The sequence below is a fragment of the Engystomops pustulosus genome, chromosome 3 (assembly GCF_040894005.1).
Source record: "Engystomops pustulosus chromosome 3, aEngPut4.maternal, whole genome shotgun sequence".
In the NCBI taxonomy this organism is placed as follows: domain Eukaryota; kingdom Metazoa; phylum Chordata; class Amphibia; order Anura; family Leptodactylidae; genus Engystomops; species Engystomops pustulosus.
Window position 1 is genome coordinate 16643217 of NC_092413.1, and position 120247 is coordinate 16763463.

Genomic DNA, 120247 nt, shown 5'->3' on the forward strand with positions numbered 1-120247 from the left:
ATAGATTGAGGGGTGCAGATTTGAAAATGGGTAGATTATATAGGGGGGTTTGATGCTAAATATGTAAAATTTCATTCAAAACTGTATTTATCCCCAAAATAGTCAATTCTGAAAATCCGGAAAAGCGATATTCTATTTGTAAGCCGCGTGACATCAAAATAAATTATCCAGACATTTCAGAAATTATGAAAATGTAAAGTAGACAAATGGGAAATGTTATTCAGCAACTTATTTAGGTGGTAAATCTATCTGCCTGAAAACGCAATGATTTAGAATTTCGAAAATGGCAAATTTTTCAAAAAATTTATCATATTTTCTTTTTTTTGTAAATAAACGCAAAACTTATCAGCCAACATTTACCACTAAAATGAAGTACAACATGTGGGGAAAAAACAATCTCAGAATCGTTTTGATAAGTAACAGTGTTCAAAAGTTATAACCATATAAAGCGACGCAGGTCCGAATCCAAAAAATCGGGCTGAGCCTTAAGCTGTAAAATGGCTGCGTCCTTAAGGGGTTAAATGACCATTTAGAAAAAAAAATCTTACCATTAAATTTGACAGGTGTGAACGCGGCTGTGAAACTCTTCTGGGGGGTGACACATAGGGACATGTCCGCTGTATTACACGACTGCTGGTTCCTCTCCAGATCATTCTTATATCTGTAGGACAAAATCCACCAGTTATTATTTGACTCCTCCCCCTCACCTAATTATTTTCCATAATCTCTGCTCCTCCTGGGAGGGGTCTACATGCACCAGCCCCGCCCCTGCTCCTGGGAGGAGTCTATAAGCAGCAGCCCCTGCTCCCGGGAGGAGTCTATAAGCAGCAGCCCCGCCCCTGCTGACCTCTTCAGCTCCTGCTCCAGCTTCTCGATGTGCTTCTTGCTGGCGCTCAGTTGTCCCTCCAGGAAGTTGATCTGCGTGTCCTTCACCTGCTGCTCGTGGCTCAGTTTCTGCCGCGTCTTCTCCTGGTTGTCACATAATTCTATTAGACTCTGGTTCTCTCTTTTCAGCGCCGTGACTTCACTTTTCTCACTTTCCACCTGTAGACATCATTAAAAAAAAACATAAAGACCTAAACCACAGTCACTGGAAGCTATAAACACTCTCCCCATCTTATGCTCTATAGGGGTCCTACTGCTCTATGTAGGGGCTATGCTCTATAGGGGTCCTACCGCTCTATGTAGGGGCTATGCTCTCTAGGGGTCCTACCGCTCTATGTAGGGGCTATGCTCAGTAGGGGTCCTACTGCTCTATGTAGGGGCTATGCTCTATAGGGGTCCTACTGCTCTATGTAGGGGCTGTGCTCTCTAGGGGTCCTACTGCTCTATGTAGGGGCTGTGCTCTATAGGGGTCCTACCGCTCTATGTAGGGGATATGCTCTCTAGGGGTCATACTGCTCTATGTAGGTGCTATGCTCTGTAGGGGTCCTACTGCTCTATGTAGGGGCTGTGCTGTCTAGGGGTCCTACCGCTCTATGTAGGGGCTATGCTCTGTAGGGGTCCTACCGCTCTATGTAGGGGCTATGCTCTGTAGGGGTCCTACCGCTCTATGTAGGGGCTATGCTCTATAGGGGTCCTACTGCTCTATGTAGGGGCTATGCTCTATAGGGGTCCTACCACTCTATGTAGGGGCTATGCTCTGTAGGGGTCCTACTGCTCTATGTAGGGGCTATGCTCTATAGGGGTCCTACTGCTCTATGTAGGGGCTAAGCTCTATAGGGGTCCTACTGCTCTAGGTAGGGGGCTATACTCTATAGGGGTCCTACTGCTCTATGTAGGGGTTATGCTCTGTAGGGGTCATACTGCTATATGTAGGGGCTATGCTCTGTAGGGGTCATACTGTTCTATGTAGGGGCTATGCTCTATAGGGGTCTTACTCCTTTATGTAGGGGCTGTGCTCTATAGGGGTCTTACTCCTTTATGTAGGGGCTGTGCTCTATAGGGGTCCTACCGCTCTATGTAGGGGCTATGCTCTGTAGGGGTCCTACTGCTCTATGTAGGGGCTATGCCTTATACGGGTTCTACTGCTCTATGTAGGGGCTATGCCTTATACGGGTTCTACTGCTCTATGTAGGGGCTATGCTCAGTAGGGGTCCTACTGCTCTATGTAGGGGCTATGCTCTATAGGGGTCCTACTGCTCTATGTAGGGGCTATGCTCTATAGGGGTCCTACTGCTCTATGTAGGGGCTATGCTCTATAGGGGTCCTACTGCTCTATGTAGGGGCTATGCTCAGTAGGGGTCCTACTGCTCTATGTAGGGGCTATGCCGTATACGGGTTCTACTGCTCTATGTAGGGGCTATGCTCAGTAGGGGTCCTACTGCTCTATGTAGGGGCTATGCTCTGTAGGGGTCCTACTGCTCTATGTAGGGGCTATGCTCTATAGGGGTCCTACTGCTCTATGTAGGGGCTGTGCTCTCTAGGGGTCCTACTGCTCTATGTAGGGGCTGTGCTCTATAGGGGTCCTACCGCTCTATGTAGGGGATATGCTCTCTAGGGGTCCTACTGCTCTATGTAGGGGCTGTGCTGTCTAGGGGTCCTACCGCTCTATGTAGGGGCTATGCTCTGTAGGGGTCCTACCGCTCTATGTAGGGGCTATGCTCTGTAGGGGTCCTACCGCTCTATGTAGGGGCTATGCTCTATAGGGGTCCTACTGCTCTATGTAGGGGCTATGCTCTATAGGGGTCCTACCACTCTATGTAGGGGCTATGCTCTGTAGGGGTCCTACTGCTCTATGTAGGGGCTATGCTCTATAGGGGTCCTACTGCTCTATGTAGGGGCTAAGCTCTATAGGGGTCCTACTGCTCTAGGTAGGGGGCTATACTCTATAGGGGTCCTACTGCTCTATGTAGGGGTTATGCTCTGTAGGGGTCATACTGCTATATGTAGGGGCTATGCTCTGTAGGGGTCATACTGTTCTATGTAGGGGCTATGCTCTGTAGGGGTCATACTGTTCTATGTAGGGGCTATGCTCTATAGGGGTCTTACTCCTTTATGTAGGGGCTGTGCTCTATAGGGGTCTTACTCCTTTATGTAGGGGCTGTGCTCTATAGGGGTCCTACCGCTCTATGTAGGGGCTATGCTCTGTAGGGGTCCTACTGCTCTATGTAGGGGCTATGCCTTATACGGGTTCTACTGCTCTATGTAGGGGCTATGCCTTATACGGGTTCTACTGCTCTATGTAGGGGCTATGCCTTATACGGGTTCTACTGCTCTATGTAGGGGCTATGCCTTATACGGGTTCTACTGCTCTATGTAGGGGCTATGCTCAGTAGGGGTCCTACTGCTCTATGTAGGGGCTATGCCTTATACGGGTTCTACTGCTCTATGTAGGGGCTATGCTCAGTAGGGGTCCTACTGCTCTATGTAGGGGCTATGCTCTATAGGGGTCCTACTGCTCTATGTAGGGGCTATGCTCTATAGGGGTCCTACTGCTCTATGTAGGGGCTATGCTCTATAGGGGTCCTACTGCTCTATGTAGGGGCTATGCTCAGTAGGGGTCCTACTGCTCTATGTAGGGGCTATGCCGTATACGGGTTCTACTGCTCTATGTAGGGGCTATGCTCAGTAGGGGTCCTACTGCTCTATGTAGGGGCTATGCTCTATAGGGGTCCTACTGCTCTATGTAGGGGCTATGCTCTATAGGGGTCCTACTGCTCTATGTAGGGGCTATGCTCTATAGGGGTCCTACTGCTCTATGTAGGGGCTATGCTCTGTAGGGGTCCTACTGCTCTATGTAGGGGCGTTACACTTTCTCTACAAGGGGTAGAGTAGGGGGCTATGCAATCTGGGGGTCAGTACATGGAGCGGTCAAATTACCTTCTGCTTCTGTTTTTGGAAGGCGGCCTCCAGGGACTCCAGCTGGAACTGCTTCTGCTGCCGCTCCTTCTTCAGCTTATCCAGCTGCCCCTCCAGCTCCTGGATCTTCTGCAGGGTCTTCGTAGGAAGCCCCTCCTTCCACTCCTCCACCACCCAACTCATCGTCCTGGTGTATAGTGCCACTAGTAATCCTGGGAAATAAAGGACGATACAGGGGTAATACACACAGTGATGTCACAATACAGAGATAATACACACAGTGATGTCACAGTACAGGGGTAATACACACAGTGATGTCACAGTACAGGGGTAATACACACAGTGATGTCACAGTACAGGGATAATACACACAGTGATGTCACAGTACAGGGGTAATACACACAGTGATGTCACAGTACAGGGATAATACACACAGTGATGTCACAGTACAGGGGTAATACACACAGTGATGTCACAGTACAGGGATAATACACACAGTGATGTCACAGTACAGGGATAATACACACAGTGATGTCACAGTACAGGGATAATACACACAGTGATGTCACAGTACAGGGGTAATACACACAGTGATGTCACAGTACAGGGATAATACACACAGTGATGTCACAGTACAGGGATAATACACACAGTGATGTCACAGTACAGGGGTAATACACACAGTGATGTCACAGTACAGGGATAATACACACAGTGATGTCACAGTACAGGGATAATACACACAGTGATGTCACAGTACAGGGATAATGCACACAGTGATGTCACAGTACAGGGATAATACACACAGTGATGTCACAGTACAGGGGTAATACACACAGTGATGTCACAGTACAGGGATAATACACACAGTGATGTCACAGTACAGGGATAATACACACAGTGATGTCACAGTACAGGGATAATACACACAGTGATGTCACAGTACAGAGATAATACACACGGTGATGTCACAGTACAGGGATAATACAAAGTGATGTCACAGTACAGCGATAATACACACAGTGATGTCACAGTACAGGGATAATACACACAGTGATGTCACAGTACAGGGATAATACACACAGTGAAATCACAGTACAGAGATAATACACACAGTGATGTCACAGTACAGAGATAATACACACACTGATCTCACAGTACAGGGATAATACACAGTGATGTCACAGTACAGGGATAATACACAGTGATGTCACAGTACAGGGATAATACACAGTGATGTCACAGTACAGGGATAATACACAGTGATGTCACAGTACAGGGGTTATACGCAGCAGTAAATAGAGACAGGTCATGTGATCAGCGTGGACTCTGGCCGTTGTATATTACAGACCTCAGTGATTCCATGTCATGTATTGTACAGTACTGACGCAGAGTCCCCTCCCCCGTGCACTATCGCTGCGCTCTCACCTCTCTCGTGTGATCAGGCTCCAGGTCCCGTCATATTTTCCGCTAAGATAACGATTCAAACACCGCGCCGTCCCCAGCACACAACAGACACACGGAACCGCCCAGCTATGAGACAGCTGCTGTGATTGGCACAAAGACTCATTACGGCTTATCTAATTGGATAGAGCACATCGAGCACTCCGCCCCCCGGTCATTCTCACAGCGCAAAGGAAGGCGTGGCTCTAATTCAAATTCATCCCCGGGAAATAAGACGCCGTGCGCTATTGGCTGCTGAAAAGACAAATACGATTGGTGCTTGTGTTCTGGAAGATAATCTAATGACCAATGAGAGTTGTCCGTACGGAACTTAAAAGGCGGAGGCGGGCGTTGTGTCATGTCTGTAGACATGTGGTGTGAATAGGGGTCTATACTGCGGCTCCTCCGGTTTTTAGCTGTTCTATGAAGTCTGATATCTCTGGAGCCGCGGCTTCTAGGGACAGGACTGAGCGGTTACTGAGTTTTGTCTGAAAAAAACAAGTTTTTATCTGATGTTTTTAAAATTTTCTATATTTCACCAGTTGTAAGTGATATAGTATATAGAGAGTATTTCGCTTTTTTTATTTTATTTTTTTCCATTTGCGTCGTTGTCATTGTGCGCGGAGGGAGATGACGTTTTTATTGTTACCGTCTATATGATCGTTTTTGTAAACTTGGGCTTTCAGTGCTGAAAATGTGGCGATTTGGACGCGATTTTCCTGTAGACTGTGTTCACATGTGGCGTTTATGTTGGGTTTTGAAACGCAACACAACAGCTTTGATTTATTTTTTTTCCAATTACGTTTGCAGTTTACATTTACGAAATGAAATGTTAACAAGATGTGTTAATGACAGTGACCATTAACTAGATGTTAACACATGGTATTGTGTTTACAGAACGTGATGTTAACATCTGTTTGAGTTTTGTAAATGCAAATGTTAACAGGAATGTAATTGCCCAAATCCCCATCTTTTATGTGAAATATCACCTATTTACCTATGGAAAAAAAAATGTCCAAGTCATGTGGGAATGAGCAGAGAAGAGTCATATTTGCCTGAAATTAGTATAGTTCATAGGCTTTAGGGGGAGATTCACTTCAGACGACACTATAGAACCAACCATGGGAACATCTGAAGCTTCTAAACTTGACTTGTCTCGGGTAAAATATGACTCGTCTCTGCTCAGTGTCACATGACACTGGAGAAGAATTTTTATAGGTATGGGGTGAAATTTTGCAATTCTAATAGGGTCATCTCCTCCCCTGCATGAGCGGCTGGTAATGTAGCGGTGGAGGGTTACCTTTAATATTGTAATGTCTAGGTTGCTGTTTGGGGATTTGTGTGTTTAGTTTGGGGGGTTTTTAAATAAATCATATTTTGGGAATTTTCTGTCTGTTCACATGGTCTATTTTGAGCTAGAAAAATCAGAAATTGGGTATGGGGTGTGTGATGTTACTCTGCTCCCCTCCTAAAATCGGAGGAAGACTCAGAAATTCTGCTTTAACAATAATATTCCACCAGAGGGCGCACTAACACTAAACTCTATTTACTCTGCTAGAAAGTATTGGAGCGCGTTCAGACATGTTAAGTGTGTGTTTTTTTTTTTTTTTTTTTTTTTTTTTTTTTGAAAGGCAAAATGTTCTGTGGATCATAAAATACGTCGTGTAAGGGTACGGCCGCACGCAGCGTGTAGAGATCCAATGCTCAGGTCTGCGTTTCCAGTAAAACATATGAGATGGGCAACAAGCATCGGGGAGGTTCATTTATCAAACTTTGTGTTTGCTTTTATTTTTTATATATTTTTTTTTTTAGACTCTGACTTTTTAGTGTTTATAACACCACAATTTTTATACCCATTTTGAAAAATCAGCCACAACAGTGTTAAACTGTGCCGCCTGTTTTATTATGGAAAAAAATCTATATGTGAATGTCTGAAACAAAAAAAAAATTGCAATCGCAATGAAAAGTTTTTTTTTTTTTTTTTTTTTTTTTTTTTATTGGAGGCTTTTAGCTTCGATGAATGTTGATGCACTTTTTGCTCCTGCTCAGTAGTGAAGCTCCTCCCCTGCAGATCAGAGGGAAAGGAATGTCTGCACTTTATGTTAGAACTGCTAGAGTGATCAGGAAAACTGGATTAAGGCGCATTCACACAAATGTATGCGCACCGGGCTGTTCGCTGCAATGGAGAGGAGTGGTGACCGCTCCCCTCTCCATTGTGATGCACGGCGCCGTAACATGGGGAAAGATGCGGCTCCGTGCGCCTATTGCTGGCCCATGGGGGGGGGGGGATGTATGTACTCCGCAAGATTGCAGCCCTATATACGCGCCCCCCCCCCCCCCCAACCGTCGTGTGAATGCAGCCTAAGGCAGGATTGTGCAGTGTATGTTCTCTCTGTATACTGCTTTATGGTTTAGTTTGCTTTTTCCTCTGAGTAGTGTTAGGGGCTCACTAAACAAATATTATTCAGTACATTTTTGTTGATCTCCCCCTCCCCCCCCCTCCAATATTGTTTTGCATAATTACCATTTATTAAAGTTTTATCCCAATAAATATGTTTGTTATACCTAAATATATTGGTTTTTGTATCGTAATGGTGACCGCTCCACATCTGCAAAGAGTTTGTATGTTCTCTCTTTGCGTGGGTTTCCTCCAGTTTCCTCCCACACTCCAAAACATACGGGTAGGTGATTAGATTGTGAGCAATGTGGAAAAATCTGTGCAGCGCTGCGCAATAGGTGTGCGCTATATAAATAAAGGATTATTATTATTATAGTCAGTTGTTTATTCCGGCACCGTCCGATATTTCCGGGTTAGCTTTGCTGCAGATTTATCACCGTACAATCTGTAGGATCAGACGAGGATTCAATTCACACTTCAATACATCGGAGCTCAGCAATGTCTATCCTATCCGTGCATTCCCATTAGGCTCCAGAAGATGGCGCTCTCTAGTAACACATACTCCCGGAGAGCGAGTCTCCATATTCCAAAAATCAGCGCAATCATTTACAAACATTTAAAATTTTTGTATCTTTTAGTTTGGGGAGCAGTGAAGAGCCTTGGTCTGGAGGCTGCAGTCTAATAACACAACTGATAGTCGGGGGTTTAGGAGTCCTACCCCCATCAGTCAGATATTGATCATCTACCAATGGGCGGATGATCAGAATAATTCCCAGAATAGCGCCCCCCCCCCATGTGTTTTACCCATGAACTCCATTGTGTGGCATCTTTCCCTTAGACTACATTTTTGTGTAGTTCCTCTGTTATTCCTCCTGGAAATGTTGGAAGACTGGCAACTGGGAGTTAGCCTTCCCTTATGTCAAAGGGGTGTGTCCCTAAGTATGAAAACACAGGCAGCACTCATTAAACAATGTCAAGAACAAGTTACACCCAGTTGTCCATTTATTGAAACATTGCCGGTAGGAGTAACAGAGGAACCGCACAGCAAAAGGCACTAAGGAAAAAAAAAAGATGCAGTTATTAATTCGTGGGGGATATTTCGGGGGGTGAGGGTGAGAGGTCCCTTTTAAGTTCAGGCATGGACAAGCAGTGCTGCTGTTATAGGGGGAGTGATGCTGAGCTGCAGTATCAATTGCAACCTAGAGTGGCGCTGTCTCAAAGGATTTTCTGTCTACACTGCGAATAATGGAACTTAGCTGCACTACCATAGTACAAACACGGGTGGCGCTGTTTCTAGGGATTTTCAGTCTTGTGCTACATGTAAAATTGAGTGAGCTGCAGTACCAGACGCAACCAACAGTGGCGCTGTTTCTAAGAATTTTCAGCACAAGCGTTGAAATACATGTAAAATGGTCTGAGCTGCAATACCAAACACAAGCAGGAGTGGCGCTGTTTCCAAGGATTTTCTGTACGAGTGCTACACTGCACATAATGGAACTTAGCTGCACTACCAGACACAACCAACAGTGGCGCTGCTTCTAAGAATTTTCAGTACCAGTGTAGAAATACACATAATTGGACTGAGCTGCAGTACCTGACACAACCAAGAATGGCGCTGTTTCTAGGGATTTTCAGTACAAGTAACTTTGGACTGAGCTGCAATAACAGACACAACCAAGAGTGGCGCTGTCCTGAGATATTTTGATCTGCAAACTCGCAGTCATCATCTCAGATGTAAACTCAGTAAAACTTAGAAAGCGTTGTCTAAAATTCTAAATAGGAATCAAAACAACAGCGCCACTTTTATTCACAGGCTGTGGTTGGAATTGCAGGTTGCCTTCATTAATTCATATAAGCTGTAATACCAAACATGGCCAGCAAACAAGAGAGGCGCTGTTTTTCAGAAAAATCTGTCAGAGAGTTCGGGGAGGCTGGTCATATTGGGGGCTGTGAAAATATATCCCCCCTACCACCATGTAGAAGCCTGTGCTGTCCTTATATTCGCATTGTCTTGGCCTCGGTGTTACACGCCGCCCTCTCCTGCCCCGGGCAGTCTCCTGCATTCCTTCATGAGAAGGCACAACACGCATTTCAAGTGGCACACAAGACGGGACACGTCGTGCCGGAGTCACAGGCACATGGCTCTGCTAGTACATATGTGAGAATCTCCTCATTATATCTTATATAATGGTTACCAGAAGTAATCACGCCCCTCAGCCAGGACTGTATTACACCCTATTCACACTGGGAATTCAGTCCATAAAATACAGACCACGCGGCGGTCATATTTCACTGGCCGAACTGAACACCTGCCATCATAGTCCTATATGACGCTCAGGATCCCTGCTACTCCAGACTACCCCCACAGTATAAACACGATGACAGTACAAACTACTATCCCACGTGGGGGCAAGGACCCCTAGCATGATTTAAGGGGGATCTAAAAACTTACTGCCTCCTTTTCCCATCCCCCATTGCTCCATTTTTAAGATCCAGGATAAATTCATGCTGTTGCACTGAAGAGATCCAGCCCCCTAAGTCACTGCATTTGCTAAATACTTTAGAAGGAAGACCCCTTTAAGGGACTTTGAGGGGTTTCATACACTGATGTATAATGATGTACTTATTCCTGGTCACATGACCCCCCCCCCCCCCCCCCTCCTGAGAGCCACCACGTCCTGACATCATGTGACCAGGCGCTGCATTCATGCTACTCTACTGAAGTGATCAAGCACCCTCAGTCACTGCAGTGGCACATGTGTATACAGAAACACTGTTTGACAACTCAGTGACATTTGGACTCTTGGGAGAGGAAGGCCGAAGTGTCTGTCCCTTCAGCGATCTGATATCAATGACCTATTGATAAGTAATTGATATAACTAAACTGGAAATCCCCTTTAAGGGACTCGCACACTGATGCATAATGATGCGCCAGGTCACTTGGTGCCCTCCTCCAGGGAGCTGGCATTATGTTGTGTGACCATTGGCTGGAGTCAAGTTGTTTTACTGAAGAGATCCAGCCACCACAGTAACTGCAGCTGCCAGGTGGCGCATGTGAATACGGATATACGGATGCGCTGTTTCCCGAATTGCTCTCCAGGGAAATGATGCAATGACATTCTGACTCTCGGGAGGGTAGAGTCGGCAAATCATTACATTATTTGATCGTGCGAGGGATTCAAGTTGCCTCACTGAAGAGATTCAGCACCCTCAGTCACTGCCATACAGATATGCGCATGCGCTGCTTTATAAATCAGGACAGCTCTCCACGGAAATGATGCAATGACATTTTGACCCTTGGGAGGGGAGAGCCACCATGTCATGACATCATGTGACCAGGGTCTGAATTCACGCTGCTGTACTGAAGAGATCCAGCACCCTCAGTCACTACACTCTGTCTATATGCTTATAGGGGCTGAGTTTAGGATTCCTGTGGACTACCCCTTTAAATCTCAGCATGTAACTCTTACTTGTAGCATTGGATTCATTTTCCGTTGATATTAATAGATGCAATTTTTTTTGTTTTTTTTTTATATTGTGTATTAGGAGTTGATTATAGCCGCCCACACAGGAGCCTAGAACAGGGCGGCATTATTTCATACGAGTTGTATTCTATTCATTGTCATATTTATAGCTACGGGGCTTGGCAGCATCCGGGGGCTCCGACTCCAAGATAAACAGGCAGTTATAGAGGGCCATCGGGCGGCGCACTACTGTACATGTCTATGCTGCTCTGTAGCCTCCAAAACCTAAAATGTGAGCACCTTATGGGGGCTACTAGTTCTCCTGTAGAGATCCAGCTGATCTAGAGTGCTAGACCTAGGACCTTATAGGATTCTAAGCTCCCAGGAGTCAGTGGGTAAGTATTCTTATGAGACTATCCCTTTAAGGGGGCCATGGACCCTAGATGGTTGACAGCCAACACCCATTCTTTCTGACCCCCAAATACACCTGTAAAATTAAAATAAACTCCCCAAACCTGATCTCAGAGTGTAGGAGACACTCACATCCCCCTCCTGTCTGGTCTGATCAGACAACATCTTGACTGTTAACAGATTTCTCAATCTCGGAATTATCTGTCAATCCCTTGACGCTTCAGCACAGCATCACATGGGCAGCTAGAGACAGTATCATCTCTACCTGCTGGGAGAACAGACAGTTATATGTTATCAATCCCATGATCCATCAATTATCTGTTATCAATCATATGATGCCTCAGCACAGTATCACATGGGCAGCTAGAGACAGTACCATCTCTACCAGCTAGGAGAACAGACAGTTATATGTTATCAATCCCATGATCCATCAATTATCTGTTATCAATCATATGATGCCTCAGCACAGTGTCACATGGGCAGCTAGAGACAGTACCATTTCTACCTGCTGGGCGAACGGACAGTGATATGTTATCAATCCCATGATCCATCAGTTATCTCTTATCAATCACATGATGCCTCAGCACAGTATCACATGGACAGCTAGAGACAGTACCATGCCTGCTGGGTGAACAGAGTGATTATCCTTTTTCTCTCTATCCCCCTAAAAATTTGTTATCAATCCCATGATCCATGAGTTATCTATTATCAATCACAAGATGCCTCAGTACCTAGAGACAGTACCATCTCTGCCTGATGGGAGAACAGAGTGATTATCCCTTTTCTCTATATCCCCCAAAAATCTGCATTATCTGTTATCAATCCCATGATCCATGAATTAACTGTTATTAATCCCATGATGCCTCAGCACAGAATCACATGGGCAGCTAGAGGCAGTACCATTTCGGCATACTGGGTGGACAGAGTGATTACCCCTTTTCTCTATATTCCCCTAAAATCTGAGTTATCTGTTATCATTCCATGGTCCGTAAAGTTATTTGTTATCAATCCCAAGATGCATGAGCACAGTTCCACATTGGCAACTAGAGACAGTACAATCTCTGCCAGCTGGGAGAACTAAGTGATTACCCCTTTTCTCTTTATCCCCCTAAAAATTTGAGCAATCAGTTAGCAATCCCATGTTCCATGAGTTTAACTGTTATCCATCCCATGATGCCTCAGCACAGTATCACATGGGCAGCTAGAGGCAGTACCATTTTGGCGTACTGGGAGGACAGAGTGATTACCCCTTTTCTCTATGTTCCCTCTAAAATATGAGTCATCTGTTATCATTCTATGGTCTGTAAAGTTATCTGTTATCAATCCCAAGATGCATGAGCACAGTAGCACATGGGCAACTAGAGGCAGTACCAACTCTGCCAGGTGGGAGAACAGAGTGATTACCTTTTTTCTCTTATCCCCCTAAAAATTAGAGCTATCAGTTAGCAATCCCATGATCCATGAGTTTAACTGTTATCAATCCCATGATGCCTCAGCACAGTATCACATGGGCAGCTATAGGCAGTACCATTTCGGCGTACTGGGAGGACAGAGTGAGGGAGGACAGAGTGATTACCCCCTTTTCTCTATAGCCCCCCATTAATATCTGGGCGGCCATGGTATACAGTCTTCTACATTATAACTGTGTAATCATCAGCTACAAATGTGATAGGAGCTGGTGCCCCCCCTGGAGGGTAATACACTGATGTGAGGCTCCCCTAACATGTGCATTACTTCAGGATTGGGCAGGTTTACAGTAGATATGCCTGATCCTCCTCCCTCTTACGCCTGATGTTAACCTGCTTGCTGATGGTTTCCCAGAAAGTATAATAATGTATATAACTTTGTGTTTATACAGATCAGAAGTCGGAGTTGTTGATGTTTCGTAGGACCCGGATGTTTAACCCCTCGAATAGGGTCAGCAAATACAATAACAGCATGCAGCGCTCTGTGATGTCTTCCACGTGTCGCCCGCGGGTCACCATAAACAATCCGCTATTCTCCTCAATTGCTTCATTTTCTTCCCCAGAGGAGTAATAATCTGCAGCGCAGCGAAAAAAAAAAATGAAATTTAGACGCCTGTTTTATAATTAGGTTGGGCCAAGATACAGAATGGGGTCAGAATTTCAATTCATACAGTAGTGAATGGAGCCCATTCTTTACCGAAGTCTCCGCATGTAACCACACCCACTCCAGGAGATTCCAGAACTCTGCCTAATCCCGAAACTTCCCGCAAATACTAACCTACTTCCCAAAACTGTGGGGATTTTATAGATGGCTTCAAAAAGTGTTAGGGAAGGTAGTGAACCCCACAAAATCTAAAAGAAATAAATACATTATCTGTGTGTTGTTAGTAGCAGCAGGTCTGTGAAATATATGGATTTATATTCCAGGCACACTGCTGTATTCTGTGCCCTCTGCAGCCATTATTAAGTATTGCCCCTGGAGAGAAGTGTAATGATACATTTGTGTATGTTGTTAGTAGCAGCAGGACTGTGAAATATAATTATTTATATTCCAGGTACACTGGGGCTGGGTTCTCACACTGCTGTGTTCTGTGCCCTCTGCAGCCACTGTTTAGTATTGTCCCTGGAGAGAAGTGTAATAATTAGAGATGAGCGAGCACTAAAATGCTCGGGTACTCGTTATTCGAGACGAACTTTTCCCGATGCTCGAGTGCTCGTCTCGAATAACGAGCCCCATTGAAGTCAATGGGAGACCCGAGCATTTTTCAAGGGGACCAAGGCTCTGCACAGGGAAGCTTGGCCAAACACCTGGGAACCTCAGAAAAGGATGGAAACACCACGGAAATGGACAGGAAACAGCAGGGGCAGCATGCATGGATGCCTCTGAGGCTGCTTAAACGCACCATTATGCCAAAATTATGGGCAACAGCATGGCCATGACAGAGTGACAGAATGAGGCTAGATAGCATCTAAAACATCCAATAATTGACCCTGACACTATAGGGGACGGCATGCAGAGGCAGCGGCAGCAGGCTAGAGAGTGTCATGGCGACATACCCTAAATGGACTCAGGCTTCAAACCAATGGGTGGCAGAGAGGAACCAAAGGAGGTGAGCAAGAAGCGCTCAAATAATATCGGTACATGATAAAAGTTTGCCAGTATATTTTGTGGATTACACAGCAGGGTGGCGACAAAGTTAACATGGAAGCCATGAAAACAACCCAAAATTCTGCCTGACACAGCTCGTTTGATAAGGGGACCATGTATGGAGGCAGTGAACTAGTAGTAGATTAAAGGTGCTGCAGTTAAAACTATGTTAGTTGGATCTTGGCATGGAGCTGGCGCTCCGCTGCCAGGCGAGCTTTCGCCAGTCCAAGCCCCTGTCTCTAGGCTACTCCCCAAACAGCACTTCTAAGAACCTTTTGTATAAGATCAAGTGTAGTAGCGTTCTTATAAGTTTGGAATATGGCGGGTGAGGGGAATGTAAACAGATGCGCAAGAAGCGCTGAAATAATATCGGTTAATGATAAAAGTTTGCCAGTATATTTTGTGGATTACACAGCAGGGTGGCGACAAAGTTAACATGGAAGCCATGAAAACAATCCAAAATTCTGCCTGACACAGCTCGTTTGATAAGGGGACCATGTATGGAGGCAGCTATATGGACTACTTTTGGAGGCAGCTATGGCGATGACGTGTGGAGGTAGCAATGGAGACAACGTGTGAAGGCAGCTAAAAAGACGACGTGTGGAGGCTGCTATGGAGACAATTTAATTTGGATAGTGCCTGTATGTGGCAGTCCAAAAAAGTTTTCAAACCAGAGGAGCAGGTAGCTGGTCCTCCAGAAAAATTACATAGATTGAGTGCCTGTATGTGGCAGTCCAAAAAAGTTTTCAAAGCAGAGGAGCAGGTAGCTGGTCCTCCAGAAAAATTACATAGATTGAGTGCCTGTATGTGGCAGTCCAAAAAAGTTTTCAAACCAGAGGAGCAGGTAGCTGGTCCTCCAAAAAGATTAAATAAATTGAGTGCCTGTATGTGGCAGTCCAAAAAAGTTTTCAAACCAGAGGAGCAGGTAGCTGGTCCTCCAGAAAAATTACATAGATTGAGTGCCTGTATGTGGCACTCCCAAAAATTGTTTAAAACAGAGAACAGGGTAGTTGGCCCTCCAGAAAAATTAAATACATAGAGTACTATAGCCAGAGCCAGTTGGCCCTGTCAAAAAATAGCCAGTTTCCTCTGCTTTAGTGTACAAAGAGGAGGAGAAGGAGGACAATGAGGAGGAGGAGTGCATACATTATTCAGGTTCAGCTTCTTTCACCTGGTGGAGAATGGAAATGCGGAGAAATCCAGGCTTTATTCATCTTGATAAGCGTCAGCCTGTCAGCGCTGTCAGTCGACAGGCGTGTACGCTTATCGGTGATGATGCCACCAGCTGCACTGAAAACCCGCTCGGACAACACGCTAGCGGCAGGGCAGGCAAGAACCTCCAAGGCGTACAGCGCCAGTTCGTGCCACATGTCCAGCTTTGAAACCCAGTAGTTGTAGGGAGCTGTGTGATCATTTAGGACGATGGTATGGTCAGCTACGTACTCCCTCACCATCTTTCTGTAAAGATCAGCCCTACTCTGCCGAGACTGGGGACAGGTGACAGTGTCTTGCTGGGGTGACATAAAAATGGCAAAAGCCTTGTAAAGCGTACCCTTGCCAGTGCTGGACAAGCTGCCTGCTCGCCTACTCTCCCTCGCTACTTGTCCCGCAGAACTACGCACTCTGCCGCTAGCGCTGTCAGAAGGGAAATACTGTTTCAGCTTGTGCACCAGGGCCTGCTGGTATTCATGCATTCTCACACTCCTTTCCTCTCCAGGGATGAGAGTGGAAAGATTTTGCTTGTACCGTGGGTCCAGGAGAGTGAATACCCAGTAATCGGTGCTGGAATAAATTCTTTGAACGCGAGGGTCACGGGATAGGCAGACTAGCATGAAATCTGCCATATGCGCCAGAGTACCAACGCGTAAGAATTCACTCCCCTCACTGGCCTGACTGTCCATTTCCTCCTCCTCCAACTCCTCCAACTCCTCTTCTTCTGCCCATACACGCTGAACAGTGAAGGACTGAACAATAGTCCCCTCTTCTGTCTCGCCAACATTCTCCTCCTCTTCCTCCTCATCCTCCTCCACCTCCTCCGATATGCGCTGAGAAACAGACCTGAGGGTGCTTTGGCTATCAACAAGGGAATCTTCTTCCCCCGTCTCTTGTGACGAGCGCAAAGCTTCCGACTTCATGCTGACCAGAGAGTTTTTCAACAGGCCAAGCAGCGGAATGGTGAGGCAGATGATGGCGGCATCACCACTGACCATCTGTGTTGACTCCTCAAAGTTACTCAGCACCTGACAGATATCAGACATCCACGTCCACTCCTCATTGTAGACTTGAGGAAGCTGACTGACCTGACTACCAGTTCTGGTGGAAGTTGACATCTGGCAGTCTACAATCGCTCGGCGCTGCTGGTAAACTCTGGATAACATGGTTAATGTTGAATTCCACCTCGTGGGCACGTCGCACAACAGTCGGTGAGCGGGCAGTTGGAGGCGGCGCTGCGCTGCCCTGAGAGAGGCAGCATCTGTGCTGGACTTCCTGAAATGCGCACAGATGCGGCGCACCTTCGTGAGCAAATCAGACAGATTGGGGTATGTCTTGAGGAAACGCTGAACTATCAGATTTAACACATGGGCCAGGCATGGCACATGTGTCAGTCTGCCGAGTTGCAGAGCTGCCACCAGGTTACGGCCGTTGTCACACACAACCATGCCTGGCTTCAGGTTCAGCGGTGCCAGCCACAGATCAGTCTGCGCCGTGATGCCCTGTAATAACTCTTGGGCGGTGTGCATTTTATCGCCTAGGCTCAGCAGTTTGAGCACCGCCTGCTGTCGCTTAGCGATGGCACTGCTGCTGTGCCTAGAGCTAGCGACTGATGGCGCCATGCCCACGGATGGTAATTCAGAGGAGGAGGTGGAGGAGGGGTGGGAGGAGGTATAGTAGGCCTTTGAGACCTGGACCGAGGTAGGCCCCGCAATCCTCGGCGTCGGCAGTATATGACCAGCCGCAGGGTCAGACTCGGTCCCAGCCTCCACCAAGTTAACCCAATGTGCCGTCAGCGATATATAGTGGTCCTGCCCGGCAGCACTCGTCCACGTGTCCGTGGTCAGGTGGACCTTGTCAGAAATGGCGTTGGTCAGGGCACGGATGATGTTGTCTGACACGTGCTTGTGCAGGGCTGGGACGGCACATCGGGAAAAGTAGTGGCGGCTGGGGACCGAATACCGAGGGGCGGCCGCCGCCATGAGGTTTCGAAAGGCCTCGGTCTCTACCAGCCTATAGGGCAGCATCTCCAGGCTAAGCAACTTGGAGATGTGGACGTTGAGGGCTTGGGCGTGTGGGTGGGTTGCGCTATACCTCCTTTTGCGCTCCAGCGTCTGGGGTATGGAGAGCTGAACGCTGGTGGATGCTGTGGAGGATCGTGGAGGCGACGATGGGGTTTTCGCACGGGAGGTGTTTGGGCAGATGACACAGGGGAAGGAGCAGTGGTGTGCCCGGCCGGAGATGAACGGGCTTGGTGCCATTGAGTGGGGTGTGTAGCATTCAGATGCCTGCGCATACTGGTGGTAGTTAAGCTAGTAGTGGTGGAACCCCTGCTGATCCTGGTTTGGCAAAGGTTGCACACCACAGTCCGTCGGTCATCCGGTGTTTCTTTAAAGAACCTCCAGACTTCTGAAAATCTAGCCCTCGCCGCAAGAGCCCTCGCCACGGGAGCTTGACTACGGGCAACATTTGGCGCTGATGCACCAGCTCTGGCCCTGCCTCTCCGTCTGGCCCCACCACTGCCTCTTCCAACCTGTTCTGCTATAGGACTCGCCTCCGTCTCAGAAGCACTGTGTTCACCCGGCCTCTCAACCCAGCTTGGGTCTGTCACCTCATCATCCTCCGATCCCTCAGTCTGCTCCCCCCTCGGACTTCCTGCCCTGACAACAACTTCACCACTGTCTGACAACCGTGTCTCCTCATCGTTGGACACCTCTTTACACACTTCTTCCACCAAGTCAAGAAGGTCATCATCACCCACAGACTGCGACTGGTGGAAAACCTGGGCATCGGTAAATAGCTCAGCAGCAACCGGACAAGTGGTTTGTGACTGTGGGAAGGGTCCAGAAAACAGTTCCTCAGAGTATGCCGGTTCAAATGCCAAATTTTGGTGGGAGGGGGCAGACTGGGGGGGAGGAGGCTGAGGTGCAGGAGCTGGAGGAGTGCCGATTTCGGTGACATGGGTGGACTGCGTGGAAGACTGACTGGTGGACAAATGGCTAGAAGCATTGTCAGCAATCCACGACATCACCTGTTCGCACTGTTCTGGCCTCAACAGTGCTCTACCACGAGTCCCAGTAACTTCAGACATGAACCTAGGGAGTGTAGCTCTGCGGCGTTCCCCTGCTCCCTCATAAGCAGGTGGTGTCTCACCCCGCCCAGGACCACGGCCTCTGACCCCTGCAGTAGTTGGACGCCCACGTCCCCGCCCTCGTCCTCTACCCCTAGCCCTCGGGTTCAACATTTTCCAAATTAAAGTGTAAACTTGAAAAAAAAAAAATTTTGTGTTTATTTTTTTTTAGTTTTTTATTTTTTTTAACAAAACGATGCTATCCTATTGCTATGGCTAGTTTCTAACCTACACTGACAGCACACAACTGGATTTTGTGCTTTGCAAGATGAGTTTGAGCTATAAAATGAAATAAAGGTAAAAAAAAAAAAAAAATCAGCAGACTGTGCCTAATTGTACTCAAACCCCTAATAAATTTTCCCACTTTGGTGTTTGAGGTGGATATGTGTGTCACTAAGAGCTAAACACAACGGTAGCAAGTCCCCCTGCTAATTCCGCACAATATGGTACTAGCTGCACTACTAGTGCCAGCAAGCCCAGCCACAAGCAAATAAAAAAAAAAAGTAGAACGTTATTGTAGCCCTAAGAAGGGCTGTTGGGTTCTTGGAGAATCACTCCTGCCTAACACTATTCTAATAGAACAGCCTAACGCTTTCCCTGACCAGCAGCAGCTCTCTCCCTAGCGGCATCCAGACACAGAATGATCCGAGCAGCGCGGGCAGCGGCTAGTCTATCCCAGGGTCACCTGATCTGGCCAGCCAACCACTGCTATCGACGTGTAAGGGTACCACGTCATGCTGGGTGGAGTGCAGAGTCTCCTGGCTTGTGATTGGCTCTGTTTCTGGCCGCCAAAAAGCAAAACGGCGGGAGCTGCCATTTTCTCGAGCGGGCGAAGTATTCGTCCGAGCAACGAGCAGTTTCGAGTACGCTAATGCTCGACCGAGTATGTTCGCTCATCTCTAGTAATAATACATTTGTCTATGTTGTTAGGAGCAGCAAGACTGCAAAATGTGGATTTATATTCTGGGCTTTTTCCCAAGTAAAATAGGGGTGCGTACTCACACTGCTGTGCTCTTAGCTCTCTGCAGCCACTGTTAAGTATTGTCCCTGGAGAGATGTGTAATCATACATTTGTGTATGTTGTTAGTAGCAGCAGGACTGTGAAAAATATCTGGATTTATATTCCAGGTACACTGGGGCTGTGTCCTCACACTGCTGTGCTCTTAGCTCTGTGCGACCACTGTTAAGTATTGTCCCTGAAGAGAAGTGTAATCATACATTTGTCTATGTTGTTAGGAGCAGCAGGACTGCACAATGTGGATTTAAATTCCCGGCTTGAAGTTTTTCCCAAGTAAAATAGAGGTATGTCCTCACACTGCTGTGCTCTTAGCTCTGTGCAGACACTGTTAAGTATTGTCCCTGGAGAGATCAGTAATCATGCATTTGTGTATGTTGTTAGTAGCAGCAGGTCTGTGAAATGTATGGATTTATATTCCAAGTACAGTGGGGCTGTGTCCTCACACTACTGTGTTCTGTGCCCTCCGCAGCCAAGGTTAAGTATTGTCCCTGGAGAGAAGTGTAATCAAGCATTTTTCTATGTTGTTAGTAGCAGCAGGACTGTGAAAAATATCTGGATTTATATTCTAGACTTGTAGTTTTTCCAAGTGAAAAAGGGTTTTGTCCTCACACAACTGTGCTCTTAGCTCTCTACAGCCACTGTTAAGTATTGTCCCTGGAGAGATGTGTAATCATACATTTGTGTATGTTGTTAGTAGCAGCAGGACTGTGAAAAGTATATGGATTTATATTCCAGGTACACTGGGGCTTTGTCCTCACACTGCTGTGCTCTTAGCTCTCTGCAGCTACTGTTAAGTATTGTCCCTGGAGAGATGTGTAATCATACATTTGTGTATGTTAGTAGCAGCAGGACTGTGAAATATGGATTTATATTCCACGGTTGTAGTTTTTCCAGGTGCACTGTGTGTGTGCCCTTACACTGCTGTGCTCTTATTTCTCTGCACTGAACTGCTCCACAGCCTTTCCCTTGTGTTTTCAAAGTAGAAGGCAGAAGAATGATTTTGATTGAATATTAAAAAAGTAATCCTGAGGAGAGATGCTGTGGGGGTAGGGATAACAATCTGATTGGTGGGGATCCAACTGATGGGACCTGTTCTCACTAATGGGTGACGAATTGGGTGCTTGTCCTACCACTCCATACTATGAAAGTGTCAGAAATTGCTGAGCACAGCGCTGGGTCTTTGAGAGTGCCTGAGACAGCAGAGAGCTGTGCTCTCCAATTTACAACAGACTCACAGTATGGTATTTATGTAGTAAGCTTGGTTCTGGTAATTTATGTACTAAAATGGTGCTAATATCTATGCATCAATCTTGGTTCTGGAACTGCTGGAACTGTGTATGATTTGTAAGCTTGGTTCTGTGCTTATCTTTTATATTAAGCTTTGTACTGACACTGTATCATTGTATTTAAGTAGTAATGTACATTTATGTAGTGAACTTGTTCTGGCTCTGCATCTATGTAGGAGGCTTGGTCCTTGTACTGTATCTATATTGTAATCTTTTGTAAAGGTGCTGTACTTAATAACATTGGCTCTAAAACTGTATTTATGTAGCTTGGTTCTGGAAGCCTGGTTCTGGTGCTGTATCTATGTCGTACGCTTGGTGCTGGTACTGTATCTATGTAGTAAGCTTAGTTTTAGTACTGTAAGCTTGGTTCCGGTACTATATCTATAAATACTGTATTGTCCTCTAGCTGATATTGTATCTATGTAATAGTGTTGATTATGGTACTGTATAGTGAGCTTGGTTCCGTTACTATATCTACAGTATATATACCGTATTGTTCTCTTTCTGATATTGTATCTATGCAGTAAGCTTTGTTCTGGTATTGTATCTATGTAGTAATCCTGGTTATGGTACTGGATCTATGTAGTAAGCTTGGTTCTGGTACTATATCTATGTATACTGTATTGATCTCTAGCTGATATTGTATCTATGTAATAATCTTGGTTATGGTACTGTATCTATGTAGTAAGCTTGTTTCCGTTACTATATCTACAGTATATATATTGTATTGTTCTCTTTCTGATATTGTATTTATGCAGTAAGCTTTGTTCCGGAATTGTATCTATGTAATAATCTTGGTTATGGTACTGTATAGTAAGCTTGGTTCCGTTACTACATCTACAGTATATATACCGTTTTATTCTCTCTCTGATATTGTATCTATGTAGTAAGCTTCGTTCCGGTATTGTATCTATGTAGTAATCTTGGTTATGGCACAATATTATGTAGTGAGCTTGGTTCTGTTACTGTATCTAGTAAGATTCAGAAAATGTAAAAAAAAACTTTACCCAGGTGTGGGACCAATACTATTAAAAAAAACACAGCACCCATTGTAGGGCCTACAGTCACATTCTAGATAATAGTGAGTGATTGACTGACTCATTGACAACTTGAATATTTGTAGCTATTTTGTAAGTCATTTGGCTCGTGCAGAAGGTTATAGGGAGAATTCTGGGAGGAGGTGATGCAATACCGATGCCTCATACCTCCCTAGGCATTATCAGAGTGTATCACTAGTTGGGGTAACCGTGAGTCACTGATAAGGTTTGCTGGGTTATCACATTACAGGGTCTTACAGGGGGAGGGATGTGGGAATAATCTGGAGACTCTCGTGGTCCGGTCACCAGATGAGTGACTAATCCTGTAGTAAGGAGACATTTTTGGAGGGTCACTCATGGCTCTGGTTTTTTTTCACCTTTCCGTAGATTCTATTCCCTGGAGTAAGAGATTAAAAGTCATTAAAAAGTCTACAAAAATTATGGAGGGTGCAGACCCTATGGTAGCGGTATTTATAACCTCACCTACTCGGCTGTATTATGTACAGGATTTCCCCTACTTAAGAACACCCGACTTACATACGACCCCTAGTTACAAACGGACCTCTGGATGTTGGTAATTACTGTACTTTATCCTTAGGCTACAATAATCAGCTATAACAGTTATCACCGGTGTCTGTAATGAAGCTTTAGTGTTAATCCTGGTTCTTATGACAACCCAACATTTTTAAAATCCAATTGTCACAGAGACCAAAAAACATTGTCTAGGGTTACAATTATAAAAAATACAGTTCCAACTTACATACAAATTCAACTTAAGAACAAACCTATAGAACCTATGTTGTAGGGGGACTGCCTGTATCTCTCTTCGACCAGTTCTCAACGGAGTAGAGTCGCACCGAGTCCAGAATTAGTGTAGTAATACGATACTCGATCGATACATAAAGAGGTTGTGAGTTCAAATCCAAAAGTTTAGACTAACATCTAGAGCAGTGATGGCGAACCTTTTGGAGACAGAGTGCCCAAGCTACAACCAAAATCTACTTGTAAGTCGCAAAGTGCCAACATGACAATTTAAGCGGTAACTTATTGATCCCTGCTGTATCACAGGTTTTAATCGTATTAGCGTCCTGAGTTCACCAATACAATAGAAAGATGGAGAAATGTGGATTGTAGCTTCGCTCCAGGGTCCCCTGAAGAGGAAGAATCAGGTGACCCAAAGCAGGAGCTCCAACAATAATCTATCAATATCCACTCCTTCTTGTTCCTGCTGTAATCCTGGCATCCAAAGATGTCACTTTAAAATGGCAAGTCCTGGGCTTCATTGGACCGCAGGAGGAAGCCTTGAGTCCTGTCTGGCAAACTCTGTGTTGAGGCGAGGGCCTGGGTGCCCACAGAAAGGTCTCTGAGTGCCACCTCTGGCACCCGTGCCATAGGTTCGCCACCATTGATCTAGAGGCATAAATAACTTAGAGACCTCACCAGTGTCGGACTGGGGTTCCTTAGGCCCACCAGAGAAAATCAATCTGGGGGCCCACTCTTCATTATCCCCCAGGAAATATACTCTAGCAGCCTCCAAATTGTGGTGTTTTCTGATGGACCTCTGGGGTTCAGTATTGGGATGAGCTAGAGCCCACCGGAGGATCCTCTGCTACTCTGGTGGGCCAGTCCGACACTGGACCTCCGGAGGAATTTAAGAAGACTGGTGTTGTAAAGGCCAGTCTTAAAATTCATCCCGTTGGAGCTCCGGCCTCTTCACCAGCTTGGACCTAAAACCAAGTCTGAACTGGCAGAGATTTATACTCCGACTAGCAGTGACTATAGTAAATCCGGAGGTTCACTCCCTGCCGGTTCCCTGACACACCAAAAGTTGCATGTGGGTCAAGGAAATGGGGCAAATGGCAGGGATGGGGGGATTTATGTGCCTTCTTGCCCAATTAATCTACCCCCTTGTGTCAGGGGAAACCCTCTGTGATGTGGAAATACCATATATCAACACATGATGGGATTACTCCGATGACGTTGGGAGAACCCAACACGAGAGGAACCAACAATGTCTGACTTCATCATTGGAATCACTAGAATAACGTAGTCCCTCAGTACCTCAAACTCTGGAATGTTCTAAGCTTTCCAGTATCGGAAAAGTGTTGAAATTTCAAGGCATTGTTCAACTCTAGTACAAAGCCTAAGGTTTTTTTTTTTCATACCTTACATTCAACTGTATTTCCTTCCTTGTGTCCACTATCTGTGGCCCAACCCAGACACATAATGGCCACGCAACTTTGTAGATGAGGCTTATCTATACCATAGTCTCAACCCTTCCAGTTGAAGCTTCTTTCATTCTCCTTCCCTCTATTATTGCCACCCCTAGACCTCCAGCATCTCCAAGGTTTGGGAGATGCTGGAGGCCTATGGGTGGCAACAGATCTTATCAATGAGTTTCAGATCTCGTCAGTAAATTATAAAGCCATGCACCCGAGTAGTAGTTTTCCTGTCTAATCCCTGTTCATCCCTAGTGAAGAAGGACTCCTTCTAGCCTGAGATGGTGCCTGAGCATCAAGGTCCTACCATGTCCTGAGAAGGATCTAATTCTACTTTTTTTTCCATCCATATACCACCTAATCTTTGAGCACGATTTTGCGCTGCTTGTCCTGACCTTTCGGCCTGATCCTTGACTTTGCTGTAACTGGGTTTGCCCTAACCTCGAGTTGCTCCTGACCAGTACATTACACCGCTGTCCATTGACCTGTTTGAATCAGCTGCCACCTTTACAGGGACTACCGTATTTTTCTGACTATAAAGCGCACAAAAAATCCTTTGATTCTCTCAGAAATCAAAGGTGCGCCTTATAGTCCAGTGCGCCTTATATATGAACCATACTTACAGACAACAGCTGCCTTGTACTGTGCACAGGTCTGCCACCTGCTGGTCATTCATCCTTATAATCAGGTGCGCCTTATATATGAACCTAGACGTTTTAGCAGGCATTTATCTATGGTGTGCCTTATAGTCTGAAAAATACGGTACTACAAAAATTTGGCGATCCTGTAATACCGTTGATTTATAGGGTCACTTAGACCAACAATAGTTGAGATGTTGTGTCCACAACCTGCTGCTTGCTGCGCCACCAGACACGGCTTTATCCTAGTGTCACCTGTATGAAAAATCTGGTGCACATTTAGTGTAAGTTCAACCCATCTCAAACTTAGCTTAGATGTGTGTTCCAAAAATGTGGTTAATTTGTTTCTCAAGCTTAATCCCACCCACTTTTTTTTTACCAAAGGGGTGGGGCATGGTAAAAAAAAAAGTGTGTGAAATTAAGTTTGAGAAACAAATTGACCACATTTTTGGAACATACAACTAAGCTAAGTAAGAGATCCGATAAACTTACCCTTGAGGTGCACCAGATTTTTCATAGACTCTTTTTATTTTTCTATTTCAAAAAAATTAAAAATTCAAGAAATCAGTTGTTTTGCAAAAATACACTGACACAGTCCAAAAAAAAGTGCAGTCGGCAGGCGATGGGTTAACCATCCATAGACCAGATGCATTGATTACATATAAACTAGATGAAAGGCTGCAGGGACCAAACCATTGTATCCAGGTGTGGAATTCCTTGGATGAAAAGGTGCAAAAAAATGCTTTGAAATGTAAATCCAAGGTAATGGTGATAAGGCACGGCCTGCGCTGATATGTCACAGTCCTGGAGCACAATGCAGCACCCTAGCTCCAAGGAGTCCGGCCAAGGGTTGCTCCACTCCCCCCGACAAGAGGGTGATCACTGCGATCCCTATAGATCTGCTGTAAATCTAGGGAAGATTCTGGCAAAAAGTCTTACATTTCATACAGCTCCCCCCCAGGTCATTATAAGTATTACACTGTTACCATTGACATTAAGAGGTTGACTAAGGTGTTGGGTCCTCCAGCATCCTCCCGATCCCACCCAGTGTTCCAGAAATACTATATGGAAAACACAGATTATTTTCCATACCTGAAGCTGTTCCTAGTGGATTCTTTTGTATGCTAATCCTGACTACTTTAGAGCCAAGAGATATTAAAGGGGTTTTCCCACAACCCCATCAGACCCCTTGTTTTTGTGATCTGTGGGGGTCTCAACACTGAGACCTCCACTGATCAGCAAGTTAGACCCTATCCCGTGTATAGGGGCCACTTTCTTTGTGGAAAAACCTGTTTAAGCTAACAGCGCCACCTCTGTTCACTGGTTATATCGGGTAATGCAGCTTAAACGTTTAGGGTGTCCACACAGTAGGGGGGTCTGACACTTGGAACCCGCACCGAATAATGTAATATACATAAAGAATAAAGAATAGCAGCTCCATTCTCTGCGTAGTGGCCAAATGGGGTAACTGCAGTTCAGTTTCCATTCAAGTGAGTATTTGCCCACAACACAGAGCTGATTGGTGGAGGTCCCGAATACAGGACCATCAGCCTATGGATAGGGGCATCCCTATAAATTAGCTGTCCCATGGATCAAACACTAGGCTTCCCCAATTCACAGGGGCTATATACAGAGTAATGCTCGGGGTACTGGGGGCCCCTGCATGACGCGCCATAGATGGACCCATATAAATGATATATCACGGGTTCCTGAAATACACATCCCATATAAAGACTGGCCTTCATTTTAGTCCCAAAGAACTATCATGATCCACACCAAAACAAAGTGAGAACACGACCTAAAACATTTGGTCTTGCTGCGTTCCAGACATACTTTTACCTTTCTGTAAACAGTCAGATACTTGATAAGACGTATGAGGATTATTACAGGAGAGCAAATATTGGCTGCTATGAAACCTCCTATACATTCCTAGCAGTCATATATTATCTGTGCGGAGCGATGAGTGAGGGCGCAGGTGCAGGGGCGGCCGCGTGCATCCCACAAAATCTGGGGCTGTTCACACGTGGCAAATCTATTTGAAACAGCTGAAGTTTCACAATAAAATCACAGTAAAAGGTGCAATTAACATGTTTTTGACGTGGCTTAAATATATCAATATCAGGTCGTGTGTGGGTCCGACTCTCTTCCTCTTCTTATTCATTTGCTAATGAAAATGAGATTGTACAATACAATTTTATTGATCCCTCCCTAACTTGCTTTGGATACACATCGTGCGAGCCAGGGCCACATGTAGACATTGCAATACCAAGGATAGCCACTATACAATCAACGGCGCTGTGCTTGGTATGCAATGGAATAGTGTATGGCTCAATCATTTCACGCTACCGTTCATTCCCTCCGTTTCTTAAATCCGTTAATAAAGTGAAGAACGGAGGTTGAGCGTATAAGTTAAAAATCCCACTGACATCAATGTAAATTTTATGTTATCCTTCATGTTCCCATGCGTTTTTTGGACCGAAAAAATGACAAAGGCGGCAGTACTTTTCCTCCATTTGAAAAAAGAAAAAGCATGGATAACGAATCTCGGCCTTAACGGAACATCATGGGGCTTATTTAGGGTCCGCAGCCGCATTTTCATCGGATATTCCGACGTTTTCGGGGATTGCGCGGATGGGACAGGTATTTAACCGGGGATTCTGGCACAGGCGATCGTATTTTGGCACAGCCGCGCCGGATTTCTTACAACAGAAATCGGGGGGTATGCCATCGGACGATCCGACTGATTCGGACTGAGCGCAGGATTTAACTTTTAAATTGTGTCGCATCCAATGCTCTTACATGCACCAGGAAGAAGAAGGTGAACTCCGGGGACCTGAGCGGGGAAGTGACACATGCAGGATATCGGACGCACAATCTTAGTGAATCGCGGCAGATGGGCATTCTGGGTGGACAATGCACTTTCAGGGATCGCGACAGGACAGGTAAGTAAATGTGTCCCAATGGATGACCTAAAATTTACATTGATGTCAATGGGATTGATATGTTCAACCTCCGTTAATCCTCCATTCTACACTTTTTTAACGGAGGGAAGGAACAGAGGGAAGGAAAGGTAGTGTGAGTTTAGCCTTTACTTTATCCTAAATATAGATCAGTGATGGAAAACCTTTCAGAGCCTGAGTGCCCAAACTTCAACCAAAAGCCACTTATTAATTGCTAAGTGCCAGCGCAACAATTTAAGCAGTAATGTATTTCTCCTTGTTCTTTGACAACTTTCAATCGTTCAGCCTCCTAAGGACTCAAACACAGCTGAAAGGAGGAGGGCAAATTCATCTATCATTGTAGGAAGATTCTGCAGGAAGATTCTTTGAGTTCTGTCTGGTGAACTTCATGCTGGGGTGATGGCCTGGGTGCCCACAGAGAGGGCTCCGAGTGCCGCCTCTGCCACCAGTGCCATAGGTTCGCCACCACTGATATAGATCGTCCGTATTAAAAATCTCGCAATACCTCTAAAATGTATCAGTCTGAAGTCTAAATATTTAGTCTAACCTTGCTATGCCTAGAATAGATACATTGTAACAAACACTTCGCTGTCTGCACAAGTTTTTACTAAAGAAGACTGATTCCATTCACTGATAGAAAGCAGAGATGTTCACATGATGAGGAATTGAAACACAAAGTTGGCAGACCCTTTACCTATAAGATAAAGTAGAACACGTTCCGGTATTGTATTTGGCGCTGAACTAATACGTAGATTCTTTGAAATGTTTTTGAAAGGATAAATTCGCATAAATGATGGAGCCCAAAGGAATCCAGATCCAAAACGTGCTGGTTTCTAGTTTTGATGCTGAAATTGTGTGGCAGTTGTGCCACTTGGTAATGTCTTCTTCACCCTGGGCCGTTGGCGCTGGGACGTGCCCGCTCTTGTAAACCGCGACCTGTTTGTGTATTGGGGATTGAGTAATGAACATTCCACCTGCAACATCCAGAATATGACTCAATGGGTGGAATCGCTCCGTGTTTACCAGGTGCTGCCGCTGCAGGATATCACTTTCCCATCGGTTACTAATTTGGGGTATTTTCTTGAATAAACATGAATGGAAACAATACTCCTGAATTCCTCCAAAATCTCACGTTACTGTAGCACAGATATACATATAACCCAGCGTCGGGTCATCTAGGTACATCGCACTAGGAAGGTGTGTCACATCCATCGCAAATCCCAAAACTTAGGAGTTTAGTCTTTACTAGAGGTGCTATCACATACAATATTCACCTTGGGGTCAACTATCTAGGGTGTAAGATCCACCAGTCAATGACCATTTCGAAATCTCGTAGAGATAGCAACACGGCGCCAAATCTTCTGCTTAAACATAGAGGTGTATGATGTAATTTTATCTGCCTTTTGCCACCACAAGGGGGTGCTGTCTGCATGTTAGCTCCTGAGCTCCCTCTAGTGGTGAATACAGACAGCTAGAATTTAAATATATACCTGAATGGTGTACCAATCAATGACCTATTAAGGGATTGGGCCTGGAAACCCCTTTAATGAGAACTGGATGTGATTGGTGGGGCTATTCAAGTAAATAGGAGCTTGGTTCTGGCCCATGGAGCAGCCCAAAACAGATGTCATATATAGTCCTGTAAATGGATCATTCATAGTTTGGATCTGTACCAAGCTCGATTGCTATGCCCTATCCACAGAATAGTGGATAACAATCTGATCAGTGTGGGGGGGTCCAACTGCTGGAATCATGAGAACCGGACCTCCAGAAATACAGAGAACTGGAGCCTTGTTTTGATTAACGGGTGAAGTGAAAGGTTGCGCATGTGTCCTGCATCTCCATTCAATATTGTGGGATCGTTGGAAATTTCCAAGCACAAGACTCAGGCTACAGATGAGTGGACCCGATGTTTGGGTTCGGCCGCCTGACCCAAACATATTGCCTAATTGGCGACCAATTCGGCATATTGACACCCCTAGCAACTAGCTATGGCTATGATAGGCCAGGGGGACACTCGGCTCTCTACTAGACGGTTAATGGGAGTGCCAGAGATACCAGAGCGCTGTGCTCAGCAAATTTCTATGGTCCTATTGTATTGAATAGAGCGGCACAACTCATGCACAACCTCCTGCTTCATCATCTAGTGAGATCGGGACCCCGTTCTCTCTATAGTGGTGGTCGGATCTCGGTCTCTGCAGTTGGACCCCCACTATCAAATGATCCTGTGGTTAGGAGATTACAATCACACTTGGTACAACCCCTTTAAGTCAACAAGAATGGGATAGATTCAGATTAATAGGAGTTGAACTGCAGTTCCCTAACACGGCCTCTGTACAGTGGAGCCTTCTGCTTTTGGCACCATCTATTGTATAGGTTCTGGCATATTGATACAGTCCCAAACATTGGTGTAGGGTCCAGATGTCCAATATTGATGACCTTTCATGAGTATGAAAGGTGAAGCGGGGCTCCAGAGAACTAGGGGTGAGACACAACAATTTTCATGGGTTGCAAGTCCAACGCGATTTGGCGATCATAGAGTATATTGTCACATACAACAAGTCATTGGAACCAAACCGCAGCTCAAAAATATTCAAAAAACAGCAATTTTCACAATTTTTTTTGATCACACAAACAAAGTCGAGATCAATGAGGAGTCGTAGGGGCTCAGACCCTGGTTTCTACACGTCACTGACCACGACGTATCCTTGAGGTCATGTGATCTACAGATCTGATGTCTGGCCACGTTGGTTGGACTTGGTCTTGGTGGGGTAAGACTTCCCTTGGGGTTTTCCTATAACTTAGTCTCATACAGAGTAATTGAGGATGTGACTGTTGGGTTGTGATCCATCCTGGTCTTAACTTAGTCCCATACAGAGTAATTGGGGATGTGACTGTTGGGTTGTGATCCTTCCTGGGGGTGCACAGTCCTGACACAGTGTAATGACTGGAGCCTTAATAGCTAATGAGCTGGAAAGGGACATAAACTGCTGAAGGTTTAGGAGCACAATGGAGTGTCACATTCTGCACCTCCCGGCCAATTTGTGATGTGCAGCCGCTCCCCAGGTGTCTGAGTGTTTGCCGCTGTTATGCAAATGCAAAAAATCCAGATACTATATACCCAGCAATGGAGAAACACATGTCTATGGGGAGACAAATTGTTGGAACTTTTTGGCCGATAACTTTTTGATCACATCTCAGATGAGTAAATCACTTACTTTACTCCTTGCTATGTGCCCTTCTGCTCTGACTCCCCTTTTTAGGCCACAGTAGAGGACACTTAAAGGGGTTTTACGGAGGTTGAAACACATGGCTGCTTTCATTCAAAAACAGCGCCACGCCTGACCATGGTTTGTGCCGGTATTACAGCTCAGCTGTTTAGAAATGAATGGAGCTTTTTTGCAATACCAGACACTACCCAAGGTTAGAAGAAAGCAGCCAAGTTTTTGCAACCTCTGGAAAAACCCTTTAAGAACCGCTCCTGTACTGGAGGACACTGGCTTAATGAGGTCTGTTTTCTATGACCAATGTCTTTGACCAAACTTTATAGTAATCCAAAGGGAAACTGCTCTATTTCTGCTGTTAAAATACTGGGAAGCTTTAGGGAAACCCCAACAGATTTCCTCCTGCAAGGAAAAAATACACCCAAATACATCACCGAACATCTTGACTCAAAATATGGCAGCAAAAAACAAAAAGAGTCTGAAAACACTTTGTTCCCAACCCTCTTCCTACATACAATGCAACCAAATAGTTCACTTATTACCATTATTGTCTTGTAATGCTTTATTTCTCCTGCGGAGGCGCTGCAGGAGGATGGAACACTAGCTTCTGGATTCTGTCAGAGATTGTAGGCAATTTCTGGGGGTCTCAGCATCAATCTACCCTGAGGGTCCTCCCTGAAAAGAGTAAACAACTGGAGGATTCCTCTTCTTTTCAATGGGAGGCAAATTAAGAAACCAGTGTAGAATATCTATAGGCTGTGGATAGGGAGGGGTGTTTTGGTTTTTGGTTTGGATTTTAAGGGGTTTTCTGAAATTCAAATTGAGCAGAAGATGGAATACAACCCATCTCAGTCTTGCCACCCATCGGTTTGCCAGCACCATTGGACAGGGCCGCCATCAGGGGGGGTTTAGTGTGACTGTGTTCAAGGTGCCCCAACTAGGAGAAGGGGCCCCAAGTCACAGGAAAACCCTCCTCCCTTCCCCGGTGCAGGGAACTCACTGTGCACGCAGGGCCAGATTATCATTGTGTGGGGGCCCACAAAATTTTCCAGTCCAGGACCCCAAACTTCCTAGTGGCAGCCCTGCCATCAGTAATTTCGACAGTCACAGAACTGCCTATAATGGGTCCCGAATGTGCGTTTTGGATATCTTTAAAAAGGCGCCAAGTGGGAACGTCCGTGCAGAACCGGAAGCTGGTGCAGAATATCCCTCCCTTCTTATCCCTCCCTTGAAGGGTTTTTCCAAGATTCCAAGAAAAACCCTTTAAGATGTACAAACTGCCTGTAGAATTCCGCAACCTACAAAAGTATCCCAAATTTTTTTTATTAATTTTTAATCCCCCCCCCACAATAAAGGTTAAAAGAAATTTGATATTAGATAATAATCCACAAAATGGCAGGAATAGAATTGCACCCGATTTGCGAATTTTCGCAAAGAGTCTTCGTTGAAGAGAGACTTGAGCTGATCCGACGGGGATCACCGGCAAACGTCATACAAAAACATTGATTTTTGGAAAGTCGGGTCTAGAAGTTTAACCCCTTCTCGGGTTTCCTGCACGCCCCCCCCACTCTAGGTGCAGCAGGTTCTTGCTCTACCTCTTCCCTCCGGGAGGGGGTCTACTTTCGGTTATCCCCCCCCTTCCCTTTGATTAATAAGAAAGCAAGTAACATCCCCAGTGGCTGCACATTCCCGAAATTCCAGCGGTGTGATGTAAGAAGCTGTGTCCATCCAGTGCACTTCACACCAAGGCACATTGTATGTCCTGGTCACACCCTCCAGCGCCTCCACCTCCTCCCCCCTCCTCCTGTGACTCGGCCCAGGGTCTGCAAGTCCCTCCTCCTCCACCTCCTCCTCCTCCTCTGTATTCCTTCTTTTCCAGAGTTTGCAGCCAAAGTTTTGAGCTTCCAAAGAGCAGATCCTGGATGGAGATCTGATGCTGTGATCCGCCTGATCCTGGAGATCTGCTACGGTTAAATTGGGATTTATTATCCGCTGGAGAAGACTTCATTGGAAAGTGACCGGAATCATCTCCTATTATCCTTTTGTTTTGGATGTGACTGTCGGTGCTTTATTAGGGATTGGAGCGAGCGGCATTGGGCAGGAGACTCATGCAGGTAAGTGCACACTTGGCTCAGATCTGATTGCTCCCCCCAAAAACACTGAATTGGAACGAGTAGCCGCATGCCTAGGGCAGCACGTAAATAGGGGGGGCAATTGTGATTTCATAGATTCGGATCCAAATGCAGGTGCTAAGTCTGTACCCTCACCTAGTGCGGACCCTCTCCAGAGCTTACTTGCATTTGGGTCCAAAAAATTGGGTCGCCAGGTGTGGATTTGGAGGTCAGGTAGGGAATCGGTTTGAGAATTCGGAATAAAGAGATTATATCGGACATGGGATGAATCTAGGAGCCGGCTGAGAGGTCACTTAATTGGGATTTGTCTACTTTAGGTCCAAGCGTTTATTTGGGGGTTTTCCCTTGTTGAGCTTACTTGCATTTGGGTCCAAAAAATTGGGTCGCCAAGTGTGGATTTTGGGTTCAGGTAGGGAATCGGTTTGAAAATTTGGAATATAGAGATTATATCAGACAAGTGGATGAATCTAGACGCCTGCTGAGAGATCACTTGCTTGTTGGGCGCTGATTTTGGGGGTCTTCGTTGACAGGTAGGGGACGGATTTGGCATATAGTGATATATATATATACTCAGAGCTTGTATACATATCCATGAGGGCATGTTCACATTGAGAATGTCAATTACATCCCCCACGCCACATGTGCTTTAAGATCAGCAAGGTGCGAATTTTAACCCTTTATCACATACATCTGCAAGTACCATCAGTACTTTACAATCCTGACCACACTGTGTATACATATAATTATATATATTCTCGTCATCCCTGTTTTTGCAAGGTTTGTTCAAATTTAGGAAAGCATTTTCGGGTTTTTCTTCCAAAAACAGTGCCGCGCCATTCCACAGGTTGTGTACGGTATTGCAGCTCGGTCCCATTTTACTTCAATTGCTCTGTGATGCAATACCAGACGCAACCTCGCCACAAGTGTGGCGCTATTTCTAGCCTTGGGGGAGTCATTATTTTTCTAAACTTGATTCCCTTTTAATAGGAACTTGGTTTGTTGGGTAATGAGGCTGCGGTCACACGTGGCGTTTTGAACCCATTTTTGGCCCGTTATTAAGCAGTCCGTTAAAAAACGCATCCGTTTTTGAGAGGTTTTACCAATTATCTTAATTAAAACCGGTCAAAAACGGATGCGTTTTTTAACGGACTGCTTAAAAGCGGGCCAAAAACGGGTTCAAAACGCCACGTGTGACCGCAGGCTCAGGAGTTTTTGGTGCTACTGTCTGTGATTTACTAGTATATAGATTCAGCTCTGCTACATTTGTTGTTGGCGTCTCTCCGCGCGTTGTGTTTCGGAGATGGCGGTGTAGGGGTTAAGCTGTTTGTCCTGCTGCAGATGTTTGCTGGGACATGTCTGCTCCTCGCATCCCATGATGTGCGCTCTGCCTGGATCTGTACGTGTGTGTTTACACTGGCAGCCTGCGGCCCGCCCATCGCTGCCACCGCTTTACCTTGTCCTTTGTTATCCATCAGTCATGTCTGCACTGGCCATGGAGACCCCCTCCTCATCTGGTTACAACACGCTTCCCATCTTCCTAACATTCCTGCTTTTCTTCAATGGAAAAAAGTCTTCCGTGTGGTCTCTCATTGTCATATCACCACACTTTAAGTCAGATTTTTCCATTCAGGATTCTGGGAAAGCTGGGTGACAAGCGATAATGGCGGCCATATCGGCTGGATCAGCAAAGGCATATAATAAATTATTATGGCTCCTTCCTGTCATTTGATTGGTTGGTTTTTATAAATCTGCCTTCACTGACTGTCACCCAGCTTTCCCAGAATACCAATTGTGCCTTGGTATACAGCAATATATATTGCCTAATTTATTATGGGCACTTCTAAGATGGATTTGTCATTTCGGAAAGCTGGGTGATGACTGTATAAGTGGTCACCCAGCTTTCCCTGACTACCAATTGTGCCTTGGTATACAGTAATATATATTTCCTAATCCAGTGTGCACACTTCTAAGACGAATTTGTCATTTCGGAAAGCTGGGTGATGACTGTACCTATGAAGATGACTGTATAAGTGGTCACCCAGCTTTCCCTGACTACCAATTGTGCCTTGGTATACAGTAATATATATTTCCTAATCCAGTGTGCACACTTCTAAGACGAATTTGTCATTTCGGAAAGCTGGGTGATGACTGTACCTATGAAGATGACTGTATAAGTGGTCATCCAGCTTTCCCTGACTACCAATTGTGACTCGGTATACAGTGATTTGTTCCTTAATCCAGTGTGCACACTTTCAAAACCGATTTGTCATTTCGGAAAGCTGGGTGGCAAGCGATAACGGCGTCCATATTGGCTGGATCAGCAAGGGCATGTAATAATTTATTATGGCTCCTTCCTGGCATTTGGTTGGTTTTATAACCCTGCCTTCACTGACAGTCACCCAGCTTTTCCACACTACCAATTGTGCCTTGGTATACAGCAAAATATTTGCTTATCCAGTGTGCACACTTTTAAGACGGATTTGTTATTTCGGAAAGTTGGGTGATGACTGTATTAGTGGTCACCCAGCTTTCCCATACTACCAATTGTGCCTTGGTATACAGCAATATATTTCCTAAAACAGTATGCACACCTTTAAAGACAGATTTGTCATTTCGGAAAGCTGGGTGATAACTGTACCTATAAAGATGACTGTATAAGTGGTTACCCAACTTTCCCAGACTCCAGATAGTTGACAATTATTCCTTGTTATACCGAGATATATTTACTAATCCAATAGTTGGCCTTAGAGCCGACAGATTTGTGTGTGACTGATGCCTGTATCTGTAATGATGTCTGTATTAGTTATGAATGCTGGGTGTCTCCGTGGTTACAGACCACAAATCTCCCCTGTGTGTAGTCAGACCCTACAGCCAGGACAATATTATAACCTATAAATATATGATTTGCTTCCGTCTTGCCGCCATGTCGCATACACATTGCTGGTGACTTCTCCACACGTGGAAGAAGATCTCTCGAAGTCCTATTCTACTTAACCCCAGGGGTCACATTCCTGACCTGACCTCTGACCTCCTGATTCCACCTGCTGCATTTTTTTTCCCTAGATGTGTTGGTTATGACACTTTTTTCCTAGGATTTCAGTGACACATCCTCCCCTTACTCACTAATCGCAGAGATACTTGTTAGATTTGCCACTCAGGAACCCGGGAAGCTGGGTGACCAACCCTGGTGGAGCTATCTTTGACAGAAGTGAAGTAATTAGGCTTCTGATTCTGTGACCCTATGACAACTCTTACTGTCCTGAGTGAGAAAAGGACATTGTATGGGTTCATATAGGGAAACCAATGTTTACCTAATTACTGTCAAGAATTGTGTTCCTCTGTATATGGGGCGGCCTTGGCAGCACGGGGGTCTTATGTACAAATCTGACCGTGGGCACGGACCCCATGTTTTCTAGTTGTTTGTTTCGCCGTGTGTCTGACATGAAGACTTGGAGACGAATTACCATCTGTTTCTATGACGGGTCTGAACAAGAAGTGAGCATAGACAAGAAGTGTTGTCATAGGGACCACAGAATGTTCTGGGATTATGGGGCAGATTTACATACCAGGTCCCGGCGCGATTCGCTAAGATCGTGCGTCCGAGTTCCTTCCTGTGTCGCTGCTGCGCCGAGGTCCGCCGGAGTTCACCTTCTTCTTCCTGGTGCATGTGAGCGCTTGATTTTGCGACACAAAACGTTTTTAAAATTCCACGGTTTTTCCGAATCCGTCGGGTTGTCCAATGGCCACGCCCCCCGATTTCTGTTGCATGCAAGCCGGTGGCGTGCACCAAAATCCCGGGGCAATTCGGCGCAAAACGGAAATATTCAGGAAACCCGACGAAAGTGCGCCGTTCGGACCCTTAGTAAATGAGCCCCAATGTCTTTTAGCTTCCAGCACTGAACCCATGTAACTTGCGTGCGAGACAGATGCTAAAGTGCAAATATAAAGGACGAGGGAATTGGGGCTTATTGATTTCTTTAGTGAAAAAGTGTCGAAAGACGTATTATGTCGTTATTTTATGACAGGACGAGGTCTGTAAACGGGTACTGCCCAACTTTACGTTAGTCCAATATGTTATTTCTATGGAGACAAGAGGGCGACCGGCCCAATAGTAGTTATCAGTGTGATTGCCCAAGAGGACACATTCTATAAATTAGGTGCAGCACGGGAGAAGTCTCGGAAAAGGGAAGTGAGTGGGAGGAAGTGATAAGGTAACGTGATAGCTGCAGGTCATGGAAAACACTGGTAGACACAGATAAGATGGAGAAAGGTGCAGCACGGGAGGGGGGGGGGGCTTTTTTGGATGGAATCCAGCCCTCGTATTCAGAAATGGAGAAGGAAGAAAGTGCAATCACTAGCAAAATAGGGGCGCATGGGTGGAAAAAAATCCAAAAAAGTCCTTTTTTCTTTCAGTGAGAACTTCCAGCTTCGAAAAAAAGGACAAGTTAGGTGGCAAATGCCAATTTTTATGAGCGTTGACCACTTGCCTCCCGACATTTGTCCACACCCTGAGGGCGAAGTTTGTGGAGCCTTTAGATGGATTGAATGGGACTTGCTGAAGGATACAGATCTTGGTTCCCCTTTAGCCATAGGTCTGGGTCATGGGTGTGGACAAATGACGGGAGGTAAGTGGTCAACGCTCATGGGTCTGGGGGACGGGGTGACCTTGTATCTGTATACTGTGGGTCTTGTGTGTTGAGTCCTTTGGAATGGTCGCACCTTTTCCAAAGAAGGATGGGATCACTCAACCTATCAATGTCTTGTCGTGTTTAAGGGGTTTTCCAGCTCATTGGTGGGTGTCTGACCAGTGTCCTTGGGCACTCCAGATAAAATTATTCTTGGGACCATCCGTCATTCCCGAAAGAAATAGACTCTACAATCCTCCATATTAGGTTGTCTATCTATGGGATCTAGTGTTAGTTTAGAGCTTGGATCCTCTGGTGGGCCAGTCGGACATTTGGGTTCGACATTTGGGACTACCACTGATTAACTGTCTCCCGCTTTAATGGGATCTGAACTGCAGTTACCCACTTCTGACACTACATAGAGAACGGAGATGTTCTTCAGGTTCCGTTTTCTGAATGTCAGACCCCCCACTGATCCCACTTTAATGACCTACCCTATCGAGATCTATAAACTGACGCACCCCCTTTAAGGTCTTCCAATTGGGTCGGAACAAAGTGTGTATGTCCAGTGATTTTTGTAAGGTTCTGAACGTTCTAATTTCTTATGAAACATTTTATGGTTTCTGTATTCCTCAGATGTCACCCTATGTGTTTCCGATGTGGCACCAGGATATTCCGAGCCCACCAAAAGTGGTAGTTCTGAAGACTTGCCTTCCTTGTATATGCCAATTTTTAGCCAGAATGTTATCATTGTACACACATATTTTATGATCGGTAAGATCTGATGGTCGTTCATCCCATAAAAACCCATGATTTGCCCCAAAATAGCCTCCAAATGGGGTTGTCTTCATAGTTTATACCAGTGATGGCGAACCTTTTCGGCACCAAGTGCCCAAACTACAAGCAAAACCCACTTATTTATCGCAAAGTGCCAACATGACAATTTAAGCAGTAACTTCTTGCTCCCTTCTCTGTCATAGCATTCAATCGTATCAGTATCCTGAGAACACCAATACGATACAAAGAAGGAGTGGTAAATTTAGGTTCCCCCAAATAGGAAGAATTTTCGGACCTGGAGCCGGTGCTACAATGATAATCCAGATCTGCCCTCACCTTCCCATTCCTTTTGTAGTCTCAGGCAGGACTGTCACTTTAAGAAAGCACTGAGTGCAACAAGTCCTGGGCTGTCTGGGAATCCCTTGCATCGTCTTTGGTGTTGGCCTGGGTGCCCAGAGTGAGGGCTCTGAGTGCCACCTCTGGCACCCGTGCCATAGGTTCGCCACCTCTGGTTTATACGGTTGAAAAAAGACACATCCATCAAGTTCAACCAAGGAAGTCTTCTACTAGACTCTTAGGATCCTGGGCCCATCGGAGGTTCTTTTATATATAATAATTCAATACTTGTACTTTTATTTATTTTTTTGATTATTATGCTAATAATTTGTTATCTATTTTTTGTTGTTTTATGGCAACAATCTAGTTTTATCCAGGGGCGACTGTTTAGATTTGCAGCTGCCAAAGCCTACAGAGGATTGCAGTAGGATAGCAGCGGCTCGGATAATCCCGGCTTTAAAACAAACACACATTAAGTGTGTTTGTGTATTTAAAAGAGAGGGGGAAAAAAAAAAAGGCAAAAAGAAAAAGTCATCGAACATCTGTTTAAATGCAGGTTTTATTAATGTCCACAATGACTACACCGAGCACAAGGCTGAGGCTACAATTTAGGGCACCAACTACTTTGCCCTTCGAGGCTAACAATAGGACGTGATGAATAGGGTCACACAAAGAAAAGAAAGAGGTGGAATTTTTTTTTTTTTTTTGTGGAGGTATCTTACGTTCCTGCGGCTCTGGCACTAAATGCTCTATGACCCCGTTCCTTTATGGTCGTCAGCTAAAGGCCACTATTTGTCAGAGTGCATCAGCCCCGGAGCGCATGGAATGCATTGTTAAGGCCAACACTAAACCTACAAGAGTAACGAATGAATGTCCTTCCAAAAAAAAAAAAAACTTCTTCTAAAAAATTTTTTTAGAATGCCTCCTTTTTGGGGCATTGCAGTTTTTTTATGGTGTGGAAGTTGTAACTTTATAAAGGCTCGGCCTGTTTTCTTTTTGCAGACCCTGAGGGGTTGATCGTAGCTTGTGAGATCTATCAACTGTGGGAGAAAACTCTGAAGTCTGGGAACTTGTGTACAACAAAAATTCTCTCACTTGTCTGTTACATCCTAGTACAATCATCCATGAAACAGGGGGAAACTTCTGGGATGTTGTGTAAGCAAAATGTTTGGGCCCTAAGGTGGATGTGAGTGAAGTTGCCATCAAAGTTTTTGGGTCATTAGAGAGGATTATGGTCATCAGTGACCCTCAGTCCTTCTAGTGAGGGACCTGTCAATCAAGTCAGACATAGAGGAGTAAAAAAATCCTAGGGGCCTCTAAATTTTTTCAAGTGTCCAAGTCTTGAAAGAAGTTGCAATTGTTGGCTTATACCTCAAGTGTTATTGTTGTGGTCATTTTGCATCCTCTTGCCACCTTTAAGGCTAAGTTCACACTTGATTCAGCAGGTTCTATTCCTCCTTCTGTTATTAAAAATAGCGCAGCAACCCTTCTATTTTCCTCGAAGGGGAAACTTGAGAAGAACGGAAGACCATCCTTGATTGAGTGAGATTAACCTTGGATTAAGATGGATAGCCACCTCCCCGAACCACTTCTTCTTCATCCCTCATCGTGCTCTGCTTTTTGGTACGACCATGAGGTCATGGCGCAGATCATCACTATTCGAAAACCCCTTAATTTTTACTACCCTTTATGTGGCTCCACCCAGATAGGTGTGTCTATCCTAAAGGGGGTGGTGCCTCTGGGACCTTTCCGTACCTCCAATTACTCCAACTCTTTCTATTGTCTAATAGGTGGTTACTCTACCGATTCTCAAGTATTTGGAATTTTTCCTTTCGCTCTTGCTGTTCTTACACAATTGGGGCTGTCAATACATCCCTACAGTCAGGTGGACAGTCCTGGGCTGGAGCAGGAAGCGTGGGTCTACCCATCCCCCCTGACAGTGGAGACCTTAGTTAACATTTTGGGTGCAGAAACTAACAATTTGTTTGGGAATGGTGAAAACTAAAAAAATGTAATATGTGCCCAAACGAGTGGAATGACAACGAGAGGGAGTGGTAATAGGTCTTCTTTAATATTGATGGCCTACCCTTAAGTTGGGTCAACACTATCATGTCTATGTGGCTCCACAGCTCTTTCCATTTTCTAGTGGTTGAGCATGGAAGTATCATATTTTATACGGTTGAAAAAAGACACTTGTCCATCAAGCTCAACCAAGGAAGGGAAGGGATCGGATGAGGAAGGGATTTAGGGGAAACAATTCTATATAACATAACCATCAATGTTCTTTATGTGTAAAAAAGCATCTAGACTCTTCTTGAAGCTCTCTGCTGTCCCTGCTGTGACCAGCGCCTGAGCTCAGCTATTCCACAGATTGACATCTTAAGTGCATCTTAATACATCCTTATTCCATATAAGTAATTGGACACAAGCTACATGTAGTACCAGGCACATCCACTACAGAAAGTATGGCAGTGTGCTTGCTGATAACTAGACCACTGCTCTTCTACTGATCGTCATGGCCCAGTCAGACAATTGGTTGGTGGGATTGCTGAGCGTCACGAGTCCATATGATGACTTGGTACCAGTGGTCCATGCATGAAATTGGAAGTGAAAGGACAATTTCATGCAACCGAATTAGGTCTGGAAAACTGGGTCCATGTGTCCCCCAAGCCTGGCTGATGTGAGTTTAGTTGAGTGTAGGCCGGTTTGGGCTGTCAAATTAGACCCAACCAACATTAAGGTGGCACCAATTCTTCAGTGATTCCTACCCCCTCTTCACAAGCCTTTGACATCCCATTCATCAGTCACCTGGTTACTCTCTACTTCATTCCTATTCAAATGAACGGGGCTAAGCTGCAACACCCAACATGGCCACTATACACTGTGTAGTGCTGTGCTCGAAAAGCCGTAAAGAAACCAAACGTTTTCGGAAAGTCAGTTGAGTGTAAAGATGTTGTCCCCTATTCTCGTTTTTTAAAATAAAAAAAAAAAATTGTATAAATTTGTGAAAGGAAAAAATTTTGAGTTTTGTTTGCGTCGTCTCGGTGATGTTCTTATCTCTTTGTTATTTGTTTCACTGTAATGTTTTGGAGGAGAGAATATTCCCATGATCGATAGATGGAAAAAATGTGCAGAGTGGGAACCCGGGGACATAGTTTAGAGATCAGCAGGTGCTTATCTTCTCCGGATTCTGAAATTCACACGTTTGGAGCCTCAGTGAGGCATTTCAATATCATGCTCCGCTTCCTGTGCCTGGTCCATAGTCGCTGACCTCCTTATTGTTCCAGGTCACTATCCCGCATGTGCGCTCCTCCACCAGGGATCCCGAGTGGCTTTTCACACTGGAAAATATGAGAAATGTAGCGACCGGGAGCCCCCGCTCTCAGCATGGGAATGTGATGTTTAATTTGTAGGTGGAAGGAACAGCTTTAGATTAAAGGGCTTAAATTTCTTCTTAAAGACCCCCGCTGAGGCTCACAGGAACCATGGCGGGGCGGTAGATCCTCTCTTTTCAGCGATCTTTCATTTTGTAAAATTGTTGCATTTTTTTGGAGGTATTTTTGGAATTATAATTCGTTTTTTGTAAATTTCTAGTTTTGACAGCCTCCCAACTTTTATGATGGCCAAAGAAGGACAAAATTTGGGGTCCGATCAGATGAAAATTTTTGATTTACAAGCCCCACTTTAAAGCCACCTTCTAACCCAGTAACTTATTGCTCCCTACTCTGTCACAGCTTTGGTTCGTATCGGTGTCCAGTGGACACCAATACAGTAGATGGAAGTAGGAGACATCTAGATTAACAATGTAGCTTCCCGGCAGGGTACCCTGAGCAGGAAGAATCAGGGGGCCTGGAGCAGAAGCTCCAATGAGTATGCAACTCTACTCACACCTGCTGACTACTCTTGCATCCAAGGATGAGTCTCTTTAAAATATCACTGAGCGCTGCACATCCTGGGCTGCCTGGGACTGCAGGCGGAGGTCCTGTCTGGTGAACTCTGGGCTGATGGCCTGGGTGCCCACAGAAAAGGCTCTGAGTGGCCATAGATCTGCCACCACTGCCCGGGCCCTAGGGGGCCCCTTGATGTATTATCAGCCCTTTTCTGTAGCCCCTACACTTAGAATGCGCTCCTTTTCTCTAGACTCCCACCTCTTTTGTGTAGCACCCCACTCTATCATGGCCACATTTTTTGTAGCCTTGAGTTCATGATGCCTTCCTTTCTGTTAGATGATCCAAATTGATTCTCAGGACTAGAGATGAGCGGACCTGAATTACGGGTTCAGGTAGGTCCTGCACAACCTGAGCATATTGCCGGCTTTGCAGCCAATCCTGCAAATTGATGCTACTAGCCATGGCTATGATTGGCCAGTTTCCCACTGACCAATCACAGCTATGGCTAGTCGTTAGGGGTGTCAATTTGCCGGATTGGCTGCTAATCCGGCAATATGGCCGGGACGCGCAGGGTGCACAAGAACCCCGCTCATCTCTGCTCAGGACCTCCCTCCTCCTGGGACTGTGGGACAGACCCGAAAATTTCAGACTCTTAGGCCAAGTCTGGGATGGATGGGAGTTATGCATTTAAGTCTTAGTCTAGTGTAAGCCATAAATAGTGGATAATAGGTGGAGGTCCATCTCCTAGCACCTTGTAGATCAATTTAAAAGAATTTTTTTCGGATTAAAATATTATATATTTTGGGCCAGTGCTAATTGATGGTGCGGTCTTAGTACCTTCACAGTGTAACATAATAGTACGGCGCTGAATCAAGGCTTTTCCGAGAAATTTCATGTTACTTTTTTTTTTTTTTTTTTAAGAAGTTCTAAAAATTTTCCATTAGACTTTATGTATACTTTTTGAAAACCCCTAAAAATACTCTTAATTAAAAAAAAATATATTTAAAAATGTTGTACGCACTGCCTATAGGCAAGGAGAGCTCTAGCCACAAGCGGCAGGATCTGTCCTGGTCACGTGACCGGTAGGCGGCTAATTACATTATCGTTATCTGAGCCCACACCTGTCTCGTTGTCACATGACCAGGAGAGATTTAGATCTTTGATAATCAAACAATTGACGGAACGTCGCAGAGATCTTGAAAACTGAATTGATGCGGAAAGTGAATTGTAAATTTAGTGAATTGGAATAAATGTAACAATCTCTTTATTTTCTGATAGCGGAATGCCCTTTTAATCTTAAAGGCGCACACTGTCGCTCATCTATGTGTCATTGTTGTGTCCAGCACGTGCAGGGTGGAGATAAGAGGACGCCTCTCGGCTCGCCTCAGATTTATGACTAGACTCCATTTCCTGGATGGTAATTGGATGACATTCCTACTTTTCCAAACTACTCAGCTGTTAAACAATGGCGTGTCACATTTCACATGAAGACATCTTGTAGCGTCTCCTTTGTTCGCAAACGCTCCTGCTTGTCCCTGCATGGTAAACATCTCCCAATGCTAAATAGCCATCTTCCTCCTTCTGGGGTGCTGTCACCCAGCTTTTCCAGACTCCTTAAAAGGAATCTTTTACCACCTCCATCAACTCCTTGAAGGACTTGTCCCACCACACCAGCTTGTTCCATACCGTGTGGTTCTGTTCGCAGAAGAAAGCTGGCATTATTTTCTGATGCTAGACTATCCAACCCAATGAAATCTTGCACCATACAACAACGAGTTCTGAATCTGCTGACTTTGGACCTCTTGGCTGTTCTACAACGCTGATGTCTTGGGCTAAGTAATGTGTGGTAGATAAGGGGCACCATGCAACGACCAGTTGTGGACCTCTTGGCCATCCTACTCCTTATAGAGAACTTTTCATCACATCCATAAACTTCAAGTCTACTTAAACGGCTTGTCCCACCTCATCAGCTTATACCATACCACGTGGTTCTGTTTATAGAATAAAGTTGCCATGAATTCCTGATACTAGACTATCCTTCCCAATGAATTATTGCACCATTGGACCGTTTGGCTGTCCTACAATGCCCATGTCTGTGCTTAGTAGAAGATGTCTTCTGATGCTTTTGTTTATGGACCTCTTGGCCATCCTACTCAAAGAGAACCTTTCACCATGTCCATAAACTTCAAATCTACATAAAGGCTTGTCCCACCACATGGCAACTTTCTTCTATAAACAGAACCACATGGAAAGTTGCCATGATTTCCACCATACAACCACCATTTCTGGATATGTTGCATATGGACCTCTTGGCTGTCCTATAATGCCTACTACTGTGATGAGTAGAAGATGTCTTGGGCTGAGTAATGTGCGTGAGATCAGGGGCCCCATATAACGAGCAGTTCTGAATCTGCTGGTTTGGACCTCTTATAATTCATGGCTGCGTAGATGTCGTCTTGGGCCGAGTAGTATGTCGTAGATCATGGAGCCAAGGACTTCCTCACATCCACTGACCATAGAAATGAACAAAAAACTGGGCCAAATTTTCAATATTTCGGTTACAAAAATTGAGACTTGTAGAAGGTCCAGATAAATTCTACTTTTTAATTTCCAATACAATATAATTTTTAAAAAACTGGGGTTTTTTTTCGTGGTTTTGTGGTTGGAAATATTTGCATGCCTGGCATAACTGAGTGGAGGAGTAATCTTTTCGAACTAATTATGAGCAAGCGCAAAGGTAGAATCTTGGCTTTCATCGGAGTCATGAAAGACTCTATTCTTCCGACATAAATCCATCTAAATCCTGTGTGAAATGCTCACCGAGGACTTTAGTTGCTCTTCAGAGTAACAGATGTTTCACCTGGAAGATCAAGGATCGGCACTGCCGTTGTCCTGGCTATACCGGGTATCCTTACAGGGCATGCTGGGAAATGGAGTCTGGTGACAACTGTAAGTTAAAGGTTGTTCGAGAATGTCAAATTGTCTGTTGACTAGAAAATTCCTGGGAGCTAAAGGGTTAGTATTGGGGCTTTAAAAACTTTTGAGGGAACCTCGGTTTTTGAGTTCAGTATGGATCCTAAAAACTATAATTGTACCTCTAAATGTAGGCTATATTACTTCATAAGATCAATTTAAAGAGATTCTTCAAGATTGGAAAAAACTTTGGTTTCATCCAATCAAAAACAGGCCAGCACTTGACCTACTGGATCCACAAACAACGGGCATGTGTGATGCCGTTTGTAAGAAAGCATTAATGTTGTTCTAATCCTGGACAACCCCTTTAAATTTCATCAAACTTTTTGGATACCCAAATGATCAAATTCAAGTGGGCCTCCATGCCGCACTGCTGAAGGACCCATCACATTTATGAAAGTGTAGTGAGTTTTTATAATATGTCCTTGTTCTTCAAACACTTCTATGTAGTCCAGTCATGCCATCAGAGCCAATGCAACCCACTGAAGGCTTTCCACAGTGTATGTCTCTAGAAAGAATTCTCGGGAGGAGGTTTCCGAATGTTTTTCTTATCCAGCATTAAAGACTTGTTTCAGAAAGGGAGCCCTATTAAATATCAGGCAGATTCACCTCTCTCCAGGCGACTGGCTTGTGAGACCCTGGAGCGGGGGGGTTAGATCGGCCACTGGCTTGTGGGACCCTGGAGCGGGGGGGTTAGATCGGCCACTGGCTTGTGGGACCCTATGGGAGGGTCGGCCACTGGCCTGTGGGACCCCAGGGGAGGGTCGGCCACTGGCCTGTGGGACCCCGGGGGAGGGTCGGCCACTGGCCTGTGGGACCCCGGGGGAGGGTCGGCCACTGGCCTGTGGGACCCCGGGGGAGGGTCGGCCACTGGCCTGTGGGACCCCGGGGGAGGGTCGGCCACTGGCCTGTGGGACCCCGGGGGAGGGTCGGCCACTGGCCTGTGGGACCCCGGGGGAGGGTCGGCCACTGGCCTGTGGGACCCCGGGGGAGGGTCGGCCACTGGCCTGTGGGACCCCGGGGGAGGGTCGGCCACTGGCCTGTGGGACCCCGGGGGAGGGTCGGCCACTGGCCTGTGGGACCCCGGGGGAGGGTCGGCCACTGGCCTGTGGGACCCTGGGTGGGGGGGGGACCATGGAGTTTTAAGTTGACAGTAATGGAGACTCAGATAAAACTTAATCATTGCCTAATATGAAAAACATCAAACCATAGCAACTAAATCCCCCTATTGGGGGGGGGGGGGCTTTACATATATAATAATAATTTTAAAAAAACCTACAAAACCTTTGGTAAAAAAAAAATCCTTTGTGGACAGCTTTAGGTGGCACACTTAACACTGGTGAAGAGCCAATCTTTTATATCCTCTAAATCTAAGTGAATCAGGACTCTGAGTTGGCATTTGTCTGGGGCATTCAGATGTTGCCAAGCACTACACAGGAGTTTAGTCTGGAATTAGTACGACCACAAAATCCCAAAGTCTTTAAGAAGAATGTATGAATGCTCCGACCAGATGGCATCCTGTAAGATTTGTGAGAAGGCATTTGGAAACCCCGATGGCTAGACGAACGTATGAAAAGACATGGGAATAAGAAAATGAGATCATTTTAGATATTTAGGTTTTTATGGTGCTTCCCCATCTCACCAGCCTGTCAGGACAAACCATGTTCAGGTGGACATCACTCGGGACCTACCTTATCGTAGATCGCACTGTGGTGGACTTGTGTAGAGATCCTCAGAGTCTAACTATAAAAAAAGGTAAAAAAAAACCCCTCTGTGTTCTGATTTAGAGGAGTTTCCCCCAAGAAAACCACATTTTATATTAGCAGTGCTTGAGGGACAATCTCGGAAGTCGGCAACTTTGTTAGGAGAGATCCACCAAGGAGGTTTGGGTAAACCAATGTGGACACCTGCAACAAAACCTAAAGCACAAGGTGTTTAATATTCATGCCAATGTATAGCCAATGTTTTTTCGGGTGGGGGATCACTAAAAGGATCCTCTGCCTCATGGCCTCTTGGGTGTCTTAGTTCTTCTACACCATTTTGGAAATATAGCCTAATATTTCTATAGGCTGATGGGTGTCTAAGCCACAAAATTGTGGAGCCAAATTTGGTAAAATTTGTGGTGGTTGCAGTTGCCATCTCGAGAACCATAAACTTCCGTCTCCAAGTAGAGAGGTCTAATTGCTACATTCGAAGAAGGAAACTGAATATTAGTTTCTTATTTTATTAATTTTTTCTGCAGGAAAAATATCTGGAGATTTTTATAGGGCCGTGATTGGTTTAGGAACTGGTTATTGCCCATGTGGCTTCATTTACATAGAGTGGTTTATGCTCCTGTGTGGTGGCTAATCCTTCAACCAAGCCATACAGTTGACATTTCTTGCCAATCGAATGTCCTCTCTACATTTGGCAATGTGGTGCCTTGTTACAGTTTTTTTTCCAGGGTGTCCAAGGGTTTTTTTTAGGCAATTTAGTGGTCACTGGAAATGTAAAATTAATAAAAAGTCTGCCTTGTCCACCACCATTGCTCTGTTCCCGTGCCAAGGCCCCTGTTCCCTCTGTTTCTGGTCTTAGCTGGACCATAAGTGGTAAGGCTCTCGATACGAAGGCAATGTGGTGCCATGTTAGTTTTTTTTCCAGGGTGTCCAAGGGTTTTTTAGGCAATTTAGTGGTGACTAGAAATGTAAAAGTAATAAAAAAGTAATAGCTGGACCATAAGTGGTAAGGCTCTCGATACTACTGTGGTCGATGTTCAAGAAGGATGATGTATCGGCAGTGGTGTCTCAGCACGAGTCGCCAATGAGGCCGATGATCACCTGCCAACCTCCAGGGAGCCTTAACAATTCCATCCCACCCCACCGTTGTCTTCATAGTAGCCATCAGAGGGTTTAGCCTGGAAAACCTTGTCAACACAACTGACTCAACGACTCAACTTGGAGATGACTAATGTATTGGGCACTCCATGTGCTTAGATCAGATTTCATTTTCCGTCACCAGGGTTTGTTTTGGGTACAGTACAAGTAGATAGAAACAAGTTCTCAGGTCAAATATGCCCCAAAAACTATCTATTGGTATAATTCTACGAAAGAGAATGATGTGGGTGTGGTTTTCCTCATCCCATCCTGGAAAACTTAGCATATTTTCCCAGAATCCCCATAGTGGAGCATCCATGGCTATAAGACTCCACACACCTACACGGTGGCCTTAATTGGCAGTCTCCGTAAGGAGAACTCTTAAGTCCCGACCAATATGTCTGACATTCACGTGCCTAAAACGGTTGTTACCACGCAAATTGTAAAGAGGTCACAAGTGCCTGAGGAACCTACCAATCCCTATGTTTTTATGTTATAGGCTCAGGTTGTCCAGGTCCTGTCCAGGGCCGGTTTTAGAAAAAGTGGGGCCCTGTTCAAAACTAAAAGTGGTGCCCACAAAATAATTAGCCCTGCCCAATAATAACACTTTGCAGTTACACACAGTAGTAGGTAAGTATCTGTAATATGGGGCTGTAGGAGAATCTTATAGGAGATAGATGGATGATAGAAGATACTTATGAAAGATGATAAAGATTTATAGATTATATATTGATAGTGATATAGATGAAAGGAGATAGATATGACAGATGGATACAGTAGAAGAGAGCTAAAAGAATGATTGGTAGATGGATAGATAATAGATAGGAGATGGATAACTAGACGGATAGATGATAGATACAAGGGGTGTTAATAGAGCAATAGATCCTCTGGCCACAAAAGTCCATATTCTGGGGGCCCTCTTAAGACAAGGGGCCCAAGGCAAGAGCCCAGTTTGCCGCCCCCCTAACGCCGGCCCTGGTCCTATCCTAGACTTTGCGATGAGGCCCGAGAGCTTCAGATTCTTCCTTTGATGGCAAATCTTTCACACCCGATATTGTCAATTACGTTAAGTTTCAGGACTCTCTTTTTGTTTGAGAAGGTATAAAAATTTTGGTTTTGGTGGAGAGAAACCTTTTTATTTTTGTTAATAGTCTCTGAAAAAACCTGAACAAAAATGAAGTTTAGCCCCTGTGAAGAACTCTTGTTCCACCGGGGGCCAATCAAAGATGGCTGAATCACTTCAAAGAGACCTTCTTTTTCGACAGTCTCATAAATCTTACTTCTAAGTATCGGGCTCGGGCGGCCAAGTTTCTCTCGGTCAGCCCACACTGTGGGTAGCACAAGCTTGTTTTTGTCTGGACTATGTGCACCGAGGGGCTGTGTATTTAAGATATTTCTGTGAGGGAGTGCTCCGGCTTTGAAAAGGATTCCAAAATTTCCCTTGTACTTGGTTAAGATCTTGTGCTTGATACTTTGGCAGAAAAAAAAAATCTTTTTACTTCAAGAGGCCCAACAAGTCTTTTCATGTCTTTTCTTCGCCGTTTCTTATTTACAGTGTGAGGCTGCATTGTTCGCTGTGGTATTTGGTGGTTAGAGACTTCTGTTTGTCTTTTGTAATTTTGAAGTCGATCTGATAAAAGAACGTGCCGGAATCTCAGACTTTGCCCGTCTAGGTTTGAGGTTTTTGCCTTCAAAAAGATTTTATGACCAATTATTTTTTGGTCTTGTGTGCCTGTTTCATAAACTGATAACTAGTGTTTTTTTTTTTTTAATTTAAATGTTTTTTTTTGTGTTTTTTTTTCTATTTAACACTAGAAATCTTTTTGTAATACTAGAAAATCTCCTTTTAAATTGCAATTATTACTGCGGATTAGAATGGGAAGGTTTTTTCATGACAATTTTTTTTATTTGGACTATATGTCATTAATCTTTTGGATTTTTTTTTTTTCCCCTGGGTGCCCTTTGATGGGTGAATGGAGTCCTGTACTATTTTTTTTTTTTTCATGTATCCTGACCTACATGCAACTGTGTGAATAAGCTCTTAGATTTTTAAAAAAATAATAATATTTTCTGGGACAGGAAGCAAAAATATTTGCCCGTCAGAATCTAGCATAAAAATCCATCATGATAAACCAGGGACACTTACTCATAGATCCAGGCATCGGGACTGTGGGAATCTACTTATGTGTGTTATCCATGGCCTCCTTCCTTCTAAAATCAACTTTTAAAATGATGCTAATGAGCTAGAAGGCATCTAGGGGATGTTACCAAAGCCCCTCTGTGCTGTAGATTCTGTCAGCTCCACAGAGATGAACAGGGCACCCGGCCATGCAGGACTAGCTGCTCCGCTCATCTCTGGGAGTGACGAGGGTCAGACATCGGATCACCCCTGCTCTTGTGATCTGTAAGGGTCTCATCACTGAGACTCACACCGATCAGTAAGTTAGGCCCTATCCTGTGGGAAGGGCCTATTTTGCTTCGTGGGAAAACCCGTTAAGACCGTAAAACAGTAGAAAACTCACATTCTATAATAATAATTCTTTATTTGTATAGCGCCTACAGATTACGCAGCGCTGTACAGATCTTGCCAAATCAGTCCCTGTCCCCAATGGGGCTCACAATCTAATCAACCTAACAGTATGTTTTGAAGTGTGGGAGGAAACTGGAGGACCCGGAGGAAACCCACGAAAACACGGAGAGAATGTACAAACTCTTTGCAGATGTTGATCCTGGGTGGGACTTGCACCCAGGACTCCAGTGCTGCAAGGCTGTAGTGCTCACCACTCAGCCACCGTACTGCCTATTCTCTCATCCATTTTCTAATAATAAATAATAATTCCTTTACTTATATAGAGCACACAGATTATACAGTGCTGCTCTGAGTTTGCCAAACCAGTCCCTGTCCCCCAATGGGGCTCACAATCTTATCACCCTACCAGTATGTTTTGGAGTGTGGGAGGAAACCAGAGGACCTGAAGGAAACCCACGCAAACACGGAGAGAACATACAAACTCTTTGCAGATGTTGACCCTGGGACTTGAACTTAGGAAGCCAGCGCTGCAAGGCTGTAATACTAACCAATAAGCCACCGTGCTGCCCCTTCTACATAGTAAATCCAGAAATGGTCCGAGCATAGAAAGTTCTATCTTATATGAAGGGTTAACGATGGAGGAGGAATGTCAGGGATGTGTCATAACCGCACATTCGTTTATCCAGCAGAATGAGACTGACGAGACGCGTCTGGTGCTCGGCTCCTTGCATTACTCCCTGGTCCTCTGCTCTAGTCAGGCCCAAGGAATCTGCAAGTCTCGCTCAGATGTAGCAGTGCCGAGTTGGTCGGTCATTGTTTTGAATCTAGATGGTAAAATCTATCGTTTCCTGTGTCCACCATTTTCCTCCTGGGAGAGATTGTAGTCGTAGTCATAGTCTTGGCCTTAAAATCAAGTCTGATTGGAGGAGCCTGAGATAACAGGAGAAGCCGCGCCGGTTTAGTGCTCTGGACCCTGCTCTCTAGCACACCCCCCCTTACACACATGGAATTGCACCCATTTAGGATTGTACTGTAGAATGTTATATAACTTTTCCAATATACTTTTTGTATCACTTCCTCAAAGTTTTCTAGATCTCTGCTTGCTGTCGTTCAACAGGAAGCTTCAGTGTTTACTTCCTGTGGATAAACACCGGTCGTAGATAATGTGATGTCACACAGGTGCACGGCTTGTTATATCACACAGCTCATTACTCTCACCTGTGTGACATCACATGACCAGGAATGTAACGAGCTGTGCACCTGTGTGACATCACATGACCAGGGATACAACGAGCTGTGCACTTGTGTGACATCACATGACCAGGGATATAATGAGACGTGCACCTGTGTGACATCACATGACCAGGAATGTAACGAGCTGTGCACTTGTGTGACATCACATGACCAGGGATATAAGAAACCGCGCACCTGTGTGACATCACATGACCAGGGGTATAACAAGCCGTGCACCTGTGTGACATCACATGACCAGGGCTATAACAAGCCGTGCACCTGTGTGACATCACATGGCCAGGGATGCAACGAGCTGTGTTCCTGTGTCACATCACATAACCACGGATATACCGAGCCGTGCACCTGTGTAACATCACATGATCCGGGATAGAATCAGCTGTGCACCTGTGTGGCATCACATGACCAGGGATATAACAAGCCATGCACCTGTGTGACATCACATGACCAGGGATAGAATGAGCTGTGCATCTGTGTGACATCACATGACCAGGGATATATAACGAGCCGTGCACCTGTGTGACATCACATGACCAGGGATATATCAAGCCATGCACCTGTGTGACATCACATGACCAGGGGTATAATGAACCATGCACCTTTGTGACATCACCTGTCCAGGGACTGATTTTTATCCCAAAGAATCTATCTTGTACGTAACCCAGAGACTGCCTGTATATGACAGAATTTTCTGCCTTTTAGTCAAAATTTTTAAAATGTAGATTACAGACTCCGCCGCCGTTGTGAAGGGGGCATGGTTCTCTTGATTACTTTGGGCCCCAGCAGTTGGAATCCCTTCTCCTCAACCGTCACTTTAAGAAAAGGAAAATCCCTTTAAAGGAATATTGTGTCACAATGTTCATGTATTTGTATCAATCACCTCATCAAGTGTTTGCTTGCTCATAGCATTTAGATCAGCAGTTCTCAACCTGTGGGTCGTGACCCCAGCGGGGGTCAGACGATCAAAACCGGGGGTCGCCTAAAGCCATTGGAGCCGCAATTTTATTGCGTTTTTACTGCGAAGCGCATGGTTTGGGGTCACCGCAACATGAGGAACTGTATTGCGGGGGTCACAGCATTAGAAAGGTAGAGAACCACTGATTTAGATGGATCCTGTGACCTCTTCACTGCTGCCAAGCACAGCACCACATATTGTATAGTGGCCACGTGCGGTATTGCGGTAAATTCACATGAGTAGGACTGAGCTCCGAATTAGCCATGTGACTCAGGAGTTCATTAGAGGGCAGCAGATCTGGGGGGGGGGGGGGGAGGGGGCTACCGACTATTGAATCACTGAATCCTGGAATGCCCTTTTAAGCAATTATTTTATGTCAACAATATTTTTTTATCTTTTTTTTTTTTTTTTTGGAAATATTAATAAATTCATCAGTGAGTGGGAGCAAAATCCCGCTTTGAGCTTTGCTATAAATAACAGGTCGACTGTTCTTGAGGTTGTCTACGGCTCCTGATTATTGTCTGGTTATTCGCTTTTCTTTTCCTGTAAATCACCATAGAAACCGGGTGATGTGTTTTTGCGAAGTACAAAGCTCTGCGTTTCATTTCTGGTATTCGCCTCTTGTGCCGGTCACTAGTCGTTCCGATGTCTCTGATATGACCGCTCTGTGTGATGACTCCATGTCTTGCTTGTGTTGCAGGTAGCGGGGACATCCGTTGGATCGCGCTGGGTATGGACGACTATCCCGACACTTGGAGGACAAAAGTAGTTTGTGGCGAGAGATTCAAAGCAAAAATAAAGTGAGAGGAGGGGGGGCTGCCCTTGGTGGGGGCATCCACGACAGCGGCCTAAGCCATGCCTTTCATACCGAAGCTCAAGCTACGGAGGACCAAGAGATACAATGTCTTAAACAAGAACTGTTTCCTCAGTCGCATCCGGCTGCTGAACAATTCCGAGATCGAGTGTACACTCAACGTGGACAGCACCGGGTTGGAATGTCTCGAGGCCGTGGCCCTAAGACTGGAACTTTGCGAGGTAAGGGCTTCCAGAACTTCCAAAATTTTTGTTAACTTTGCCCACCATAAAATCGAAAGTTAGCATATGTCACTTTACCGCGCATGCGCCCGGTGTTTAGGGCATGCGCAGTGATGTGGGGTAACTAGAAGCTGATGGGCCCCAGTGTAAAGTCTGTGCCAGGCCCGGACTATAATGTATGGTTTATAGTAATAGTCTTCTCATATGGGAAAGTGACACCATAAGGGCCCCCTAAACCTCTTGGGCCCAGGTGCAACCGCAACCTCTGCACCCCCTAAAGTTATGCCCCTGTGTGAGGTTTTGCGGACGTCGCTGTGCGGAAGTGCACATGACTTTACCAACTTGACTCTACGTAACGTCACCCAAGACACAGGTAAGATACAAAGATTTGGGACCCTTAAACTCGGCTACGTGGCTGGGCATTTAGGGGCCCCAAATCTACTGACGGGTTTCCTTAAAATGTGGATTTTGGAATTTATAGGTTGGTAGCCATGTTCCTGGCAAATGGCCAAAACCAGATTTTTGGCCTTCAACAAGATTTGCCACTGGTCACTTTATTTGGGGGAAGGAGCAGGGGGGTTCTGGAGAAGTTTTTGGTGCTTTCCCTAAAATCTGACTCATTTAAATGTTATATGTCCAGGACCAAGTGCAAATAGAAAACGGTGGCAGGTAGGTCTCAAACTATTTGGGTTGTTGTAAGTGGCAAGGAAATCAAAATCTATCATGGTGAACCAAGGACACTTACTCATAGATCCAGGCACTGTGACTTCTTATATTTGTTATCCATGGCCTGCTGCCTTCTAAAATCAACTTTTATAATTATGCTAATTAGCCTAAGGTTTACAGAGCTCCTCCGTGCTGTTACAATGAGAAGACCAGGTCATGCTGCACTGCCTGCTACTGCTAGTTTACACAGGTACATGAGGAGGGAGAGAGCAGGGGGTTAGGTGAGACGTGTTCCGCTCATTGTAACAGCCTGTGAATCTGCAGCACTGAGGGTCCCCAGTAGATAATTTAACAGCTGGTTTAGGATCAGGGGGTCCACGGTCTTTATTCTAGTGATACCAAGCCTCTGTAAGAGGACCTTTCACTACTTACACCCACTCCGATTCTTTGAAGCTGTAATAGGTGTACAGTTATATTTTCCTCTCATCCCCCAACGTTCCTCAATGTTGTTTAGAATTTGCATCCAATCTCCTAATTGTGGTCCCTGCCAGGTGGGGCAGTCTTGAGTTGGAGAATACAGCCTAGCCCCACCCATTTGACAGTTGAGAGCCTAATTCGCATATCCGGGTCACAACTAACACTTATTACTCAGGAATAGTGGGGGCGAGAGAAAAGCAAATCCAATTGTGCCAGAATAAGTGGAGCGGCAACTACTAAACGGCTCAAGGTCAGAGTCTGTGAAAGGTCTTCTTTAAGAATATTTTTAGTGCATCCCTTTAAGAATGTGGTATAAGGGAGTAGGTGTTTTTGGACGTAGTATTTTGAGCCCTTGTATGTGAACAATGATTAGCAGATCTATCATTTTCACGTTGCCTTCTCGCCACAAGCGGATCCCATTATAGTCCACTTCCTCCCTGTGAAAAAATAGTCCGGACAATGGCAATAAAATTCCGCTGGGCGGCTCCGGAGTCTCAAATAGCACAAAAACACAAACCGCTATTTGTTTCCAGTTTTAGATTATTTGCCGACCTGCCGTGACCTTTTCGGGTTTAAACTTTTGCATAAAGCATTTTCTACAATGAGTCATGGTGGCTTGTCGCTTGGCGGAGCTTTTACTGATCTTAAAGGGGTTGTAAAGGGTTAAAAAAGAGCACTGTCAAAAAGAGCACCAGAAAGATCCACTGGTTGTCTGTGGTACTGCAGCTCCGCTCTCTTTAAGTGAAGATGTCAATGAAGGAGCTGTCTCTTCACTGAAAATCTGGATCATATCCTTCTCTCCTCTAAAATTTACCATATATGTCTCCCTAGATGGTAGGGGATAGTCCTGCCCCTTAATTTTAAATCCCACCTTCAATTGTGGGCAGTTTATATAGAGCCCCGCCCCCTAATTGTGGGCAGTATATATAGAGCTCTGCCCCCTAATTGTGGGCAGTATATAAAGAGCTCCGCCCACTAATTGTGGGCAGTATATATAGAGCTCCGCCCCCTAATTGTGGGCAGTATATATAGAGCTCCGCCCCCTAATTGTGGGCAGTATATATAGAGCTCCGCCCCCTAATTGTGGGCAGTATATATAGAGCTCCGCCCCCTAATTGTGGCCAGTATATATAGAGCTCCGCCCCCTAATTGTGGGCAGTATATATAGAGCTCCGCCCCCTAATTGTGGGCAGTATATAAAGAGCTCCCCCCCCTAATTGTGGGCAGTATTTTTGAAACTCCCTTCCCGTATTGTGTTCAGTGATCTCTGAGCTCCGCCCCCATAATTGTGACCAGTATTTTTGAACCTTGCCTCCCTGATTGTGGCTAGTATTTTTAAGACATGCCCTGCCAACCAATTGGGGCCTGTAGTCTTTGAGCTCCACCTCCTATTTTCAGTCAGTATTTTTGAACCTTGCCACCAGCTAATCATGGCCAATATTTTTGAGCCAAACCCCTCAGTTTTTTTTTTAATTCTGCCTCCATTTGTGTCCAGTATTTTTACTCCCTCGCCTCCCCCAATTGTGGGCTTTATTTTTAGCTCCACCTCTCGCCCAATTGTGGCCTATATTTTTAGCTCCACCCCTCCCCCAATTGTGGCCAGTATTTTTAGCTTCACCTCGCCTCCAATTGTGGCCTTTTTTTAGCTCCTCCCCTCCCCCAATTGTAGCCAGTATTTTTAGCTCCACCTCTCCCCCAATTGTGGACTGTATTTTTAGCTCCTCCTTCAATTGTGGCCTATATTTTTAGCCCCACCCCTCCCCCAATTGTGGTCTATATTTGTAAATTCCTTTTGGACCTCCGATATGTGGTTCTGTTCAGAATCTTCTCTATAATATGTGATAGTCTGCCACCTATGTGTATAGGGATATTGCTATATTTCTCCCTCATAAGACTCCATCATGGTATAATGATGTTATAATCCTCTCTAGTGCCCCCGGCCTAAACGAATGGATCATCTTTGAGATGGGCGGGTCGACCTGATGTAGCACTCACAGCTATGGGATCTCCATGGCAACAGACGAGTTTACAGTAAAATGTCAGAAACTGGCTTAAAAGGGCTTTGGAAATATAAGACACTCATCTCATAAACTTTTGTCATCAATTTTTTTTTTTTTTTTGCTTTCTAAGAATGCGGATTTACTGTAACTTTTGGCTTTAGCTTTGGGGGAGTGCAAACACTTTTAGCTTACTTCCAGACATATTTTTCCTGTTTCATAATGATGTGTCATTTTCGAAAGAATTTAGCTTCCATCTCTATGCAAATTAACTTTCTATAACTTCTATAAAAGATGTGTACTGTATAAAAGGCTGTTACTGGGAAGTAATGGGAAGCATATAAGGAATAAAATGGCTTATGAGCAAGTGTGGCCCCGCCCCCAAGTGCACTGAGAGTCTCATTTACATAAATATAAAAATTGAATTATCTGAAAAACTACACATTGTTGGAAATCTGTAAAGCTATATTTGGAAAGCTTATGAAGTGCTTTACACAATGTAGGTTTTACTTGTACCATGATTTTTTTAGGTGAGAGAATCCCTTTAAGGAATTTAAAGGGGATATTTTACAACAACAACATCTATGATAAATGGCACTTAAACCAATGCTAGTTTGCAGTTCTCCTTTTGAAGTACTTTATTAAATCTGTTATCAAGGGAAATTATGGTTTCCGTCTCGTATCACCCCCCCCCCCCCTCCTTCTCCCATTTCCGAAATATCTCCAGCTTGTAATTAGCAGCTATGTCTTACATTGTCGCTGCAATTACCGAAGGCAGATCACGATATGGGAAGCCATGAGTAGCACTTGCGTGTGCTAGAAGCGCGCCTACTCACCCCGGCCAATCATCTGCCGCACGTCTGGCGGGGAGTCAAGCAAGCTGCGAGGGGTGACCGCTCTGCCGTTACAATCGGGCGCTGATTGCACGCTGATGTCAGGGCTGCCCTACTGAAATTCGATAATCATATGCAAGGTTAGGGCCAGTTCACACCTCTGTTGTGTCATTGGCTCATTTTATCATTGATTTTGAACCAAAACCTGGAGTGACGACTATAAGTTATAATGGGATCACTGATGGGGGAAGGGGTTTCGGGCATCGTCCCCTCTTATGGCTTCATACCCCCCATTATTGCCCCCCCACATGCTTCTCACTATCCCCAACTCTCTATCTCTTTGCCTCCATTGCTGCTGTTTTTCACTATGCCTTCTCTATCACATTGACCCCCTCTCTGTGCCCTTCTCCATGCTCCGCTCTCTCTTTATATTGCCCCCTCCTTCTCTTTCTGTGTCCCCATTTCTCTAGGTTTCACACTTGTATTACTTTTTGACTCCTCGGAGGCCTTCAATGTTGGACCCTCGGGGGCGGAGCTAGCAAAAGTCAAGATTTTGATAACAATTAGGTTTTTGCTTAACTGAATGGGTGAAGTGATTTGATTCCATACCCTACAATAAGGGAATGTTCACATAGAGGTATTCATTCAGAATATGACTCCCGCTGAGAGAGTACACCATAGGTAAAGAAAATCCATGGGGGCCAATCTAGGTGGGAATCAGATTCTATGGGGCACATTTACTTACCTGTTCCGTTGACGCCGCTGATCTGGAATGTCCAACGAGGATACAGAGCTGCCACGATTCACTAAGATCGTGCGTCCAATTTCCTGCATGTGTCGCTTCCCCACTCAGGTCCGCAGGAGTTCACCTTCTTCTTCCTGGTGTATGTGAGTGCTGATCCTGCAACACAATTTGGTTTTTAAATTCCACGGTTTGTCTGAATCAGTCGGGGTTTCCGTCATCCGCGCCCCCCGATTTGTGTCACATGCAAGCCGATGCGACACAATCCGATCGCGTGTGCCAAAAACCCCTGTGCAAGTCGGAAAAAATTTCGCGAAACCAGACGGAAATGCGTCCGACAGACCCTTAGTAAATGTGCCCCTATGTGTCTAAGAGTCTGTGTGAACATTCTCTTATTGTAGGGTATGAAATTGCAGGGAAGGGGTATGAAATTGAGATGTGAACTTGCACTAATTTGTATACTTCCTCAGTTATTCCTCCTGGAAATCGCTTTGCATTACTGTTAAAATGCACAACATTTACTTACCATGATACATTTTCACCTGGGGTGGGCACCTGCCTACTGAGACCTTCCCAAATGGTGGTGACCTGGTCAGGTAGGCTTTTGGCACGGGAAATTGTAAGTCAATGTTTTTAACTCTTTCCAGGAAGAATAACAGAGGTTATGGCTCGGTGTTAGAAATGATATTTTCTTGCCATGCAATCGCAGGAGTGAAGTTTATTTAATGTGACAGAACATTTGACAGTTTGCATTGCCAGGCCGGCTACTGGCGCTGCGGATAATGATGCTAATGGGGACCCTGCCAGCAGAGAGCTACCGACTACGGAAAACTTTATATTACGTAGAGAGAAGAATTTCAATCTCTGGAGAAGTGTTACAGTGGAGGGCATCCAAGAAGCAACACGTCAGTCTTCAAGTGGACCTCACGCGTCTTCTCACGCTCCTGCGTCATCTATTCGTCATTGTTTCTCTGTTATTCCACCTAGAAACTTAGGAATAAACTGACAACCGGGTGTCGCCAATCTTCGTTGTCAAATGAGAAGAGGGTTGTCCTGTAAACTGCACGTTCTGACACTGTCCAATCCGTTTTGAATCTGTAGAGCCACACCTCCTTGGTAAGTGGGGGGGGGGGGGTAATGTAACGCCCATTTGTCAGTTGATTCCTTAATTTCCTGGTGGAATAATAGAGAAACACGCAGACAAATGGGTGTCAGAACATGATCCTTACTAGGTGACAGACCCTTTTCTTTTCACTAGGGAATTGGTGACACCCAGTTGTCAGTTTTTAGGGACACATCTCTTTCTCTTTTGACAAAGGGGAAGGGTTATTTCCAGTTGTTGGTTGATTCATCCATTTCCTGGAGGAATAATTTCCTGATTATATCTTATATCCAATTTAGAATTGAATTGACACTGAACATTTATAGTACGTGCACACTCGGCCAGACTGAGCATGCATGTATATAGTAGAATCGGGAGGAATAACTTTGAGTCATATCAGCTCCGTTTTGAATCTACATAGAAAACTTTTTAGTACATTGAGCTGTTAATGCTACTAACATCTCCTAGTACAGCTGTCACCCAGCTTTCCTGCAACCCTGAATGTGAAATACAGCTACACTAGTGACTGGAGCAGCAGACCTAGCGGCCTCTTGGTAATGGGAATGTATTACGCCTATTGAGGTATATTTTTGTCTTTTTGCTAGACTCGTTATTTTGGACTATGGTTTCTCGGGAAGTCTCATCAGGCGCGGTGGGTGGAGCTGGAGAAATCGCTGAAGAAGCAGTTGGACAAGTTCTCCATAGAGCCCCTGCTGTATTTTGGGGTCATGTTCTATGTGCCAAGCGTTTCCTGTCTGAACCAGAGCATCACCAGGTGGGTCCCTGTCTCCTCACATCTCTATTTTCTTAAAGAGAATCCGTCACCAGGTTTTATCCCACTAAACTAGTAGTCCTTAATTTAGGATATGAAATGCCCTTTCTAGAATTCCCTATTCTATATGAAATCTCAACTTTTACCTAGAAAAATTTAGGAAACAGTCAGGCCTCATTTTCACACGAGATGAGGCAAGTTTAGTGGTTGCTGGGTGTGTCACTTTAGAAGCCCTATCATCTGTTCTATAGCACTTAGAAACATGTATTTGTGTTATTTTAAAGATAAAGATCTCCTCTTTAAAATCACATCAGACTTATGACTTTGTGAGCTACAGAACCAGAGATGGAGGCAGCTAAAGACCTAGTCGGATATGCAAGCTGCAGATAAAGATCCAATTCCCACCTATTTTGAAACTGCCTGTATGTCCAGTTCTGTAGTACGGAACCATAAACTATATGCATAGAAAGTTTATAGGTGCTATAGAACCAAAGATAAGAGGCTTCTGAAGTGCCAATGCCTCTGCAACCACCAAACTTGATTCATCTCATGTGAAAATGAGGTGAGAAGAGTCATATTTGCTTGACTTCGGAGGAGATTTTTTAGAGGTAAACAGGTGAGATTTTGCATAAATGAGAGGGAATTACGTTCCCTTCCTGAGGGGACTGGTAGTTCATTGGGGTAAAACCTGATAAAAGTTTCCCTTAAAAGGGCCAAGCACCTATTTATTACAAGTTGAACATGAAATGGTCAATTTTCTCATAGGCTGCGGTTTTACGCTTCCGTAATCCACCATTATAATCCATTTTGGGCAAAAAAAAGCCTTGTAATTAACATAAGGCGGCCATAAAATGTCACGGTCTGATAATTTATTTATGCTTGTGACTCGTCTCTAATCTCTAATGTCATCTGACATTTGTTATATGAATGACTTTGGGCATTTGAGGCCACAAACACTGAACGGACTTCAAAGTTTTACTACATTTTATAAAGTGGTCTTAAAGTAGGACTGTAATTGTTGCCCATTTCATCCAATCACAGCACAGCTATTTGTTGGTCTACTCTGGTAAAGTGAAAGCTGGGCTGTGATTGGCTGTGAAATGGGCAACAACGGTTCTGCTCTATATAAATCTGCCCCAAAGTGTATTTCAAAATGTAGTAAAACTGAATGTTTTTACTTGTGGTGGCCCCACAGAACCCTTACTATGTGGAACATAACCAATGTCAGATGAGGTTAGATAACAGAGACGTGATATGTTTCACATAGTAAGTGTTTGTGAATGACTTCGGGCCTAGGAGGTGGCCACAAGTGAATCATCATTGAGATTTACTACATTTTTTAAGGTTTTTGCAGCGATGAAGTAAATCTGTCTTTATCAGCCTTAGCAACCAATCACATTGCAGCTTTCATTTTACCAGAGCAGAATACAGAATGAAAACTCTGCTACGATTGGTTGCTGACAGTCCTTCTCATACACAGCTTCCTAAATCTGTACATAACTTTGGTTTAACTTAAACTTTCCAAAATTTGGCATGGTTCCTACAAGAGAGCTGTGCTTGGCTTCTTTTTTGCAGCATGTCGAAGGTATATGCCAGATATAACAATTGTATGGCATATAATGTGCCTTAAACACAAGCAAAGTGTCCAAGAGTCCAGTGTATTTGAGGAGCCTCATAGCTCAATGTGTAATTGTTTGATCCCATGACTTCTCAGAAGACACATTCAAGTACACGGCGTAGGGCTGCAGTACCAAATGCAACCACACGGAAGAGGGGGCGCTGTGTTTGGTGCCAAATCCTTTTCACTTGCGCTTGATTTAGGACTGTCTGGATCATCCATTCTCAATCCATACCAGGTCAACATCTGCAAAGAGTTTGTATGTTCTATCCAAGTTTGTGTGGGTTTCCTCTGGGTCCTCCCGTTTCCGCCCACACTCCAAAACATACTGGTAGGTTGATTAGATTGTGAGCCCCATTGGGACAGGGACCAATTTGGCAAGTTCTGTGCAGCGCTGCGGAATCTGTGTGCGCTATATAAATAAAGAATTAATATTAATTCTAAAAAGGAACCTTCCTTCCTTAAAGGGGTAGCCCACCTCACAATGTGGTGATATATTGCTTCAAAATGGTCGGAATCTAACTTAAGCGACCCCTTTTCTTTTTAGGGAATAATTTCCTGCTGGCACTTTGCATACAACACACGTCGTCATACATTGTATAGTGGCCAGGCTTGGTATTGCACTCCACCCCATTCACTATAATTCAACTAAAGCTGTATTTGTACGAATACTAATCTCCGACGCCAATTTCTGTAAAACCCCTTTAATTTGATTATCTGTCATCCTTAACGTATTGTGCTTTTCTTTTTTTTTTTTTTTTGCTTTTTGTTTTCCTTGTTTTTTGTTTTTTTTTTGTTCTTTTTATAAAACCTTGAAGAATAACATATAAGAATCTCGATTTATCTTGTTATAATAAGCCAGAATAGACAATTTTTCTGTCGCTACTTTGCAGTAACAATACTGGGACGCCTCCTCCGCTGCATTCCTGCGCCGCTGACCTTGGTGGATTCTTCTGTAGACCTTGAGATGTGTATTTGTTGCATTGTTATCGTTGTGATGTTTACGTCTTTCCTGAAGCGGCTCATATATTCTCTGAATAATGTTAACTGAAAAGGTCAGTCGGAATAATGTCCAGGAGCGCCAACGTGTTACACAAGCGTCAGCAGCTACTATCTGCGATCCACCGGAACACCTAGACGGGCAACAATGGTGTGTCCAGGTGCATGCTGGGAAATTAACAACAGGACTTTAGTGGCAGCTGCTGGTAAGAGTTTGTGAGCATTAGTAGCGACCGTCAACGGTGGTCTGCAAGCAGTCTGTCGACTTTGGATGAAAGTCCTGGTGCAACCTGGAAGTTAACAATTAGCACCAAGCATTAACATTTATGTAATGGCACATTACTTTCCGAGGTTTTGGGACCCCTAAAATCGCAGCACGTCTTTGTAAAGCCGGGTTTTACGGTTGTAAACCCTTTTACTTTACAGCTGATGGTTGTCAAGTTTACAGAGGGGAAAGATGGTTTCTATTTGCTTTGGACCCCCAGGTCATGCACCTTTTGCATAGCCAAGCCAAGATCCGTATACCTTACTTCGCTGTGCATGCTGTGAACATCATTAGGCACAGTTAAAGGGGTTGGCCACTAATGACAAATTTTACGGCGGATGGAGGGGCTGAGCATACAGGAATAATAATAATATAATAATTCTTTATGTATATAGCGCATACAGATTACGCAGCGCTGTACAGAGTTTGCCAAATTGGCCCCTGTCTTAATTGGGGCTCACAATCTAATCAACCTACCAGTATGTTTTTGAGTGTGGGAGGAAACCGGAGGACACCCACACAAACAAGGAGAGAACATACAAACTCTTTGCAGATGTTGACCTGGTTGGGACTTGAACCCAGGACCCCAGCGCTGCAAGGCAGAAGTGCTAACCACTCAGCCACCATGCTGCCCAGAATAGCTTCCTCTTTTATGTGAAATCTTCCCCAAAATCAGGGAAATATGACAACTCTTCTCATTTTCACATGATGTGAGTCAAATTTAGTAGTTGCAGAGGGAGTGTCAATTCAGAAGCCCCCATCATTGGCTCCATAGTACCTAGAAACATGATGCTATTGTCATATTAAAGATGAGACTCCATCTTTCGGATCCCATCAGGCTTATGGTTCTCTGAGCTACAGAATGGACAGACAGTTAAAAAATGGTTGGAAACTGGATCTTTATCTGTAGTTTGTATTCCCATCTATGTCTCGTTGCCTGTATGTCCAGTTCTGTAGCTCACAGAACCACGTGTGATCTGAAAGATGAGATTCTAATCTTGAATATGACCCAAAAAGCTTGTTTCTAGCTGTTACGTAACAGAAAATAAGGACTTCTAAAGTGACACTACTCCTGCAACCACTAAACTTGACTCATCTCGTGTGTAAATGAGGTGCAAAGAGTCATGTTTGCCAGAATTTGGAGGAGATTTTCTATAGGTAAACGAGGGAGATTTCACATTTAAAAAGGGAATTTTAGCAAGTACATGTGGGGGGGCTAGTAGTTTAGTGGGGTAAACCTGGAGACGGGTCATATTTAAAGGGGTTTTCTGTGTAAATACAATAGGGGAGGGGACAAATGTCTGATAACAGAGGGTTTGACATGTCAGATCTTGATCACTGTATCCCAAGTGACCCCTGACTGGCCACCGATGCATAATATCCCTGGGACACGCCCCCCCCCCCCCCCCCTCAGCTATCAGCCAACCGGAAAGCCCCTTTAATTCGGGACTGGCTGGGGTTTAGTATATATAATGTTGAGTCTTTTGGGACATTGTATGAGATCACTGTTCGTGTTTATTATACTTTCTACCGACCGCAAAGTGAACAGTCGTATCCGTGTGACGGGTAGGAGGGGGCGGCGGGGGGCGCCATGGTCCCCCTCTTCTTTTTATAGGTTGTGTTGGTGTTTTGCATGCACTAATTCTCCTGGTATTTGGGATTAGCCCTGATTAAATTATAGGTTGTGTGTCGGGGGAATGCATTGTGCTGCTGAACTGGAGTCCTCTCCCTGTAATTTTGGGTAATGAATGCAGAAGTCCCAGGCTGCAGAGCGAGGATTCAGGTTGCAGCTTGTGTCCCCCTCTGCTGCCAGCGTGCCGCTACCGGCCTCACATTGCAGACTTCATGAGTAAAGTTTATTTTTAACAAATAGTGGCCTTTTAGGGTGAAAACCCACAGAGTTCCTTCCCTGCAAAGGCAAACAGTGAGATTCCAGGCTGACGGCTGCAGATATCCAATGTTTATTCTGTGATGCTGGATGATTGGTATTAAAAGGGCAAAATCACCGAGAGGAGGGGAGAAAAGCTGGCAAGACCTTCTACACCAAGGAGACTTACTGCTTAATGTTTAGTGTAAGCTAAGGAGGTGTTCACACTTAACTTGCAGTAATTCTATGATGATTACTGATTTGAGTCAGTGCAGCTCTGGAGTGTAATACAGGATGTAACTCAGGATCAGGACAGGATAAGTAATGTCATGTATGTACACAGTGACTGCACCAGCAGCAGAATAGTGAGTGCAGCTCTGGGGTATAATGCAGGATGTAACTCAGGATCAGTACAGGGTAAGTAATGTCATGTATGTACACAGTGACTGCACCAGCAGCAGAATAGTGAGTGTAGCTCTGGAGTATAATACAGGATGTAACTCAGGATCAGTACAGGATAAGTAATGTCATGTATGTACACAGTGACTGCACCAGCAGGAGAATAGTGAGTGCAGCTCTGGGGTATAATACAGGATGTAACTCAGGATCAGTACAGGATAAGTAATGTCATGTATGTACACAGTGACTGCACCAGCAGCAGAATAGTGAGTGCAGCTCTGGAGTATAATACAGGATGTAACTCAGGATCAGTACAGGATAAGTAATGTCATGTATGTACACAGTGACTGCACCAGCAGCAGAATAGTGAGTGCAGCTCTGGGGTATAATACAGGATGTAACTCAGGATCAGTACAGGATAAGTAATGTCATGTATGTACACAGTGACTACACCAGCAGCAGAATAGTGAGTGCAGCTCTGGTGTATAATACAGGATGTAACTCAGGATCAGTACAGGATAAGTAATGTCATGTATGTACACAGTGACTGCACCAGCAGCAGAATAGTGAGTGCAGCTCTGGGGTATAATACAGGATGTAACTCAGGATCAGTACAGGATAAGTAATGTCATGTATGTACACAGTGACTGCACCAGCAGCAGAATAGTGAGTGTAGCTCTGGAGTATAATACAGGATGTAACTCAGGATCAGTACAGGATAAGTAATGTCATGTATGTACACAGTGACTGCACCAGCAGCAGAATAGTGAGTGCAGCTCTGGGGTATAATACAGGATGTAACTCGGGATCAGTACAGGATAAGTAATGTCATGTATGTACACAGTGACTGCACCAGCAGCAGAATAGTGAGTACAGCTCTGGAGTATAATACAGGATGTAACTCAGGATCAGTACAGGATAAGTAATGTCATGTATGTACACAGTGACTGCACCAGCAGAATAGTGAGTGCAGCTCTGGAGTATAATACAGGATGTAACTCAGGATCAGTACAGGATAAGTAATGTCATGTATGTACACAGTGACTACACCAGCAGAATAGTGAGTGCAGCTCTGGAGTATAATACAGGATGTAACTCAGGATCAGTACAGGATAAGTAATAATTTTGCACTCATATGTTACTTTATGTCTGTGAGATGGGTTTTAATGTAATGTGGACACTCGTCAGAGGTTGATGAGATAATTGCTGCAGTAATCGCACGTACCAGCACCACTCCAGGCATCCATGGAATCTGATACAGCCTGGCGCGCTTTTCACAATTTCCGTGGGAGCTACCAGGAATGTTGGCATCAGGAGGGAGGAGGACTGGACCTTACACTGGCTAAATCGTATTTCACAGTTCAGGAGCTTGAGGATTCGGCTAGTCTTTATGAAATCACACTTACCTTATCAACACCGCATCAGACAGTATTAATGGCATTACAAGACGACTTACCTGCGCTCTAGATTGCGTAAAAAATACAGTCCTTATTAATGCAATACCAGGACTTGTAGTGTACTTATTGTCCATAAAATCCTGTATTATACCCCAGAGCTGCACTCACTATTCTGCTGCTGGTGCAGTCACTGTGTACATACATGACATTACTTATCCTGTACTGATCCTGAGTTACATCCTGTATTATACTCCAGAGCTGCACTCACTATTCTGCTGGTGCAGTCACTGTGTACATACATGACATTACTTATCCTGTACTGATCCTGAGTTACATCCTGTATTATACTCCACAGCTGCACTCACTATTCTGCTGCTGGTGCAGTCACTGTGTACATACATGACATTACTTATCCTGTACTGATCCTGAGTTACATCCTGTATTATACTCCAGAGCTGCACTCACTATTCTGCTGCTGGTGCAGTCACTGTGTAGATACATGACATTACTTATCCTGTACTGATCCTGAGTTACATCCTGTATTATACTCCAGAGCAGCACTCACTATTCTGCTGCTGGTGCAGTCACTGTGTACATACATGACATGACTTATCCTGTACTGATCCTGAGTTACATCCTGTATTATACCCCAGAGCTGCACTCACTATTCTGCTGCTGGTGCAATCACTGTGTACATACATGACATTACTTATCCTGCACTGATCCTGAGTTACATCCTGTAAATCTTTTATTTTATATAAAAGTGAAAAACATAACAATAATAAACATAAATAAAGCCATAACTTCTGGCAAAAGAATTACAAAAGAACAAATATAAACGAAAATAAACTTACAAAACCTCCTGGCCCAGCCACACACACACCACACACTCAGCATGAAAACAGACAAAACCTTCACCCAGTCCCACCACCTAATTTTTTTTTATATCAAAATACACAGCAAAATACACATAAATAAATAAACAATAAATAAACACAGAAATAACAATGAATATAACGGAAATAACATTAATAACAATAAATAACATAAAATATAACTAACTAAATCCCACGCCCATCACCCTCCCCCCCCCCAGACACTGGTCTAACGTCCAAAGTCCGCGCTATATAGTCCAGACCAGTGCCCAGGATCGTACAGTCCAAGTCCCGTCCACCCCCCTCCCAACCTAACACCCTAACACCAACACCCCAAAACCAACCTATATACACACAAGAACTATAACTACATATAACTATATACACACTGTACACAAGATACAAACACATTAAACATATCAACATATATCAAAACCACATAAAGCCCAGGTTCGGCACCTGCAAGCCCTACATCACTATAACCTCAGATACAAAACAAAAATCTACAGTGTCAGCATCAGCCCAACACCAGGAGCGGAGATGACAGACTAAGGGACACTAAAGGAGAACCCCCTCCAAAGGAGAGAGGCCCTCCCCGTGCCCAGCCCCTCATACTCCAGGGAGCGCACCTTCACCAGGTCACCCAGAATGTTCCTAACCACCTCATCCACCGGGAGGATTTTACGCTGCGTCGATACTAAGCACCGTGCGTTCCACGTGTGGTACCTGACCACTAGGCTAACTAGGAATAACGTGCAGCGGTCCCGGCCACCCAGGCCTCTGAATGCTCCATAGGCCCACTCCGCATAGGAGAGACCGGCCAACCCGGGCCAATGGATGGAAGCGCCCACCCGGTTGTACACCTCTGTGTTAAAGGGGCACTGAAGCAGGAAGTGGTCCATGCTCTCCAGCAGACCACCGCACTCCTCCCGGGGACAACCCCTTTCCTCAGAGCTCCTACACTTCAGATTGTCCCTCACACACAGCTTTCCATGGAAGCAGCGCCAAGTCACGTCCCAAAACTTCAAGGGGATCCGGATAGAATTCAATAAACTCAAACCCACCCCCAGATCCCGACTTGGGCAATCCCTGAGGGCCAGAGGCTTCTGGAAATGGGTCAACAGAACCCTCTTGTCAAGGACTTTCCTCGACATGGTCCTGATCTCCCACATTCCCAGACCCCACCGGCGAATCACCTTCAGAACCGGGGCAGCGTAAGCCGGAAGATGCCCATGCGGTGTACGGAGATCCTTCACTTGCCCTCCTGTCTCCCATTCCTGGAAGAAAGGCCTAAACCATCCCCTGCAGGAGTATACCCACGGAGGAGCCCTCTCTTTCCAGAGGTTTGCTACATTGATCTTAAGAAAGGTATTCACTAGGAACACCACAGGGTTGACCATACACAACCCTCCTTGTCTCCTCGTGCGGTAAGTAACCTCCCTCTTGATTAGGTTCAGCCTATTCCCCCATAACAGCTGGAAGAACAGACTGTAGACCCGAGTCCAGAGGGGTTCTGGCAACATGCACACACTGCCCAGATAAATCAGCAATGGGAGCAGGTAAGTTTTGATCAGGTTAACCCTTTCTCTGAGGGTCAAAGACCAACCCTTCCACTGGTCCACCCTCTGAGCGGCGATCTTAAGCCTGCCGTCCCAGTTTTGCATGGGGTAATCCCCCTGGCCAAATTCGATGCCGAGAACTTTGGCAGAGTCCTGGGGCCCTGGAAGAGTGTCCGGGAGATCAAAGCCTGGACCTCCCTCTCCCAGCCAGAGACTCTCACACTTATCCCGGTTCATCTTGGACCCAGAAGCCTCTGAGTAGCGGTCAACCTCTGACATCACCCATTGCGCCTCCCCTCTCGAGGACACAAAAACGGTGACATCATCGGCATACGCTACCACCCTTAGAGTGGCTTCTGGTGCCGCCTGGTCCATCCCGACTCCCACCAACGGCCCACGATCAACCCTCCTAAGGAATGGGTCAATCGCGAACACGTATAAAAGTGGGCTCAGAGGACAACCCTGGCGAACACCAGACCCAACCTCAAAAGAGCGGCCAATCCAACCGTTCACAAGCGGGAAACTCTCTGCCCCTGCATACAAAACCTTTAGCCAATTGACAAACTCCCCCGGCAGGCCATACCTCAGAAGGACAGACCAGAGGTACTCGTGGTTAACCCGATCAAACGCTTTTGCCTGATCCAAGGACAGCAAGTACCCCTTCCAGTTACCAGCCCTGCCCTGCTCCACTGCCTCCCGGACACAAAGCACAGCACTAAATGTACTGCGGCCTGGAACAGAGCAGTGCTGGGTCCCCGAAAGGAGCCGGGGCGCAAACTGCACCAGCCGATTAAACAGCACCTTTGCCAAAACCTTTCTGTCCGTATTGAGAAGCGCTATGGGACGCCAGTTCTCAATACGAGATCGGTCCTTACCCTTTGACAGGATGATCAGGGCAGACCTCCTCATTGACTTCGGCAGAGCGCCCGAGGAAAGACACTCATTGAATACCTCAGTCAAGAGGGGAACCAAGGCGTCCTTAAAGGTCTTATAAAACTCAGATGTTAAGCCATCCGGACCCGGTGATTTCTTGAGGGCGAGCCCTTCAATCGCCAGGCTGACTTCCTCTTCCCTGATCATCTCTGTCAAAACATCAAGAGAGGGGTCTACTCCTGGCTCAGGGACAGCTTCAGCCAGGAAATCCGACATCACATCCCGATCTAGATCCTTCCTGCCCAAGAGGTGTGAGTAGAAGGATCTGACGACCTCCAGAATCCCTGATCTGGACCTTTTCAGGGATCCCGTACTGTCAACCAGTCCTGTGACAACTTTACCATTCACTGACATCTTGCAGTTTCTGTAAGGGTCGGGCGAGCGGTATTTCCCGTAATCCCTCTCAAAAACCAAAGATGCGTGTCTATCGTACTGACACCTCTTCAGCAAGGATTTCACTCTGGAGATGTCCTCACGACTACCCCCAGTCGAGACGAGATGCTCGAGTTTCCTCCTCAGGCCCTGATACAGGCGGTACCTGTCCAGGCTCCTGAGGCTCGAGAGCTGGCGGAAGAATCTCGCCACCCTTTTCTTGAGCATCTCCCACCACTCTGACTTACTGCTACAAAGGCCCAGCAATGGTACCTGGCTCTGAAGAAAGTCCTCAAAGGATTGTCTTATCTCCGCTTCCTCCAGGAGGGACGAATTGAGCTTCCAGTAGCCTCTTCCCATCCGGGGGGTCTCTGTAACATTCAGAGAAAACAAAATTAGACAGTGATCGGAGAATTCCACCTCAACAACGGACACTGCTGAAGAGATGGCTTCCTCCTTTAAATAAAACCTGTCTATTCTAGACCTACAGCTACCCCTATAATAGGTGAACCCCGTGTGACCTGGGGTGTGCCGGATGTGGACATCCACCAGGCGAGCCTCACTGGCTATGCTATTAAGAGCGACGCTATCATAAGTCAGCTTGTCTCTGGAACCTCCCCTATCCTGGGACCTCGTGACAGCATTGAAGTCCCCTCCAAAGACCACCTGCCGACTTGTAAAAAGGTAGGGCTTGATCCTCATAAAGAGACACTTCCTGTCCCACTTGGACTGGGGACCATAGATGTTAATTAGGCGAAGTTCTTGTCCCTTCATGAGGACATCCAGGATCAGGCACCTCCCCATTTCTAACTCAATAACTCGTCGGCATTCTACCAGTGCGGTAAAAAGGACCGCCACTCCGCTATACGGCTCGGCCGCAAGAGACCAATAGGAAGGCCCGTGTCTCCATTCCCTCTTAGCTTTAAACACGGCCGCCAAATCTGGCAGCCTGGTCTCCTGCAAAAATAAAATGTCGGCTTCAACACGGCCGAGAAAATCAAAGGCCGCAAATCTAGCCGCATCAGACTTAATGCTGGCGACATTAATGGACGCCAGCGTCAACGGAGTGGGCGCCGCCATCATGAGTGATTGAGTTAGACGGCTTTTTTCTTTCCATTTCCCTTCCCCCGACTCTCCTCTGAAGATGATGCCTTTTCCCTTTTACCATCAGAATTGGGGCAACTTCTTTTTAACGAAATTGAGGTGTCCATGTTATTACTGGCCCCCAAGGACCCACCCGGACCACCCTCTCCTTCGTCCTTGTCTCCTGGCTCTGAGTCAGTCTCCCACTCTGAGGACCCAGCATCCCCAGAGGATAGAGACTCGGCGCCCCCTGCAGGCTGCTCCGCCGCCACCTCCAGAACCCCACCCTCAGCCTCTCCTTCCGAGGAGGCGATCTCATCGAGGGTGAGGAACCGGTTGGAAAGCTCAACCAGAGGGGAGGAAGTTTTCCCTTCCTTAGGTACCTTAGATAGGCCGCGTTTTTTCTTTTTCTGCTTGCGCTTATTTTCTAGCCAAATCCTGTTATCCTCATCCATACTCTCATAATGGGAGGACGTGGAGGACATGGCACCTTTCTCGCGCTCCATCCTCCTGACCTCCTCATCCAACTCATCATCCCTCAGGGCCTCAGTAGCATGACCAGCCTCTGAGGAAGGACCAAGGGTCACCCCAGCAACCTGAGGCTTCCCCAGTTCTCTCCCTTTTTGTCTGGCTTCAAGCCGCCTCAACTGAGAAGGTGACTTATTCTTACTTTTCTTCACAGGCCCCTCAGCTCCTCCACCTCTGCTGGTACCTTCCCCAGCAGAAGCAACCTCATGGCTCTCCTCCACTGGGGTCACAACCGCATTGGCAAAGGAGCGAGGACAACGGCTGAAAGGGTGACCGAGCTCACCACACAGGTTACACCTAATGTCCTTACAGGATGCAGCGAGATGACCTAGCCCACCACACAAAGCGCACTTCTGCACTTGGCAGCTGGCGCTAAAGTGGGTGGGGTCACCGCACCTGTGACAGACCTTCGGCTGCCCCTGGTAGAAAATCAGGATTCTGTCCCGCCCAAGAAAGGCTGAAGAAGGAATGTGGGCGACTGTGCCGCCTGAACACTTCAACTTCATCATGAAGGTCCAGGCCCCAGACCAAATGCCAAATTCATCGCGGTTTTTCTGAGGTACCTGAACTACTTCGCCATAACGACTTAGCCACGTCATGATGTCCATGCAAGAAAGTGACTCGTTACGGGTCAAAACGGTCACTTTCTTGACTGCGTTTTGGCGAGACACTGCTTGCACAGCAAAGTCTCGCCATGCGGGCTCGTTCTTTGCCAGCTCATAATTCGACCAGAAGAGCTCTAAGCCCTCCGGCCGAACAAAGCTGACATCGAACTCCGGAGTACCATAAGGATGTATCAGGGCAAAGATGTCACTAGCCCTGAAGTTCATCTTCAGGAGGAGCTCCACCACCCTTGACCTGGGTGGGCATGCGTCACTGCCCCTCCAGCGAAGACGAACCACATTCCTACGGGCAGCTCCGGGCCCACTTGTGGGTAAAGACCATACAGTCTCTCCCCCCCTTTTCTCTTGGAAGGCTGCCAGGCCATGCCTGTCTGTCCAGAAGGACAGATCAACATCTCTCCCCTCTACATTGATTGACTTTTCCCCTCTCCTGAGAGCCTCCAGAAGACGCCTTTGCAAAACGCTGTTCCCAGAGCCAGGAGACAAGGAGTTAACCCCACTTGCCCCAGCGGTGACACTCGCATAGCTCCTTATGGGAGCGGCCACCACTGGGGGTGCAGATGGTCCAGCACGCACACCAGGATCACCCCCCTCAGCACCATTCACCACCCCAACATTCACCACACTATGTACAATACTGCCTCGCTTCCTTGCATCACTCACACCAGCTGGGCCAGGAGGACCTGGGGTTGCCTCGGCGTCACTGGACACTGGGGGTAGAGCCACCTCCATAGCTGATACAGCCTGAGAAGAGGCAGCTCCAACCCCGATCTTACTTGTGCCCTCTGCCTCATTGGCATTAACCCCTTGTTGACCAGCTGTTTTAATGTTTGAGCACCGCTGCTCGCTAGATGCATGAGGTCTCTTTTCTTTATGAAGTCCGGACAGTCTCTTGTTACCATCTCCTGGGTCAGATGATCCAATGCAAAATAAAACTTTTCCTGCGCCCTTTCCTGCAGGCTGCACAGGACGCTTGGGAGGCGCCGCACTACAAGCCCCAGCAGCCCCATCACACTGCCGCTGCTTACCGGAGCAAGCAACAGCCACAGCGCTAGGGGCCACAGGAGCCACCGCCACTGCCCCTGGCACAGGGCCACCCCCCCCACCCACTGGGGGGCAGCGCACAGTACCAGGACCTGCTGGATCGCCCTCACTGTCCGGCCTTTCGGCCGATGCCTTCCCTGCACCATCCTTGCTACTACAAACAAGGCTGGTGCTCTGCACCATGATGGAACGTGGCTTTGCACTCTCCCCGCACCCTGGCACCGAGTCCACTGCAGGATTCGTGCTGGGCTGGGTAACGGGGCCTACACGACAGGCTGGCACTGCTGCCCGCCCGGAGGGAACAGGGAGGGGACGAAACACCAGATTCACCTCCTGAGACGCCTTGGTCTTCTTGGCTCTCTTCTTTCTCTTTAGGTCGTCATCCGGGATCTCATCGCCGAAGGAGAAGTTTTGGAGGTGAACTGGGGACTCAAGCTGACGGATCTGAGCCATTAGCGCCCCCCCCTGGCCGCTGTCATCACTTTCCTCCTCCAGGTTGGCAGAGCCGCAGCCTGATGGTAATGGCGCTTGCTCTGCAGGCAGCCTGTCGTGCGAGGCCTGCTGGTGTTGGTGCAGGCCACCAGACGGACACGGCAGGTCTTCCTCATCCTCCTCATCATCGCCATCGCCTTCATCCGCCTGGATCTGAAGCCCCTTCAGCTTTCTCAGCTTCTCCTGGCGCATGTCATTAAATCTGGCGTCATTCTCCAGCTTTTCCCTGAACGGACCGCTGTGCTCCCGGATCAACCGTCGTTTTTCCTGCAGAGCGGTGACCTCGGCTTTTAGTCTGTCAATGGTGTTAAGATGATCAGACTTTTTCTTCTGTGTAGCCACCCCCGCTAGGGCCAAGGTCTCCCTTATCTCCTCCTGGAGCCTATTCATCGCCTTGCCAGCTTCCTCGTACTCACGGAGGTGCTCAGCAATCCGGGAGCCATAGATGGTAGCAGACTCCCGGGCCTTTAGGTGTCCCCATGCTTTTTGCACACCTCCGTGAGCACCCAGCTTTCCAGCTGAACCACCCAACTTTCCCGCACAGTCACTCAGCTTTCCAGGAGGAGCACTCAGGCTGATGTTACTTGCCTTGATCTTCTGTGTTCCGGAGACCTTGCGGCTTCCCTGGGTCTTGGGGGTGGCAGCCGAGGTCACATCGCTGCGTCCTTGGGTTCGGGCAGATCTTCTCACCCCCTCCATGTTGGCCGGTATCTGGCTTTTCCTGCCCCCCGCCGGCCTGGTCCGGGAGGCAGAAGCCTGGGATTTTCCTGGCTCACTCATCCCAGAAAACCCACTCCCTCCCTGGGGAGGAGAGAGCAGGCCTGGGTGGATTGGTCTTCCACCAGGTGGTGCAGGAGCTCAGTCACAAACAACCACACCCGTCAGCAGTTCACAGCAGAATGAGATTGCACGAGCTATTCTGCTGCTGGTGCAGTCACTGTGTACATACATGACATTACTTATCCTGTACTGATCCTGAGTTACATCCTGTATTATACTCCAGAGCTGCACTCACTATTCTGCTGCTGGTGCAGTCACTGTGTACATACATGACATTACTTATCCTGTACTGATCCTAGGTTACATCCTGTATTATACCCCAGAGCTGCACTCACTATTCTGCTGCTGGTGCAGTCACTGTGTACATACATGACATTACTTATCCTGTACTGATCCTGAGTTACATCCTGTATTATACACCAGAGCTGCACTCACTATTCTGCTGCTGGTGCAATCACTGTGTACATACATGACATTACTTATCCTGCACTGATCCTGAGTTACATCCTGTATTATACCCCAGAGCTGCACTCACTATTCTGCTGCTGGTGCAGTCACTGTGTACATACATGACATTACTTATCCTGTACTGATCCTGAGTTACATCCTGTATTATACCCCAGAGCTGCACTCACTATTCTGCTGCTGGTGCAGTCACTGTGTACATACATGACATTACTTACCCTGTCCTCCAAGTGTAGATATATTTTATATATGAGCGTATAATTACTAGGATATAAGATCTGAGCCCTTTCGCTCTTTACACTTCATGTTTCTATTCTATTTTATTCCTCTGTTTTCTACAGTAATTAAGTGACAGATTTTTCGTAAAACATGTTCTGTTCTGAAAATAGAAATCACATGATCGCGGCTGAAGATCCTGTCCTTGTTCTTATTAAAAGCTTTGGGTCTGATCTCTGGAGGGTAACACACAAGATGTCTCTCTATTGGCTTCATTATCTCTATAATTCAGAGCGTCACGGGCCGCACATCGCTCATGGCCAGTAGTTTGGGGCAGATGCCTCGTGCATTGCTTTACTTATTTGTCCGGAATTCCCAAAACTTGAGGACGGAGGCTCCTTTAGCACCACGATTCCTGTGTTAGATGGTCACATAGATGATCCGCTCAACAGATCATACAAGACAGGGCCGATTCTAGCATATTTGCTGCCTGAGGCGAATATTAAAATGCTGTAAGCTCTTGTGTCACCCCCTCATCCTCATAGACTGTAAGCTCTTGTGTCACCCCCTCATCCTCATAGACTGTAAGCTCTTGTGTCTCCCCCTCATCCTCATAGACTGTAAGCTCTTGTGTCACCCCCTCATCCTCATAGACTGTAAGCTCTTGTGTCACCCCCTCATCCTCATAGACTGTAAGCTCTTGTGTCACCCCCTCATCCTCATAGACTGTAAGCTCTTGTGTCACCCCCTCATCCTCATAGACTGTAAGCTCTTGTGTCACCCCGTCCTCCTCATAGACTGTAAGCTCTTGTGTCACCCCCTCATCCTCATAGACTGTAAGCTCTTGTGTCCCCCCTCATCCTCATAGACTGTAAGCTCTTGTGTCACCCCTCATCCTCATAGACTGTAAGCCCTTGTGTCACCCCTCATCCTCATAGACTGTAAGCTCTTGTGTCACCCCCTCATCCTCATAGACTGTAAGCTCTTGTGTCACCCCCTCATCCTCATAGACTGTAAGCTCTTGTGTCACCCCGTCCTCCTCATAGACTGTAAGCTCTTGTGTCACCCCCTCATCCTCATAGACTGTAAGCTCTTGTGTCCCCCCTCATCCTCATAGACTGTAAGCTCTTGTGTCACCCCCTCATCCTCATAGACTGTAAGCTCTTGTGCCCCCTCATCCTCATAGACTGTAAGCTCTTGTGTCACCCCTCATCCTCATAGACTGTAAGCCCTTGTGTCACCCCCCTCATCCTCATAGACTGTAAGCTCTTGTGTCACCCCCTCATCCTCATAGACTGTAAGCTCTTGTGTCACCCCCTCATCCTCATAGACTGTAAGCTCTTGTGTCACCCCCCCCCCCTATCCTCATAGACTGTAAGCTCTTGTATCACCCCCCATCCTCATAGACTGTAAGCTCTTGTGTCACCCCTCATCCTCATAGACTGTAAGCCCTTGTGTCACCCCCCTCATCCTCATAGACTGTAAGCTCTTGTGTCACCCCCTCATCCTCATAGACTGTAAGCTCTTGTGTCACCCCCTCATCCTCATAGACTGTAAGCTCTTGTGTCACCCCCCCCCCATCCTCATAGACTGTAAGCTCTTGTATCACCCCCCATCCTCATAGACTGTAAGCTCTTGTGCCCCCTCATCCTCATAGACTGTAAGCTCTTGTGTCACCCCTCATCCTCATAGACTGTAAGCCCTTGTGTCACCCCCCTCATCCTCATAGACTGTAAGCTCTTGTGTCACCCCCTCATCCTCATAGACTGTAAGCTCTTGTGTCACCCCCTCATCCTCATAGACTGTAAGCTCTTGTGTCACCCCCTCATCCTCATAGACTGTAAGCTCTTGTGTCACCCCCTCATCCTCATAGACTGTAAGCTCTTGTGTTATTATTATTATTATTATTATTATTATTATTATTATTATTATTATTATTATTATTATTTTATTATTATTGGGTCTCTTATTATATAGTGATCATACTGTAGACTGCCCCCTGTTGGTGAAATAGCATTTTAAGTGATTCTCTAACCTTTTGATCACATGACTTTGTCTTGTAGATACCAGTATTACCTCCAGTTACGGAAGGATGTCCTCGAAGGACGCTTGCGCTGTGCTGTGGATCAGTACATCAGACTAGCTGCGCTAGCTGTGCAAGGTAATTTGGGCTAAATTTGGGATTTTAACCTCCTATTACCCTTATGAGTGTCTGGTCACTGGGTCTGGGGTGTGGGTCCAAATATCCCCCAGTGCTTCATGCCGGATAAATATGGGGAACAGTTCTGTTATGTTTGGGGTATAAAGGAATAATAAAGTTTTAATGTGATTATTCATTTTTTCTTTATTGGTTTCTGTTGCTTGTGTAGTTTTATTCGTCCTGTTGCCGCGGCTTTACGTTGCGAATACTTTGCTGTTTGTGATACTAAACCTGGACTTGTTTTGTCTTGCAGCGGAATTTAAGGATTATAATCCATTTGAGACACATGACTTCCTCGGCGAGTACATGCTGTTTCCTGCGGTATGTTTGCAGTATGTATGGATACGTGTATACGAGTCTATAGACCTTGGTGTATATATAATATATTTTATATAAAGTCAAGTTGTAGAAGCTTGTTACACCTACAGTGCAAATGTCTTTCTGCTATCTCTAAGCGATTGCATTACATTATAATTTTATGTAATAACTTACCTTGCACCCTGACAGAATCCTCTGTGTAGTCCCAGGGGTTGGGCTGTGGTTTGGATGCATTGAAAAAAAAAAAAGTGACTTGTCTGTGCTGCAGACTGCTCAGCTCTCAGCCCCCACCTTTATGCTCCTCTACAGCTAGGAGGAGCTAGCTGTACAGGAGCATGTACCGTATATACTCGTGTATAAGCCAAGTTTTTCAGCACAAAAAATGTGCTGAAAAACGTCCCCTCGGCTTATACACGAGTCAATACTACCAAAAATTAATTAAAAATGGACTAAAAAAATAATAAACTTATATACTCACCCTCCGGTGGCCCCGATGCGCAGCGCTGCTCCCCCGATGTCATCGCGGCTCCTCTTCTGGCTTCCCGGCTCCTCTTCTGGCTTCCCGGCTGCTTTTCTTGCTTCAGCGTGCTGGGCGCCGCCATTGTTCTTCTCGCGGGCGGCGCCTAGTATGACGTCAGATGCGGCGCGTCATACTAGGCGCCGCCCGGGAAAGAACAATGGCGGTGCCATTGAAGCAAGAAAAGCAGCCGGGAAGCCAGAAGAGGAGCCGCGATGACATCGGGGGAGCAGCGCTGCGCATCGGGGCCACCGGAGGGTGAGTATATAAGTTTATTTTTTTATTCTGGGCTGTGCTGTATACTACTAGGGGCAGGCTGGGGCAGGCTGTATACTTCTGGGGGCAGTGCTGTATACTTCTGGGGGCAGTGCTGTATATTATAGGGGGCTGGCTGGCTATATACTGGGGGGGTCTGTGACCAATGCATTTCCCACCCTCGGCTTATACTCGAGTCAATAGGTTTTCCCAGTTTTTGGTGGTAAAATTAGGGGTCTCGGCTTATACTTGGGTCGGCTTATACTCGAGTATATATGGTATCTCATCACATGAAACCACAGCAGCCTCCATGTGGGATGGGGAGGAGTAGATGTCCGTGGAGGCTGCTGTGATTTCATGTGATGAGATATGTGCATAGTGTAAAGTTTGCTAATATTACGAGGCTAAAGGACCTCCCCCTAGTCACGTGACATGCTGAGAAGAGGCATGTGACATGGGGAGGAGTAGATGAGAGGGTCCGGATGAGCAGGACACGCCCCCTCTGATGCTATTTGTTGGGATCTAAGGGAAAAAACTTTTAGCTATAAGAAGGGTGTCAGTAAGTTAATAGGACTCTATAGGAACCTGTCATTAACTTTGGCATCACAAAACTGTGTAGCAGCTCCCTGTACAAGGAGTAGACGGGAGCACCCATCCCTAGACCCAAAAATACAGAAAAAAGCAGGAGTTTTTATCATTTTATGAAGCGGTAAGCCAGAGACTGATTTACGTAACATACAACCTATCGAGGGGGGGGACGAGGAGAGAAAAATGTAAAACGTGTCCTAACAATTGTGCGTAATCTGCTCGTGCTTACTAGGACCTGCGAGCTCTACAGGCAGGTAAGGTCAGCTATCTAATGCTACTGTATTCACAAGTCAAGATGTTTATCTAATGAACTGACCTCCTAGAGCACATCCATACAGCCCCTACTTAAGAACACCCGACTTACAGACGACCCCTAGTTACAAACCGACCAAAACTAATTGGTAATATACTATATTTTAGCCCCAGGCTACAATGATCAGCTGTAACAGCTACAATGATAAAATATACAGTTCCGACTTACATACAAATTCAACTTAAGAACAAACCTACAGAACCTATCTTGTACAGGGACTGCCTGTACTTATATACAGCCTCTAAAGTCCCTTGAAATTAGGAACAAATATTTAAAAAAAATTAAATAAATAACTAGGTGTATGCAGCCTCTTCGCAGACCATGTGTCTCCATAGTTACAGACTACAAACAAACCTTGTGTAGTCTGATCTGCTCATATTTCACTCTACTAACCTAAAGAAAGAAGGAAAAGGCGACGTATGGAAGGGAGTAACACATGACTGTGGGTAAGACTACACAGTGGGGCACATTTACTAAGGGTCCGCAGCCGCGAATCCGTCGGGTTTTTCCCGAATATTTCCGCTTTGCACTGTATTTCACGGGATTGTGGCGCACGCGATCGATTTTTGGCGCAATCGCCAAAAAAACGCCGAATTTAAAAAGCCATTTGTGTCGCAAGATCAAGCACTCACATACACCAGAAAAAAGCAGGTGAACTCCGGCGGACCTCGGCACAGCAGGGACACCTGGTGAATATCGGCGCACGGACCTTAGTGAATCCCAGCAGAACCCGAATTGGCGCCGGAGAACCTGCCGCTGGATCGCGACTGGACCGGGTAAGTAAATGTGCCCCAATGTTTCTTTGTAGTCTGTAACCATGGAGACGTATAGGTCTGTCCCCGAGCTGTAGGCACTAGATATTTTTTAACTCTTTTTGCAATGTTGGTTCTGAATTATTATTATTTTTGTTGTATGATGTTTATGGCCAATTTCAGAATATACTTGCAGAGAAACTTTTGACAAGTATTATGTGCTGGGATAGAAGGCGTCACACACTCGGCCCCGTGACCCTCCGTGGTTAATGCGTCCAGACCGGAGCCTATGGCTGTGAGTTGTCGCTGATTTTCCCATCAAAGGACTTGTCTGTCTCAGGGTTAATGTCCCATAATCTGGATAATCGGACAAAAGGCACCTGATGTAGGAAATTCCAAGATGTCTCTTGTTTACAAAGTAGTTTATGTATTTTGGTAGTGACCTGGTCACCCAATAACTACAAAGAGCTGATCATAAGACCTTCAGTAAGGAAGAGTTTCTCTAGCGGCTTACTAACTATAATTCAAATGATGCCTGCAGATTGTACATAGTGTCCTATCTGCTCAGCTCCTCCTGCTCTATAACATGCTGCCTGCAGATAGGATACTATGTACAATCTGCTCAGCTCCTCCTCTATAACATGCTGCCTGCAGATAGGACACTATGTACAATCTGCTCAGCTCCTCTTGCTCTATAACATGCTGCCTGCAGATAGGACACAATGTACAATCTGCTCATCTCTTCCTGCTCTATAACATGCTGCCTGCAGATAGGACACAATGTACAATTTGCTCAGCTCATCCTGCTCTATAACATGCTGCCTGCAGATAGGACACTATGTACAATTTGCTCAGCTCCTCCTGCTCTATAACATGCTGCATGCAGATAGGACACTATGTACAATCTGCTCATCTCTTCCTGCTCTATAACATGCCTGAAGATTGTATATATTCTTTGATCCTGCGTTGCAGAAACTTCCTTTGCAAAGTTTTGTCTCATGGACACTATGGACACCTATGGGACAAAGGAGCATACAATCTATTCTGGCAAATTCTACATCAAAAGCCATTGAATTAGCCCCAAACCCTTGGCTTCCTGCCACATATTCTACAGTACACAAAGATGAGAATATATAAGCTTATAAGCTTAGAAGAGGCACAGGGAGCGCATTTGAATCTGCAAAATTCCTTTCCTTTTATTATTCCTTTAATTTTTTATATAGCGCACACAGATTACTCAGCGCTGCATAGAGTTTCCCAAATCGGTCCCTGTCCCCAATGAGGCTCACAATCTAATCAACCTACCAGTATGTTTACCAGTATGGGGCTCAACCTACCAGTATGTTTTGGAATGTGGGAAGAAACCGGAAGACCTGGAGGAAACCCACGGAGAGAACATACAAACTCTTTGCAGATGTTGACCCTGGGACTTGAAACCAGGTCCCCAGCACTGCAAGGCTGTAATGCTAACCACTGAGCCACCCTGCTGCTAGGCTGTAATGCTAACCACTGAGCCACCCTGCTGCTAGGCTGTAATGCTAACCACCGAGCCATTGTGCTGCTAGGCTGTAATGCTAACCACTGAGCCACTGTGCCCCCCTATAAATGAGCTACATAACATAAATGACAGGCTCTGATCCTGCAGGAAATGCTGTAAGATTTCTGCTCTGAAGCCTGCTGAATTGTGAATGCTGCTCTGGAGTATAATGCAGCCTGTGATTTTGGATCCATACAAGATTAGAAATGAATGCGGAAGCCTTAGTTTGGTCCTACGAGCCCCGTCCTACCTCCCTTGGTCCATTAGCTTTGGATGCAGTAGATCATTAGGTTTGGATACACGACTTTGCCGATTATTTTATTTTTTTCTTCTTCTCCGGCAAGTTGCGTTCTGCATGTCGCCGCTGTACAGACTTGTATCCTTCTGCTTATCTCTGGATACCTCTCCCTGGTGCATATTTGTGTGACAGAAGAAACAAATAGTATGTGCAGGGCCTCAGGGGAAGGACTGTAGAGTTGTGCTCAGCACAATACCCATGGCCCCGGGCCTTGTTTTTCTCTCCAGCCTCCCGTCACACTGTGGTCTTGTCGTGTTGCATTCCTTGTGTGTTTTATTGCTCAATCTGTCAGCCATACTTGGCAGAACTTCAGAGGATCTATTCAAGGCTAGTCAAGCGGAGGTGTGTTCCTCGGATGGGGAACAGCAGAGAACGTCTGTGGTGGAGTAGAAGTCCTTCAAGTCAAGGTTGACCTTGGTGGATCCTTCAGGATGGACGTCATGGAGCCCTGGGTTATCATCGATTAATGTAACGCCATCAATGTCTGCATCACGAGACCTTCTTCAGGTCATTGATTTACATCGGAAGACGTTGACCTCCGTTTATGATCGCGTCTGATTTGCGCCAATTATCTTGGATGGTCTACACAATTCTTGCTTCTACACGTGGTACTGGAATCCATATATGAGGCAAGAAGACGTCTCTCGGACTCCCTGAGCCTGAACCTAACTCTGAATATATTTTATGCCCAGGGGTGCACCAGCTATGAGGCGATTCCATTCAGAAATTTGGCACTGGAACCAAACCCCATTCAGAAAATACAGCACCAGCACCATACTTTACAACTTTTGGGCTGGAGAAAGAGGGACAGAAAGTCCCACCCTTTTTTCTTAAACCCCACCCATTGTCCCACCCCCAAACAGTATAATATTGTTCCCAAATAGTATAATGCCCCTTCCTGTGGTCAGCATATAATACCCCCTCTTTTATTTTAACCTCCTTTTCCTTTTGTTCCCCCCACTTTTATTTATCTCCCAAAACTTTTGTATAATCCCCGAGCTTTCTGTACTCCTGCCACCCTTCCCTCTATTCCTCATATTGTGGTCCCCTGTCCTCTCTCATATTGTGGTCCCCTGTCCTCCTCTAATAATGTGGCCCCATCCCCTCTTATTGTGGCCATCTGTCATCTCCTGTTCCTGGGTATTAAAAAAATAAACTTTGCTACTTACCTTTGCCTTGTTCCCCCGCAGTCTTGCTTCTCTTCTCCCAGTGCTCTGTTAAATGAAGGAGGAGAGGGGTAGGGCCAGCAAGAGCTGATCCCACCTCCTGGTTTCTGCTTTGCACTTCTACTGTGTCAGGACAGGGACCAGAAGGTGTGACATGACGGGTTATTTTCCCAACTGCCTGGGACGATGGGACAGCATCGAAATGAGAATGTCCCGCTGAATTTGGGACGGTTGACAGCCATGCCGGAACTTAGCTCTATTTTTAAATACAGCACCATAACTGAGCTCCACATATAAATTTTGCAACAGAACCAAGCTCTTTACAGTAATACAGCACCATGACTGAGTTCAGTATATAAATATAGCAACAGAACCAAGCTCATTACAGTAATACATCACTATAACTCAGTTCAGAAGTACAGTATCATAACTGGGTTCAGTTTATAAATACAGCACCAGAACCATGAGTGTTAGGACCACAGATGTGTCTTTAAGAACAGTGCTCACTTTTAGCAATAACTTTTTGATAACTTGAGGAAATTTTTTGGTCATGAATGACCAAACGAGATTGTGTGTGTGTGTGTGTGTGTTTATATGATGGCGGTATTATTTTAGTGAACCTCTCATAAATCTGTTATCACTTTGGATCATGGTCTGTGGTTTTCTTTTTTTAAAGGGCTGGAGCCAAGACAAAGCTCTGCTGGAGGATTTACTTCACAAAGTGGCCTTGGAACATAACGCTCTTAGGTGAGACTCAGGGCTCCGATGTTATGACTTCTGTCTGATCGTCTATTGTAGCAGATGTTTAAGAAAGGAAGGATCAGGCATGTCACAGTGCAGCATGCCCGATCCTTGGTTCCCGTGGGACATGTGCTGCGTTCAGGAATTGAAGGACATTAATGACCATATAAATACTTGTATTCCCCAGAATGTTATACGTCTTTTCTTAGAACTGTGCAATGTTCTGTTCCTCTAAAATCTATGAATAAATTAACAGGATGTTACCATCACTGATTGGACAGTATTGGACTGTCCGGCTGGTGGTCACACCCACTTGTCAATTTCTTCATTGTTTTATAGGAGGAATAACAGGAACGCCACCAGCTAGAGTTAGGAGGAGAGAAGATCCAGAAAAGTTACTACTCCAAAAAAGACGGCATTAAGTCAACCCCAGCAGCCGAGTGCTGTGCCGCATTCTGGGGGATGTAACTTTCCTAATATTAAAGGGATTGTCCACTTTCAGTAAATAATTGATATTTTTGTGTATGGAAAAGTTATACAATTTTTTTTTATTATACTTCCGGTATTAATTCCTCATGGTTTTCTAGATCTCTGCTTGCTGTCACTCAGCTGGAAGCTTTATTGTTTACTTCCTGTGGATAAACCCTTGGTCATGTGATGTCACACAGGTACACAGCTCACTATGGTAATCGGAACTGAGTACTATAACTGCATCTGTGTGACATTACATGACCAGGGATATAATGAGCCATACACCTGTGTGACATCACATGACCGGGGATATAACGAGACGTGCACCTGTGTGACATCACATGACCAGGGATATAATGAGCTGCACACCTGTGTGACATCACATGACCGGGGATATAACGAGACGTGCACCTGTGTGACATCACATGACCGGGGATATAATGAGCCGTGCACCTGTGTGACATCACATGACCGGGGATATAACGAGACGTGCACCTGTGTGACATCACACGACCAGGGATATAATGAGCTGCACAACTGTGTGACATCACATGACCAGGGGTATAAAGAGCCGTGCACCTGTGTGACATTACATGACCAGGGGTATAATGAGCTGTGCACCTGTGTGACATCACATGTCCAGGGATATAATGAGCAATGCACCTGTGTGACATCACATGTCCAGGGATATAATGAGCTGCGCACCTGTGACATCACTTGACCAGGGATATAACGAGCCGTGCACCTGTGTGACATCACATGACCAGGGATATAACGAGCCGTGCAACTGTGTGACATTACATGACCAGGGATATAACGAGCCGTGCAACTGTGTGACATTACATGACCAGGGATATAACGAGCCGTGCACCTGTGTGACATCACATGGCCAGGGATATAACGAGCCGTGCACCTGTGTGACATCACATGATCAGGGATATAACGAGCCGAGCACCTGTGTGACATCACATGACCAGGGATATAACAAGCCATGCACCTGTGTGACATCACATGACCAGGGATATAATGAGCCGTGCACCTGTGTGACATCACATGACCAGGGATATAACAAGCCATGCACCTGTGTGACATCACATGACCAGGGACCGGTGTTTACCTACAGGAAGTAAACAATGAAGCTTCCAGTTGAGTGACCGCAAGCAGAGATCTAGAAAACAGCGAGGAATCGATACAGAAAGTGTATTGGAAAATTGTATAACCTTTAATCAAACAAACAATATCAATCGTTTACTGAAAGAGAACAAAACCCCTTTAATACTATATATAAGTTACATCCCCCAATGTCCATTGCCATATATTAGGCTGCTGCTGTATATTTTCATGTATTATCCTAGTGCGCCATTCTCCTATGACGTATATACTGTTCGTGGTCATAGCTCTTCTATTTTCTATACATTCTAGTGGAATTCCTCAGGAAGAAGCTGAAATCCATTATATAAAAGAAGTGGAGCACTTGGATGGATACGGGCAGGAGTGTTTCCATGTAAAGGTATGTAGATGGGGAAAAATGTGACGTGACTCGATGCTGCCACCTGTCAGTCACTGGTTGTAGTACATGCCATAAAAATTGACGCGTCTTCTTAGTTTGACTTGGTTCATTACCATAGAATTTCCTATATAACATATTGTGAAGCCCTGCCTCTTACTTACTATACACTTATATTTTGGCTCGTAGGACAGTCATGGCAATGACATCAACCTCTGGATTTTCTTCATGGGGATTTTTACCGGGGACAGTCTTGGAAAAGCGACAGCATCTTACAGGTAATCCTAAATACAGGTTATATAGACCCGTTCATGCACTGGACGTAGCTATTGTCCTGCAGGGGGCGTTATTCTCGCTTCCAATCAAAGTTAGTACTGCCCCTTAAAAGAAAACTAGACTGCAGTAACACAGCTCAGCCACTACAGGGAGGACGGAGCTGTTCTGTGTTGATTCCCATCCTGCAGCCTAATTTCTGTGACCCCCCTCCACAATATTTAACATTGACCCATTCCGGATGGTCATCCATCTATAGAATCATGAAATCCCCTTTAAGTGAGTTATTTACCATTGTACATGCGCTGACGATACGTTTCACACATTAACAGACATAGGAGAGGAAATGTAGCATAAAGATAAGGCCACATTGATGGAACTTTTCAGCTACTGAACCTCTAGGGTGATGCGATGTGTGTTGTGTAGATATTTTGTTTGTTGCTCTTTGGATTCAACCTCTACCCATTGCATGGCTTAAAAGGAACCCATCCCCAGTTTTTACCCCTCTAAATTACCAGCCTTATTAGGTAGAGTATGAAATTTCCTTTGTAGAATTCCCTCTTTCGTGTAAAATCTCACCTATTTACCAAAATCTCCTCCAAAGTCTGACAAATATGACTCTTCTCACCTCATTTTCACATGAGATGAGTCAAGTTTAGTGGTTGCATAGGGAGCGTCACTTCTGCCCCTAGCTTTATGTATAGCATCTAGAAACGTGCTGCTGGTGTCATATCAAAGATAAGAATCTCATCTTTTAGGTGTCAAAGAGCATATAGTTCAGTGAGCTACAGAAATGGACAAAGAGGCAGTTAAATAATAGGCGAGAACTGGATCTTTATCTGCCGCTTACTTTCCAACTATGTCCATAGCCGCTTGTATCTGCGGTTCTGTACCTCACAAAGCCATAAGCTTGAAAGGTGTGAAAAATAAGATTCTTATCTTTAAAATGACTTGAAATCACATTTTTAGGTGCTATAGAACATAAAATGGAGGCTTCCGAATTGACACTTCCCCTGCAACCTATAAACTTGACTCCTCTCATGTGAAAATGACCTGAGAAGAGTCATATTTGCCTGACTTTATATAGGTAAATGGATAAGATTTAGCATAAAAGACTGAATTCTAGGGAGAACATTTCATCCCCTACCTGAGAGGGCTAGTAATTTGGTGGGGTTGAACCTGCTGACCGGTTCCCTTTAAGAATTTGCAAGTTTTTTTTGCAATGTTAAATCTGCATCCTACATCTTGTCCTTTATATGTATATCCATGCGCCTCTGCTTCATAAGACGAGGCATAGTGCGAAAATAACCAAAAATCTACTCAAATATCCACCATAATAGTAACAATATGTCATTGACTAGAACGTTCTTTCCCCATCGGAGCAATGACTCGGATACAATACACGGCTTATAGGTTTTCCATGTCTCTCGCGGGTACAATGTTCCCGCGGAGCCCCTGAGGTTCCTATAGGATCACATACACCCAAGTGTAGTAGATGCGGTCCTGTTGTTTCTTGCTGACTCCAAATATCTTTATAATTTGCAGTCGGGGACGCGTTTCGCCTCATTAACCCTACAATGGCTCCGGCTTACAGTGAGGCCCTACGGATCCATCCCCCCCCCCCCCCCCCCGAGCGTCCATGTAAAGTAATATCGGCAATTACTCTGCAGATGGACTATGTAATACGCTCCCTGGGAGCCTAGTGGATGTGTAGGGCCTCGGAGGGCTGTAGGAGAAGCGTTCCCCGGACGCCCCTTTATCTGCATACAGCGAGAACACGGGTATTTTTCCCGTAATCTTCCCCCCACAATGTGGATGAATGTCCTGACACGGTCTGCTGGAGATATGTTTCAGCCGCGCAGAGATGAATAGCATCCTAATGGTAATCTGTCCTGTGAGCCCTGCCAAGCTGGAGGCTGGACGGGGAGAGATAGCGCTGGCGTGACTCCGGAATGTCGGAATGTGAGTCTTGGCAAAGCTAACCTGAGATCTTGTCTCCAGGTGGAATGACATTGGGAATATCACACACAACAGGTCGGCCATTGTCCTGGAGCTCAACAGAAAGGAAGAGAGCGTCTTTTTTCACACGGTACGTGAGTAATCTCTCCTCGCCACCTTCACATTCCCTAATTTTTTTGTTTGTAATGAACTTCGCTTAAACAATAAGGTTTTCTATTCAAACCTTCTGATTCATCACCTTGTGAGCTCTGAAGGAGACAAATAAAGATTATATCTAAGTAAAAAGATTTATGGAACCGTTACTTATCACATTCTAATATTGTTACATCCTGTATTATACCCCAGAGCTGCACTCACTATTCTGCTGCTGGTGCAGTCACTGTGTACATACATGACATTACTTATCCTGTACTGATCCTGAGTTACATCCTGTATTATACTCCAGAGCTGCACTCACTATTCTGCTGCTGGTGCAGTCACTGTGTACATACATGACATTACTTATCCTGTACTGATCCTGAGTTACATCCTGTATTATACTCCAGAGCTGCACTCACTATTCTGCTGCTGGTGCAGTCACTGTGTACATACATGACATTACTTATCCTGTACTGATCCTGAGTTACATCCTGTAGATCTTTTATTTTATATAAAAGTAAAAAACATAACAATACAAACAAAACATAATATACAAAATATATACAATATATTACTTGCTGGTCCAGCCCCATTCATACCTAGCAAAAACAATAACTTACAATACACCGAAATGATTAAACACCAAATACCACAACCCCCACCCAACCGATTATCACAACCTAAACCAAACCAATAAACAAAGACAAGCCACACCCACAAATAAACATAAATGACTATAAATATACATAAACCCACCCCACACCCTCTAATAACAAACCACCCCACACCCATTTTTTTTTTTTTTTTTTTTTTTTTAAATATATAATAACAAATACACACAACACTACACTAAACTAAATCCCTGGCCAGCACCCTCCCCTTCCCCCCAGACACTGGTCTAACGTCCAAAGTTTGCGTTAAGTAGTCCAGACCAGTGCCCAGGGTCAGTTCATAAGTCCACCACTATCACCCCCCTCCCAACCTAACACTATGTCCCAAACCCCACTATATACAATATATACAATATATACACTAATTACAACATAACAAAGAAAACAGAATACAAATTAAACCTGAACAACATTAATCAAAACCACATAAAGCCCAGGTTCGGCGCCTGCAAGCCCCAACATCACTACATGCCCAGATACAAAACAAAAATCTACAGTGCAGCTTCAGCCCAACACCAGGAGAGGAGATGACAGACTAAGGGACACTAAAGGAGAACCCCCTCCAAAGGAGAGAGGCCCTCCCCGTGCCCAGCCTCTCATACTCCAGAGAGCGCACCTTCACCAGGTCACCCAGAATGATCCTAACCACCTCATCCACCGGGAGGATTTTACGCTGCGTCGATACTAAACACCGTGCGTTCCACGTGTGGTACCTGACCACTAGGCTAACTAGGAATAACGTGCAGCGGTCCCGGCCACCCAGGCCTCTGAATGCTCCATAGGCCCACTCCGCATAGGAGAGACCGGCCAACCCGGGCCAATGGATGGAAGCGCCCACCCGGTTGTACACCTCTGTGTTAAAGGGGCACTGAAGCAGGAAGTGGTCCATGCTCTCCAGCAGGCCACCGCACTCCTCCCGGGGACAACCCCTTTCCTCAGAGCTCCTACACTTCAGATTGTCCCTCACACACAGCTTTCCATGGAAGCAGCGCCAAGTCACGTCCCAAAACTTCAAGGGGATCCTGATGGAATTCAATAAACTCAAACCCACCCCAAGATCCCGACTTGGGCAATCCCTGAGGGCCAGAGGCTTCTGGAAATGGGTCAACAGAACCCTCTTGTCAAGGACTTTCCTCGACATGGTCCTGATCTCCCACATTCCCAGACCCCACCGGCGAATCACCTTCAGAACCGGGGTAGCGTAAGCCGGAAGATGCCCATGTGGTGTACGGAGATCCTTCACTCTCCCTCCTGTCTCCCATTCCTGGAAGAAAGGCCGAAACCATCCCCTGCAGGAGTATACCCACGGAGGAGCCCTCTCTTTCCAGAGGTTTGCTACATTGATCTTAAGAAAGGTATTCACTAGGAACACCACAGGGTTGACCATACACAACCCTCCTTGTCTCCTCGTGCGGTAAGTAACCTCCCTCTTGATAAGGTTCAGCCTATTCCCCCATAACAGCTGGAAGAACAGACTGTAAACCCGAGTCCAGAGGGGTTCTGGCAACATGCACACACTGCCCAGATATATCAGTAATGGGAGCAGGTAAGTTTTAATCAGGTTAACCCTTTCTCTGAGGGTCAAAGACCAACCCTTCCACTGGTCCACCTTCTGAGCGGCGATCTTAAGCCTGCCATCCCAGTTTTGCATGGGGTAATCCCCCTGGCCAAATTCGATGCCTAGAACTTTGGCAGAGTCCTGGGGCCCTGGAAGAGTGTCCGGGAGATCAAAGCCTGGATCCCCCTCTCCCAGCCAGAGACTCTCACACTTATCCCGGTTGATCTTGGACCCAGAAACCTCTGAGTAGCGGTCAACCTCTGACATCACCCACTGCGCCTCCCCTCCCGAGGACACGAAAACGGTGACATCATCAGCATACGCTACCACCCTTAGAGTGGCTTCCGGTGCTGCCCGATCCATCCCGACTCCCACCAACGGCCCACGATCAACCCTCCTAAGGAATGGGTCAATCGCGAACACGTATAAAAGTGGGCTCAGAGGACAACCCTGGCGAACACCAGACCCGACCTCAAAAGAGCGGCCAATCCAACCGTTCACAAGCGGGAAACTCTCTGCCCCTGCGTACAAAACTTTCAGCCAATTGACAAACCCACCCGGCAGGCCATACCTCAGAAGGACAGACCAGAGGTACTCGTGGTTAACCCGATCAAACGCTTTTGCCTGATCCAAGGACAGCAAGTACCCCTTCCAGTTACCAGCCCTGCCCTGCTCCACTGCCTCCCGGACACAAAGCACAGCACTAAATGTACTGCGGCCTGGAACAGAGCAGTGCTGGGTCCCCGAAAGGAGCCGGGGCGCAAACTGCACCAGCCGATTAAACAGCACCTTTGCCAAAACCTTTCTGTCCGCATTGAGAAGCGCTATGGGACGCCAGTTCTCAATACGAGATCGGTCCTTACCCTTTGACAGGATGATCAGGGCTGACCTCCTCATTGACTTCGGCAGAACGCCCAAGGAAAGACACTCATTGAATACCTCAGTCAAGAGGGGAACCAAGGCGTCCTTAAAGGTCTTATAAAACTCAGATGTTAAGCCATCCGGGCCTGGCGATTTCTTGAGGGCGAGCCCTTCAATCGCCCGGCTGACTTCCTCTTCCCTGATCATCTCTGTCAAAACATCAAGAGAGGGGTCTACTCCTGGCTCAGGGACAGTTTCAGCCAGGAAAGCCGACATCACATCCCGATCTAGATCCTTCCTGCCCAAGAGGTGCGAGTAGAAGGATCTGACGACCTCCAGAATCCCTGATCTGGACCTTTTCAGGGATCCCGTACTGTCAACCAGTCCTGTGACAACTTTACCATTCACTGACATCTTGCAGTTTCTGTAAGGGTCGGGCGAGCGGTATTTCCCGTAATCCCTCTCAAAAACCAAAGATGCGTGTCTATCGTACTGACACCTCTTCAGCAAGGATTTCACTCTGGAGATGTCCTCACGACTACCTCCAGTCGAGACGAGATGCTCGAGTTTCCTCCTCAGGCCCTGATACAGGCGGTACCTGTCCAGGCTCCTGAGGCTCGAGAGCTGGCGGAAGAATCTCGCCACCCTTTTCTTGAGCATCTCCCACCACTCTGACTTACTGCTACAAAGGCCCAGCAATGGTACCTGGCTCTGAAGAAAGTCCTCAAAGGATTGTCTGATCTCCGCTTCTTCCAGGAGAGACGAATTGAGCTTCCAGTAGCCTCTTCCCATCCGGGGGGTCTCTGTAACATTCAGAGAAAACAAAATTAAACAGTGGTCGGAGAATTCCACCTCAACAACGGACACTGCTGAAGAAATGGCTTCCTCCTTTAAATAAAACCTGTCTATTCTAGACCTGCAGCTACCCCTATAATAGGTGAACCCCGTGTGGCCTGGGGTGTGCCGGATGTGGACATCCACCAGGCGAGCCTCACTGGCTATGCTATTAAGAGCGACGCTATCATAAGTCAGCTTGTCTCTGGAACCTCCCCTATCCTGGGACCTCGTGACAGCATTGAAGTCCCCTCCAAAGACCACCTGCCGACTTGTAAAAAGGTAGGGCTTGATCCTCATAAAGAGACACTTCCTGTCCCACTTGGACTGGGGACCATAGATGTTAATTAGGCGAAGTTCTTGTCCCTTCATGAGGACATCCAGGATCAGGCACCTCCCCATTTCTAACTCAATAACTCGTCGGCATTCTACCGGTGCGGTAAAAAGGACCGCCACTCCGCTATACGGCTCGGCCGCAAGAGACCAATAGGAAGGCCCGTGTCTCCATTCCCTCTTAGCTTTAAACACGGCCGCCAAATCTGGCAGCCTGGTCTCCTGCAAAAATAAAATGTCGGCTTCAACGCGGCCGAGAAAATCAAAGGCCGCAAATCTAGCCGCATCAGACTTAATGCTGGCGACATTAATGGATGCCAGCGTCAACGGAGTGGGTGCCGCCATCATGAGTGATTGAGTTGGACGGCTTTCTTTTTACCCATCTTACCACCACCCTCGGGAAATGAACACCCCCTCTTTAGACATATTGTGGTGTCCATCTCCCGCACCTCTGATGCTTCAGGGGCAGATCCAGGACCTGCCCCCTCATCCTCGTCTCCAGACTCTGGGCCAGTCTCCCCTCCTGAGGACCCTGACTCCCCAGGGGGAGACTCGGCACCCCCTGCAGGCTCCGCCACCTCTGGCCCTTCACCCTCAGCCCCTCCATCGGCAGGAGAGGCTCCATCCAGGGCCAGGAATCGATTTGAAAGTTCGACCTGCGGGGGGTCGGTTGCACCTTCCTTGGGTACCTTAGTCAGGGAGGGAGAAGATCTTACACCTCCCTTCTTTTTACCCTTTTTCTTCTTTTTGGCGCCACGCTTACGCTTTTCCTCTAGCCACGCCCTATTATCCTCGTCCATACTCTCATAATGGGAGGAGTCTGAGGACGTGGCACCTTCCTCTCTCTCGATCCTCCTGACCTCCTCATCCAGTACATCATCCCCTGGGGCCTCAGCGACAGGTGAGGTCTCCAGGAGAGCGCCAGAGGTTGTCCCAGCAGCCCGAGACTCCCCCCGCTCTCTCTCCTGTTGACGCTTCTCTAGACGCCTTAGCTGGGCAGGCGTCTTTTTCCTGTCTTTCTTCCCTGGCCCCTCCATTCCTCTGCCTCTGCTAGTCCCCTCCCCAGCAGATTCAGCCTCATGGCTTTCATCCGCTGAGGTTGAGCCCGCATTAGCGAAGGAAAGAGGACAACGACTGTACGGGTGACCGAGATCACCACACAGGTTACACCTAATCTGCCCTGTACAGGATGCAGCGAGATGGCCGACACCCCCACACAACGCACACTTCTGCACGGTGCAGTTTGCGCTGAAATGTGTGGGGTCACCGCACCTGTGACACAGCTTAGGCTGCCCCCGGTAGAAGATCAGGATCCGATCCCTCCCTAGGAAGGCTGATGAAGGGATGTGGGCGACTGAGTTACCTGAACGCCTCAACTTCACCATGAAGGTCCAGGCCCCTGACCAGATACCAAACTCGTCTCGATTTTTCTCTGGTACTCCCAGTACCTCTCCATAACGATTCATCCAGGTCATGATGTCAAAGCAAGATAGTGATTCATTACGGGTAAGAACGGTCACTTTCTTGAGTTCGCTCTGGCGGGACACTGCTTGCACAGCAAAGTCCCGCCACTCGGGCTCGTTGTATCTCAGCTCATAGTTGGACCAGAAGAGCTCAAGCCCCTCCGGCCGAACAAAGCTGACATCAAACTCAGATGTACCATAGGGATGGATCAAGGCAAAGATGTCAGCCGCCTTGAAGTCCATCTTCAGCAGCAGCTCAACTACCCGTGCCCGAGGGGGACACACATCACTGCCACGCCACCGAAGACGGACCACATTCCTACGGTTAGCACCCGGCCCGGTTGTCGGGAGCGACCATGATGTCTCCCTGCCTCTTTGCTCTCGGAAGGCAGACAGGCCGTGCCTCTCTATCCAAAACGACAAATCAACCTCCTGCCCCGCTACATTGATCGTCCTTTCACCCTTCTGTAAGGCCTGCAGGAGGCGCCGTTGCAAAAAGCCGTCCCCAGAGCCCAGAGACGAGGATGATGGAACCCTACGTCCCCCAGCAGCGACACTGGCATAGCTCTTAATAGGGGCCGCCACTGGGGGAGCAACCGGACCAACCCCTGCACCCACCACATTAACACTACCCACCTCAGCCGCGCCACCCACACCACCAGTCACTCCATCACTCACCCCCAAAACTGGAAAAGATTCAGCACCACTCACACCATTCACATTATCCACCACAACATTACTGACACCATTCACACTGGCTGGACCAGCACCAACATCAGGGGACATGACCACCTCCGCATCTTCAGGCACAAGGGACGGGGGTCCCCCCACAGCGCATCGCCCAGAGGGGACCCCAACTTGTGTCACACTTGTGCCCTCCGCATCATCGATAGCAGATGTTATTTTACTTTTCTTAGGGGAAGGTAAGAGTCGCCGCTGATCTTTGGCCGGTGTGAGGCGCCGCTGATCCCCACCTTCCTCAGCACTCCTCTGCAGACTGTCTCCAACTCCTACGCAAAACAGGACTTTAGGTTTGGGAGGTTCGGAGCCCTCAGCCTCAGCAACCCCTCCACGCTGCCGCCGCCCCATAACCAAGTGATCAGCGGCAACAGCATGAAGAGGCGCCGAGGCACCGGAAGCTGCCACCAGTGCCGGGCTATCCCCCCTCCCACTGGGGGACGCACCACAGCACTGGATATCGATGGTATCGCCACTGCCGAGCCGCCCTTACTGTCCGGCCTTGCGGCCGATGTTTCCCCAGCTCCCCCACTGTTACCACAAACAGAGACGGAGCCCATCGCCACATCAGATGTCACACCTGTAATCTCCCCGCTCCCTGGCACTGAGTCCACTGCAGGACCCGTGCTGGGCTGGGTAACGGGGCTCGCACAGTGAGCTGACCCTGCGGCCGACTCGGGTTTTACGGGGAGGGGGCTGTAAACTAGACTCACCACTTCCACGGATTTGGTCTTCTTCTTTCGTGGTTTGCTGCCCCCCGGTGCATCCTCCGGCAGATCGTCTCCAAAAGTAAAGTCCTGGAGGTGCACAGGGGACTCGAGCCGTCTGATCTCCTCCATCAGCGCCCCTCCCTGGTGGCTGTCACTATCCTCACCCGGGCCGACAGAACCGCAGCCAGATGACAAGGCCGCTTGTCCTGCAGGGGGCCCACTGTACGGTACCGGACTTTCCTCCTCCGTCTGACTCTCTGGCTGAAGCCCCATCAGCCGCCTCTGCTTTTCCTCCTCCATCTCCCGGAATCTCTCATCATTCAGGATCTTTTCTTTAAATGGTCCACTCCTCTCCAGCAGATACGCCTTCCTCTCCTCCAAGGCCTGGATGTCAGTCTGGAGCCTGGAAATCTCTGCCAGAATCTGCTCCTTCTTCCTCTTTGGGGCAGAGCTTGCCCTGGCATGGGCGCACCTGAGCTCCTCCCGCAGTCTCCTCACCGTCTTGCTGGCTTCTTCGTACTCAGAGAGGTGGCCCAGAGCCCGGGAGGCATAGGTGGAAATAGACTCCCGGGTCCTCAGCATTCCCCAGCCCTCTTCACTGAGGTCAGCCTCACCTCCCTGAGCACTCAGCTTTCCCGCAGTATCCAGCTTTTCCTTGGTACCCAGCTTTCCCGAGGTATCCAGCTTTCCTGGGGTTTTGGTGCTTTTTGAAGCCTTAGCTGGCCTGGGGGTACTTGGAGCAGCATTGCTGCTGTTCCTCGCAGATCTTCTTACCCCCAAGGCTTCCGCAGCGCTGGCCGGTTCCTGGCTACCCCTGCCTCCCGCCGGCCTGGACCGGGAAGCAGGAGCCTGGGACTTGCTGCCCTGGCTCATGCCTGAAAACCCACTCCCTCCCTGGGAGAGGAGAGAGCAGGCCCCAGGTGGAGGTGGTTTTCCCTGGAGCTCAGGAGCAGCAGCAGCACACAGCCTCTCACAGCAACAGAGAGTTAACGAGCTGACGAGCAACACCAGAGATGCACTCACTATCTGCTGCTGGTGCAGTCACTGTGTACATACATGACATTACTTATCCTGTACTGATCCTGAGTTACATTCTGTATTAAACACCAGAGCTGCACTCACTATTCTGCTGCTGGTGCAGTCACTGTGTACATACATGACATTACTTATCCTGTACTGATCCTGAGTTACATTCTGTATTATACCCCAGAGCTGCACTCACTATTCTGCTGCTGGTGCAGTCACTGTGTACATACATGACATTACTTATCCTGTACTGATCCTGAGTTACATTCTGTATTAAACACCAGAGCTGCACTCACTATTCTGCTGCTGGTGCAGTCACTGTGTACATACATGACATTACTTATCCTGTACTGATCCTGAGTTACATTCTGTATTATACCCCAGAGCTGCACTCACTATTTTGCTCTCCCCCTTCCTGACATGCATAATTTATAAATTCCTATATTTCCCCTGAAGTCGTTATTGTGGTGCTTCTTTCTGCAGTCTGCATGGCGATGTTACTCTGTTATTCCTCCTGGTAACAGTATGCTCCCCCCTTTGCAGTCTTTGAACACTTGTTGGATGATTTTGTATTTTGTAGTGACAACCTGTCGGTTTGGGGAATTGTAAAACGCAGTCAGTCTATTTCTATACTTCCAGGAGGAATAACAGAGGAGCGGCTCAGTGCTGATATCTGATACTAGTTCATTGGTAGGGATTATTGTGGTTACTGAGGGAGACTGTATTATACCCTGGACTTGTAAGAGAGGGGAATCAGACTATGGAGTGTAATGTAATAGGACATCATTCTGTCTCTTCTGCAGATGTGATGATACGTGTTTATTGTGTTTCAACAGGATGACATCGAAAACAGCAAATATATTTCCCGCCTTTTTTCCGCTCGGATGAAATTCTACAAAGAACATAAAATCTGCACTGAGTGAGTGATCAGAGGTGTCCGTGATGAATGAGTACAGATGAGCCTGTGTGCAGGGTCATTAGTATAGGCCTGTTCTGACCCAGTGGTCTGAATCCTGTGGTTCCGTTGCATAACTTTAGTTCCATTATGCTGGAAGTTGTAGTTTTTTAATAGCCAGATTATGATCTCTTCTAGGGTCCTGCAGGGGGAGAGTAAAGGAGCTGCAGTCCACGAGCTTATATTGTGCAGCAAGGAGAGAGTAAAGGAGCTGCAGTCAATTAACCTATAGGGTGCAGCAAGGAGAGAGTAAAGGAGCTGCAGTCAATTAACCTATAGGGTGCAGCAAGGAGAGAGTAAAGGAGCTGCAGTCAATTAACCTATAGGGTGCAGCAAGGAGAGAGTAAAGGAGCTGCAGTCAATTAACCTATAGGGTGCAGCAAGGAGAGAGTAAAGGAGCTGCAGTCAATTAACCTATAGGGTGCAGCAAGGAGAGAGTAAAGGAGCTGCAGTCAATTAACCTATAGGGTGCAGCAAGGAGAGAGTAAAGGAGCTGCAGTCAATTAACCTATAGGGTGCAGCAAGGAGAGAGTAAAGGAGCTGCAGTCCATAAGCTTATAGGGTCCTGCAGGGAGAGAATTAAAGGGAACCTGCCACCAGGGACATCATTTTCACTAAAGACGAGTTACAGAAGAGGGAGTAGCTGTACAGGAGCATAAAGGTGGGGGCTGAGGAGTCTGGAGCACAGACAAGTCACATGTTGTTTTTTGAAATGCATCGAAACCAAAGCCCAACCCCTGGGACTACACAGAGGAGTCTGTCAGGGTGCAAGGTTAGTTATAACACACAATCATATTATAATGCAAATGCTTAGAGAAAGCAGAAATACATATTTGCAATGCAGATGTAATGGCCTTTTGCAACATGTCTTTAGTAAAAATGGGGTCCCTGGTGACGGGTTCCCTTTAAGGAGCTGCAGTCCGCTAGCTTATATTGTGCAGCAGGGAGAGAATAAAGGAGCTACAGTCCATTAGATTTTAGGGTCCTGCAGGTTAGAGAGTAAAGGAGCTGCAGTCCACTGGCTTATAGGGTGCAGCAGGGAGAGATTAAAGGGAACCTACCACCCCGATTCTGCCTATAAAGGTAGAAGGGGGTGGTAGGTGGATGGATGGGACGTGAGGATAGCCCTTTTTGGACTAATCCTCACGCCCCGGGTGTCTTTTAGAAAACTTTATTGCAGGCATATGCAAATTTATTTATGCGGCTACTGGGGCGTGGAGTAGCTGGACATAAGGCTACTAGTCGCGGATTCTCATGCCCCAGTAGCCACGTTACTCCGCCTACCATTTAATCTTCGGCGCGCCTTCGGCTGCGCGGACGCGGCTGTGCGGCCGCGGCTCCGTGGCCGGAGCTACTGCGCATGCGCAGAAGGCTGCAGATGCCGGGGGACTCGGACGAGGGCGCACAGCTACAAGGAGCTGCGCGCCGAAGATTAAATGGTAGGCGGAGTAACGTGGCTACTGGGGCGTGGAGTAGCCGCGACTAGTAGCCTCATGTCCGGCTACTCCACGCCCCAGTAGCCGCATAAATAAATTTGCATATGCCTGCAATAAACTTTTATAAAAGATAGCCGGGACGTGAGGATTAGCCCAAAAAGGGCTATCCTCGCGTCCCATTCATCCACCTACCACCCCTTCTACCTTTATAGGTAGAATCGGGGTGGTAAGTCCCCTTTAAAGGTCTTTTCTAGTAAGTTTTTCCTATCCCTTATCTAAAGGGGTACAAGAGACCCCTGATATTTTTCAGATGTTGGACTTCCCTAGCATCATCCCTTGCATGTTAAAGCTTTATGTGACTCTTAGTTATTGAAATTTAGGAAGCTGAGATATGAGTATCTGTTCGATGTGACTTGCCTCATAGTAATGTAGTATTCATTGTTCTTCACCAGAATCCACAATACACCACCTACAGTGCGACGCCATTCCACTTGGGGGAGATCTTCCATGGTAGGTGTCTACTTACAGGAGAACTCAATTTAACTGTACAAATAGATTTAAAGGGATTGTCCAGGTTTACAAAGAGATGGTGGTTTTCTTCCAAACAGCGCCGCACCTGTCTTTAGGTTGTACCTGGTATTACAGCTTTTCTCTACTGCAGAGTATATAGTGCCCTACACAACCTGTGGAGAGGCGGGCCACTGATTTATCATAAAAGTAGCCATGTGTTATTAGTCCTGGACTATTCCTTTAAGAGACAATTAATCCCAGGTGTAAAGATATATAGAAGAGAGCAAGGTCTGTAGGTCTTCCATGATCTGACCCATAACTGAGCTAATGAAACGTCTTTTTCCTGCTTTTTTTTCCATGTATCCAGTCTCGGCCTCCGTCATCAGTAATGGCTCCTAGGCACATGCAGGGCAACGACGCTTATATATCTGAAGGTAGGTTCCATCCATCCAAATACAGAGCCTCTCCATGACCTCCAATGTCTACATTCCCCCATTGAATATTTAGCCTATTACTTTATCATCCCTTATAGACAGCATATTCCCCATGGCCGAGGATACGTTCAACTTCCGATCCCAGAACAGCCTGGACAGATATATTGATTATAACATCCTGAACGGTACTGTACCGAATGGTAGCGTCTCGAGCGCCCAAAGTATGACCTCCCTGAACCATTCCCAGAACTTCATCCAGGCCTCTCCCATGTCCTCCAACCTCAGCATCACCGGCAATGACATCATGAGGTCGGACTACATCCCCAAATGTAGACATAGTGCCATTATTGTACCTTCCTACCGGCCTACACCGGACTATGATACTGTCATGAGACAAATGAACAGAAGTATCCACCCCCCGGACTGCCAAAGCCAGTCTTTACGAAACCTTAACATTGGGAATACGCATGCCTACAGGCACCGGGAGAACCTGGTGTACAGTCAACCCGAAATCCAAGACCGGCCTCCATACATGGTGTCTCAGTCTGCTTATCCTACCCAATCTCACTTCGGTAACAAGCCGGTGAACCCACCTGAGCAGATGCCTCCTGGCCAAGCTACTACAAGCCACACCAATTGCAAATCAATTTCCCATACCATCAGCACACCAGAGTTGGCCAACGTGCCACCACAGGCTTTTAGTGCCGCACACATGTTTAGGAACTTCTTGTCTAGGCCTCCTCCTCCTTACCCACCACCACGACCTGCCAGTAGCACTCCTGACCTGGCAAGTCATAGACACAAACGCGTCAGCAGTAGTAGCCCCGATCTAGTCGCCAGAAAAGTACAACAGTCGGTGAAAACTTTCCAAGAAGACAGCTCTCCCGTCATCAGGCAGTCTCTTCAGGAGGTCAGTGAACCCCTAAAACACCATAAGCACCACCCAGTGATCAACAAGCGCCACAGTTTTGAAGTTATGAGCCACATGATCCGTGGCATGGAATCTATGGCCTTAAAGTCTCTTGCCGCTCCATTGCCACGGAGGAATACTTTACGAGAACAGATGCCTACTGAGGAACCCATGCAGAAGGCTCATGAGGTCCAGCAGCTTCCAATGTACCACCATAAGAAGAATGCTTCAGATGCCACCGTGCTGATCCATGGAAGTGAGAGTGAGGAGGAAGAAGAGTCTCCCAAACCTGTACCCCACAATTCATTTATCCAAGGGGTTCCCTACTGTACGCAGCTCCAGGCAGCCTTTGCCTACATACCAAATAAGCCACCACCAGAATATCCAGGCCCAAGAAAGAGTGTCAGCAACGGAGCCCTAAGGCATGATCCCTCCTGCATATCTGCCGCCATAGCGAGAGCCAAGGCCATGAGTTCCCGACCCTCCCAGACTTTCTCCATGTCCAGGAATGACCCGACAGCTATAAATGGGACATCCTTAGGACCTTCCATCTCAGAACCAGACCTCACAAGCGTAAAAGAACGGGTCAAAAAGGAACCGGTCAAGGAAAGGCCAGTGTCCGAAATGTTTTCTACTGAGGACGTCATTGTGGAAAGAGAAATATTAATGATGGTGAGTGCTAATGTATATGCTACATGTGGGGTGGTAGGATGTGTTACTTAAAGGGTCTTCCACTAAAAAGTCATACCCTTTTTTTTTTTACTTTTTCTTTTTCTTGCCATCATAGCATCTTTTGTTTAAAATTTCTTTAAACCCAGTTTATACTTAACATCACTCCCACTTTAAACGTAGTCCACAGTCAGCCTCCTTCCCCTTCTTAAAGATTCTAAACATAGTCCATAGTCATGGTCTTGGGACCATTTTTTAGCTATTGTCTAAATTAATGTCTGTATGAGTTTTTAAGTGTATGAAATAAAAATTTTAAAAATAAAAAATAAGTTTTTTAATAGATCTTCTTTGAGTTCCCCTTATTTTAGGGCATTTGATTAGAGGTTAGGGGGGAATATAGGACGCATTAAATTTGGGTTATATAGTCCATAGTCAGTCTCTTCCCCCTTCTTAAAGATTATAAACATAGTCCACTGTCCGTCTCCTTCCCCTTCTTAAAGATTATAAACATAGTCCATAGTCAGTCTCCTTCCCCTTCTTAAAGATTATAAACATAGTCCATAGTCAGTCTCCTTCCCCTTCTTAAAGATTATAAACATAGTCCATAGTCAGTCTCCTTCCCATTCTTACAGATTATCTCCAGTCAAATTTCTTCTCCCTTTGGAAGTTTTTAATATGATCACTTGGCATCTCATCATTTGGGATCTAACCACTGCTGTGCTCCTAGCTTTCAGTATTCAGCTGCTCCAAAAGCCCCTCCCCTCTAGTGATTGCTTTACTATTTGAACAGAAGTATGCTACGTTTTTTACTGTAGGGGATGGGCTTTGACACACCTTAATGCAGAGAGCTAAGAGCAGAGAAGTGTGGGGACACGTTCTTCAGTGTAAGCCTGGAATATAAATCCATTTTTCACTGCCCTCCAGGGACACGTTTTTTAAAAAAATCTGCTTTATTCCCTGTGTGTTTACTCTGTTTGTTGTTCTTTTTATACTTCTGAATTTCCGGACTTACGTCTAGTGACTCTCCTTTTGTACCTTATCTGCCACTGTCCTGCTGCTACTAAAAAGATACCCATTTGTGATTACACAGCTCTCCAGGGACAATTCCTAACAAGTTTTTTTTTTATCTGCTTTATTCCCTGTGTGTTTACTCTGTTTGCTGTTCTATTTATACTTCTATACGTCTATTGACTATCCTTTTAAACTCCGTTTTTGTACCTTATCTGCCAATTCTGTTGTGACCCAGACCTCTGACTACGCCTTTATTACATTTTCTGTTTGTGAGTCTTGTTTTGTGTCAGCACTCCTAGAACGGCTCCTAGTTGTCCTGTATTTAGGATACAAAGGCAAGTAGGCAAGTGTCAGTTTTGATGGGCTCAGTTTAGGACCCAGTGGGGGTCATTTACTAAGGGCCCGATTCGCGTTTATCCGACGTGTTACCCGAATATTTCCGATTTGCGCCCTGAATTGCCCCGGGATTTTGGCGCACGATCAGATTGTGGCGCATCGACGCTGGCATGCACGCGGCGGAAATCGGGGGGCGTGGGCGAACGAAAACCCGAGGTTTCGGAAAAACCGCCGCATTTAAAAAAAAAAAAAGGTGTTGCGGGACTCGCGCTTACCTTCACTCGGTCCGGCTTGGTAAGATCAGTGCATTCCGGGGAACTTCAGAGCAGCAGCGCCACCTGGTGGACATCGGAGGAACTGCCTTAGTGAATCCCGGCCGGACCCCGATCCACCGCAGAGAACGCGCCGCTGGATCGCGAACGGGTAAGTAAATCTGCCCCATTGTCTTTTCTGTGCTTCCCGGCCGTCATTACAACAACAATATGAGGACACACCCCCAGTGAAATACAAATACATTTTTCACAGTCCTGCTGCTACTAAAAACATACACAAAGATATGATTAAACATCTCTCCCTTTAATTGCTTTTAATCTGAGTACCTGAAAAACAGTCAGACGCTCTGTATATGAAGAGCGAGTTCATCTGCTTCAGTCAAGGGCAATGAACACATCAGTCTTGGTTCACGTTCCACGACTTCTTGAACCGGCGTTTTTCTTTCAGTGCGTTACTGTTGTTTTTAGGATTAAAAACCTTCCACTTTTCGCTGGCACGACTGACAGAGCTGAAAACTTGTCTTTTCTTGCCAACCAACTTTTTACAGAAGCAGGAGAGGGCAGCCCAGAAGAGACCCTTGATGTTTGCAACGATGAATGGACTCTCTGTATCCCGAATGCCTGTGCCGGAGGACCGGCAGGATGACACGGTGATGGTGCCAATGGACGAGAGGGTAGGATCATGTTCCCCCACTGCGTTTGTTTGTTTCATTGTACGCGTAAAGTTTGTAACAATTGAATTTCCTGGTTTATGTGTTTGTCAGGCTCCTGGGACTTGTTAGGCCTCAAGCTTTTCTTCATATTTCACTGTATTCACTACATTTGAGAAATTAAGAATAATCAGTCAGTTTTAATAAACAAGGGCCTCAGATTGAGTATTTTAATAGATTTTCTTGCTTTGGAAATGCTGTTTGACAAACCAATGTAGTTATCGCGTATATCCAAAATTAAATATACCTTCAAGTTCACTCAGTAGGTCATCAGAAAACAATGAGAGAAGTAGATTGGCCATAGTAAAACCATACAATTTCTCAGCTAGGAGATGCCGTAGTAATCAGATTTTAAAGGGAACCCGTCACAAGGCGAATCGATATATAAAACCACAATAAGTACCTCGTAGGGCCTGTTGCCTGTGTGTTGGACATGTCTTTATAAATTGAGACCGCTGCCTGCAGACAGAAAAATTATGGTTAATATTCCTGGTCTGCTTCGAGTCATGAGGGTGGGGTTTCGGTCACAGCAGTCAAGGAGGCGCCGGCCCTCACGACCGCACCTTTACATAACTTTGCCTCCTTATCTCTTTGCTGCGGCTACGAAGAGATAAGGAGGCAAAGTTATGTAAAGGTGCGGCCATGAGGGTCGGCGCCTCCTTGACTGCTGTGCCTGGAACCCCACCCCCATGACTGGAAGCGGACTATGAATACAAGTTAATTTTTCCAGCTGCAGGCAGCGGTCTCCATTTCTAAAGACCTGTCCAGCACACGGGCAACAGGCCCTACAAGGTACTTATTGTGGTTTTATATCGATTCGCCTGGTGACAGGTTCCCTTTAAGTAAATCCAGTTTTAGTAAATAGGTTTTTCTGTGTTTAAAACCTGGTACCACTGCTAATTTTGACCTTTTATAAGGAATTTTTCCCAATTTTTTTTAAGTGTTCCTCAAGACTATAAGATTAGTGGCATCAATATTTGGTTGGTGGGAGGCTGACCTTTAAGACTCCATTTTTCAGGATAATAAATGAAGTCTGGGTGATAACAAATATGGCTGCCATGTTGACAGAAACATTTTTTACATTTTTTTTTTGTTTGCAGTGTAAGACCTTAAGAAGGAAGGTGGACGAAGGGATGGTGTTCACAGAGTTTGAGCAAATCCCAAAAAGAAAGGCGGATGGCGTTTTTACCACAGCGACCTCCCCAGAAAACATGGAGCGCAACCGTGTCCGCGAGGATATTCCCTACGAAGAGAATCGGGTCGAGCTTGTGCCCACCAAAGAGAACCCATCTGGTTACATCAATGCTTCTCACATCAAGGTGACTGCCCACGTCACTATACATTGAAGGCCTCCTATTGGGCTTCAAGTGGATCTCTCTCTTTCCAACAACTTGGCCTTAGAGGTCTTAGTTTCCCTACAGCGCCCCCACAGGGAAAATAAAGTATTGCACAGAATCCATTTCTATCAATGAAATGTATGAGGGATGGACAAGCTGGGTCCTCAAATGTAGGGGATACTCTTTGTACCACCCACTAGCTAAAACATCAGGGTCTTGAGTGATAGACCAACCCCACCACCCGCCCTTGACCAATATCGGAAATTAAAATTGGAATTTCTGGGCTAAATGTCCCCTTAAAGGCCAAATGGGCCCAAAAATATCCGTAGTTTTTCAGTGTTACTGTGGTGATGATGGTGTTTATTATCTCCTTGTGTTGTACAGGTGGTGGTAGGTGACAAAGAATGGCATTATATAGCCACGCAGGGCCCCTTGCCTCAAACCTTCCCCGATTTCTGGCAGATGGTATGGGAACAGGGCATCAACGTCATAGCCATGGTGATGGCGGATGAGGTATGTATACTAAAGAACCTTTATCCTGCTCTTAAAGGGGTTGTCTAGGCTTAAAAGTACTTAACTCTTTCCATGGCTCAGTTCCTGAAATTGCCTATGGATTGCACGTGACCACGAATCCTGTGACCACTGATGTCATATCAACGCTATGGCCGTAGACCGGCAGCAATGTCATATTCACATTACACTATGTCTGTATCTAACTTAATGACTTGGATACACCATTCACTGGTCTGTGTATAGAACATGTGGTATTTGCAAGTTCTCTTAAAGGGTATTTCCATCAGGATAAAATTATTTAGCTAAGGGGCAGTTCTGGACACTTGGTCCCTATTTCCGTAAAGTATCTCAATAAATGCCATTTGTAAATTACTTACTGGCAGGATCCGCTCTAATTTTTGCCCACGTTTTTACAAAAAAAAAAGCCTTTAAGAGTTATGCAAATGAGCCTTAGGATCTCTGGACTCCTGGAGCCCCTCAGACTCATTTGCATAATTTCACAAGCCTTAGGAAATCTACTATTTGTTTTCATGCATTATGAACCAAACCTACTTTGAGAATGCTGTAGCTACATTGATGCAGAAACATGTCTTGTTTAATATCTGAATTGAGCGGTTTTGCTGAAAAAACTATTACAAAATTATGATAATGAGGCTGTGTTGCTCCGGTGGCTGCTCCGGCGCTTCTCCTTTTACCCTAATTATGCACTGCTACAGAGAATGTTGCAATCACTGTGTTGTCCATGACAGGCAGAAGTAATCAATTGCTGCACCATCCCACAGCTCAGGTTGATTAGTCCTGTCTGGACTGTTCAGACTGCTCCGTATAATGTGTTTGTGTAGGCAGCCTGCTCGGTTCAGGGATTAAACAAGATATGTTTCTGCATCAGTGTAGCTACAGCATTCTCCTGGTATGTCTGGTTCACTATGCAAGAAATCAAATGGTAGATTTCCTTTAAGGAAGAGAGGATCCTGCCCATGAAGGACACCATGGCTTCCAATGCTTAAAGACACTCCCACATAACTTCATACAAAGTTTTGGACTGAATCAAAAACCATCAGTTTGTAGCCTGGTCTTTCAGAATCCCCCCCCCCCCCCCCTGTAATTTCCATGTCCTCCTCCCTGCACATTTGGTGTCCTCTTTGACTCATGTTTTCTCTATGTGACTCCTCCCAGTTCTCGATCGTTTTTCCCCGTAGATATTTTTTTGTGGAACTTCCAAACCCAACCGTTGTATCTCCACGTGGGACTGATCTGATTTTTGGCCATGTGCATGTGCCATGTGTTCCTGCCCCCGGGGCCCCCGGCCTCACATTACAGACCCTCTTTATCAGTTCCCAGCAAGGCAGAGGCCGCTGCTATTCTTCATGGCGACGCGTTTCATGGGCTGCCAAAGATAACACTGCTTTTCCTGTGCAAGCTGAGGGCGGGGCTCTGCGTACCGGCAGCTCTATGGTATCGGTCACCTGCAGGCTCCTCTGCTCAACAATAGGGTTTTTATTTTTTTAGGGTTTTTATTTTTTTTCATTCCAATCCCGATTAAGTGGGTGCAAACGCCTCAATTTTGTTATGAATTTTTATGGAGATTTTTATATTTTTTGACTTTTGATGAAATCTAAGCAGTGCTGATCATGCAGTATTGTCCCTGATAAGATGTGGAATCATAGGATATGTTGTTAGTAGCAGCAGGACTGTGAATTCTTCCATCATGGAGGGTTCTTCAAATGCACTAGGGGCGTGTCCTCACACTGCTGTGCTCTCTGATCTCTCTATATTAAGCTGCACCACAGCATCTTCCCTCCGGTCTGAATAAAAGCTACAGTAGGTTTTCAGCTGAATTCTACAGCAGAGGGAAGTAGCTATGCAGTAGTTGAGCGCAAAGATAACGGAGCACAGCAGTGTGAGGAAACGCCCCTATTGCAGTTGGTGAAGCTGTAATCCTGGAATAAAAATCCTATATTTTACAGTCCAGCTGCTATAGGATAGGATAGGATATGATATAATTTTATAGATCATAAACAACATATACAAAGATATCATTATACATCTCTTCAGAAACAATAGCTAACATTCTCTGCAGAGAGCACAGATCAGAGCAGTGTGAGGAATCCCCACCAGTTCAATCCTGGAATATAAATCCATATACCACAGTCCTGCTGCTACTAAAAACCTACAAAGTTCTGATTACACATCTCTCCAGGGACAATACCTAATAATGGCTGCAGAGAACACCGAGCACAACAGTGTGAGGACACGCCCCCAGTAGATCTGGAGAAGCTACAATCCTGGAATATAAATCCATATTTCACAGTCCTGCTGCTACTAACAACATACACAGTCATGATTACACATCTCTCCAGGGACAGTACTGTACACTGGCGGGACTTCTACATGGTCCTACCTTTTTGATCAGAAACTCTTTTTTTTTAAAAATTCTCTCGCAGTGAATTTTTAGTACGTGTAAATATCATGGAAACGGTCCTGCCACGTGTGAACGGGACCCGAGAGAGGTCCTAATTTTTAACCCCCTTTAATTTTGTTCTGCAAAAAATATGACATGACCTCGAGGCTGTATATAACCACAAATATGACATGACCTCGAGGCTGTATATAACCACAACATCTTAAGAATGTTTTAATTTCATTTTACAGGAAGAAACACGATCCAAGGGTCATCGCTATTGGCCTAAGCTGGGATCCAAACACAACTCCGCCACCTACGGGAAATTTAAAGTCACGACAAATTTCCGTACGGATTCGGGCTGTTATGCCACCACGGGGTTAAAGATGAAACATCTCCTGTCCGGACAAGAGAGGACGGTCTGGCATCTGCAGTTCACCGACTGGCCAGATCATGGCTGCCCGGAGGAGGTGCAAGGCTTCTTATGTGAGACTTCCCATAGCTCGGCAGATGTAGGTTCCTTTTGGGTTTATTTTTTGGGATGTTTTCAGTGTATTTTCTTTGTTTCTTTCCAGCATACCTGGAGGAGATTCAGTCTGTGCGTCGTCACGCCAATAGCATGCAGGACAGCAGCAGCCACTGCAACCCTCCGGTTCTGGTTCACTGCGGTGCCGGTGTGGGGAGAACCGGGGTGGTCATTTTAACCGAGCTGATGATGCGTTGTTTGGAACACAATGAGGTATGAAACTCATTTTTATAGCACTTTTTTAAAAATGAATAGCTCATGAGATGTAGAACAACTTTACCTATTGCTTTCAACACATACGCCCAGGGTTTTTTTTTTTTTTTTGCTATCCTCCTCATTTTAGCCTTTCCCTGCAGCAGTTGTCTCCTCTGGCGCCACTGTTTATGTCTGTGATACTGTAGCTTGTTGACTATTTTTACTGAAATTTGTACTGAAATTTTAATGTAGCTGCTAGGGGAGGAACTGATGCTCACTGTGGATGGAGGAGGGGGTCATGTTATGCTCTCTGCATGCAGCTAGCAGGAGAACCTTGTGTATGTGCAGCTCTCTTGAAAAGAATAGTGATTCTGCAGTAGTGATGGGAATTACGGCTCTTCTTAGGCTGGCTCATTAGGCTCCTCCCACTAAGAAGAACCGGCTCTTCTGGCTCCTGAACGGCTCCCTATTACATGTATAATAGGGAGCCACAGTCCAGCCAGGACCTCCACTCCACACCATTTTTAACCAGATTGTATTGGATTAAAGGGGGCCTGGTGAGCCGGTTAGGGGCAGGGTTAAGTGAGCCATCAGCTACCATTGTTCATTTAAAAGAGCCGGCTCGTTCGGGAACGACACATCACTATTCTGCAGAACTTTCATCTCTCTCTGCACCTTAAGCTGTGTCATAGACTCCTCTGCAGCAATCTTCTTTCCGCCTAATGCTCCATGGACACTATCTACACAGCAGGAAAGCTGTAAACCCTTAGTTCTCACACAGCACAGACTACACTTCAAGTAACTGCTGTTTTCTGCCAAGTGCAACTCCGATTATTCCATGCTCCTCCATGCGGTGGAAGCTGCCAGGCTAGTCATTGTATAGATCTTGTATGTGCATTATGACTATGCTGAGCTCAATCGATTTACTAGAAATCTAACTGAGCTGAGTTAATTTAGTTACTTCTCGCTGGAGTTACTTTATGTGAAAACAGAAGACATCAAGGGAACTGTGGGAAGCTTGTAACTGACACAGCATTAATAAAGCCTAGGAGATAAGTGAGTGTACTAAATAATAAAATATAACTTTTAATCAAATATGTTAAAATTTAAGGTATATCACAGTTATGACAGTGTGTCACAAAACATACCTGCTTGCAGAAATGCTACATATAGAGTGTCAACAGATAAGGTATCATGTATTCAATACTCTTACCGTGATTCAGACGTAAGCCCTGCCTAGGGGTGGAATATCGGGGGTACCAGGAAAGAATGCTGGTCTGACCCTAGACAACCCCTTTAAGACTCCCGCCCTTACAAGGGCAGTCCACAGCTGTCCCTGTTGGACTTCAGCATGCCCCCCTATCAAACGCCATAATCCCTGACGCGTTTCGTGGGTACTCTTCAGAGGGAATGTATATGCAAAGGATGCTTCAGTCTGCTGTCGTCCTAGCAGACCGAGCGCACAGCGGCATGCATACAAAAGCGATTACAGAGCCAGCCTGCAACATGTCAGTCTCCTGATCCACCACCAGGATCGGAGACTTGCAGCCTTTTTTCCTGTTAAGTGGGTTAAGTTGCTAACAGCAGTCCCACCATTTCCCCTTTTGTATGCATGCCGCTGTGCGCTCGGTCTGCTAGGACGACAGCAGACTGAAGCATCCTTTGCATATACATTCCCTCTGAAGAGTACCCACGAAACGCGTCAGGGATTATGGCGTTTGATAGGGGGGCATGCTGAAGTCCAACAGGGACAGCTGTGGACTGCCCTTGTAAGGGCGGGAGTCTTAAAGGGGTTGTCTAGGGTCAGACCAGCATTCTTTCCTGGTACCCCCGATATTCCACCCCTAGGCAGGGCTTACGTCTGAATCACGGTAAGAGTATTGAATACATGATACCTTATCTGTTGACACTCTATATGTAGCATTTCTGCAAGCAGGTATGTTTTGTGACACACTGTCATAACTGTGATATACCTTAAATTTTAACATATTTGATTAAAAGTTATATTTTATTATTTAGTACACTCACTTATCTCCTAGGCTTTATTTATATTGAATGTTGTGAGTAAATCTTGTTACCCATTGGTTGCTCCTATACTGACACAGCATTAAGGCAAAGACTGGAAGAGTTTAGTCTCCACCCACTTCACTGCTGCTGAGGAGGATTTATGACAAGTAAAAATCATTTTGAAATCGGTCACAATTTAAGAATTCTTTTTTTTAATTTAAACATTACAAATCTGTGTTTTGTAGTTGGTTGTTACCTTATGGTTGATCCAAGAATTAATGTCCAATGTTTTTATATATATATTTTTATTTTATTTTTTTAGAAAATTGAAATCCCAATGATGTTGAAACACCTCCGGGAGCAGCGGATGTTTATGATACAGACGATCGCGCAATACAAATTTGTCTACCAAGTTCTCATTCAGTTCCTGGAAAGTTCCAGACTCATTTAATATTGTAATTATGGCCCTTTTTTGTATGTATTTAAAACTTTTTTTTTTTTTTTTTTGCAGAAAATATTACCATTTTTTAACTTTTGTGTTTTTCATTTTTTTTTATAAGTTAATTTATTTCTTTTAATAATTTATGTAAAAAAGTTGAACAGTTTTTATTGAACCACATTTTTGTATGTCGTATATTAGTGGTGAATTAAAAAAAAAAATCCTTTATTGGCGCAACTGTACAGAAGCAATAAAAAATTGTGTGAATCGCCCTTGTGTAATACAAATATTACACCCTAGGGTATATGCATAAACACACATTGCTTACAATTTTTTTTTTGGGTGTTTTTTAATGTAATTTTTTAAAATTTTTTATTAATATATACTCTTGTCTACAGCCTGCTGTATAGATAGTATTCATGAAAAATGCACCTTAAGCATACCTGGAATAGAGACACCTTGGCCTATATTGGAAGAAAGTGAAAAGTTTTTTTTTTTTTTTTTTTAAATACGGTAACCCACTACCAGAATATTGTCAAGCAGAATAACGCCATCTAGTTTTGGTTTCTTTCATGACCCAGTGCGGTGGCATCATCTATAAAACCAATTTACAGCTCACTTCAAAGTTGATTTTCTGAAGTCAAGGAGGAGGAGATTTAAAGACTGAAGTCAAGCTCTCTTTACTCCTCAGAAAGCCCCCATCAACAAGAGACCTCACTAGCCAGATCTCCTGAAGACTGATTCATCATTTCTATCGCAGGGGAGTAGGCGTTCAGAGCTCCCGACCTTGACTTTAGTGTCAAGGAGGTGGAGAGTTTAACACAGAAGTCAAGGTCGGAAGCTCTGAACCTATTCCCCTGTGATAGAAATCATCAGGAGATCTGGCTAGTGATGTCTCGATGCAGGACCATTAATTACATTAATTACAGTGAAGGGGGCTTTCTGAGGAGGAGAGAGATTGACTTCAGTGGTAAAATCTCCGCCTCCTTGACTTTATACAACCAATTTACATCTAACTTCAAAGTACATTTTCTGGATGATGGTCAGGGAAGAAACGTGCTCTGGAACGTGTTAAGCTGCTTGGCAACATACTGGTAGGGGTTTATTAGGTCGATTTCTGCTGACAGGTTCCCTTTAACTTTATACTGTAGGGTCACTTTAAATTGACACCCATTTGTGGAAAACTTATGGAAACAAAATCCTTTCCCCCCAATCCTGAACCAAAGTAGATATTTTTTACCATGGTCCTGTACAACTAATGGACTTTTCTTCTTGAAATTCATGATTTTGTCTCCTGAATATGACACTTACTGGTGAAATGTAGCAACCTCACCTGTCAACCTTCTGGAATCCGCAGTCCAGTGTGTGTGCTAGGGGTATAGCACCGTTTCTGGTCATTACATGAATCAGATTTTCTAGCAGATATTATCCCTAATACTTGGTTGTCTTGGAGCTATAGTGGGTGGAGACCTAGCTGCTGTGACTCACGCCTCACCCCTCTCCATAGACTCCTATGTAATATGACTTCTCGGTGAGTTGCAGCTCTATTGCTAGCAGGATGGAATTCAGTAGAGGTTTCAGAGAGAAAAACGGATTAGGAGGGAGAATAAGAGTCAAAGTAAGAGGAGAAGGAAGCCCTTTCCTCTGTTTCGGAGACCCTTCATACATTTTATTTCTTTAACTTTATTTAAAAAAAAAAATTTATACAAACCTGTACAGAATATTTTTTCTTTCCCCTGATTTGCCAAACAAGTAATTTATAATCTGTAAAAATACTATTCTTTTTTTGCCAGAAAATCTAAACCTAGATGCCGATTATTATTATGCCTAAATGCCGATTATTATTATGCCTAAATGCCGATTATTATTATGCCTAAATGCCGATTATTATTATCATAAAGTAGTTTTAATGTAAATGCGTAGACAGATCAAATTTGTACGAAAAAGTTTTGTAGAATTTTATTTTCTGGGGGGACAAAAATTGTATATAAAAAAAAAAACAGCTGGTCTCCGTATACCTAGAGATAGAAGCGTTAAACCCCTGGTTGGGCCTTGATAGCTGTTCTCTGGGTCATGGGTACCGTGTCCTCAAAGGGATTTGCAGAGAAAATTTTAGATTTTCGAATTTTTTTTCCTTAATCCAAAAAGTTACATTCTCTTTCAATTTTATTTAATAGTTTATTTTCTGGAGCCCCTCAGGCTCATTTGCATATAGTCTTTTATGCTGGTGGGAGATGTCCTTTCACTACTGTAACATTACAGACATTAAAGGGGTTGCCCCATGTTTAACTGTTCTCCACTAAAGTCTGAATAGTGGGGGTCCAACAGACAGAACCCCCAATAATCACAGCATAGACCTTAATTTAGACCCCAATCTCAAGAAAAGCTTCTAGAGGTGGACCCCACCGATCGGTACACTGTTCCCTACAATCTGTCCCATATTCCCTACGAAAACGCTTGTCCCGTGGGTTGTGTCTGTTACAACTCCACCTCGGCCTTTCTCCACCTCCATCTTTTAACAAGTGCCACTTATTTGTAGTTTTCTTTCTAGTCCCCACCGTTCCCGAGTAATCAATCATTATCAGTTCTCTAGTGTCAAATGGGCGTGGCCAGGACATCTACTCCAGTCCCAGACCACCCATTTGACACTACCCTGGAACTGTGTTACGGTTAATATCTCTACCAAATATGCCAATCTTCCTCTCTACTGACAAATGGGCTGTCCTATGCCGCAGTAGGCAGCATGGCTCCGCCCCTTCTGTCAGCAGCGAGACAAAAATATTGACATTAATTACTTGAAAATAGTGAGAAATTTCCAGATATACCTGAATCTACAGAAAGCTTGGAATTTAAGGAGCTGGTGAAAGCTTCTTTAAGTTGCAATACCAGAATTGTCCTTTGCACAAGGGTGGCGCTGTTTGTAGAAGAAAACTGTATTTTTTCTCTCCTAGGAGTCATTCTCCTCTTTTCTAGAATTGTACAATATTTAGTATTTTTTACTTGCACCGTGATAAACCTCCCCGTGCCTTTGGGTGCGCCTGTTTTGTATACTATGCATTATTTTTATATATACAGTGACAAATGATTTCTACTTTAAAATATTATAGATAATGGCCAATAAATTTCGACTTCAGAAAAAAAAAAAAAATTTGTACTAAAAGTTTGCACTGTGCGGATATATCAGCTGTGTATATGTATGAGCTCTGTGACTTCTGAATATTGGCCTCCTGTATATTCACTCCACGTCGTGTAACATCCTGCCTTGTTTTGTTTTGTTTTTTTTGCAGTCTTTGTGGTTTTTTTATTTTGTATACAAAATAAAAAAGCCACAAACTAACTTTGTGTATATTTCATTTTCACATATTAGAAGAAAAACTTGTTGCCCAAATTTTTATATGTAAAAATAAACACTTTGCCCTTTGCCCTGTCACATTTCTGGAGTTTCTAAAAAATTTTTTGGAAAAAAAAAAAATTGTATAAAATGACCTTTGCGAAAAAAAAGGCACTTGGGGGGGGAAATATTGGATCAACATAGCGGGGCTGGAGCGCAGTAGCAGGTACAGCAGTGTGGTGAGTGGTTCCCTTCCGCTCCCATTCCTGAAGGGACAGGCCCCTCCCACCGGTCCAGGAGATGTGCTTTATTTATATAGCGCACAGATTACACAGTGCTGCAGAGTTTCCCAAATCAGTCCCTGTCCCTAATGGGGCTCACAATCTAATCAACCTACCAGTATGTTTTGGAGTGTGGGAGGAAACCGGAGGAAACCCACGCAAACACGGAGAGAACATACAAACTCTTTGCAGATGTTGACCCTGGGACTTGAACCCAGGTCCCCAGCGCTGCAAAGCTGTAATACTAACCACTGAGCCACTCTGCTGCAAAGCTGTAATACTAACCACTGAGCCCCTGTGCTGCCCAAGGTGCAGGAGGTACTTGGTGGTGTTGGGGAAGGTCCTAAAAAGCAACGAGTCACAGAGGTCTTACTCTTGCAAAAGAAGCGACATATTTAGACACTGGGGGTCATTTACTAAGGGCCCGATTCACATTTTCCCGACGTGTTACCCGAATATTTCCGATTTGCTCACATATTCCCTGCATTGCCCCAGGATTGTGGCGCATCGGCGCCGGCATGCACGCGACAGAAATTGGGGGCATGAACGAACAAAAACCTGACGGATTCGGAAAAACCACCGTATTTAAAAAAAGAAGTGTTGCGGAGTTTGCACTTACCTTCACCAGGAATAGGCCGGTGAACTTGAGTGCGTTCTGATGCTCTTCAGCGCAGCAGTGCCACCTGGTGGACAGAGGAGGAAGTACCTTAATGGATCCTGGCCGGACCCGAATCCACCGCAGAGAACGCGCCGCTGGATCGCGAATAGACCGGGTAAGTAAATCTGTCCCACTGTGTCTTCTTCAGGCCATTGTTGGAATGATGGATTTTTACACAGTGGTTGGTGTGGCTTTACAAATTGGTTGTACTTAAAGAGGTTGGCTACAAAACACATGAGGTAAAGCAGCCAACCCCTTTAAGATGGGGTTAGATTTAGTCTAATAACGTGACAGGTTTATTTTCGGACTGTCTAGTCGTCTTACTTTGGCCCCACAGTGTTTTAGGAAGCAGTGGAGACAATGTAGCCATGTTTTATTATTTGGGTGGTCTTCCTAATGGCTACAGTCACACTGCATGCTGGCACACGCCAAGAAAGCTCCTGGCGTTCATGCGGTGTCCGTACACTTAGACGCACAATGGAAGCCCCCACCAGACAGTATTCTGCTGGATGTGATGTAATAAGCAGATAAATGCTGGATGATAAAGTGCAGCAGTTTGTACTACATTACCCTACTACCAGGAGTATACACCCAGCGGAGGCCATTAAAGGCTATGAGGTACGGATGCAACTTAATGGTCTCCATCCCCGGCCTCTGCTGAGTGTATGTTGTGGATAGATGTGTCCGAATATTGAGACATTTGTAACATCGGCAAATCACTGGCTGCTGACGATATTCACTCCGCCTCCCCAACCGGAGGACGTATCCCGCTATATGAGCCTGATGGATATGTGGCTGCCCGCCACCGTGTGGCCATTTTGTGAAACTTCCGACAGAGGAATGTATCCCTCCGACAGAGAGCCAAGACCTGAACACAGCCCAACAGTCTCAGAACTTCTCACTGAACCCACTATGGAGAATTCTGAGCATTTTTTTCAGGTCCTCTTACATTGTCCAACAGGCACATTTCTAAACTAGGGAGGGAAAGTGCTAAAGGACACCCAACTGTAGCAGAACCTGTGCGGCTGAGCGTGTAAATGGGTGCGGCAGAGCCGTGCGGCTGAGCGTGTAAATGGGTGCGGCAGAGCCGTGCGGCTGAGCGTGTAAATGGGTGCGGCAGAGCCGTGCGGCTGAGCGTGTAAATGGGTGCGGCAGAGCCGTGCGGCTGAGCGTGTAAATGGGTGCGGCAGAGCCGTGCGGCTGAGCGTGTAAATGGGTGCGGCAGAGCCGTGCGGCTGAGCGTGTAAATGGGTGCGGCAGAGCCGTGCGGCTGAGCGTGTAAATGGGTGCGGCAGAGCCGTGCGGCTGAGCGTGTAAATGGGTGCGGCAGAGCCGTGCGGCTGAGCGTGTAAATGGGTGCGGCAGAGCCGTGCGGCTGAGCGTGTAAATGGGTGCGGCAGAGCCGTGCGGCTGAGCGTGTAAATGGGTGCGGCAGAGCCGTGCGGCTGAGCGTGTAAATGGGTGCGGCAGAGCCGTGCGGCTGAGCGTGTAAATGGGTGCGGCAGAGCCGTGCGGCTGAGCGTGTAAATGGGTGCGGCAGAGCCGTGCGGCTGAGCGTGTAAATGGGTGCGGCAGAGCCGTGCGGCTGAGCGTGTAAATGGGTGCGGCAGAGCCGTGCGGCTGAGCGTGTAAATGGGTGCGGCAGAGCCGTGCGGCTGAGCGTGTAAATGGGTGCGGCAGAGCCGTGCGGCTGAGCGTGTAAATGGGTGCGGCAGAGCCGTGCGGCTGAGCGTGTAAATGGGTGCGGCAGAGCCGTGCGGCTGAGCGTGTAAATGGGTGCGGCAGAGCCGTGCGGCTGAGCGTGTAAATGGGTGCGGCAGAGCCGTGCGGCTGAGCGTGTAAATGGGTGCGGCAGAGCCGTGCGGCTGAGCGTGTAAATGGCTGCGGCTGAGCGTGCAAATGGGTGCGGCAGAGCCGTGCGGCTGAGCGTGTAAATGGCTGCGGCTGAGCGTGCAAATGGGTGCGGCAGAGCCGTGCGGCTGAGCGTGCAAATGGGTGCGGCAGAGCCGTGCGGCTGAGCGTGCAAATGGGTGCGGCAGAGCCGTGCGGCTGAGCGTGCAAATGGGTGCGGCAGAGCCGTGCGGCTGAGCGTGCAAATGGGTGCGGCAGAGCCGTGCGGCTGAGCGTGCAAATGGGTGCGGCAGAGCCGTGCGGCTGAGCGTGCAAATGGGTGCGGCAGAGCCGTGCGGCTGAGCGTGCAAATGGGTGCGGCAGAGCCGTGCGGCTGAGCGTGCAAATGGGTGCGGCAGAGCCGTGCGGCTGAGCGTGCAAATGGGTGCGGCAGAGCCGTGCGGCTGAGCGTGCAAATGGGTGCGGCAGAGCCGTGCGGCTGAGCGTGCAAATGGGTGCGGCAGAGCCGTGCGGCTGAGCGTGCAAATGGGTGCGGCAGAGCCGTGCGGCTGAGCGTGCAAATGGGTGCGGCAGAGCCGTGCGGCTGAGCGTGCAAATGGGTGCAGCAGAGCCGTGCGGCTGAGCGTGTAAATGGGTGCAGCAGAGCCGTGCGGCTGAGCGTGTAAATGGGTGCAGCAGAGCCGTGCGGCTGAGCGTGTAAATGGCTGCGGCTGAGCGTGTAAATGGCTGCGGCTGAGCGTGTAAATGGGTGCGGCTGAGCGTGTAAATGGCTGCGGCTGAGCGTGTAAATGGCTGCGGCAGAGCCGTGCGGCTGAGCGTGTAAATGGGTGCGGCAGAGCCGTGCGGCTGAGCGTGTAAATGGGTGCGGCAGAGCCGTGCGGCTGAGCGTGTAAATGGGTGCAGCAGAGCCGTGCGGCTGAGCGTGTAAATGGGTGCAGCAGAGCCGTGCGGCTGAGCGTGTAAATGGGTGCAGCAGAGCCGTGCGGCTGAGCGTGTAAATGGGTGCAGCAGAGCCGTGCGGCTGAGCGTGTAAATGGGTGCAGCAGAGCCGTGCGGCTGAGCGTGTAAATGGGTGCAGCAGAGCCGTGCGGCTGAGCGTGTAAATGGGTGCAGCAGAGCCGTGCGGCTGAGCGTGTAAATGGGTGCAGCAGAGCCGTGCGGCTGAGCGTGTAAATGGGTGCGGCTGAGCCGTGCGGCTGAGCGTGTAAATGGCTGCGGCTGAGCGTGTAAATGGGTGCGGCTGAGCCGTGCGGCTGAGCGTGTAAATGGCTGCGGCTGAGCGTGTAAATGGGTGCGGCAGAGCCGTGCGGCTGAGCGTGTAAATGGGTGCATCAGAGCCGTGCGGCTGAGCGTGTAAATGGGTGCATCAGAGCCGTGCGGCTGAGCGTGTAAATGGGTGCAGCAGAGCCGTGCGGCTGAGCGT

At 46.2% G+C, this 120247-nt stretch overlaps 2 protein-coding genes across 2 annotated transcripts in view; one reads left to right on the forward strand and one right to left on the reverse strand.

Moving 5' to 3' along the window:
- Nucleotides 1-5376, reverse strand: part of CENPF (centromere protein F) — a 38282-nt gene extending 32906 nt beyond the window's left edge. Inside the window, exons 1-4 of the mRNA XM_072140132.1 lie at nucleotides 5230-5376; nucleotides 3823-4013; nucleotides 848-1044; nucleotides 549-661 (exon numbers count right to left, since the gene is read on the reverse strand). Coding sequence (XP_071996233.1) covers nucleotides 549-661; nucleotides 848-1044; nucleotides 3823-3984 — 472 coding nt within the window. The 5' untranslated portion in view covers nucleotides 3985-4013; nucleotides 5230-5376. The remainder of the gene's footprint in view (nucleotides 1-548; nucleotides 662-847; nucleotides 1045-3822; nucleotides 4014-5229) is intronic.
- A 27833-nt stretch (nucleotides 5377-33209) lies between these two features.
- Nucleotides 33210-115916, forward strand: PTPN14 (protein tyrosine phosphatase non-receptor type 14). The gene is made up of 19 exons (XM_072140133.1): nucleotides 33210-33469; nucleotides 54377-54711; nucleotides 61134-61303; nucleotides 78879-78976; nucleotides 79269-79336; nucleotides 85436-85506; nucleotides 87394-87481; nucleotides 87668-87756; nucleotides 89753-89840; nucleotides 98879-98961; nucleotides 100886-100943; nucleotides 101311-101377; nucleotides 101476-102959; nucleotides 105124-105249; nucleotides 106386-106604; nucleotides 107007-107135; nucleotides 109788-110022; nucleotides 110112-110275; nucleotides 112587-115916. Exons 2-19 carry the CDS (start codon nucleotides 54532-54534, stop codon nucleotides 112713-112715), a joined length of 3546 nt encoding a protein of 1181 aa, XP_071996234.1. The 5' UTR covers nucleotides 33210-33469; nucleotides 54377-54531; the 3' UTR covers nucleotides 112716-115916.
- Nucleotides 115917-120247: the final 4331 nt, after the last annotated feature.

Coding starts and splice junctions, on each gene's coding strand:
- PTPN14 (XM_072140133.1), top strand. CDS start 54,532: ATGCCTTTCATACCGAAGCTCAAGCTACGGAGGACCAAGAGATACAAT. Junction 78,977..79,268: donor AGCTGCGCTAGCTGTGCAAG/GTAATTTGGGCT, acceptor TTTGTCTTGCAG/CGGAATTTAAGGATTATAAT. Junction 106,605..107,006: donor TCAATGCTTCTCACATCAAG/GTGACTGCCCAC, acceptor TGTGTTGTACAG/GTGGTGGTAGGTGACAAAGA.